This window comes from Coenobita brevimanus, chromosome 97 (genome assembly GCF_032717465.1).
Source record: "Coenobita brevimanus isolate Jiangsu-jjx chromosome 97, ASM3271746v2, whole genome shotgun sequence".
NCBI lineage: Eukaryota > Metazoa > Arthropoda > Malacostraca > Decapoda > Coenobitidae > Coenobita > Coenobita brevimanus.
The window spans coordinates 7,531,171-7,636,170 of NC_137050.1; the positions used below are offsets into that span (position 1 = coordinate 7,531,171).

At 41.0% G+C, this 105,000-nt stretch overlaps 2 protein-coding genes, 1 non-coding gene and 1 pseudogene across 3 annotated transcripts in view; all 4 read right to left on the reverse strand.

Moving 5' to 3' along the window:
- The window catches only part of LOC145413796 (uncharacterized), a 21,536-nt gene extending 21,298 nt beyond the window's left edge, over positions 1–238 (reverse strand). The window contains exon 1 of the mRNA XM_080283449.1: positions 178–238. Within this exon, the coding sequence (XP_080139575.1) occupies positions 178–238 (61 nt within the window). The remainder of the gene's footprint in view (positions 1–177) is intronic.
- Positions 239–9,869: 9,631 nt separating this feature from the next.
- Positions 9,870–9,991, reverse strand: LOC145413868 (5S ribosomal RNA; annotated as a pseudogene).
- Positions 9,992–22,912: 12,921 nt separating this feature from the next.
- On the reverse strand, positions 22,913–102,688 carry LOC145413817 (uncharacterized). Its single transcript, XM_080283479.1, has 9 exons — positions 102,615–102,688; positions 89,018–89,227; positions 83,476–83,567; positions 76,173–76,344; positions 63,764–64,015; positions 54,946–55,140; positions 44,458–47,961; positions 39,679–39,811; positions 22,913–26,077 (listed from the first exon to the last, which is right to left on the reverse strand). The coding sequence occupies exons 2-9, from the start codon at positions 89,030–89,032 to the stop codon at positions 24,846–24,848; spliced, it is 5,595 nt and encodes a 1,864-aa protein (XP_080139605.1). The 5' UTR covers positions 89,033–89,227; positions 102,615–102,688; the 3' UTR covers positions 22,913–24,845.
- LOC145413920 (5S ribosomal RNA) lies at positions 50,806–50,924 on the reverse strand. Its single transcript, XR_013899797.1, has one exon. It is a non-coding gene; the product is annotated as a 5S ribosomal RNA (ribosomal RNA).
- Positions 102,689–105,000: the final 2,312 nt, after the last annotated feature.

The window sequence follows — 105,000 nt, forward strand, 5'->3', positions numbered from 1 at the left end:
GAATGTTCTGTTCCGTGATCCGAGCTATAAACAGAGGGGTATAAATTAAACTCACAGACTGCCCAGAATTTAAATTTTTTCATTTTAGCAGAATTTTGTACAATAATCTAATGTAATAATCAATTTATATATAAACTGCAACATAACAGGTTCCCAAATGCGCATCTTGTTACTCACCTGTCAAAACTGTCTTCGTGAATATCATAATCAACAGCGGCACTGCCATTCTTCTCGCCATGGCCACCGTCAGGAATCTCGCTCCCTTGGAACTTCAAGGTACTTCAGTGTGCAGTTGCACTCAGTTACGGAATATTAGTTACGAGGTCTTGTACGCAGGAAATGCTCTTGCTGGTGATGCATCTTCACTGCTGTTTTCATCGTCACTCACTGCATCGTCGCTAGGTACCATAACGTAATGTCTTTTCATTCACATTATCGTTTCGTTAATTATCACTTATTTATCATTACTTACCTAAATTGTTTTACAGTTATCTTCTGTTTTAATTATGGGTAATCATCACAAGGCAATGATATTCACCGACCACATTGTTTATGTTTGGTGCAAATGAACTTACATAATCACAGCCTATATCAGTAGCTGAAAGCTCTATCACAATCCTTCCATTTTTTCCTGTTTGTGTCACTGAAATCAATTTAACATTTATTCTTCAGCCAGGTTCATCTGCTGGGACATTGTTGTTTCTGTGTTTGCCAGCAGCACACACATATGTGGTTCTGTTCCTTCCTGAGATGTGAAGTTATCGTAGCTTGTTTTTATGAATCCATCCTGTAGATATAAAGTGAACAAGTTAATAAATATGTACATACAGCCTAACAGTGGTCATATGAGAGCAAGGTTACATTTTACAAAAACTGAACGTCCACAAAATAGCCTGTTACTGAAGTACAGAACTAAGCCAAACAAAGCCACTATCAAGACCCATTTACTGAGAGATGTCAGTGCACAGTGCCTTCGAACGAGTGGAGGTCGTAAGCAGCGAAAGAAAGACTTGCAGGAGGGGAATCTGTTCCAGAGTTGTTCAGTTTTGTCCATGAAAGATTGAGAATACTGGTTAATTCTTACATAGTGAGTAGGATACAGAAAGGATAAGGGTGTGTCGAGTGCTGCGTGTGCACAGTAATGGGAAAGGCACACGAGCTAAGTGTTCAGAGATTTGTGTCCAATGTAGTACCGGTAGCTCCAGAAAAGGAAAGGGATTTGCGCGAGGAGAGGAATTAATGAAAGGACCCGAAACCCTTTTGACTCGACCGTGTATAGAAGAGTTGTAAGTGAAGAACCTCCAATACATTACAGCTATCCTGCAGTCAAGCCTCTCAAGAGTCCAAACTAGGTAGAGTACGGCTGAAGACAACCAATAGTCGGTCCAGCGCAGCCAACTTTTCAGAATCTGATCCCGCAAGAGAAGTAGTGTGACACTAACAATGAGCAACTAACTGGCAAGACAGATGCGATACATAATCATTCCTTAGTGGGGTATGTGATTACCTCTGCTTATTTATTTATTCATTTATTTATTTTTAAGGAAGAGATTCCCTTTGTTGAAAGAAATAATCTGAGGGAAGCCATGACAGAATACCTGAATGGTATCAACCCTGCAGACGGTTAATCAATACAGTTACCCTTCGAGGGGCAAGGGCTTCTCCCAGCTGAATAAAATAGTCTGGAGACAGAATATCGGCGTCCTGTCTGCAACGGGTTAAGGTGACCCTGAGTAACTACTGTCTTCAAAATTTATCAACTGCCACACCACCAGCGACTGTTAATTCCGATACTATGTTGAGTCTAACCAAAAGCCAATGTTTCATCAAGTGAATCAGAATGCAAAAATAATCTAGGCTCATCAAATAACAGATATATTCGGTCCAACCAAGAGCACGTCATAATACAAACCCCATTAATTTACAAAAAGATCAAAATAAGCGAGGGTAACACACTGGCCTTGTTGTGGCAGTGGCGGTATGGTATGGTAGTGGCCTAAGGTGTTGTTGTTCGTTGTGTAAAGGACAGCCACCACGGCAGACATAACACACAAACACACACACACACACACACACACACACACACACACACACACCTAACCATAACACTGACCTCTACTGGTCTCTACCCTTCCTAGTCCCTCCCCTCCAATCCTTCCCAATCGTCCCTTCCGTCACCCTTCCTTTCTCCTGTTTCCTTCCTCGCCCTTCCTCCCCCTTTGTTCATCATCCCACCCTTCTCGTTCCATTCTTCCCCCTCCCTCACTCACCCTCCCTCACTCCTAGCCTCTGAAACTCCCTCTCGTTTCCTCCCTCTTGTTCCTCACCACGATCACTCTTTCTTCTAGTGGTTCCCTAGAATATTGTCGTTCATTGCCGGAAGGACAAACAGCGCCAGCCAAAACAACACACACACACACACACACACACACACACACACACACACACACACACACACACACACACACACACACACACACACACACACACACACACACACTCACTAGCCAAAACACTGACCTCAATCGTACCGTACTGCTCTATCCTCTCCTTCCCTCCCTCCCTCACCGTTCCTCATGGTCCCTCGATCACCCAACCACCCTCCCTCACTCATCCTTCTCCCGGCACCCCTTCAGCCTCGCTCGATATGAGAAAAAACAAGAGCAAACAGCAACAGTCCATTTAATAATTTTGAGGCCTATTGTTACTGGTACATGATGGGCTGTGAGTCAGGTGCATTAAATTTTGATCCAGCCCTCACCCGTCATCCCTCCCTCACTCACATCTCACACTGCTTCACTCACTACCTCATCTTCACCCTCTCTTCTCCTTCCCTCCCTCTCATTTATTTCTGGTTTGTTCTTGCATTCATAATCCCTTCCTCTCTCTCCTTCCCTCTCCCAAACCCCCATCCCCCCGTCCTAGGATCCCGGCTCGTTAACCTGTCTGCGTCCTACAAACCTTGGCCTAGTGTCCGGCCCTCACCTCGTCTGCCCTACATCCATCCCGCCCTACCCTAGTCTGCCCTATATCCCTTTCATGGACTTTCCTGGTTTTCGCTTGCCCTACATCCATGTTCCTTTCCCCTTCCCCCTCACCCAACACTGTCTAGTCACACCCTGGCTTTCTCCCACCCACCGACACCACTGCCATTGCACTCCATAACCACCCACACTCCATCCAGTCATACTGTCGCCTTTACACCCTTAGACAAATATATAGGAAAGTGTAATGAATGTAGATGTATTTCATAAGTCGGACTATATTTGCTTCAAAAAATAGTAGTAAAATTAGCAGTAGAAGACCTTAAAGCAGGACGACTGAAATCCCTGACCATGTTTACAATTATTTAAGATTTTTAAAGTGTATGCGTTACTAACTTTTGTACGATTAGTTTAGGTCATAACTTGCTGTCGTAACTGACTGTCCGGTTTAATGGGCTTTTTAGTATATACCCTACATTTCCAAGACTTCTGACAAAACATCATCATAATCATCAACAACAACAACAGCGTCTGAGACAGTCCACTGCAGGAAGAATGTCTAATAGTAATTATTAGGCCTATTTTTCTTCAGGCAGAATCACAGAATTGCAGATACTGTATCAAGAGCCCGTAGAACTGAAAGGTTAATATTAAAATAGCAGCAACTTGTTAATAGTTTGAAATGACCACACAGAAGTTAAAAGTGGACATTAAAAATAATCCCTCACAGATTATCCCTGTATTTTATGGGATTTAAGTCGGGAAAATCAGTGAGTGCGTATCGAATAGTCAACGGCTAGGACGATAGCTTTAAATACGCTGAAAGATAGGCTAATGTACATTAACAGATGTCAGAAATTAATTAGCCTACATGTGCTGCCTGGATCACCTTAGCATATGCAGTCACCATATGAGGATGGAATAACCAAATAAACAAACAAACAAATATATGACTAAATAAATAAACAGGCCAGAATAAAAGATTGGTTCCTACTTGTGTCACGCTTAAAGGCATGCGTGGATGACGGTAAGACGAGCGGAATCAGTTAGTACTGTAGACTGACCAGCGAGAGTGCGATGGTTACATTATTCCTAGTGAGGCAGAATATATTAGCAAAATCTTATATAATTTATAGTGATTTGCACAGGGGCGAATTCTGTCAAGAGACAAGTATTTTTGTTAGTCATGTTTTACGTAGCAGTTTCCGACATGGTAAAGAAAAGAGGATACTGGTTTATTATTTAAAAAATATCAAAATGACAAACTTCTTAAAATAATTTGCTCGTTAACCTGTTAAAAATGCGATCAAAAGTTGCCGCCAACGCTGCCTGTTGTCAGATCATTTTTTTTTTTTTTCCCCGGTGTAGTACCAGTCACTGATTATCACAAATATTATGTACGTACAATAGTTTATATTAGAACAAAGAACTTTATAGACATTAGTACTGTAATACGATTTTGTTTTAATTCCGGCTGTCTCCAAACGATTATATTGAGCTTTGGAGAGATCTCAAATAGGGGATCAGTGGAGGTTGCTTCTACCCCTTTCAATCCAATACGTCTTTCCTAACCCAGAATTGTATTTAGAAAAAAAAAAAAAACTTTCTTGAACTGAAGGGCTAGATCTGGGTACCTATCAAGGAAGATATCTATACCTCGACAGTACAACACATCTACAATATCGAGGACAGTCGAGTGCAATTCCTCATTCAATGAACCGGAATATATGGTGGAACATGGCTGAATGACACCGTAGACTGCCAGTACCGTAGTAAAGTGCAATACACAACACCACAAAAGTCTAGTACCGTATATTTTTTAAATCCGGATTTCATCAGAGGAGATTATTCGACTTAGGAAGGATATCTGGTAGAAAAGAGGTTACAGGGGGATATAACCAATCTCTTTTAATCAGAAAAGACTCTTTTAGTGTGGATAAAATCGACCAGAAATGGCCCAAGCAAAAAAGGAAAAAGAAAACAAAATAGAAAAGGAAAAAAAAAAGTGCTTCTCCTGGCGGGATCAAGCCATGAGTAATAGAGATCTTCAAGGTGAATAATACCGTAAGGCGGTGGCTAGAATGAAATGATCCGTCTGTAGCCGGAGCAAAATAACTCAAAGAGCCATGGGAACCTACACATTCCTCAAAGTTTTCCCTTTCGGTGCCAGTACCTGCACTGAAGTCGTACAAGACCTGCCCAGTTGTGTGTCTCACGAAGGGCACTGTTTCAAATCTGAGCCAAGTTTGGTGTAGAATGTCGCTTTCTGTCCAAGATCACTCACCCAATAGGACCATAATATGCAATTAGATAAAGGCCAAATTGTCGTTTAGCCTCACCAGCATCCTCTTATCAACCGGAATAACCCTGTCGACAGAAGAGACAAAACAAGCACGCATTGCCACAGCGACATCCCTACAGTGGGCACCAGTGTCATAAGCCAGACCAGTGTACAGTATATGTAACTATTGCTGTTGGTCTCACTATGGCCTGGCTTTTTCACCTTAGAGGTGCACCTATCCTGACCCTTGGTTGCCCAAACACTTGTGACAACAAAGGCAGTCAATCTTCTTTCACAAGGCTTATTCCAGAGAAGGTTGAACACATGGGAGGAAGTTCTGGCTCATTTGTGCTCTGTACCACCGCAGCGTCCATTAAAAAAAAAAAAAAAAAAAAAAGTGGGACTAGAGGCTCCTCACCTACATCTGCTGGGGGTCCAGCGGGCTTTATCTTGCAACAGATGGACCACCGACTGGACTGGGACGAGAGCTCTGCATCGCCATCGCATGGGGAGGGACTTCCCAACAAAAAACTTGGATCATGGTCGTTTGAGGCCAGTCAACCCTGATCCCTCTTCCCATTTATAATTTTCGTGGTGGTACCTCGCATTAGTTCTTACGGGGACGGGGTCAAAGCCCATCTTCAACCTCCCAAGTTAGGTGAGGGCTCACCACTAGCATGTGTACTGGGGTCTGATTCCGTAGGCGATACTAGACATGGATATCCAGGTTTGGAATCAAGAGCATTCATTTTCCTATGTGGATTGCTAACCTAGGCTAACACAACCCACCTGCCCTACTATGTAAAGTTAAAGGTGGGGGCAGACGGCATAAGACATTTAGTAGCAGTGCTCATCTCTGTAACTTGGGTCTTTGAGACTGAGGCAGGTTATTCGCCCACAGGCCACTGCATCATCCAGTTGCCTCCCTAAGGTGTTACCCTAGGTACCGGTACTCATAACTATCAACCCACAAAGGATGGGTGGATACCTGTGTCGAGTGGCGCCAGCTGCCTGCACCAGGGATCGAACCCTGGCGCTGTTACGCTAGGAGCTATGTAGCTAGCAACGCTAACCACTTAGGAATGGCTCAAGAAACTCATCCACTTCTTGACATGTCTTACTTTCTGTCCAGCTGGAAGTCTAGTCACTTTGTTTTTTGTCCTGCTGAGTGTTTAGTCATTCTTCCCACTGCCCAAGACCAGTGTAGTAACAGGTTTCGTCGCCTGTGCCGGACCATGAAACAGGTAGTACTGGATTACATGGTTACCAGTAGCAGATCAGTGGTTGATCTGACCTGACAGAGAATATAAAGAAACAACATGCAAAGCAAGTATATAACTAAGGAAGACATGCTAGGGAGGGTCCGAAGCCCACGAAAGCATGTCCAGTAGTATGCAGGGTTTTTTGAGATATACAGTACATACACACACACATACATACCTACTCACAAATATATATACATAAACACACACACACACACACACACACACACACACATATATATATATATATATATATATATATATATATATATATATATATATATATATATATATATATATATATATATATATATATATATATATATATATAGAAGTGTTAGTGTTTCCTGCTAGTGCAATTTGAACTCATTCCTGGACATCACACTTATTGTTAAGAAATTAGTGAATGGAAGTTTGTAGTGCGTGACGTGTGTGTGTGTGTGTGTGTGTGTGTGTGTGTGTGTGTGTGTGTGTATTTTTCTTAAATATCTCTGTGTAAACCAGACGCTTAATCCCACAAATACTCCAGGGCAGCCATGACAAACAGGCCTTCATGTCAAGCCTATCCGTCACCACCACCACACCCTCCCTCGCACCACTTAAAGCCAACCTTCCCTTATATAATCTTCACCTTTATCCCTCCCTCCCTTCCCTTGCATACTCTTCACCTTTATCCCTCCCTCCGTCCCTCCCCTTGCATACTCCTCACCTTTATCCCTCCCTTCTCACCCTGTACTCATCCTCCCGTCGGCCTCGCTTCTAATGCACACTTGTCTACTCCTCAGCTTAATACCTACAGCTCATCTTTGCTCTCTCTCTCTCTCTCTCTCTCTCTCTCTCATTCTCACCAATCTCATCTCTAATGCTCTTTCTTAATCCTACATACTCCTGTTCTCCGATCTTCATCTCCATACTTCATTCATGGTCTTCCGCCTATCATTCTCCCATCAACCTTGCCTCTAATGCTCTTTCTTAATACTGCGCACTTCTACTATCTCATCTTCATCTCCCTATCTCATTCTTGGTCTTCCATTCATCATGCTTTCATCAACCTGGTCTCCAATGCACTCTTAATACTACTTACGCCTACTCTCTCATCTTCATTTCATATTCGGTCTTCCACTCATCATTCTTTCAGAAACCGTGCTTCTAATGCACTCCCTTAAAGCTAGACTCACCCATATACTCCTCATTTTCATCCCCCACCTCACTCTTGATCATCCATTCTTCACTCTACCATCAACATTGTTTCTAATGCACTCTCTTAAATTAAGCCATACTCCTGTACACTCTCACCTTTATATTCCCATTTCATTCTGGGTCTTCCACTCATCATTCTCCCATCAACCTCGTCCCTAATGCTCTCTCTTAAAGCTACACACACTTATGCACACCACAGCTTGATTCAACTACTTCTTGGCCTCCCCCACCTTAGCCTCCCACCAGCTTCACCCTCTCATGCACTCCCTTAAAGCTACACTCCTTTCTGTACTGTGCTTTATTTCTCCACCTCATTTGTGGTCTTCCCCCTCATTCCCCTAATCACCCTCGTTTCCCAAGCCTTCCATGCGCTGCACACGTCCAAACCACTTTAGTTCTCTCTTTTTAACCATAAGCTACCTATTAAGTTCACCCCCACTTCACTGTCCAAGTACCGTACTCAAGTCAGTCGCAAAAGTCCCAATAATCTTTCCACACACTTTAAAAAGCTACTGGTGATGCTTACGTAATTCATTTCACCTACAATACGGTCAGTCGTAGCTTGTCCTTCCAACAGTGTCCACATCACACTCTACAGAGTCAGAGTTATCACAGCTACACCTTCATGCAGGATCTCTTGATAACCATTCGCACATTCCTACTCTCGATTACCCCTCACTTTTTTTTTTTTTAACCAGCGGATTCTTCCTTCTTTATCCATCTGTGCTAATACGCTTTCAAATATTCAAACCTCCTCACACATGGCGTTGTAAAATTGCCCATTCTGACACAACACCTACCGGTGCCTCTTGTAACTCTTTGCCTTCTAGAAGTTTCCGTTTGGCAGTAGCCAGAGCAAAATCTTGAGTGTGCCCACTCCCAGGGAAAATTGCTGAATGCCATGACAGCACCCTTCCCCATACTTACGCTAGGGTACGTCACTCTTGCATAGTCCCACATTCACTTACTGTTTCAGTTATGCTACTTCATCTTCAAACAGCATGGCGACACCCTTCTTCCTCCAGTTTTAAAGTCATCCTTCCAGTATTCATTCCTTAATCTACTCACTTAATCCATCAATATGAATACTGTACAGTCAAGAATATAGTATCCCATATTAGTGCTTCTGTTTCCTCCTCAGATGAATTCTCACCAGTGTCCATCCATTAATAGCCACTACCTCTAAGGAGCCTCCTACCCACTCCATAAATTCCAATTACGTCCCACAGTGCACGTATATTCATTCTGACATCAACCTATTCCAGATCAGTAAACTCACTAACTCCACCCATAATTTTTCCCGTTTCTTTTTCCATGTTGTAAGCGATCACTACACTCATTCTTCGATATGCCTTCCTTTGCCCACATATTCTCTGCTCAGTCTCATCACATTTTCATTCTCATACAACAGGACCTTTCATCTTTGTCACACCCACGCCTTACATGCCCAACCCTGCATCCAAAGCACACGCTGTTAATGTAATTCATATTTCATGCGCTCCACCCAGTTCCCCTTGGCACGTCTTTGGTCTTTCAATTGTATGTTTGTGCTTCATTCCATCTGAGGCTTTGTTCGTCATCTTCGGCTGCCAATCCAAACCCACATTAAATGAGAAATAAAATAATCTTCACACGAAAATAACCCCCAAATCAGCCACTCAAAAGTGAGGCTGGAAAGCAGCCTGTGTGTGTGTGTGTGTGTCTGAATTTCGAATGTACTGTGGTCCAGTCCGCCTGAGTTAAATGTATCCAGCTGCCGAGCACTTGGTGCTGTATTCATATGGGCTTAGGAATCTTCCACTCTCCCTCAGCGATTTGTGTGTGTGTGTGTGTGTGTGTGTGTGTGTGTGTGTGTGATTTATACTGGTACTTAGTAAATATCGACGAACAGTTGTATATGTAATACTGGTGCATGTAACCTTTACGTGAACCGGATAAAATTTAATTCCTCGTCGACCGAAAGTCACCTCTGTTTACCTTATAATGAACAGGTACATTTAAAAAAAAAATTTCATTCATTCATCATTCATTGCCAGACGCCATGTATCCCAAACGGGGTGACCAAGGGCTTAGAGTTAATTGTTTTACAGGGAGGGGCACTAATCCTCCACCAACCCCACTTGACACGTAGGGAGAACGTTATGCCAACAGCATCTGGTGTTCCCAGGCGGTCACCCATCCAAGTACTAACCAGACCCAACGTTGCTTAACTTCGCTGATCGGACGGGAAGCGGTGTACTCAACGTGGTATCAAATCTCCGGACAAAATTGCATCAATATCATTTGCGCTGTTACCACAGACTATGGAATATTATACTGTCATTTTATGGATTTTCAGGGTACTAAAGAATACGACGAACAATAACCGCATATCCATCACGCAGTGAACCATAGCCTACACTGCAACGGTTCGCGCTTCAAAACGGCAGGTGCTGGTAGTGCCATATTTATGTGTAGGCTACACGAGGTCAGTACGGTAATCCTTTTAGAGATCTGTGCCTGTATTAATAAAAACTTCTAGAAGTACTCCTAAAATTACTACTAAAAGTGATTGTAGCTGAGAGTTGCTTTTAAAAGTTCCTCCTAGGAGGACTCGTAGTAGTAATTTCGCTCCTACCATGAAGTGTTACCAACACAAAGAATCTCTGCTTAATATATTTTAAAAATTACCATTACAAAGCCTTAGAGTATCAGTATGTAGTTTAAAACTAGCTTTTATATATAGAAATAACATCTATTTGATTATAATATTATGTTGATTCTTTACGAATGTCGATAAAATGTAAACACATCATGTGGTCAGCTGATCGTGCCTGCTACCATCGTGGCATTGTGTGTACATGGTACAGTGACTGTCAACAATGGCACAATTTCAAGATTCCACGGCTGCAGAAAAATTCAGGAGAAAGAGAAACTGGACGGAGGGAGTGTACGAGGGACCTTCACAAACCTCTTAACAATGTGTGGAGCAGTTAGAGCATAGAGTGTTTCAGTTATCACATTGCTCACTGATGGCTGCGATGGTCCAAAGTCATCACAATTACACTGCTGCTTTTTTCCAGTTGCAAGGTACCTAAATAGTATCAACACTTTCATCTCGAATGTGAGAGGATGGTTTCAGTGTGTGGGCCTTTCCAGTACATCTCTTACCAAATCAGTAATAAACAGAATGCCCTCACGATCGAAACGGTACCTTCTTACAAGTTCTTGATCATCATATTCCATGAATGCATCCTTCCCAGCTCGAAAATTTCTGCGTGGTGGATGGTGTCGGTCAGCCATGGTCTGTTGTTTTGTCTCTTGGTGTTTGAGGGACGCAGCTACCGTGATTACTGTCGCTAAAAGCCCTCCTAATTCCTTAAAAGTCCTTGTGGAGGACTTAGGAGTTGAAAGTAACTTTTAGGAGTACTTCTAGAAGTTAGGAGCCAAATTTCACTTTGAGAGGAACATTTACTTCTAGGAGATTTTAATAATACGGGCACTGGGCCTCCGAACTTGTGAAGCGAGACTGCAGCCCGGTTAATTACGTAAACTCTTGTTATATTTTGACAATTTCGAAAAAGTGTAAAGGAATTACTGAGCGCAGCTGCACCTGACCTAGAAAGGCTTGCGGGTTGGCATTATGGAGGGAAAGAGTGCGTGCTTTCTTTATTTGTTGATTAGTTGCAAAAGGTTTGAAAATTTGGGTTATATTTAAGTGGGGCCGAGTTAAAAAGGGTACTGTACTGTAACTTAAAAGTGGGACTAGATGTTGGGTTAACTGGAATGATAAACTGAACTCTGTGAAGTTTAATTCGACTTAATCACTTCGCTACGATGACACCTTTCACAATATATTCTTGCTTCCACAGGGCAGACGATATTATTCCACTTGAAAGATTTTTGGAGCCGGAAATGCTAGATACGGCCTACATTGACGCCTTCTGTACTATGGTGTTTTCCTGAGCTGAAACGTAATCTGGCAGTAGCAGAAATAAATGGGAGAAATGGAGTTCCCCCGAGCTAAGCCCTGTATTGGACTATATAGCCCCGCTAGGGTTACAGGAGCGAGCTACCACTCCCGGCACGGCAGCCCGGGCGAGGCTCGAACTCGCAATCCCCCGATTACGAGTCCGGCGCGCTACCACTGTGCTACCGCGCTCCCCAGTAGCAGAAATAACATACTAGAATGGCACACAGTAGAGCACATACCTCCGCCAACGCCCTATCTCGCAATGTTAAAGTGAAAAAAAAAAAAAAAAAAAAAAACTTGATCAGCACCTTTATCCGGATCCGCACCAAAATTTAATGGGGTGTATTCTGGGCCAAGGCCCATTCTTCTATCAAGTTTCGTGGAAATCCGTCCAGTAGTTTTTGTGTAATCTTGCTCATAAATCAACCAACCAACCAACAAAAACGGACATGGGTGAAAACATAACCTCCTTGGCAGAGGTAACAAGTGACATCCTCGGGCTGATGGGGTTGCGTATCTTGAAAGGGGCTGTAGTAGTTGATATGTAATTCCTTTGGGACTTAAAAGTTTCAGTTGATGCTGTAACTCCATAACTCGGAAGGAGAGTGAGAGCCAGGATATTCTCTTACCCCATATTAGAGACATGCATGGGGAAGGGGTGCATGTAGTGTGTGATGCATGTGAAAGTCGAAATAAGCTCCAGGTATCAAAGACTAGGTGGTACTAATTCAAAGCACAGGAACGGGGAAGAGGTAGTAGTAGTCTTGTAGCTGACGTGGTTTTAGCACTGAAGTGGCTTTGTGATGCAGTGACTTGATGATGAAGTGTCCTGGCGATGAAGTGGTTTGGTGTTAAAGTGTTTTGGTGGTGATGTGGCTTAGCAGTGAAGTGGCTTGACTGGTCAGTTGGTTGGAAATCTTAACCCCGGAACGAAGGAAGGGTCGACGTCAGTGGGAAGTCTTGAAACTAATCATGCCATGAAACCAAATGTCTAACCTGATAGAAGTACTGTAGAGGGAAAATAAAGGCCAGAAGAAAATGGAAATATCAAGAGAGGTAGGACAGAAGAGGACAGTAAGCAAAGAAAGACTGAGACAAAAAAGCCCCTTTTAGTCGTCTCTTACCACAAGCAGGGATACTGAGGAAGTATTCTTCCACCCCTCCTCCTCCCCAGGGGGAAAGTCGATGTGTTGACTGTAGCCTCATTACACTGACACAGAATGTCGTACTTTTGCAGCTTATTTGACACAGTTCAGTGGAAAAAGACATATTACGGATCTACATCCTTTACATAGCTCATCTTCTTCATGATTAGCATGACATGCTAGTGTTAATCTATTGCTATAACGTAGCATTCAAGTTGGAGAGATGACAATTTAAGGTCTACCGAAGAGCATAGTAATAATAATTGTTAGTACCGTATCCACAGAGGTACAACGATCTACTATGACGTAATAGTCTCATTATCCGTATCCTGTTACCCAATAATGTATGGGGTGGACACGATTCAGAAAGTGAACAAGGAAAACACAAAAGCAGATCCACCAAAAGCTCCCAGTGAGAAGCCTCCAGAACAAATCAGAAAAAAAAAAAAAAAAAAAAAAGCCTTCAGTGGTTCCTTCACCCTGGGGACGTATTTTTTAAAATCATATATATTGTCATTTGGAGTCAATTTTATAACTAATTTTTGAAAGATCAGGTAATAAGAGATTAATGAGGGTTATATTCAGTTTCTAGGAGCTCTAATAACCCAGATCAACGGTTATATGTAATCTCTCTAGGTCAAAGTCTCTCCGGAGATAAATGTAAATATTTATTGAGAGCAAGAGTAAAAAGAAAATTACGTCCTCGCGTAGGTGTACGAAGCATGGGGTCTAGGGGGGTATTGCCCCCCCCCCAAGGACTAGGAAACTTCTTTTTCGGAGCAAAAGCAAAATTTTCTGGGCATATCCTTTTGATGGTGTATTCGGCTTTTAAAAGGAATTGTGGTTATCGCTTTCTGAATCCTTTCATTATAAGGTAATATCTTGAGTGTATGAAGGTAAACTGATTTCTTCCTATTCGAATTGTAAAATTAATTCATTATTCCCTATCAGTTTTAATGTGAATACATATCTGATCATCAAATATTAAGAATATGAATTAATTACGCATACATTACCGTAATTTTTTTGTGTAGGTCCTCATATTTGTGTTATGCATGTTTTGTAATTATTTGGAAATCAGGACATCTTCGAACATTTTCAGGGCAAACTCCTCCGCCCCCCCCCTCCCCCTCGGTGAAATTACTTCTCTTACGTTTATGCAACATCGGACTGAAATAAATAGGACAAAGATGCACAGTAACATGATAATTTTCTTCACGCAACCAATTTGTTTATACGAGAAGAAAGAAACATGGGAATTTTCTGCCCTCTCCTTGTCTCTCCTGCAAAATCAACCAACTTAGGATTATTTATCTCTCGATACTAAGATTTGTTTAAGCAGGAAACAAAATATCAGAAGATTCAGTATTTTCTATTCCTTGAACTTCCGTCGAAAACAGATAGGCAGGGAACTGAAAGTAAGTTTGTGAATCTTGGTTACGATGAGGGGAATTGACAGTATGCTACGTTTGTGAATATACGTCCCGGCCAACAGCAGTGTAGGGGTGTGGGCGACTTCCCCGCGTTACAACAGCTGACTCGCTATCATACGCCTGTGCTGGTTCGAGGTTCACAAACTTGAGATCAATTCCTTGTCATAACTTTGGTTTGTTTTTGCATAATTGTCAAGGAGAGACGAGTGGAGTGGCTTCCCATGTCTCCTGATCTCCATGCAGAATCAGATCTTTTTAGCATCGTGACTCGTTTTGTGAATTTCATCCCAGGATCCCCGACAATCTCACTTCTTGTGCATTACTCGAGATGCTCGTTGCAGCAACCAATTCGAGAAAGAGCTAAATTGTTGCAACCTTCGGCGGTAGCTCAACATGTTAAGTGTTGTTTATGCCTTGTCACAGCATCCTTGCAAGGTGGGGTGATGTGAAGGGGAAAACCTTTTGGCGGCAGCTGGAATCTCTGCCAAGAGCTCCTACCTACCTGTTTCCTCCCTCCGCTCTTGTCACCCACTACCACCTCTTCACAAGGCACTCACGCCACCAGATCTACCCATAACACCCACTCTCCAACACTGTCCGCCGATAACAGCGATAATAATATACGTTTTGAAGGGGAAAACGTAGGAGTTGGGAGGGCGCAAGGGAGTAGCTAAGTCTGTCCTTGCACGATGGAGAGCTAGCGCAACGGCCGTAGATATTTTCGCTCACGAGAGACGGGTTGGGGGTTGTCGCGCTAAAATCTTCCTCCCTCGGCGATGCTGGAAGGGTGGGAGTGAAGGAAGGTGAGGTTCAGAGGACGAGAGAAAACAGCTGCCACCCACATCGACGTAAGTAGTATCCTGAGGTTGAAGGGAACGGGAGAGAACAGGCCCGCACGACCGTTACAACCTGCCACCTGATCAATACTGCAGCTCCCTCGTCTAGTCCTTCCCTCCCCTACCCCTTCCTCTCTCTCTCTCTCTCTCTCTCTCTCTCTCTGATATGCCGCTCATACCTTCATCCTCCTTCCCCCCAGTGCTCTCGCATATTCTTCAACGTTACACATTTTCCACATCCTTAAGATGTTTAAACACATTCATCAAACGTTTTACTTTCATACTCTTTGAACGTTCCACGTCTTGCATATCCTTCAGAAAATTTCCACATCCTTCGAATATGTTCATCAGCCTTCATATACATTCCTCATCCTTGAGATACGTTCATCATTCTCCAGATACGATCCACAGCCTTAAAATGCGCACATTCTAAGAGGCCTGCGTTTCACAATGCCCTCGAAGTACGTTCATACATCAAATACGTTCCACAGCTTTTAGACACCCCACTGCCTTTAAATACGTTTCATATCCATTCATTTTATTATATATCCTTCAAGTACTTTCCACATCCTTCTGACACACGTTCCATCATAGATCATATAACGTTATATAAGTCTATTCGTCCTGGGATGTCAGTTCTCTGCTCCTGACAGCGTGTTGTGTGGAGCTACTTTTGTCGTTTCTTTTGTGTACAATATGATAAAAAATAAAAAGTGTAATGTACAGTCAACAAAAAAATACAGTACTGTCGCCTCTCCTGCCTCTCCACGGGCTTTAAAATTAGTGTGGTGAATCAGTAGTAACCCACACTAATAACTTCCTTACACCATAGATAGCCTTAAATGTCATCTGTGTTGGGTGCTGTGGATTCATCACACTGATTTTCAAAGTCTGTGGGTAGAGAAACAGAAGGTGCAACAGTACTATTGTTGCCGACTGCATTATTATTTGACGTCTCGTTTTTATACTGGCACAGGGGTCGGGTAACGAGGGTAAATTACCCCAAATGGGGTAAATCTACCATTTCGGGGGGTAATGCGTGTGATGAGGTAATGCGTGTAGTACATTATTGTTTTTTTACATAAATGATGTAAGTTTTAGTGAACAAGAAATAAAACCATGTATCATATATTATATTTGTAATGCTAGGTGTTTGAGGGTTGGCTTCCCGTCCCTCTAACGCCTAGTGTGTAGCTGGGTTCTCTAGACTGGAGCTTAGACAAATAGGAGAGAGGCAGGACACAAAAACTCAAGGCAACAACCTTGCGCGTGTATTACTAAATTCTACAGTGGAACGGGTAGATGTCACGAATACAGATACACTGGACAATTATAATTCTTAGGCCTTGATATGGGTTATTAGTATCGCGCAGGGTACTACCCAGGTCTAGGTCGGACAAGGTGAATAGCTCTTAGGGCAGAGTTTTATATACTATTATTGCAGGAAGTCCAAGTTTTATATATTTGTGGAGTGGGTGGTACTATTTCACTGTTGGCAATTCTGACTTCAACACTGGGGTCTGTGTATGATTTTAGTATGAGGCATTATCAGATGGTTAGGCGTATTCACTGTAATAGACCCGTATTTCACTGCTTGGCCGTGTTCACGGTTTCGCTGTTACTTTTATTCACTCCACCACTTTTACATTGTCACTGGTGCTTCTCTCACTGACTTCCTTTATATGGTTAATTCACTGCTCTGCCATCACATCACTAAGTCACGGACACTGTGCTTTCATTGTCACTCCTTTCGGGTCTGAGCGTCGTGGCGGTCAGGTACAAGGGAGGCGGAGGTGACCCAGCCTCACCACTGACAGGGCTGGGTTCCGCTGGGGGCCTCTGTGTTCAGGGGCCACGGGATCACGCGTAGGGGCGTACTCTCTCGTCCGGGGCTGCGGGTGGCGAAGGGCCCCGCGCTTTCGGGACTTGGGGGGGGGGGAGTACGGCCCTCAGGTCTGGGGCCGAATAACTGCCTGAACTTCTCGCTCAGGCGCCTGACGGAGGACGAAGATCTCCGGCGTCTGGGTGTAGGGAGGTCACGCCCAGGGGTCCTGGGGGCAGTCTGGGGGTCCCGAGGGCTGCGGTCCCCGGTGTTCGGTGGCGCCGTCAGGAAGGGGCTGCGGCGCCAGCCAACATCGGGGTCCGTCAGGTGAGTCCTCTCCATATCCAGCTGCAGGGAGAAGAGGCCAGGGGAAGTCACGGGGCCTCTCCAGTACTCCACCAGGCTGGGGACTCCCTCTGAGTCGTAGGCTGGTGAACAGGAGTCAGCACCTGACGGAGGAGCGGGTACAGGCAATCTCCTGTCGTAGGACCCAGCTACTGGCCGTGGCCTTCTAGGGCGCGGCTACAGGCCAACGAGCCTTCCGAGCGGCTACTGGCCGTCTCCTGACGAAGGCGGGAGCGGTTACAGGCCGTCTCCTGATGGAGGTTTGAGTGGCTACAGGCCGTTGCAGGGGTGCTGCCTTGAGCTATAGGAGTAGCTCTACCCGGATCCTGTCGGGGGTCAGCTCGCCCGAAAAGTAGTCTCCTTTTCCTGCTATGGTGGTGGCGGGTGAGTTCCGGGTCATAGGGGTGCGCAGCCCAGGCGAACTTGTGTCTCTGTCGCTCGGGGTCGGGTCGCGCTCTATTTGGCCCTCCGTAGGCTCCTCCTGGGGGTATTGAGATGCCCTCGGTAACGATGTCCGGCATTTTAACTGTATGAACATTAGTGTGCATCAGGTGTGTCTGACTGTACCAGTGAACTCGAACTAGCGTGTGATTTAATTTCACGAATGCTGAGTCTGAGGGACGCTGTTTCCTCAGGCACCTCTTATAACTGCCACAGCACATGGTTCAGACCAAGAAGTGGTCTTGGCCATCATTGCTTTGCCCAGTCATCCCTCACGATGCCTAACATGTATCAGCTAGATGCCTCCCAGTAATGAGAATCATAAATTCCTGCAGTATGAGCCACATATTACTGTACAGACAATGTAGTTCTGTGAAACTAACCTGGAGAGGCTGCATGTACTGTATACTTAGACATTAAAGGTGAAGGGGTGTTGCATCTGAAATGGCACACTGCACCTATAGGGATGATCTTATATTCAGCTCAAACAGTTTGTCACTGGAAAGCCTCTCTTACCTTGATAATGTTGCCTATATGTAAGTCATATGCTCAAATATGCTTACCTTAGACCCTTTCAAATGTCAAAATCATATCCACGAGCCAAAGGATGGTTGTACAAGGCCTGGTAAAGCTATCCTTTCTTCTGTTTAGGTAAAAGGACCCCAGTCATTATGTAGTGATTTATTGGGGAAGAGTTGCCATACGCCCATATTTTCCTGGACAAGTCCTCCATTTTATTCCTTTTTTCACTGTCCAGGAGGAATTTCTGACTATATAACACTCCAGGATTTTACCTTTTTTACATTTCCACTGAGTCTTCCATGCAAAATAAATTCAGAAGTATATAATTTAATTACAGTAATGTATTTATTATATCTTGGGAGGAAAAGACTGACAGTCACATGTTGGTATGATTCTAAACTATTATACTTCACTGAAGGATACAGTTTTTTATCTTAGACCAGTGATCTTCCAGAGCTAACCCCATGTATCCACTGGAGTATCACCATCATCCGGCCCTCCTTTCCCACCCAAGGGCAGGAGGGTAAGGGGTAGCAACGTCCAGACAGCCCAAATTTGCCCAATCCAATGGGCCACGCTTCCATTCACTCATCATTCAAGTCCCTGGAATCCTGGCCCTATCGGATACGCCAAGAAACATTCACCACTGGAGTAAAATCTGAATAATTAAGGCAGTGATAGAGACCACAACACTTCCAGATACAGGTACTCTGTACACTATTCAATGGCTTAACACGTTAATACACTTCCAAATAAGTTCATATTTATAGGCTCAACCCCCCCACCCCCAACTCCTTCGTAAAACTTCTCTCCTGGATGTTCATTAAGGTGGCAATATACTATATTTGGTTGGCATGACCCCCCCCCCTTCCACTCCTACGTAAAGCATCCTTTTGTGTGGATGTTAAGATAAGTGGTCCCCTATTTGGATGATATGATTCTTTTAACTGCAGTCAGACGCATCTACTGAACAGACAGTGGGTGAAATGCCACCATTTATCCTTCTTTGATGTAAATACTTCATGAAAGAATTACACAATTAGTGTCTCTTGTTCTTGTTCCATTAGGTTTGTCAGCAATGTTTGAAAAATACTGGGGTTTGACCCCTCAATACCCATGGAAATCGGCTATTACAAACTAAAACTACCTCCCCAAATATGTGTTTATTATTGTTATGATGGAATAATATATTTTATATGATCATTCAGAAAGTGAATAAAAATGTAAGCTACATTAAATAGTTTTCATTTTAGTACTCACATAGGATGCAAAGCAGTTCAGCTGCAACCTGTTGACAATGTTCATCACGTTGTGAAGAAGAATCATGTTGCTAAAGTCGTCATATTGCTCAAAAATTTATGATCCTAAGCCATCCTCGCTACATTCTGTGGTGTAGTTTAATGTTATTGGTGGTGTTAACTTGACAAGCACATATATCAATATATAAATTTTGTTTGACCTTCACTACACAGTATACCTTAATGCTCCCCTAGGGGACAATTAGGTGACACATCAAGAAAATACAGTATATAATGTCAATTATACTGAAAATGCTGCACCCTGAGCCTTATAGTATGTTCTAGTGTCCACTATCCACTGATTATGCCCATAATAAGTCAGATAAAAAAATGTAAGGGGCTGTCAGTACCCAGCTGTAAAGGCTTCTTTTGCTCACTACCTCGACACTGTCAGTAATCATTACTCTCCCCCCACCCCTACAGTACAGTGATGGCTTTTGGATGATCAGAGACAAAGTAACAGATATGAAACTGATCATGATGCATGGAAATACTATCTGATGGTGTACCTGAACACTGACTCCTTTGGTTACAGAGGATAGTATGTTAAGAACATAATATCCAACATATCCAAGGATGAGAAAGAGAGAGAGAGAGAGAATAGTGGAATTAAAGAAACAAACAGCAAGAAGACTGGGGTTAGGAAGTTAATAAAAAGAAACATAAAGTAAAGGACAAAGTGTTCAAGAAATCGAGTTGAGAGGAAGGATGGGATTGAAGTATACTGAGGCTGTGATGAGGAGGTTTTGACTGAGATGGCTTGTGAATGTTGAGAGGATGGACAATGACAATTGAGCGCAGAAGGTGAGATACGTGAATGTTGGGGGTCAGGCTGCGAGAGGAAGATCAAAAAAGACTTGGGATGAGGTCATAGAGTTGTGGACATAGCATTTCCTAGTGTAATTGTAGACAAATGTGTTTTGTTTAATTTATAAAGGCTCCAACATGCTTTCCATCATCGGCCTTGGTCACCTAATGGTGGCTGTCCATGCTGTTCAATCGCTAGTAGCCTCTCTAATTAGTCCTTATCGCTGAGGTCACACTGTATGACCTCATCCCAAGTTTTTTTGGTCGGTCTTTCGCAACTCTACCCTCAAACATTCATACCTCTCACCCTTTGCATCCAGCAGTTATCTTCCACCCTCTCCACATGCGCAAACCATCTCAATCTACCTCCTCTCATCACAACACTAATATATTCAAATACCATCCTTTCCATAACTCTTCATTCTCAGTACTAATCCCCCCAGACCTGTCATTCAAGGACAACCTACACATCATCTAATAATTCTCCTCTCTGTACCATAAGCTTACGATTATCCTTCTCCTTTACTGCCCGAGCTTCACTACTGCACAGCATTACACTCCTGACAATTGCCGCATGCAAGGACCCCATAGCACACAAGGAAAGACTGCTCGATGTCAGGAGAGGCATCAACCCTCTAAAGTTCTTCCAACTACTCCTTATCCTTGCAACCAAGCTAATTCCGGCCCCTCCTCCAGCACGTATCATGTCCCCCAAATATTAAAACTCCTCCACACAGTCAAGAGACTCCAGTATGATTAATCTTTTCCCTCCTGTCTCCTTCTGTATGTTCTACTTTACACACAGCACACTCAAAATTTGCAGCTACTTCTAATACCATTACAATTACTTATGAACCCACTTATCACAAGCACTGCACAACATGGAGTTATATGCCACATCTTTGTGGCAAGTTCTGCATGGCCACATTCCAGCTAGAACAGTATCACCATTTACCTGAGATGTCATCACTTTTGTTCTGTCCATGTTTATTCTCAAACCCTTGTCTCCCATGTGAAAATTTTTAACGTGCAAAGATCTCACCCTTGATATCATCACGGGTGTAGGTGAGTTGGCATTTAAGATAGCAAAGTTATTTATGAAAGAAATATCAGTACTCTGTCATAGCAAAGCAGCAGCTATAACACTATCACAATGCACATGATATTAAGGACTTTATAACTGATGGCTAAATATGCTTGGCTGCTTACAATCTAAATATCCATCTTTCGTTGCATCATTAGAAAAATACAAGCTGGGGGCTATGCTACTCAGTCTAGACACTTAAGGCAAGTGAGCATTTGTTGGCCTGAGTGGTATTAATGTGAACAAAACACTAACCACAACTCAGATGAAAATAAGGTCACACCTGCCTGGACTGCACAAACCCTGTAGACCAGAAGGTATCTATTTGATGATATTTAATATTGTTACAGAACTGCCCATCTATCCATTCACCTATTATCCAATCCAGTAATGGCTCACTGGATCACCAGGGTCCAGGAGTATGCTACTCAGTTCAGTCATTTAAAGCAAGATCGGCCAGCTGCTCCCACATAATAAGCATTATGTAAGTAATACACCACAACTGTCCTTTGAAATTATACCCTTATGGGTCCCATTCACTCGGAGCACCTCAAAAAATGGACCACCAGGAGCCTAAAACTTGTACAAGGGTATCAGTGCTAATGTACTACATAAGTACACAGCACAAAGGCCAAAACCTGATCTCCCTGCATGCATCAGAAAACAGTCCCATAAAGGGGATAGTACCAAAGTGTGACAGGTTACTACCCAATGTGGGAGGTACAGTAGTTTCCTGGATTACATGAAATCTTTTGGCTTGTCATTCTGTGGAGAGTCACCTGAAAGTAGAAAAACACCAGGCGAGTGGATGATGGGCAACCTCACATAACAAAAACATGCAAAATTCAACAAAGGGCAATGGTCAATTTCTATATTGTGGACTACAGTAGCCTAGTCTGAGGTTCTTTTCAACCTACAGGAGGTGTTCCTCACTATAAGTCAAATATGTTAAAAATTCTCAACTTTTTCCATTCTGCTGGTACAGTACTAAGAATTGAGGGAAACTAGAACTTCAAAGATAGCAACAGAATTCTGAAACACAATTTTTCTGTAATGGTATCATCCTGTTGGACTACAGGCTGAGGCTGTCCTGCAGTCCACTGAAGCTGAGGGACATGTATAGACCCAGGCAGCATAGCTAGTATACCATTGCCACTGCATGAAGACATTTCCCTCTACCACCAATTTTTCTGTAATATACTGTACTGTGGATTTAATGGCAAGAATGACCATCAAAGAGGGCAACTTATAACAAGGATTTGCCATCTTACCATTTTTTTACCAGGCAAAAATCAAGGACAAGTGGCTTCACTTCGAGAATCACCTTGTTAGGCTATCTTGTTATGGAACTTGGCTGAACTTTTTGCCCACAGAAAACCTTCAGCTGAATCATTAACGAAATTCCTTCTGAAGTAACATGGCACTGTTTTGATGAGTTGATGGCAATGCAGAGTCTAACAGCATACACATTAGAAGGAAATCACAAGTCAGATGGCAGAAATGTTGACTATATTGATGCAAGAATTATGAAACTACAAAATCTATATACACTGTTTGCCATAATATCTTACAACAAATAATTACATATGAAACGCACATCTTATAACATTTTATAGGAGCAGAGATCTAGCGAGGCGAGTGATGTGTCTAATACCCGCCCCCAAAACACTGACAGATAGACACATCCTCACTGGTCCCCCACACTACCTAAATTTATACACCTCAGTCATAGTAACCTTCACACACGGTGCCACTAAAATATTTTCATTAGATAAAAATCCATATTAAAAACATCAAAAAATGTAAAAATAATAAAGCACATGTCCATTTGCATAAACTGTATTAGTGTGTGACTGCTGTCTTTATGTGACAATACAGTACTCCTGAAACGCTGAATATATATACATGTACAGTATATTCGTAGACTATTACAACAGGAAAGTCCAGTTCAATGTATGTGGTAACACCATCTCAGCACTGATGCATAGAAAATGGAGGAACTGTAGTGTATTGACTCCCTTCTGAACTGAAATCCTTAAAATAATGTTATTGCTTTGTTCTAAATGCAAACCATGTCACCACCAAGAAACTTGTTAGAAAAATACGGAACATACAAAATCTGGAGTTAAAAATATCACTGAGAAAAATTACAAAATTAAAGTGCACATCACTTAACTTAACAACATATGCTTACATACTGTGAGAGAACTCTTAAATGAGATTTTGCATACTGTATACAAACCAGAGTGTGAGTCAGGGACCTCACATTATACATGCTTGGAATATTTCTCACTGTGGGAGCTGCAAATACTTTTTTTGTTGGCAACTTTTCAAGTGCTTTAAAAAGGAGCAGTTATTTATATAAAAGGATTGTAGTATTTTGAAAACTTTCAGTTTCTTGCACAGTACATCAGCAGTTAGATTGGGTGACTGCAATCTAATCTGCATTTATTTATTTATTTATTTTAAATACCGAAACTCACAGCAATGGTACTGTACTGTATTACCGATAACATCTGGTTTACTAGTAAACTAATAGAAAATACTTGTTAGGGAAAGTGCACTGAAGCAATGGTAATTACAAACTCCAATACTTGAATAAATTTAGCTAAATACAGTATACTGTATTATAAGTCTGGAATAATATAATCGTACAATAGCCCCATATAACTTGCACTAAAATACTGAAAATAATGGGATATCCTTCTCTTTCCTTTGAAACATTTCCAACATATATAACAAAATATTCAACAGTCTATTTCTGTCAGATATGTCAGCATTATTGCTTTAAAATGAAGTATACCAAATTGCACAAACTAAATATTTAAAGAATTACTGTACACTGCATAATGCACATTATAATCCATTAACACAATCTTGCACCATCCTAACCCTAACTAGATGACCTAAATCCATACTGACTAGCAAATGCATTAGCTGCAGATATAATGCATCTTTAAACACCATTCAGTCTTGAGTTCTTGCAGGCACCACCAAACAACTGACGAGATTAAGCCAGCTACATCTCGTATCTTTGTTGCTTATGGCAAGTCTTCCACATTGAGAGAGTCAAGGGAAGCATAAGCATATCAATATAAACAGTGGAAGACAACTCCAACTGACTATACACAACATTATGCATACTATTCATATATTCTGGAGAATGTTCATAAATGCAGATTTTCACTTATTGTCATGGTCACAAATGCTCGGAATGTGCTCTTTAACAGTCAAATGAAATCAATAAGTTAAATATAAATAACCCAGTTAGCTACAAGAGAAAATGGAACTCAAGTATGATATTCATGCAAAGTGCAAACATAAGGCAAAAAATCTACAACAGAATAATCTGTGCTCCCTCTGAAAGAAAACCCATGAAGCACCATAACCTGGCAGTTATTAAAGTAGCTGCAATGCCAATTCAAGAGACCAGTTAGCACTCTTTGTAGAACACTTCATCTCCGCTGTCTATCGGGGAGAAGTTTTCTGCACAGGAGTCACTGAGAGATAGCCTCCCTCCACATCGCTCAGAGCCCTCACTTGACCCACTGTCACAAAGGGATTTGTTGCTGAACGACTCTAATGGATCAGCTGCTTTTCTGATTCGTGCTAATCTCGGACTCTTTATGCCACTCTTACTGGCATGTTGCTGAGGACTGTGACGGTGTGGGAGTGAGGACCGGGCACGGGGGGAAGGCTTCACAACTCTACTTGAAAAACCTTTGGGCGGTAATGTCTTTTCACACTGTGTTTTCTGTTTTGGGGAGGAATCACTATGTGTGTCTTTTGAGTGTGTGTCTTTCTGTACTTTTGGAGATTCAGCTCTTGATTTTTTGGAAGACATCAGAGATGTTTGGATACGTGGGATACGTGTGGGAGACCCTGTCTTTGTGTTACCACCTTCTGATTTCTCGTCTGAATGTTGTGTGCTACTCTGGGACTTTGGACCACCTTTACTGTCTTTTGCACAGAGCTGTGGGGAGGGTGTTCTATTAGCTGGTAAGTTCCCTTGCCTGGCACTAATCTTTGAAGTTCCAGTCATGTTTCCCTCATTTGCTTTAGCCTTTGATGGAATACAGGCCCTCTGTGTCTTTGTACTGACAGGGGAACTTGATTTGAGTTTCATTCTATTACTGCTTGGACTGGAAGCACTTCTAACTGGGCTGGTAGCAATAGTGGCAGGTTCTTTTATTCCTGAGATATGATTAATTTTGTTGAGCTGACGTATAGTATTCTTGACACTACAAATACTGCTAGTATCCACACCACCTTCTTGAATACTTTCACTCTGACCACTACATTTTAATTCACTTTTAGTTTTTGTCATAGCTTTTTCCGACTGCTTACTTTGTTGTCTATATAATTCACTTTTTTTTTTCGGGAATGCACCAGTTCCACTTGACAGATGGAAGGATGGAGTTGGTGCATGAAGCAGGTTGGAGGTGGCAGGAGTAGGTACACTAGCTGGCATGTTGAGAGTTGAACACAAGTCCTGGGAGCCGAGGTCGGACTGCGAGGTAGAGAAGTTTCCAAGGAACTCAAACTCCTGGAGTGCCTCTCTCTCCTGCTGCCCATACCTGAGGAAAAGGTCCCGCCGGCCAATGATGGTGGGACGCTGCACACTACTTCCCAGGACTATCCTCTCACCACCACTACGATGTGATGCTGTCGGGGAACACAAACTCAGTATATCTGTATCTTAGCTAAAACAAAGTACTGTACTTGTATTTTTTCTTTAACTACAGTACCATGCAAGCTACGCTGCACAAATATATCTGCACACATATCCCAAACTTGTTAATATCACAGCTGTTAAACCAATATACTGTAAGGTAATACTATGGCACATATCTTCAAAATCTGAATTAAAAAAAAAAAAAAAAATTATACTAGTTCACCTGAAATCTCATACCAATCATGCACATCATACAAAATGACAAAACACAAGACAGAAGTATACTGCATTATGATAGGACATTCTGGTTTTTTGGTACTATAAACAATAAGTTTAGTAAGCAAAACAGGTAACAGGTGGTACTGCAAGGTGCTTCTGCTTATTCAACAATAAATGTGAGTTACAGGTATCCATCCAATTCAGCTTTAATTAACTGGGTCTCTTGAAGCAAAAGCAGTACATGCAGGCAGTGATCTGTCCAAAAGAATTTAGGTTTTCAAGCCAAGTTTACATCAACACTAGAGCTGGGTAAGCTCACTAGTGTTAGTATACCAATCAGTATTAAACACAATAATTATTATATCAAATTTCAGTTTACAAATGCAACAAAAAGTAAATAATAAAAACAAAAATGTAATACAGCCTTACTGAAATTTAGAAGCTCCAGAGATCAAGATGAAACATAACACTCGACAAGATATTACACTCCAGTTACTATCCCTGTATTACTATACAGGTAAAAAAAAAATACTGGCAGTCACAAGACTTTTTTTTCCCCTGGCAACTTCTGCTTGGGTAAAAAAAAAAAAAAAAAAAAAAAAAAAAAAAAGTCTAAAATCAGGTAATTGTTCTCTTTTTCATTCCTACAAACAACACATGATTCCAGTCAACAGCTGGGTTCAGTTAACTGTTTTCTTGTCTTTTTTAAGTGGAAGATAGAGAATAAATATTTGCAGATGAATTTGTTCATACAGGGTGCGTAAGTGATGTAGTGGTATTAGAGGTAGGCTGTGAGATGATGCTGATTTAATGTGTGCGGTGTGTCGGGGACAGCATGTGGAGATTGTCTGACATGAAAGGGCTGATCTTGTTGGCAAGTCTCTCGAGTGTGTGGAATTTTGTTACCTGAGAGACATGTTATGTGCTGGAGATGTGGCTGGAGCTAGAGCTCTGTGGCTAGAGTAAGGAGTGGTTGGAAGAAGTTCTGGGAGTTGTTGCCTCTCATGACATTGTCAGGGCTCTCCCTCTGTGCTAAGGGATCACAGTATGCAGTGTGTTAGGTGTGTAATGCTGTATGGTAGTGAGACCAGTGCAGTAAAAGGGATTAATCCCCGAGCTAGACCTCATCAGATCATACAGCCCTGCTAGGGTTACAGGAGAGTGCTACCCCTCCCAGCACAGCAGCCACCAGGCGGGGTGCGAACTCGCAACCTCAAGATAACGAGCCCAACACCCTACCACCAAGCTACCGCACTCCCCGCTGCAGTAAAAGAAGAGGATATTCATAGGCTCAAACATACAGACATGACAATGATTAGGCAGACATGCAATGCATCCTTGAACATGAGGCCTTGGGGGGGGAGGGGACTAAGTTTATGATGGAAAAGTTAAGAGGAAGGATGGGACTGGACTGTATTGGTGTTTTGATGAGCAGAGATAGACTGAGATGGTTTGGGCATGTGCAGAGGATGGGGGATGACAACTGGGTGCAGAACGTGAGAAGTGTTAAAGCTGGGGGTAGGGTTGCAAGTGGCAGACTGAAAAAGACCTGGGAAGAGGTCACAGAGTGTGATCTCAGGGATACGGGACTGAATAGGGAGGCTGCCAGAGATCGAGCAGCATGGACAGCTGCCAGCAGGTGACCAAGGCCAGCGCATGCAACCATGCTGGAGCCTTTATAAACGAAACAAAACAAAATGAAATGGATTTATGTCCATAAAGGGAGATATCTATCTACCTTCCCCCACCCCTCATCCACCTTCTTATAAAAACTATAATGCTCTTTTACACAGAGGTAGGTATTGAAAAGCATATCACAACCTGACTGTAATCCTGCAGAATGTGGTGATCAAGTGCTAAGGCAGTAGAATGTTGATCAAAATGATGGAAGATTAACACCAGGCTGGGGAAGGGAACAGTTGGGGATTTTGAATTTCATTACGGCAGTGTAAAATAGTCTTCCATTATACCCATCAACATGTCACAGAAATCTGCCACTAATATCATGACACCAGTCTAGAATGAAACAGACCCAGCAAATACTGTATGTTCAATATGCACAACAGATATCAACACCTAAGCACTGATATCTGAAGATGTGTGGCACTTGACTTTTTTTTTTTTTTCCCCCTTGGAAGGAACAGTCTTGCAGGCTACCAGCCTTTGGTTCCTTCTATCTTGTACAAAAATAAATAAATAAATACCGGTATATAAATAAAATAAAAATCCAATAAAGTACTAATGGGCCTTGGACAGCCATAATAATAATAATCCATTCATCCATCCAACATCCAATCCTATGTTGTCCCCTGAGGAGCGTAGGAGACCAGGGCTGGGCCAGTTGGTCCTGACATTTAAGATGAAGGTGACCAGCCTCACTTATCCATGAGTGGCATGACGTAAGCAATAAGCCCCAACCACCCTTTGGATATAAACCTACACAGACTCAATCCGACTGGAGCGCCTTAATTACCCACTAAACCACCAGAGGCCATAATTTGGTTATATGGTTACCAACCAGTGTGGTAAATGGTTTCCTGGTGTACAGGAAATCATTTGGCTTTTCACTCTGTGTAGAGTCACCCATAGGAAGAAAGAAGAGGAAAGAATGAAGGAAAGAAAGACAGAAGAGGGAGTGTAAAGTCACCCGTAGGCAGAAAGAAGAGGAAAGAATGAAGGAAAGAAGAGGAAGGAAGGAAGGGAGGAAAGGGCAGACAACCAAAGCAGCACTACATCGAGTGAGTGCATGGTGAGCACCCCCACCTACCATCAGTATTAATAATAATAATAATAATAATAATAATCTGGTCTTTTGTTTCTCAAAAGTGCCCATTCTTCCACAAGAATTCACTAGAGCTCAACACACATATATATACATAATTTTTATAATTATAGCACCCATTCTTCCACAAGGAATTCACTAGTGCTCCACACACATATACAGTATACATAATTTTTATAATTAAATAAATTGTGAGATCTCTCATATACAATACACACTTCATCAATAAAAAAATATGAAAGTGGCAATAATTAAACCCTATAATCATCCATCATAGTACCTCTCTCCAGGTCATAGCATTTTGAAAAAAGAAAGGCTTTCAGCTGTCTCTTACAGGATTCAGCAGAAGAGAGTTGTCTCATGGGCATTGGCAATCAACTATAAAATTTAGGGATTCTATACATAAAAGAACAATAAGAGAGATGCCTAGTGATTGGTACCAGGCTCGTCAAGATGCAAGGAATCATCTTCACTACATAACATCAAACCTGGGCGTGCCGATGGGAATTTCAACAGTTCAGCAAGATACTTCAGTTAACCAAACTTAAGAACCTTGAATGTAATAAAGACACAGTATAAATTCAATTCTAGCCTTTACTGGTAACCAATACAGCTCATTTAAGAACGAGGTAGTTAAGGTTCTCGGGGGGAGATCAAAGATAAGCCTTTCTGCCCTGTTCAACACAGACTGAATGAACTCTTGTTAGTATATTACTTGGAAGACCAAACCACAGTGCATTACAATAATCAGCACAAGACAAGACCACAGTGTGGACCCATGTTAAGAGGCAATATCTATTCAGAAATGTTCTCACAGAGTACAGATTTCTGATATGAAAGTTACACCCTCTGACAACTTGATTAATATATTCTTTGTAATTTAACTCTGAATTAAAATAAACCCCCAGATTTCTAACATAACTGACTGAATGAAACTATGACACAAATGTTCAAAGCCAGAGCATTATCAGCATCGTCACCCCTTCTGTTTTCTCTAAAGATGATGATCTCAGTTTTACCATCATTCAGCTTAAGTTTCCTTCTTGCCATCCAAATCTTAATATCAGACCGAGATTCAAGTTTAGCCTTGGTATCGTTAATATCTGACATCTTGACATGTCATGAGCATCAAGTAAAGATGATAAACTATTCGTGTAGATTGTAAATAGAATTGGACCCAAAACTGATCCTCGAGGGACTCCAAACAGAAGGGGAGCACAATCAGAGGTAGCATAATCAATAACCACTCACTGAGATCTGTCGGACACATACAACTTACGGAACAAAAAAGCACTATCACGGACACCATAAAAATACAGATCATCCAACAATAGTTTATGATCTGCTGTATCAAAAACTGCAGACAGATCTAACAGAACTAAGAAAGAGGGCATTCCACTACAGGTGTTTGCCACCAAGTCACTATGAATCCTTGTTAATGCAGTTTCAGTAGAATGGTATTTTCTGTATGCTGACTGAACACCAGGAACAACTCTGTTCTTTTCTAGAAGTGGTAAGAGTTGATCAAGTATGGCCCACTCAATAATACTGGATATCAAAGACAGGTTTGAGACGGGACGATAATTTGTCATGCTCTTAACATCATGGCCGGGTTTCTTGAGTAGGGGCCTAAGCAAAGCATGTTTCTCAGACTGCACAAAATTACTTTCTAAGAAGCATCTATTTATTATGTTGCTGATAAAGTCTGCTGCATGCTCATACACATCAGGCAGTTGTGACAAGTTACACGGATCGAGTGGGCAAAATGTTTTGTTAAGTTCTCTGATGTAACATTTGACATTATTTGCATCAAGTGGATGAAATGTTGAAAGAAAATGACCCCCCGTGCACTGTGATTGGAAGTCAACTGAGTACACTTCACCAGAAGAACTATTGTCTAAATAGTTTCTTATGCGAGCATTGAGCCGGTGAAGGTTTATATCCAAGGGATGGTTGGGGCTGATTGCTCATGTAATGGCACTCAGGGATGAGTGAGGCTGGTCACTCTCATCTTAAATGTCGGTACCAACTGCCTAGCCCCGGGCTCCAATGCTCCTCATGGGGCAATGTAGGATTGGAAGATGGATGGATGGATGGATGGTTATCTTTATTGTACAAAATGAAGCAAAATGGGCATCAGATACAGAGGTTGGTTTAATAATTACATTCCTCTGACCAACCAAATTTTTCACATTTTTTTTTTTTAAATCTCCACCACATGAATCAACTTTATTTTGATAATACCTTGCCTTTTGGGGCTTTTACAGTGTGAACAACTGCTCTTCTCGCAAAAACATAATGCAAACGAGTTAATACAGTCTGTTGCAAGCGTCACACGTTCTGCATTTGTACGTTGTCTACGCAAAGAATAATGGATGGACCATACCACAGAGAATTATCACGTACAATGATTGTTTTTACTACCTCGGGATAATAATGGTCAAAAATTGACCTAAGCTCATTCTTCTATATATCAACCAAATCATAAGGGGAAAGACTGGAAGAATCAAAGTACAGTACAGTAGTTTTAATGCTGATCAATTTCAAGGCACATCAAATGGCAGTCAACGTTTCTGTAATTTCTGTACCTGATGACCTTTTTATTGGAAGGGGATTTTGGGATATTAAAATTTTAAGTGATCAGAGCATGGTCAGAGATAAAGGGGTCAACTGAGTCAATGTCTACATCAGATACGTGCCTGCAACCAACAAGGGACAAGATCAAGTCGTGGACATATCCCGAGACATAAGCTGGATCACTCACGACTGAAAAAATTATCCTGGGTGATCAACTCGAGGAATTCTGAAGAAAATTATTTTGAATGCGGACTGTCATCCCAATCACTGAAATCACCACAAACAAGAAGTCCTACAGATTTCAGAGAAACACTTTTAGAAACCACCCAAACTCCTCCATAAAACCTCGATCTATGCCCGGATGATCTGGTCGATAGACAATTGCCATTCAAATGGCATTTTGATAGAAATTTATTAATACTTCCATAAATTCAAATGAAGATGGGGTCAGGCCTGAGTCTATGAAAGAAACATTTGCAAGTGCTGCCGAGTAGATGAGTGCTACACCTCCTCCCGGATAGTCAGCAGCAGGCAGGGGAATACTTATAGAATATGTCTAAGGCAAATTTCATTCATTCATTCATTGCCAGACCCCATGTATCCCAAACGGGATGGCCAAGGGCTTAGAGTTAATTGTTTTACAGGGAGGGGCACTAATCCTCCACCAACCCCACTTGACACGTAGGGAGATATGCCTACAAATAATACAGTATTAATATGGGACTCACACAACCAGGTTTCAGTCAATCACAAAATGTCAAGCTCGTATTGATTTAGAGCTTCATTAATACAGTCTACTTTATTACAGATGGAACTAATATTTAAAAGACCCATCCTTAACTGGTTAAAAAAGGATGTAGTCAGTTTTTTGAATGGTCGAAATTGATGTTTTCAACCACTCTACTCCTATGAGAAATCATAACTGGACAGTCTCTACTAGATGCAAAACAGGCAACCGACTGTGGATTAGTATTAGTTTCTTGCTGTCTCAAGGAAGAGAAGTTCATGCATTTGGGAAACTTTCTGTTACTACAATCCTTAGATTTATGGGCCTCAACACACAAAACACTTAGGTTTATCATTTTTTCTGGAACACCTCTCAGACCTATGACCAAAACCCTGACAGCGATGACACTGTGTGATCCAGAATCTGTCAGAAGCAAGGCATCTTGTAAGATCCATTTGGATACAGTTGCCTGTTCTACAATGGAGGATCTCACCTTTTGATGATATCTTCAAGACAGCAGTTTTAGTGTCACTCCTTGTTTTTGGAAAGAGAAGGGTGAGGGTACAACCTTGATCAATGAGCATCTTAATTTACTGTTTTTATTCAGAATGTCTGGAATGATGTCAGAGTCACCCAAGGAAGAGGAAAGGCCTGCCATGGTCATTTTTGGCAGCATTTTCTTTGGCTCTGATATGCAAGAAGTGCCATCAGAACCAAAATGACCATTCAGTACCCCAGTTGCTTCACCTTTGGCCTCGACTGATGGAAACTTCATTACTAGCCCACCAGCCCTGGTCTTATGGCAGTTATCAACCAATACCAAGTCAAGTACACCTCTGATGTCTTCAGGTTCCATTTGACTCGTTGAAGCATTGGCACCGCTTTTTGGTTTTACGATCAGTACCTGTTTACTATGAATGGCTTTTTTCTGGCCATGTGCACTGATCTCAACCACGCCCCCCGCCAGATCCTTCCCTTCCCTCATGAGAGACCCCCGAACAGCATCTGCAAATGACTTGTCCTGGTCTTGGGTGACAGCCATGGGTGATGAGACCTTGGTCTCTAATGCCTCCAGTAAATAATACATCTTATGACAATATAGGTTTGTGGAGAGAGTTGTTAATCCATTCAGCGAGACATAACCCTTCTTAGCTAAATACCTGAACTGTAAACACATATAAAGGGGTTAATGAGGATCATCCAATGGAAAGAGGGAATAAGTAAATAAATGGGAGGGAGGGAGGGAGATCTCTATATAGGTGACTGAAGACAGATAAAACACTATAGCTGATAACGCATGTGAGAGCAAAAGAACACACATGAAGTCAATGTACTGTGGCAGTCATTTTGTTATGACCACCTCACATAAACTATGTACAGTATAACATTAGGTGCAAAATTATATGACATTAACTTTCACAGTAGCTATCTAATGTGGCTGTCATGGCAAACATTTTTATGAGAAAATTTTCAATTACGTATGTGTCACATTAAAATCATGTACAGTCAATTGTTCTCAGGAGAAAAGCATTCACCTACTGTGAGACCTTGCTTTACTGGACCCATTTATACTGGACTTTGGCTATAAAGGCCCCCTGACCCTACTGGAGAACTTCTGTTATATACCAAACCAAGGTCCAATATAGGAAGCACATCTGGTGACTGAATGGATGAATCTGTAAAAAAACTAAATCCAAGACCAGTATTCCCTCTTCTTTTCATTACTGTAATATCTATTGGAATGATGGCCAACCTCAGTACTATATTGCTTACTGATCTATTACATATCAATTAACACAGGCTAAAACCACACAATACTGATTTATTGACATCTTATAACTTGCCTTACACGGGATACTTACCAGACTATTTTTTATACATGGACTGGTGTAATGGGTCCCTATCAGACATGTCATATAACAAACTATTGGATATACAGTCCACCTTTTCCTCCATTGTCCATTATAACGAGGTCTCACTGTAATTCATATAACCCATCACAGATGGATATGAATGGAATAAAATACAACAATCAGCAACTCTCTACTACTTCCTGGAGTGAGAGGAAGGACACCAAAAGCTGCTGGCTCAGGTTGGATGATTCACTTCCTGCTTTTTTCTTGAGAACAATCTGTTGTAACAAAAATACAAAATAACCATTGGAATGCTCATGAATTACTGCTTCTAAGAAAGTTCCTAAATGCTGGTGGTCATGAGTAAAGTTTCAAATAACAAGACTAAAAGTATATTCTCACGTTTTTCTTTATTAACCGTGCAGAGAAGTAGTTGTCATCTCATCTTTTCAATTAAATTTTTAGTTAACACAAACATTTGGGAAGTCTGTGATGTACTTTTTGCCAATACTAACAAATTCTGCAGAGTGAAACTGGCCAAGAATTAAAATATTTACCAGGCAGTATAGATGTGTGTGAATTTCCCATCACAAAATAATTCTACCTATCTATCTATTGCCAGACGCCTCAATCCCGTAGGCCACAAACAAATCGCCTCCAAGTCGCCCTGTCCCCCGCCATTTCACTCCGCTGCTCCCAACTCACACCCCCCTCTCTCATATAATAATTATGAATGTCAAAATGAAAGAGTCCAGCATATTACATTTCAATGGGCAGATGTCACCTATATTAAAGGTGGTAATATGAAAATAATCTTAGTTTAGCAATGTTACCTCTTCAGGTAGCAACCACAGGATCAACGTTCTACTGATCCAAACACTAAAAGTTATCATTATACCTTTACTAAATTCATAATGGAAGCTACCGTAACTTAACTTCGCACAGCTCAAGTATTTTTTCTCCCTGGTAATTTTTGTAAGCAATGATCTTATCCTCACACACACACACACACACAAAAAGTACGGACCAATGATACATCAACGTAGGTAATATATGTAGCTTTCCCAATAAGAGTCCATATTACCAATTAATACTTAGTAAAAGACACTATTTACTCTATGGTTTGAACCATCAGTCAAGCTGGGCTGTATGCAAACCTTCATACAAGTAGTAGGCTGCGTGATGCAGACATACATACATATGTAACATTTCATAAAATGACTAGTGTGTTTCAAAAAATCAAACATCTTACAACTTACATCAATACTAATACATTAATTCTCACATGCAGAAAGCACCTCAACAGGTCTTTTGTCATGACAGACAAATGTTTATGCTCTGCTTCTAAAGTGATGAATATGCTTTTTACAGTGTTTAATATCCTTTCCTAAATTGCAGTTGCTATTCATATTCAGAGGGTACAAAAACACTGATATCAGTATTAACCATACATAAATGAAAAAATAAATAAATAAATAAATAAAAATTACATGCATTATAAAAGGCAGGTATATTACATTAACAGCCTTGGACACTGAGGGGAAAAAGTTAATACTGAACATTCAAACATAATACAAAACTTGATTATTGTGATGCATGCAGATGTTGAACAGAAATGACACAGTACTCCCTACCATTGTGCCTGGCCGAGCCCTGTGATGAAGCAACACACAGGAAACAATTAGTCACATGTAAACCCTACAACTCTCACTCTCTAAACAACCTGATTATTTTTTAGCATTCACCTTCATAATCATGTTAAATACTGTACACATTCACATTTCATATTGCCTGCAATATGCACACAACAAACACTACTGATTTAGTATTACAAGGAACATTTATGAATCTGATTTTAATTAAAATATATATCCTGAGTGTTCTGACACTAATATATATATATATATATATATATATATATATATATATATATATATATATATATATATATATATATATCGGACTGTACCATCCTATGCCAGAAAAGTACAGTACTGTACTGCAAAAGTACATTTTTTGCTTAGTACAATATTATAAATCAACCAAACACTTTCCCATTTTCATCAGGCATGGCAAGATCTAGGGTGGGCTCTTACTTAACCTGGGGGACATGAATCAAAGGCAAAGATCCTCCAGTTCCATTTCTTCCCTCCCATGTTGTAAGACCTATAGGGCTGCTTGTACAGATAGTATCAGTTGGTAAAGAGTCCCTGCATTTGTTTATCTTCTGAGATCACTGACTATATACAGTATAAGGGCCTTTCACCCAATGGAAGCTCTCCATGTATTGCAATCTTTTGTAATTTCTCTGCTGGAGTGGGACATCATTACACGGTAGCATCAATATAACTGGGCAGTGGAGCTGCTCAGTTAACAAATGACCTGCAAGTCCCTCCCTGTCCTCCAAAAGAAGGATGGTGGATTGTGGGAAAAGGGCATTTCAGCCTGCAGTCCAACAGGTTCGTATCCAGATGAGCCTGAGGACCACAACAACAATCCCCAAGCCAAGGTCTTCGTGCAGGATCTTATCCCATTTTTTCCCCTCTACTTTTACAAATGTGATCCTTCACAGCCAGTTATCCTCCTTCCAGGTAACAGAACTCCATGCATTCGAAGGGGCTATCTTTCCAACTGACACCTTTCACTTCATCATCCACAGCCTGGATATCATTACACATCATACCCTGAAATTTTCTCATATCCTGCAGTCTACTTCTAACATTTCACCTTCAGTGACAAAAGCTAAATAATCAATACACAACAGCTCCTGAGGTAGTCTACTTCTAAACTCTCAACAATGCTTCAAATACCAGACTGAACAGAAGTGGATTAAAACACTGAACCCCAATGCGACTGTACCTTGCGTGAATCCCAGAGGACACTGATGGCTTTATGATCTTGTGATGCTATCAGGGACATGGGTCAGCCTATTACTCTTAAATGTACTGGATTATGGTAGCCTAGCCTTTGGCAAGTACACGAGGCAGTAAGTACTACCAGCATGGCTGTTACTATCTTAACATAATGGGAATACATATATAATATTCCTTTCCTATGTACTGTACATAAATTATTCCATCTACATATATTTTCTCTGTTTAATTCTGACACAATCTTGTTTGTGCTTGTATGAGGTCTGTTCAGAAAGTATCTGACCTTAGGCTCTAAAAAAATAAATGGCTAACCTGCTGAGCTAGGAAACTAATCTCTCTCAAAGTAGGCCCCTTCTGACTTGACACACATAGCCCAGTATTCTTTCCACAGCCTGAAACATTTTTCAAAGTCAGTTTTCATCATCTCCTGCCGGTGCTTTGTTACATTCGTCATGCTTTCTTCTCTCAGATGAATGTTGCTCAAGTCATGCCAGAGTGTGCAACTCATGATCCAGACTTTCTGGAGACTGTTATCACTGGAGGTGAGACGTGAGTGTACGGGTACGACCCAGAAACCAAAGCACAGCCGTCTTAGTGGAAGTGCAGAGCACTTCGGCCAAAAAAAGCACGACAGGTCCGCAGCAAGTTGAAATGCACTTGAAAGTTGACAGTCTTTTTCGACTACCGTGGTGTTGTGCATCACGAAATCGCACCAGCAGATAAGACTGTCAACAAACATTACTACATCGACATTATTCATTGTCTTCATGACACAGTTTAGTGGAAGAGACCAAACCTTTGGAAAGCGGCAAGTTGGAAGTTGCACCATGACAACGCCCTTGCCCTTTCTTCTCAACTGATTCAGGAAATTTTGGCCAAGCACAACATCCTAAAGGTCTGGTAGGCTTCCTACTCACTAGACATAGCTCCAAGCAGCTTTTGGTTATGCCCTGTGCTCAAAACTCCGCTGAAGAGTTCTCAATTTGAGACGAGAGAAGAGACCATAATGATTGCGACAAAGCACCTGCAGGAGATATCAAAAACTTAACTTTGAAAAATGTTTCAGACAGTGGAAGGAACACTGGGCTATGTGTGCCAAGTCAGACGGGGCCTACTTTGAGGGGGATTAATGTCCTAGCTCAACAGGTTTGCTATTTTATTTCTTTAGAACCCAAGGTTGGATACTTTCTGAAAACACCTTGTATGTCTATCTATCTATCTACTGCCAGATGCCTCAATCCCATTTGGGGTGGCCACAAACAAAACGCCTCCACATCACCCTGTCCCCCGCCATTTCACTGCCCTGCTCCCAACTCACACCCCCCTCTCTCATATACCTCTCTACCCAATCCCTCCATCTCATCCTCGGCCTCCCCCTCCCTCTTCCCCCCTCTACCTCACCCACATACACTCTCTTTGTCAGTCTTTCACCCTCCATCCTCTCCACATGGCCAAACCACCTCAGTGTGTTCCTCATAATGCTTCCTATCACATCCACATCCACACCACAATGCTCCTTTATATCCTCATTCGTCAGCCTGTCTCTCCATGTGACTCCACCTTGTATGTGTTAAACTAATTCACATCATCTTGGACTGTCGTACAGGAATACTATAACGGAAGTCAGTGAGGAGCTAAAAACATTATCCTGCTATATAAGAGTTAAGGTAAGGTGAGCCTACAATCCAACAGCTTTGACCCAAGTCACCTTGCAGCCCTACAACACAATAGGGGATGACTATACTGTAGCTCAGACTTCCTTTTCCTCTTACTGATCCCATGAAAATGGTCAAAAGAGCCTTACTCTATGTAAAAATGAGGAACTGGGCTAAAACAGTAATTACAGTTATTACAGTCTATCAAATACTACACAGTAATGTACAGTATTATAATTTTACAGAAATGGAAAAATACTGCAATTATATTAAAATTAAAGGAGATTAATACCTAACCTAAAATTTTTGGTTCTAAAAATTGTGTAAATATGGTATTCAAAGTTACTGCAACAAAGTTAAAAGCTGCTGATTTTTTATGTCTGTTTAAGATTGTCCCCCTTCACAAACGAACTCAGCTTAATTATACGGACAGATACTGTACAGTATATGGACAAACAAATTGGTTCAATTTTTAAAGGTTTATTCCTGGAACAAAATTATTATAATCTCATATCTACTTTGTAATGCAATCTTTCACACAACAGTACAATAACTGGTTTGACCTTAACCCCTTTACTAAGAGGATTTCTTTGTTTACTCCATTTGTCCAAACACTAGTTCTAGTACATAAATATTATGTCAAGTGTAAACTAATGTTCATTCCTTAGTCCTCAAAAATTGGTGAAATATCCATTTTGTTACAAACATTAATAATCCAAGAACATAAAAAAATAACTACACAATGTTTTAGATGATGTACGGTATGAAGTAAAAGCTGGAAATATAGTTACTGTATATTAACTCATTTAAAGTACTGTAACGTGGTGAATCACTAAGATAACTGGCTTACTTTTCATTACCCTTACTATCACTCATAAGGTACAACAGCTTGTGAGGTAAGTTACCCTTGCGTTTGCGTCTGCTGCGATGGATGGAACGGAGGTGAGCATACTGGTGGCCTGCACCCTCATCATCCTCCGTCTCAGAGCTGCACCCTTCACTAGACTCCATCATCCCGTCTAGCAAGTTAGCCCGAGCCTGGCACAGATATAGAAAGTAATCATAGCATCTAAAAACATGTCAACATATTCATATAGGGAACAGGGAAATCCCACAACTCAGCACTCGTGTTGCTAACACCTTTACCTCTTAAACCACAAGATGGGGGGAAACTTTGCTTAGAGCCACCTATTTATTATAACAGATGTTCATTATAAGACAACAGAACACTGCTGTACAATCTAAGACACAACTATCTTCCCAAAGTTTGACGAATCTATATCGGAAAAATCAAACCATCTGAAACACACACTTTTTCATTATATATTGCCAGGTATAAATTTTTTCTATACAGAAATGGGAAGATAGTTGTTTTACAATGTACATATATCCAATATGAACATGAGAAATGAAGTTCAGGTGACAATAATCATGAAATTGCTCTTAACTTCCTCAGTTCAAAATCTCCCTCATCCATCCATCACCCAATCCTGTTACCCTGAGGAGAGTAGGAGCCCGGGGCTAGGCAAGTTGGTCCTGACATTTAAGATGATAGAGACCAGCCTCACTCATCCCTGAGTGGCATTACATGAGCAATAAACCCCAACCACCCCGTGGATATACAGTGAACTCTCACATTTGGCGAGTAATAGGTGTGAAAAAACCTCGCCAACTGGAATTTACCAAATCTGAACTGAATAACTAAAGGGAAAAAAATAAATTGGTTTTGGGAATGCATGACTGAACTTATTTCCACCTATATTATAACATTACCGGGTGTAAATCATGTGATAAACACACATAACATGATTCAATTTATTTTAGCAAAAAACAGTACAAAAAAGAAGAACTCACATAAGAAAAGAAAATAATGGGCTCGATGTACATGTAGTGTACGGTGCGTGGATGCCTTAGTTGGCGTGACTGTTTACACACAGGGCATTGAGGACTCGTCTGCACCTTTTTCGATATTGGAAAATAGATAATTGATGAAAATAAAATTTTATTACATTTCATCACAGGAGATTCGGTAGAATAATAAACTTAAATTTTAGTAATATTTTCCTTATGTATTATGGTTGTTGCTTTTAAACCATATAATATCATATTGTAAATATGCTATGTGAGGTGTTTCATACTTGGGTAATTTGTCACAAGATTTCACTTAACCCTAGCTGGGAATATGACTTAAGTCCTTTATGAAATATTCTTAAGCTCTTTTCTCAGCTAAGTGAAGACAACAAGTTAAATATTGAATTATGAAACATTCTGAGAATCATTGTTTAATACGGGCCCTGAAGCCTCACTCCCTGTAGCTTCTGTTGTCCCTTCCTCCTGTGGATCTTGATCTGAGCCAAATCCTTCAAAACTGAAGTCACCTGGAATGCTTGTATTGTCTATGTTGTCATCAACTGGGCCAGGATCACTGGAGAGGGAAGCTTCAGCTGGTGCAGTATCTTCACTCTGTTGCCGGCCCAGGTAACGAGTGATGAGCACTTGTTGTTCATTTATTTTCTTATTGCATTCCTTCAAGAAGAAAGATAATATTTCATTCATTTTCTGTACCAGCTGAACACAATCACTCACTGGCTACAACAGTCTCTATTTCTTCTTGGAGACGGGAACAGTCACTTAATATGTGAGAGTTTCGTCGTTGTCAGTTGCTTGGGAGTTTGCATGGGTTTATCTTCTTGTTCGTTGTCGAGAAGACGAGACTTGATTTCGCAATACAAACTAAATTTTGTTGAAATTAATTCTGATTAATTAAAAAAATTGTTGAAATAAATTGGCATAAAATTACAAAAGACAGTTACAGTATATTTTTATTATAAACAAGTCGTCAAATGTGAGATTTCTGTCACCAAATTAGAGTGTTGTGTACAATCCCATCCCATCGCCAAAAAAGAAGTCACCAAATAAAAACTGACCAAATGTGAGAGTTCACTGTACACCCACACAGGCTCAATCCAACTGGAGCACCTTAATACCCAGTAAACTACCAGGTGCCATAATCAGGTTGTATGGTTACCATCCAGCACAGTAAATGGCTTCCTGGTGTACAGGAAACCATTTGGCTTGTCACTCAGTGTAGAGTCACCCATAGGCAGAAGGAAGAGGAATGAATGAAAGAAAAAAAGACAGAAGAGGGAGTGTAAAGTCACCCATAGGCAGGAGGAGGAGGGAAGAATGACAGAAGAGGAAGGAAGGATGAGAAGAATGGGGCAGACACCCAAAGCAGCACTACACCAAGTGAATGGTGAGTGTCCTCACCTACCACACATAAACTGAATAAAAATTATTTGAAGTATGCAGAATACAATCTTTGCTGTTGCTCTTCTAAATCAAGAGAATACTGTCTTTAAAATTTTACAGGCTATTTGACATAAATCAACAATTAAACATGATGAATAACAATTAATGAAACAAATCACACAAAATACTTAAGGTTCTGATAAAATGGGTTTGGGAGAACTTTTAATAATATGAAAAGCTTTTGCTGATACAGGAAAAAAAAACTAAACACACCAGACATTACAGAGTTTGCACAAGTAAAAAACTATTAGGTTACAGTTATGAAAAGTTATTATTAACCAGTAAAATTCTGTTAATTTGATAACCCATTTTCTATTAATTTAATAACCATCACCAAGTAATTTCACTAAATCCCAGTATACATAGAAAGGTTAATATCCAGTGAAATAACAATGCCACTGATCTGAATTTTGAACGAATTATTGGTTATGGCACAATGACTGATGGCATAATCTGCCATTTTGGATTTTCTAAATATGCTGTTACTGTGAGCAGGGCAACAGGTAAGATGCAGTTGGGGATGGCAGCATGTGTATCAGGGTTGACTGCTGGAATGCTGAAGGCCTCCGGAGATGTGGGAGTGGAGTTGGTTACTCATTAGATAAATATGATTATATATGAGTGTGTTGTCACTGATGACTGGCTGACGAGTGTGACCGTAAATGTGTACAAAGGGAAGGGTGATGCCCTGGAAAGAGGAAATTATAGAGGCATAAAATTTTCAACTAGATAATGATGGTAATGGAGAGTTATAGAAGGTATGAGTAGTGCATGAGTGAATACTGATGACATGCAAGTTAGGTTTATGCCATGCAAAAGGACCACTCGTGTATTAATTGTTTGAAAACTTCAAGAAAAATATATGAGAAAGAAATGGGATCTGTACTTTGTTATTGTTGAGTTGGAGAAGGCCTTTGACCATGTCCCTAGGGAGGTGGCGAAGTGGGCAATGAGAAAGCGTGGGACTGAGGAGTGGCTGGTTACTGGTTAGAGTAGTTATGGCTACATATGTGGATGCTTACACCCAGGTAAGAGTGAATGTACACTGAGTGATGAATTTTCTGTGAATGGTGGTGTGCATCAGAAGACAGTCTTGAAACCTTTTCAAGTGACTTCAAAAACTGACTCCTGTGGGAGATGTATGCCGATGATTTAGTGTTGACAGCAGAGCCAGAAAGAGAGAGAGAGGAAAAACTTTGGAAGGGGTGAGATGGAATGGGGAATGAGGGCTTGAAAGTAAATGCAGATAAAAACAAAGGTGATGGTATCTAGGGTTGGTGGTAGAACTGTCAAAGAAGAGGGAGAGTAGTAATATGTGGTTTGCCACAAGGATGTGGGAAGTAATTCCATCTTATGTAGTGTTTGTAACAAGTGGGCGCATAAGAGATAAAGTCGTATTAGAGGCAGACTGCGAGAAAATGCTGATTTTATATGTGTGGTGTGTCAGGGACAGCATGTGGAGATGGTCAGGCATGAATGGATTGATCTTTCAGGTGAGTCTCTCGAATGTGTTACATGCTGGAGGTGGGGTTGGAGCTGTTCTGTGGCTTGAATGAGGTGTGGCTGGAAGAAGTTCAGGGAGCTGTTGCCTCTTCTGAAACTGAGAGGGCTCTCCCTCCATGCTAAGGGATCTTTGTATATGGCATGTGTTAGAGTGTAATGCTGTATGGTAACAAGGCCTGGATAGTAAAGGAAGAGGATATTAGTACAGTAGGCTCATATGTACAGAAATGACAATGATTAGGTGGATGTGCTGTGAATCCTTGAATGCAAGGCCTGGGGGTGCTAGGTTTATAGTGGAAGAGTTGAGAGGAAGGGTGGACTGGAAAGTATTGGTACTGCACTTGGGAGGGGTAGATTGAGATGGTTTGGACATGTGGAGAGGGTAGTGGTTTACAACTGGGTGCAGAGAGTGAGAAGTGTGAAAATTGGGGGTAGGGTTGCGACAGCCAGACCAAAAAAGACCTGGGACGAGGTCATAGTGTGTGGCCTCAGGGATAAGGGACTGAATATAGGCTCCCATAGCTTGAGCAGCAAGGAAAGCCACCATTAGGTGACCAAGGCTGATGTATGCAAGTATCTTGGAGCCTTTATAAACTAAACAAAATGAAACTGACAGCTGCATGTAGCTCTTTTCGATTACTTTTCCGTGTAACACTTGCACTTCCTTGGAGGACTAACTTCCAAACTTTTCAATGTGATTACTGGTATGTCATTTTCTATTTATTCTTACAATCATCAGATGGTTCCCTTCAGTTTATAAAGGGTTCTCATACTGAAAAGGTATCTTCTTTTATAGTTTATTACTGCTACCTCCACAGTTTTAAACAATTTTGTAACTCTCCTACATGACAAGTATGTAGCATACTTACTTGTGGATCCTGGAGGTCAACATGGGGTTGGACTCTGACCCAGCCAGTACCGAGGCCTGCTGTGTCACCCGGGCTGGTAGCATCAGTGGCAGTGGCAGGGGTGGCCACCCTGCTTGATCTCAACCGCCGCCGACGCTCCTCTTCTTCTTCTACCTGTGCCATCACCTGTAGCTGATGCAGCATCCCAGCTGGGTTTTCACTCAAGCTGGGTAACTCACAATAGTCACTCTGTGGTCTCCTTGCAGTCAACCCCAGTGTCTCCTTTATAAAACTGCGTCGTTTCCCCTCTAGACTCCCTCCCAATGGCTTACTAGAACCATTGGAACCAAGCTGCTTCAGCATCTGACTTGGGGGTTCTTGTGGAGGTTGAGGAAGGGCCCTGCTTGTTATCCGTTTAGGTACAGGAGGAGATTCATTTAAATCAACTTTATGCTCTGGCACTGGTAAAACATTACATAAAGCCATGCTACTTGATCTCCTGGGAGCTGGAGGATTGGGTATAGCTGACACAGGAGTAACATTGTTACAGGTGTGTTCAGGTACTGGAGGGGGTAGATCATATATATCTGGTAATGTACATAAAGCAGGATTCTCTAGGTCTGAATTTGTACCAGGAAATTGTGAGGTACTCCTCATGGGAACCTCAGGGACATGTGTGAGTGGAACATCCACCTCGTCAGCAGGAATAACCTGAGAAGGGGCCAAACTAGATGACCGGGAAGGCACAACGGGCAGCACATGGGACGTGGGTGGCAGGACTGGGAGGGAGGGTTGTGGTCCAACTGTTGTAGGGCTACTGGCAGGATGAAAACTGTTACAAATATCACTTTTTGCTACTTCTTGCTGAAAACTGGGCTTTGGCTTTGGAGGAACCGGAGGGCCAATTTTGATCTTAGCAGCCTCGCCAGAATTGCACGATGGCAAAGTTCTCATTGAAAAGTCATCAGCAGTATTATTAACACTGTTGGAACTTTCCCTTGGTGATCTTTTTGGAAATGTACCACGAAAGATAACAGAGGCAAGTGATCCAGAGTTCTCAAGAGCATTAGCAAGCTTTAAGACATCTGTAGTCTGTGATTCCTTTTCATCTTGTGCTTCTCTTTCTTTGCAGTACTTCTGTTGCTCTGCAATGAAGCCAAGAACAGAAGCTAAAGCTTCTTTATGTGTTCCACCTGCCTCTAAATCTTGTAATTTTTCTATAGTTAACAGGCCTTCTGATGTAGCTAAGCTCTTGGATGATGCAGCTAAACTTTTATTACTCTCAAACTTAACAAGACGGTAAAAATCTCTGGTAAAAACAGTATCAACACAGACATCATCTAGTTCCTCTTCATGCTCCCCTGTGCTAGAGGTATCTTGGCCAGTGCCTTTGCTAGCCTCTGGCCCACCAGCTTCACTGCTGCAGAATGATACCCGCTTCAGTTCTGGCAGGTTACAGATCTGTTCACAAAAGTTTTCAAAGTCAGAGCTGCACTTCGATACACCTTCAGAACAGCAAGAGAGTTGTTCACTGCTGGACCAAACAGCAGGCTGGTCAGAACAGCCTGATCGAGGTGATACAATATGATTATCTTTACAATGGTCCATTTGCCAACTCTTTGTTAGCTCTTTTTTGCTAGACCAGTTTAAATCTAAATCTGCTTTAAAATACGTAGCACCATTCCAGAGGAACTCATTGTTATCTTCCTCCAGGTCTGGAGTTGCCTCCTGGATGGATGGGAGTGAACCATGTTGGGCTCCACTAGTTGCCACACTCTCACTCCCTTCCCCCTCTCCACATACTCCACTCAAGCACTCTGATGATAGGTCCAGAGACCAATCTTCAAGTTCTGCCTGGCTATAGGTGGGTGACAAATACTTCCTCTGATTATCTTCTGAAGGCCACAAATCCTCACTACTACCTGAGGTAGTAATATCATCTTTAGCATACTTGTAATTTTTCTTTAAGCTTGCTTGTCCATTTGATCTCTTCAAACTTCTGGTATTATTTGCTTCCTCAAGTACTTCTTCAGTTGATGGAGATCTTTCATTCATGTCTTTCTCTGACACATGTCTGTCTAAACTACGCTGAGGCTTACTATTATGAGCACTCTTTTTTCCAACATATAAGTGAGAGTCAGAATAACAACGAACTGGTGGGTCTTTCTCTACATTAGCAGTTACATGGTAACTATGTCTGTATAAGCTTTCATTTTCTGGTTCTTGAATGGGTATAAAAAATACATCTGAATTATTATCTTCCTCATCATAAATGACTCTGAGACCATCACAATACTCAGTATTGGCTGTGGAAGATATTTTCCTTTCCTTCACTAAAGTTCCATCAACAGATTTACAAGAACTCTCCTGGGAACTTGTTCTGGTAACAGCCTCACCAAGTTTTTCCTCTGTTTGTTGGTAGGGAGGTGGCGTTGGTGTGGGGACAGACTGAGATGGTGGTGGGGTAGGTGTAGGAGCGGGTTCCTCTTGGACAGTAGTGACAGAGCGGACAGAGACACTATCTTTCACTTCTGCCTGCACATCACTTGACATTGTGGAATATCCCTCATCTTTGGTCCCACCTTCTGCCCCATCCTCACCCAGTACCCCCTCACCTATTGCTCGCACACCCATTTTTGAAAGGTTTTTGTTTAAGACTGCTTTGCTCTTTTCTTCACATGATAATACTGAGAGATCAATCTGCAGGTTACTTGGACTTGTTTCAGCTAAGGATTTCATCAGTCTTTCTTTTGCTTCAAGTATATTTGATATATCAGTTTTAGTTACAGCATTCACAAGTAGATTAGCATTTCTCTCATTAGCAGAAGAGTTCAAAAGTTTTTCTCCCTCCTCTGTAACTTTGATCTGTGATTCTCGAAAACCAAGGTTATCGATTTTTGCATGAAAAGTTTGGCAAGTCTTTTGATCAGGGGAATTACTGTGGCTGGTAGAAGCAGATTCCAGTGATAAAGGGGAGAACTTACTTGCAGGTGAATCACTACTCTGAGGCGGTGATACACAGGTTCTAACATCCCCAGTTCTTTCACACACTAAATCTGAATGACTGGTGATTTCATTCTCTTGTGGAAAGAGGTCTTGCTGTGGAAAGGTTGAATGTACAGGAGAACCTGAACTACTACTGCTGTTACTGGTTCTTCCTGTGATATTATCAGTGTGGTCCCAGGTGCCACTTAGTCTAGGCATTTGAGGTGGAATTTGACCGCCTGCCCCCTGTGGAGAACTGGTCAAGCTGAGCGAGGTGACGATATCATACCAGCAGGTAGTGGTGGAGGTGTTGGTGGAGGTGACAGTGGTGGTGGTGGAGTGATGATGATGTGGGGAATAACAGTCCTCCCCCAGCTGAACACTACTGGTGGTGGTGTTGAGAGAGAGGGAGGTGGGTATGCTGGTGTCAGAGGAGTGAAGGCCTTGGGAAGTGTGATGAGGGTCGCCCATGTGATTTCTGCTGCCCTCCTCCATGCGCCATGAGGCCAGCCACCTCCCAGCTGGCCAGGCTTCACCCTGCTGGAAAAAGTAAATAAATAAATAAAAATAAAGTAATCCATATCTATCCACCTATAAATGCTCTACCTGCACATTTAACTTCCAAAAAAAGACCTGGGACAAGGTCACAGAGTAAGACCTCAGAGATAAGGAACTGAAGAAGGTAGCTGCAGATGTCAAGCAGCGTGTAGAGCTTCCATTAGGTGACCAAGGTCATCACATGCAAGCATGTTAGAGCCTTTATAAACAATAAATGATACAATATCCGACCATCCATCCATCATCCAATCTTATGCTGCCCCAAGAGGAGCACAGAAGCACGGGGTTAGGCAAGTTGGTCCTCACATTTAAGATGAGAGTAAGCAGCCTCACTCATCCCTATGTGGCATTACATGAGCAACAAACCCCAACTACCATCCATCCACCCATCATCCAATCCTATGTTGCCCCACGAGAAGCATATGAGCCTGGGACTAGGCAAGTTGGTCCTGACATTTAAGATGAGAGTGACCAGGCTCACTCATTCCTGAGTGACATTACGTGAGCAATAACCCCAACCACCCCTTCGATATACACCTTCACTGGATCATTCCGATTGAAGTGCTGCAACTACCCACTACAACAAAGCAACAGATGCCATTATTTGGTTATATGGTTACCACCCAGCATAGTAAATGGTTTCCTGGTGTACAGGAAACCATTCGGCTTGTCACTCTGTGTAGAGTCACCCATGGGCTGAAAGAACAGGAAAGAATGAAGGAAAGAAAGACAAAAGAGGGAGTGTAAAGTCACCCATAGGCAGAAAGAAGAGGAGAGAATGAAGGAAAGAAAGACAGAAGAGGACGGAAGGAAGAGAGGAAAGAGCAGACACCCGAGAGCAGCACCACATTGAATGAATGGATGGTGTGCCCTCACCTATCAACAATGAACCAACGATACTAAATACAGTATATATATATATATATATATATATATATCAATCAATCAATCAATCATCCATTTCCTGTCGCACCCCACGGGATGCATAGGGCCTCAATGAACTCTCTCCACCAATATTTGTCTCTTGCCATCTCCTTCAGGTCCCACCAACACTCCTCTCCTGCTTCTTTTTTCATTGTCCTCAACCAGGTTTCCCTCGGCCTACCTCTACCTCTTCTTCCTCTAGCAGTCCACTCTGGCACATCCTGTATTAAACTACCTTCTTTTCTGTATATGTGCCCCAGCCACTTCCAGCGAGACAGTCTCACATATTCATTTAACTGGTTCCACTCTCGTAATATCCCTTACTCTTGCATTTGTAACTCTGTCTTGCCACTTTACCCCAAGAATCCTTCTCAGTATTTTATTCTCAAATCCTAATAATTTCTGATCTGTTGCAATTGTACTGTACCATGACTCATGCCCGTAAATTAAAATTGGTCTAACCATGGACTTGTAAATTTTCACTTTAGTATGTACTGAAAGCATATTATTATTCCAAACAGATTTCAATATTCCAACAGCTCGCCAAGCCTGTCTAATCCTCTCCTCAATTTCATTGTTTAATGATCCATTAGATGATACAATCGTTCCCAGATATTTAAAGTTTTCTACATTCTTCACCACATTATTCCCAATTACACAATCGATTTGGTTCTCCACATTCATATTAATAATTTCAGTCTTTCCACAATTTATTACCAATCCCACTTTTTCTCCTTCCTCCACCAGACAATCAAGCACCCTCTGCATCTCGTAAATACTTTCGCAAATCATTACAATATCATCAGCACAGTCCAAGTCCATCAGCTTCTTATTTTTTTTCCAGTTAATTCCTGCACCTGTTTTCCTTACAATCTTTTTCATAACATAATCCATAACCAAAACAAACAACAATGGAGATAACTCCTCCTTGAATCACTCCTGACCTAACTTGAAATGGATCATTCAAAGAACCACCCACCATTACCTTATATATATATCTATATATATATCCCATTGGAGCCCAGTGTCCTCAGTATTGGACAGAGGAATTTTCAAACCTCAATAAAGCAGGGAACCCCCAGGTAGGGACCTGAGTTTCACGACTGTGAGCCGATAGGCGGAGGGCGGTACACTTAGGACCCTCCTGGAACAGTGCCTCTCCCAGCAACTCTGGGATCCAATGGGTTAATGGCTGGCAAATCTATCAGTTTCTTTAACCCATTGGAGCCCAGTGTCCCCAATATTGGACAGAACTGGGAATTTACAAACCTCAATAAAGTAGGGAAACCCCGGGCAGGGACCTATGAGCTTCACGACTGTGAGCCGGTAGGTGGAGGGTGGTACGCTTAGGACCCTTCCAGAACAGCGCCTCACCCAACAACTCTGGGATCCAATGGGATATATATACATACATACATACACATATCATCTAATCCTGTGTTGGCCCATGAGGAGCGTAGCAGCCTAGGGCTAGGCCAGTCGGTCCTGACATTTAAGATGAGAGTGACCAGCCTCACTCATCCACGAGTGGCATTACGTGAACAATAAACCCCAACCACCCCTTGGATATAAACCTGCACCAGCTCAATCCGACAGGGGCATCTAAATTACCCACTAAACCACCAGGCACTATAATTTGGTTATATGGTTACCACCCAGAAAAGTAAATGGTTTCCTAGTATACAGGAAACCAATTGGCTTGTCACTCAGTGTAGAGTCACTCACAGAGTCTTTTGTGTTGTTTATTTATTCATTATACTGTTATTATTAATATTCATTCATTCATTCATTGCCAGACGCCATGTATCCCAATCGGGGTGGCCAAGGGCTTAGAGTTAATTGTTTTACAGGGAGGGGCACTAATCCTCCACCAACCCCACTTGACACGTAGGGATAACGTTATGCCAACAGCATCTGGTGTTCCCAGGCGGTCACCCATCCAAGTACTAACCAGACCCAACGTTGCTTAACTTCGCTGATCAGACGGGAAGCGGTGTACTCAACGTGGTATGGCCATTATAATAATGCTTTATTTCATGTCAGAGGAGAGATTGGCAGGAAATCGTAGGCTTTAAAGTGGTTAAAAGTTAGAAAAATGGGCCACCGAAAAACTAATTAGAATTTTTCCCATTCATTGTTCAGTTCAGCTATCACGCGCGTTTCCTGTGACCAATTAGGCGCAATAGCAGGGGGTTGAGTGTGTATATATATATATATATATATACAGTACACAAGCACACACACATATACAGTATATATATATATATATATATATTTAATTATCTATCTATCTATATATATATATTTATAATATCTATCTATCTATCTATCTATATATATATGTATAGATACAGTACTGTATATCTATTGCTAGATGCCTTTATCCCATATGGGGTGGCCATTAAAAATTGCCTCCATGTTGCCCTGTCCCCTGCCATTTCACTGCCTTCCCCCAGCTCACAACCCCTTTTCTCACATACCTTTCCACTCCATTCCTCCATCATATCTTTGGCCTCCCCCTCCATCCCCCCCCCCCACTTCACTCACATACACTCTCCTCACTAGTCTCTCGCTCTCCATCCTCTCCACATGGCCAACCCACCTCAATGTTTTGTTTCCAAATGGCCATCACGTGTCTAACAGCCCACAAGCCATGAGTAAATGTACGGTAAAAGCACCCGCAGACCTCGTGACAGAAAGGTGAAAATCCTACCTGCCCACAGCCTCGCTTCTCCTCCCCCCTCCCATCCCTCCTCCATACCCTTCTGGCTCCCCCCCCCCACTCCCTCCCCTCCTTGGCACTGATAGCACTGACTCATGAGTATACAAGTTTTTTGTGATTTATTTGAATAGCACTGGTTGTATTGAAATTCCGAAGTGACCACGAGAAGGCTCATGAAATTCTGCATCTAAACATGAGCTTAACTCTTTGAAGGTGCAGGCAAAATTTTGCACTATGATGATGGGAAGTTATGTGAAGGTAGGTTTTACTCTTGAACACTACTTATTCTCACTGCATTTCTGTACTTTACTCATCTATTTTCTGTGTTTTTATTAGCTTACCTTAACGTATAAATTCCAGCAGAGATGATGGTGTACCATTTATACCAATTTAATCAATTTCTGGTGGCATATTTGGCTGTGGAATTTTTTTGTGGTCCGCAAGCAGCTATTACTGGTGTCAGATAACTGATTTTCCACCCGCCCTGAGATCTTCTGTGGATGTTTCTAGTTTATGCATTGCTTCCTTTGTGTTTAGCATTAATATGGATAATCCCATTTGTGTTTTGATGTCTATATATGGCAGATTGACCTGAAAACAGTGCCAAAATTGGGAGGGGTACTGTTCATATAGTTGTGTATAGGTAGGGTGTTTCTTGGTTTTCCTTTTTTTTTTATTCATGGTTTTCCTGGTGTTTAACATTACTCTGGATATTCCTATGTATGTTTTGATGTCTAAATATGGCGGACTGACCTGAAAACATTGCCAAAATTAGGAAGGGTACTGTACATACGGTAGTGTATAGGTATGGTGTTCTTTGGTTTTCAGCTTTTTTTTTTTTTTTTTTTGCATGGTTTTCTTGTTTAGCATTACTTTGGATATGCCTATGTGTGTTTTGATGTCTACATATGCCTGAATGACCAGAAAACACTGCCAAAGAAAGCAGACATGCTGTACAAATAGGTTAGGTATTGGTTGGAGGTTGGGTATCTGTAGAGTCTGGGTATAGTAGGAGGAAAATTGTTCATTATCCAGACACTGCCACTACCCAGACATGCTTTTGGCTAAATAACATCAGATGAATGAGCGACTACTGCATATATATATTATATATACTCACTCCATAATCTAAGTTCAGTGTCAGATGAAACATGCTTGCCAAGCACTAAAGGGGAAAAAATGGAGAAAAATCCCATTTAAAGCTGTTCAACTTTAAAAGAGCAACAACTTGGGAAGCAATGAACATTCCTCAACTTTTATCTTAAATGTAGCTGTAGACATACACAAGCTGCTGAATATGACACCATCCTTTACAGTCTTGTACATCTTGTACAAGTTATATATACCTTGCCCCTCACTTTCACTGACAGGCCCCTTATAAGAACTTCAGACTCATTCCCTACCCATCACTTTGTCCTGAACACAGTATCTCACTCATTACGTTAATGCACAATACTGTGGAGAGGCATATGAGTGAGAGGAATGCAAACTGGAAAGACAGCACCCTGTAGAGGGAAGACAGAATGAAATGGAAATGATAAGTTTGTGGAAACTCTTCCAAAACTAAAACATATGGTAACTGACAGACAGATTGACATTGCAATTAGAATAAATCTGAAAATTACTGAACATCACTTTTGTTATAGAAAATAACTATTAATATTCTTTCTCTGCCCCTTACTTGTGCAGGTTCATCACTTATATATATGTATATATATATATATATATATATATATATATATATATATAAAAAAGGGGGGGGGGAATAGAACACACACACACACACACACACACACACACACACACACACAATCTTGGGTAAACAATGGGAGTACGGGTGCCAGAGCAGAAGGGAATAGAACATTAGTCAACCAAATTTAATGGCTGACAACTACCAAGTTAGTATACATTGCAGCCATGAGTGGTGGACTGGAAGGTAAACACTGGTCTGGTGGTTGGTGAATTACTCCACATGTTCTGTGGACGTTGCAGAATGCTGGATACTGTGTAGGTACCCCCAATCGGTTATCCATCCAATGTTGAGCTAGATAACGTGTCACTACACTAAGCTATTAGTCTCGACCCTCTATCTTAAAAACTTTCCTACAATATTACCCACGAGTAAATGATTAAAATTCAACACAAAACACAACACAGTATTGATACAGTACAGTAATATAGTACTGTACATAATATAATCACAATTACACTATACTCACCTAGCATAGGCATCGATGGAGAGTAGAGTAGTACACTAAGCAGTACTGTGCATTTAATCCCATACGGTCTGGTGGAAAATGGCGCCCAAAAAGATTACTCCCGCTTGGGGGGGCCAGAGGCTAAGTCACAGCACTAGGGGGTGGCCATTGCATAAGTAACAAATGCACAATGCACAGACACCTCCTCACTTGAGGCGTCCGCAGGAGAGACGGAGAGAGCAACAGTAGGCTTGGCATGTCCAATGAGCCGTTTCCACAACACACTGAGATTGGCTGGTGTTGTGGAGGTCTCCCACACACCGATTGGATCCCATGTCTGAGCCGAATAATACACATCACCGCCAAAAAATATAGTACCGCCAATTGCTTCCCGTTTCTGAATCGAATATTACCTAATTTCACCAGATATTGTTTTAATAAAACCGAGCAGAAAGCACCAGATATTGTGACAACGTGAGAAATCAGTTTTTTCTTGACTTGCATAATAGACAGTCTAGACACTGACTGGATAACATGTTTATTTCTTATATATAATTTCACAGACAAGCTGACAGGATTGAACATTGTGCTGGTGACAGAATGACTGAGGCAATGGCAACACAAGAGTGAAAATGAAGACTTGCCAACACACAGTAAGCCCAGTTACAGCAATCAAGAAAAACATGTTGATACCTATGGCTCTATTTACGCACTCAATGGATACAGGCTAGATAACTGCTAAAGTTTCACCCAAATGTAATTATACTGATAAACTTACAAAATCCTGCCACTGCGGAGGAGGGGGAGTGGATTCTCATCAGGAAGGGCATGAAGTACGGCACAATACATTACCAATCATTCCCACTGTAATGGCTAAGCAGTGGATCCAGTATAATTTCTAATTTTTTTATGTCCAACCTTGTCTGTTAACTTACAGGTTCACATCAACTGAACCTGCTCAAATTTCTGGCAATAATCTTCTGTATGCATTGCTATTTATGGATGACTGATGCATCCTCGGAATTTTTGAATTTTTGTGGTCAACATGAATATTAGATACACCAGTGCTGAGTCCCTGCTTTATCATTCTTTATATTATTTTACAAAAACCAATAAACATACCTGCTTATTTCTTGTGAGTGATGTTGGGAGACTGAGAAAAGGTGGGGGGTTTGGTGGGGTGGGGCAACGGTGGCGGTGGTGGCAAGGCAGAGTCTGGGGGAGCCCAGCATGACCCACTAGAGAGGAAAGTGCTGCATTCTGCCGCCTCAAGTCCTTCACCTGATGTGCCAGTTTAATGCACTGCTCTTGATGGCTCTGAAGGCAATACATCATCATCATCATCATTTCCAACCAATAACTGCAGTGAGTATAATCTGGGGGTGATGCAACAAAAACATGCAATACCTTATTATTGCCTGAAAGGTGTCAAGTCCTGATGTTATGGTACTGTAATCCAGAGGCCATGCTCAAAAACTTTATTCATACAGTTTTAAGCTGTGCTGAAGCTCATTTGTTCATTCTTTTACTGTAAGTTGCACATCTACCAAACTAGAGTTAATGATAATGTGAAAGTAATACAAAACTAGTTAATTCAGGATAATAACAGACAAAGATCCTTTATGAATAAAATGCCTGAACATCTGAATAGGTAATGTTTGTCTAGCACATTTCTTGTAACTAGGAAACCTCATGTAGTAAGATGCTATTCGTAATGGCAAAGGTATTTTTATGAATATTGGTAGGGATTATGGAAAAATATCTATCTATCTATCTATTGCCAGACACTTAAATCCAGTAAGGGGTGGCCACAAACAAATTGCCTCCATGTCGCCGTGTCCCCTGCTATTTAGTTGCCCTCCCACCAGCTCAAACCTCCCTCTCTCATATACCTCTCCACTCCATCCCTCCATCTCCTCCTCGGTTTCCCTCTCCTTCCCCCCCCTCCACCTTACTCACATACTCTCTCCTCATTTGTCTCTTGCTCTCCATCCTTTCTACGTGACCAGATCACCTTCACGTATTTCTCCTGATGTTAACATATCCACATTTCAACTAATAATAACACAATTTTAATCTTAGTGGGTAATTATGGCGCTCCAATCGGATTCAGCCGGTGAAGGTTCATATCCAAGGGTTGGTTGGAGTTGACTGCTCATGTAATGGCACTCAGGGATGAATGAGGCTGGTCACTCTCATCTTAAATGTCAGGACCAACTTGCCTAGCCCCGGGCTCCTATGCTCCTCATGGGGCAACATAGGATTGGATGATGAATGAATGAATAATCCCAACAATATCTTCCAGTGATACATTAGGACTGAACAACAATGTCTAAATTGTCCACTTCTCACTAAAAACCATGTGGTATGGCTAGGTTTATGTTCCCAAAATTAGTTTGCTCAAATGACGACATTCACTGTAAAAGAGCACAGTACTGTATAACCCAGGGTTGGTGTTTTTTTTTTTTTTTTTTTTTTTTTTAAGAACAATTAAAAATCAATTATTTTTTTATTTATTCGATTTATTTATTCTTTTTTAATCTGATGTATCTGTTTATTATATAGCTAATATTTCAAAAGCAGTATATTGAATACTGTTAACTTCATGTCCTGTCTATCAACTGATGGTTCTGGCTGAAAGCCACTGCCCAGAATCCAGATACATACCTGTTCAAGTCCTGTCTGTACACTACTGGTTTAGGCTGAGTTGCCACTGGTAATCAAGGCAGCATAATCCAAAGCTGATTATATTACCACACAGAAAAATCTTAAGCTGATATTATTATGAAAGTGACCAAGCATAGCCTACCTAGTCTTATGGCTTTGGTTTTTGAAATATAGACTGCAAAGTCAGGACAAACTCCTGAGAAACTGGTATTCTAAGGCAGAGCTGTCATTTATTATATATAAACACACTCACACTTTATATTCCTAGTACTTTATTACACTTATTTATATATACAATATTTATCTATAAGTTTCTTTCAGTACTAGTAGTTTATTTTCACCCCAGGCATTCACTTTCTCATTCTGTAAACTAGCATAGAGAGCGAAGCTGTCACTTTCACTTTTATTACTCCCAGTATTTATACATGCTAGAGCAAAACTTTCATTACTCCTAGTATTTATACTCATATTCTTATATTACTACTTATTTACACTGGGCAAATATGAATTGGAGCAGATGGGGGATGTGGAAGGTGTGTGCAGGATATTTACAGACGAAATATGTGCAGCACGTGATGTGGTGTGTGGGAGGAAGAGAAGAAGGAGGGGGATGCAAGGAACAGTGTGGTGGACTGAAGAGGTGAGACAGGATGTGGCACAAAAGAAGAAAGCATACAATGAATGGATGAGAAATAGGGGCGTGGAAGAAGTTGAGAGGCGGAAGAGAGAGTTATATGTAGAAAGAAAGAGAGAGGTGAAAAGATTAGTAAGAGAGAGTAAGAAGAGAGTGGATCACGAATTTGGAAGGAATTTGAGTGTAAGTGGAGGGACTGTAAGAAATTGTTCTGGAAAGAGGTGAAGAGAGTAAGACAGGGTGGAAGTGAGGTTAGTAGGGGAGTGAAAGATAAAAATGGTAGATTACTAGTGGAGAAGGGAGAAAAAGTGAGCAGATGGAGAGAACACTTTAAGGAATTGTTGAACATACAGGATGGAAGTAATGAGAGTATAAGTGGCTGGGGAATGGCTGGGAGAAAGAGAGAGGTGAGAAGACAGGAAGAAATCAGTAGGACAGAAGTTGTGGAAGCAATGAAGAAAGTTAAATTGGGGAAATCCCCAGGAATTGATGGAGTGTGTGGTGAAATAATGAAGCACAGGGGAGATAGTAGTAGAATGGATGTGGAAGATGTGCAGATTGGCCTGGGAGGAAGGTAGAGTCCCGGAGGATTGGAAGTCAAGTATAATTATTCCCTTGTACAAAGGAAAAGGGGAAAAAGAAGTGTGTGGTAATCATAGGGGCTTTTGTCTTCTTAGTATAATAGGAAAAGTGTATGGTAGGATACTTATTGACAGAGTTAGAGAAAGAACAGAGGAATTAGTTGGAGAAGAACAGGGAGGCTTTAGGAAGTGAAGAGGTTGTGTAGATCAGATATTCATTCTTAGATCTTTAGTGGAAAAGTTTCTAGAGAAGGGAAAGAAGTTGTATGCGGCTTTCATGGATTTGGAGAAAGCATATGACAGGGTGGATAGACAAGGATTGTGGAAAGTATTAAGAATATATGGAGTAGATGGGAAGCTGTTGAATGCTGTGAAGAGTATGTATGATGGTGCTAAGGCTGCAGTGCATGTGGATGGTGAACTAAGTGAATTTTTCTCTTTGAAGGTTGGGTTGAAACAGGGATGTGTCATGTCTCCATGGTTGTTCAATCTGTACATGGATGGGGTAATAAGAGGTACAAGGTAGGGTAGTGGATGTTGGAGTGGCCCTGGTGAGAGAGGATAGTGTTTGGAAACTCCCTGTACTGTTGTTTGCAGATGATACTGTGTCGTTGAGTGAAGACGAAGGGGAGCTGCAAGGCTTGGTGGATGAGGTTGGAAGAGTGTGTAAGAAACGGAATCTAAAGGTGAATGTAGGGAAGAGTAAAGTGATGGTTTTTGAGAGAGGTGAAGTCAGTGAACGTACAGCGAGGTTGGATGGTGAGGAATTGGAAAATGTGAGTACGTTTAAGTACTTGGGTAGTGTGATGAGTAAGGATGGAGGTTTGGAGGGTGAAGTGCTAAAAAGGGTACAGCAGGGAAGAAAGGTTGCTGGTTCTTTGAAAGCAGTGATAAGAAACAGGGAAGTGAGCATGGAAGTGAAAAAGTTACTACATGACAGTATTGTGATACCAACTCTAACGTATGGAAGTGAAGCTTGGACGTTGTTGAAATGAGTTATTTAAGAGAAGCCTGTGGAGTCACATGGAGAGAGAGGCTGACGAATGAGGATATAAAGGAGTGTTGTGGTGTGGATGTGATAGGTGGCGTTATGAGGAACACACTGAGGTGGTTTGGCCATGTGGAGAGGATGGAGGGTGAGAGACTGACGAAGAGAGTGTATGTGAGTGAGGTGGAGGGGGGAAGAGGGAGGGGGAGGCCGAGGATGAGATGGAGGGATGGGGTGGAGAGGTATATGAGAAAGGGGGGTGTGAGTTGGGAGCAGGGCAGTGAAATGGCGGGGGACAGGGCAACGTGGAGGCGATTTGTTTGTGGCCACCCCAAATGGGATTGAGGCATCTGGCAATAGATAGATAGATAGATAGATAGACATTTCTATTTTATTTACACTATGTTATGCACTGTCACTTGCTGTAACTTATAAAACTATTTTCCACTGTTCAGTTATATTTACATTCATTGCTTTCACTTGCTGTTTACATATTATTTACACGTTTACATTTCCACTTACACTGTTTTAGAGTCACCAGAAAGATCGTAGTCACTGTCCATCATGATCATTGATAAATTAGCCAGTTCACATTCCACAGCAGAGTCACTTAGCCCTTTACCCCATCCCACACGAGGTTTAGCAGGGGTAGAGGTCACAGGGCCCGTTGCATGGGGCTAAAAAGCGCGGAATTGGACAGTCGCGAATCCGACGTGGTTTCACCTTGAAAGATGACAGTAAACTGAATGCTATGGCCTAGTGGCTGTGAAGGGTTGACAATGACAGCGTGGTGACAGCTGCTAATTTATACGCTATGAAATGATTGGCAGGAAATCTAGACAATACATAATAGATTAGGTAGTTCCAAGTGAATGTAAATATCACTTAGGCTTCTCCCTTCCTTTCTTAAAAATATTTTTATTATGAGAACAGGTCATACAGCATATTTCAAGGGGAAATAAGCAGGGAAAATTAGCGAACGAGTGCACATGAGGTGTTGTCAGGTGATAATCAGCCCATTCCAGATGTATGGCAGTATCAATTACCTTTTCTCTTTCTTTTATATATTATTTTGTATATGAATAGGGCATAGGGCACATTTCAATGGATAAAATGAGTGGAAAAATCCATCCAGGATTTGTGTAGCGCAGCGCACCTTGTCAGGCAGGAGGAGAGGGTAATGGAGGGGAGGTAAGGAGGGGAGTCAAGGACAGAAGAAAAATGGCTAAATTGTTAACAGTGGATGGGAGTACAGAAGACATTAGCAGAACTGAGTATAGCTGGACACTGGTAGTACTGACAGATGATACAAGCCACCACTTGAAAGCCCGGGCGAATTCAAAATAACACAGAATCACAAAAGTGACGCCCCGTAGTATGATCCCTTGCTCCCGTGCGTCACGAAAGTGATGCCCCACAGTTAGGGGGTTAAAGACGAGAAGAGACGTGAAAAGATTTTGAAGAGAAAGTAAGACAAGAGTGGATGAGAAGTTCAGAAGGAATGTGAGTGTAAAGTGGAGGGAATATAAAATATGTTCTGGAAGGAGGTTAAGAGAGTAATACAGGATGATAGATGAGGTAGCAGGGAAGTGAAAGATAAAAATGGCAGATTGCTGGTGGAGAAGGGAGAAAAAGTGAGCAGATGGAGGGAATGCTTTATGGAATTGTTAAAGACTGGGAATGAAAGTAATGCAAGTACAAGTGTCTGGGGAATGACTGGGAAAAAGAGGGAGATGAGAAGAAAGGAAAAGATCAGTATGATGGAAGTTGTGGAGCAATGAAGAAAGTCAAAATGGGGAAAGCCTCAGGAAATGATGGAGTGTGGGGTGAAATGCTGAAGGACAGGGAAGAGATTGGAGAAGAATGGATATGGAAGATGTGCAGATTGGCCTGGAAGGAAGGTAGAGTCCCAGAGGATTGGAATCAGGTATAACTATTACCTTGTACAATGGAAAAGGGGAAACAGAAATGTGTGGTAATCATATGGGCATCTGTTTTCTTACTGTAACAGGAAGAGTGTATGACATGATACTACTGACAGAGTTAGGGAAATAACAGAGGAATTAGCTGGAGAATAACAGGGAGGCTTCAGGAAGGGAAGACGTTGTGTTGTACAGATATTCAACCTACGGTGTTAAGTGAAAAAGTTTCTAGGGATGGAGAAGAAGATGTATGCTGCCTTCAAGGATTTGCAGAAGGCACATGACAATGAGAGGACAAAACATGTGGAAAATATTAAAAATATATGGAGTAAATGTGAAGCTGTTGAATGCCGTGAAGGGTATATGAGGTCTGTTCAGAAAGTGTCGGACCTTAGGCCCTAAAAAAATAAATAGATAACCTCTTGAACTACAACACTAATCTTCATAGCAGGCCCCTTCTGAATTAACACATGTAGTCCAGCATTCCTTCCACTGCCTGAAATATATTTCAAAGTCATTTCCAGTATCTCCTGCATGTGCTTGATCGCATTTGTCATGATCTCTTCTCGTCTCAAATCGGGAACCCTTCAGTGGAGTTCTAAGCTTGGGAAATATTCAGATGTCACACACAGCCATGTCTGGTGTGCTGGGAGCCTGCCGAACCTGCGGGACGTTGTGCTTGGCCAAAAATTCCTGAATCAGTTGAAAAGATGGGCAGAGGCATTGTCATTATGCAGCTTCCAACTTGCTCCTTTCCAAAGGCCTGGTCTCTCCCGCCAAACTGCGTCACAAAGACAACAGATAACGTCAAGGCAGTAATGTCTGCTGACAGTCTGACCTTCTGGTGTGTATTCGTGATGCACAATACCACAGTAGTTGAAAAAAACTGTCAACATGCAAGTGCATTTCGCCTTGCTGTGGACCTGTCGTGCTTTTTTGGCTGAGGCAACCCTTCATGCTTCCACTGGGAACTCTGTGTTTTGGTTTCTGGGTCATACCCGTACACCCAAGTTTCATCTCCAGTGATAACAGTCTTCAGAAAGTCTGAACTGCAATCTGCACACTCCAACATGTCTTGAGCAACGTTCATCGAGAGAAGAGAGCACGATGAATGCAACAGAGCACCTACAGGGCTGCGTGTGTCAACCAACTTTGAAAAATGTTTCTGGCTGCAGAAGCAACACCGGGCTAAGTGTGTCAAGTCAGAAGGGGCCTGTTTTGAGGGGGAATTACTGTCCTAGCTCAAAAGGTTAGCAATTTATTTTTTTAAGAGCCTAAGGTTGAATACTTTCTTAACAGATCTTGTACATGTCGGTGCTAGGGTTGCATTGGATGGTGAACCGAGTGAATTTTTCTATATGAATGCTGGACTGAAACAGGGTTGTCATGTCTCCATGGCTGTTCAGTTTGTATATGGATGGAGTTCCAAAAGAGATACAAGGTAGGGTAGGGGATATTGGAGTGGCCCTAATGTGAGAGGGCAGCATTTGGAAACTTCCATTCTGTTGTTTTCAAGTGATACTGTATTGTTAGGTGAGGACGAAAGGGAACTGCAAGGCTTGGTGAATGAGTCTGGGAAAGTATGCAAGAAACAGAATCCAAAGGTGAATGATGGGAGGAGTAAAGTTGTCATCTTTGAGAGAAATGTAGTCACTTAATGCATAGTGAGGCTGGATAATGAGGAAATGGAAAATGTGAGTGCATTTAAGTACTTGGGTAGTGTTATGTGTCAGGATGAAGCACTTGAAAGGGTACATAAGGGAAGACAGGTTGTTGGATCACTGAAAGTAGTAATATGAAAAGAAGTGAGCAGGGAAGTAAAAAAAAAAGACTCACTGCAAGACAGTATTGTGATCCCCACTTTAACATATGAAAGCAAAGTTTGGACACTGTTAATGGGAAACAAGAGTCATAGCAGTGGAAATAAGTTATCTGAGGGGAGCATGTGGGGTTAAATGGAGAGACAGACTGACAAATAAGGAAGTGAAGGAGAATTGTGGTATGGATGTGGGAGAAATATATTCAGGTGAGTTAGCTATGTGAAGATGGAGAGTGAGAGATTAACCAAGTGTATATGAATGAGGTGGAAGGGAGGGGGGGAGGGAGATCAAGGATGAGATGGAGGGATGGAATAGCGTGTCATATGAGATGGGGGGGGGGTGTAAGTTAGAGGGAAAGGTGGCAAAATGGAAGGGAACAGGGTAACATGGGAGCGATTTGTTTGTGGCCACCCCTTACAGGATTATGGTATCTGGCTATTGACAGAGAGAGAGAGAGAGAGAGAGACAGACAGACAGACAGACAGATGGAGAGATAAGTTCCATGGTCTTGGCCCCCACTTTCCTATCCCCAATGAACCCACATCAATTTTGGTAAACAATAAACTGAAATCGAATGGGTTTTCTCTGGACGTAACCCCATCGCATACCGGGACGCAATTGTAATACAAATTATGGTATCATATTTTTGCCACTTCAAGGCATGGCTAAGCTGGAAACTGGGTATTGATGGCCAAAAAAGGGTGTGATAAGAACTGGAAAACCTGTATAACTATAACCAAAATACCTTGCCATGTACAGTATAGCAGAAATACTACTTCCCTGATGGCTCCAACACACTTCTTAGCTTCTCCTACCTTCACACTGAAAGAAACCAAAATAATAAAGGTCTTTCACTAATATTTTGGATCTTTACCCACTTTCCATGCCAGTTTGTATACCTGGTTCATCATTTCATCTTCTCCCAATTTTTCCAGCTGACTAACCATATTAACTTCACTTAAACCTACTCTGTTTACTAATTCCTGAATTACAAACTAATCTCTACCTTTTCCATTTCCCAACCACCCATGTATGAAGCTATTTATTCTATCTCTATCAATCACTCCTGTACATAGGTGAGCTGGAAAAGTAAAAAAAAATTATAATATAAATGCCTATATATATGAAGTGTGTTAATACTTCAAAAATGATTAACAAAATTACCAAAATAAGTAAAAACAACTACAATGACAATAATCACAAAATAATCAAGGAAGATCAGAAGTAATCTAACAGGACATTACAGTACATCATAACTGATATTAGTGATGGAAAAGAAAGAAACTACAGAAAGAAAAAATGGTTTTGATAAAAGCAGTATTCCTAACCTTTTGTGAAAGGAGAGCCTGGACCACTTGTGTAGCTACACGATCCAGACACACCTCGTATTGCCGTTGCTGCACCCGGGCCTCCTCCTGCAGTTTTTTGTTGGCCTGCTCTAGCGTGCGGCACCGCTCAACCAGCACCTGCACCACACAACCATTACTATCCCCGACACCACCACCATCACCACAAAGTTCGCTCCACGCATCCGATAAAACTTCACCACCATTACTCTGCTCGTTTTTCTCTTCTGCTACCTGTGGCAGGGGCATGGCACTAGGTTAGTACTGTACCGGTATGTCTAGTATGTACGGGAATGCACTGCTGCTTACAACAAGGCCTTGCCTCTCATGTGTTTTACCTGTGCCTGGAATATCAGAATATAATAAACGAGGGAGAAAGCAAAATTTGTAAAAATGTAAATAATGATGAATAAAATTATAATGAATCAAAATATATTTGGACTAAAACTTTAAAATGAAATATTTAAAGTCAGGGCCTCATCAGTCTTGTCAGGTATTAACACCTGTATTTACAAATGATGTGGAAGTTAACTTTAATATTAATAACCAATGACATTCTGAACAAAAAAGGTGGATGAAGTTTTGCCATAAATGCATTTTAAACAGAATTAAGCAACTAAAGATGCTGAGGTGTGATGTCACTCCTGCCCTACCTTGTAATATAACTGTACTGTCACTTACTGTACTATATTAAGGGGCCATGAATGAAAAATCTGAAGGATGACAGGCTAGAGAGAATTATGAGAGGTAAATGTAAAAGATAGGAAAGACGCAGAAAGTTAAGAGTTCATTGCTGTGCATGATGAAGTACATAGTCAGGGGGAACAGAACGGAACTAAAGGAATAGCATGATGGAATAAAGAAATTACAAAAACAGTACATACAATGACAAATATATAAGGAATAATTCAGCATAACAAGGAAATATAGTACTTCACAGAATCTTAGAATGGGGAAATGCATATGGCCAAAAATGAAAGGATAAATGCAGTGAGGAATAACAAAACTTGGGAAAGTGAGGAATTATAAATGTGTTAAGCATTGTATAGAAATGGATGCTGAAGAATAATGAAAAAGAAGTGACATCACTTGACTACCCAACCATGGTGGGCTGGAAAAAAAAGAAAATCATATGTAACTTTATGTTTATCAGGTGGATTATAAAATGAAAACACGCTCAGAGTGGATTTTATGTCTTATCTATGCCATGCTGCTCTGACTTTAATAAATTAAGCTCACCCTTTCATGTGTGTACTGTCACTCTGAACTTAATAATCATGAAAGGAACAAGTTGAAGTAATTTCTGCTATACTCTACAATAAACTAATTTAAATTTTCAAACCATTCATCTAATAGATTTTCCGATACTGTACCTCGTCAAAAGGAGGTAGTCCCCACAGGTGATATCATACAACCTCCTTTGCTTGACAGTCTTCTTAACACTTTCCCAGGAAACTGATGACATGAAGATTTTTCTGCTATTAAGGCACAGGTTGGGGTAGATGCCATGAGGCAATTAGCTATGGTGCTCATCTCCATAACTTAGCTTTTTGAGTCTGTGGTGGTTTATTCACCCAATGTTCTGGAATACAATGCTACTATACCACCCAAGTTACCAGTTAATACCGCTAGGTGTTATGTATCATGTGGCTCCAGCTGCCTGCACCAGGATCTGAACCCTGGCACTAACGGACTGGCACAACAGACCCTCGTTTTACGATTATCCGCCACGCAAAGAATCACACGATGACTCAAAAGTTAGGGCCTGTTTTTGATACACAACAGCATTTTTGCTTAGACGACCATTATGGTCTGTACAAACCCTCACTGGTCGAAGTACAATGTAACAATTGCTGTTTTCACTTTAATGATCGCCAATATGCAAAGTTACCGAAATTTGCTTGTTCCGAGATGGCCTTTGAATTCAGTCACTATCAGGTGAGTTAGCATCAGTAATTGAACAGTGGTGTGGTGTTCGAGTTCATGCAGCAAGTGAAGTGCAGCGAAGTGAAATACCTACCAGCTGAGGTGTTGGAAACTAATTTTCATACTTATTTTTGGTGATAAAAAAAAAAAAAAAAAAAAAAAAAAAAAGTGAACTTTCATGAAGTAAAATAACAACCAGCTAGGATGAGTTGGAAAATCATTTTTAGACTGTCGGGTGAGTCAGAGTGACCATAGGTAAAAAATGTATTCTCACTGACCCATGTTACAACTGACTCAATATAGAGTAAATCATTATGTGATGGATTATATTTTCACAAGCATCCTCATATAAAACAAGGACATCCTGAAGTTTCACAGTCAGCAATAACTACTGTTAGGAAATTATACTCAGTAGAGGGAAACCTATGGCCCACAAAGGAATAATGTTCACTTCATTATTCCTACCCAACTCTTCTCACTCACACGAAGTGTAGAAATACTAAGAATTGCTCTTTACTCTAACTAGGGATAAAAATCAGAGTACAGAGAAAGTCTCAGATTAAACCTCATTCATCTCCAGTGTCACATAAGTTACCTGGCTACCTGTGTAACATATGCTGGTTGATGAGATTACCACATTCCTCTTCTGATCATCTCTTACAGTACACAGGGACTGCTACAGTTATTAGTTCTAATCAAGAGTTCAAAAGTAAACCTGTGTCAAAGTAAGGTCATACCACAGAATTTGCGACATTACAAAAGCTGATGATGACAGTACAAATTACACAGATGAATCTACAGTACAATATCTACACACATGAAAGGGTTGTTAAATGCATGTCATAATATCAAGTGTACCTTCTAATTCAGAAACTTTCTGCAAGTAATGCAGAACATCGGCAAACCGAACCAAAATACATTTACCAACTGTGTATCCACAAGGATATGATTGATTAAATTTTGAAATTCATGCACTTTCATCTTATTCCTTACCTTTCTCTGTATGCCATAATTTGCTCCCCACTTTCACACAGGGAAGGAGGAGAATTGTTAAAACTCTCAATTTCCATTATGAAGCAAATTAATCATGACACAAAACATTACTGCCTTATCTAATCATAACTGTTGAAGTATATCCTGAAATTTATTTATTTATTTTTTTAACAAATAGTACATATTACGAATTACTCAATTAGAAATGCATCAAGTTTCTGAGTAAAGCACCTTGTTAAAGTATTAGGTGAAGATGAAAAGTTAAATCAAGATATGATATACAGGGATATACTTTACTAAATCACAACAAAGGACAAGACATTTACTGAGCAATATAAATCAAACTCTGCTAACTTACTCTAGCACAAGCATTTAGCTCTGAACACAGTACAGCACAAATAATTATAATAAAAAACTATGTCACCTCTGGCTAAAATTGGCAATGACCTTAGAATATTGAAATTAAGAAAAAATACTGAGTATAACAATTAAGAAAAAATACAGAAAAAAAAAAAAAAAAAGATAAAACAGACATTGTTCCACATATTTAGCCATATCTTCTGTGATCTACTCTGCTACAAACTACACAAAACTTCTACCATGTACACTGTAATCTAGAACACCAAAATGTGCACCTTCACACTCAATTAACATCAATAAAATCTTAAAATTGACCTACCATAGATCTCTTCTTACCATGAAAGAAAAATATGTTTGTCAAATACAGATGTATCAGCAATGCCACACATTAATTAGGGCCTAAAATCTTTTGAACAATTTAACCCCTTCATGCACTGTACGTCTCCTGTGTTGCAAATCATTCTCACTAAGTCCCTCAAACTGAAGAGGGAGCAAGATTATTCTTAGCACTATTTTTTCCACCACGAATGTGCACCTTATTTTTCTTTTTAATTTTCTATGTAACTGCATTAATGCTCCATTTTAAAAAATGCATAAAAATTTTTAGTGTTAATAGTTAAAAAACTTCCAGAGCTGAGAGTGTATGTAGTATTTGCTATATACTGTATCTCTCTGGAACTCGCTTCCCCAGAGTTGTTTCCCTTCAAACTTCAACCTACAACAATTCAAGTCCAAATATTACAGACATTTTATGAATGGAGGACACCAGTAACATGGTGTACTGATTATTTTTTCTACTCATTTGTTTGTCCTTCCTCTGTTCAGTAAAAAAAAAAAAAAAAAAAAAAAAAAAAAAATGAGCTTTCCAATGGTACAATGAGATTAAAACTACTACCAATAATTTCCCTGTTAAATTATATATATATATATATATATATATATATATATATATATATATATATATATATGCATGTATGTTTTATATAGGTGGAGAAATGTAGTTAAGGGCACAGTGATGTTTTTCAGGACATGATGAAAAGAAGGAGAATATCACCCTCATATGTAAAATTTCAAGCGAAGAATTGGCTAAACATTATTTCTGATATACTTTCCACAGTTGAAACAACTTGAAAAATATTAATCCTTCTGGCCCATGGATTTCTATTACGGTCTGTCTACTACCTGAAAATTTTATTCAGCTTATAAGATGTCCCTTACAATGAAAAGCTCATGAAGGATACAACAAACCCTGGAAGTATGAAAAACCTCTCCAAATTTCAGTAAAACCATCTGTTCATAGGAAGAATAAAATATAGAATACATCCTAGTGCTGAAGTTAAGGTAAATATCTACATTTTCCAAAACCATGCAAACATTAGTGAAATAGCACAACCATCCCTTCTCTGTCACTGAACTACTACTGTATATTAGTTTCCCTCAGATGTGTAACCTCAAGACATAACAATAAAGGGCAGGACAATACATGGATGGAATGTAATGTGCATTAAAAGAAGACTGGCACTTGAAAGAGTAAGTGTAGAGTTTGAAAAGTATTAGTCATTTTCTTTTAACTGCTCGAAAAAAGAAAAATCACACTAAAAATAAGTGTATCCCAGTAGGCTGAAGTTACCTGCCGCAACAAATTAACATGAAGAGGTTCCTGATACATGAAAGACAAATGGGAATAAGTAAGGATATCTAGGAGGCTTCTAAAATAAAAATAAATCTGAGGAAGAAGGTTGGACTTGGATACAGCTAAGGAGATAATCAGTGTGCCTTACTCAGTATCAACAGTTCACTGTTGCCACACTAGGTCTCCCCCACACTGATGCTTGGCAATGGTACAAAGAACAAAGATTTCCACAGTGATTTTACATGCTATCAACTATTCCTTCTACACTTAGAAGGTTGGACTTGGATACAGCTAAGGAGATAATCAGTGTGCCTTACTCAGTATCAACAGTTCACTGTTGCCACACTAGGTTTCCCCCACACTGATGCTTGGCAATGGTACAAAGAACAAAGATTTCCACAGTGATTTTACATGCTATCAACTATTCCTTCTACACTTTGAAACTAGACCACTTTAACCTTAAATCCGTAGATGAATTATACTGGTATTATACTGTGTATCTGTCACACACACACACACACACACACACACACACACACACACACACACACACACACACACACACAGTATAGGAGACACTTCAAATTTGAGGCTTCACCAAACCCTGTTTCAGAGGTCTGCCACCAGGTGGTCTAGCGTTGCCCAGCCTCGATTAAATATTTTGGGAGGGTTTTAAAGACCTGTGAAATTGTACCTAATACTAAGTTTATAATAATACTGCTATTTATAGGAATATTTTTTCCTATTCAATCAAGCGCATATATATGTACCTGTAAGGAAAGAATAACCAGGCTTTCAGAGAATCTTAGCTTGGGGACTAAAATGGTGTGCTGTCTGTTTACATATATATGTATAAATCGTGTGCAGTTAGCAAAAGGAGATTACCTTCAGGACTTCTGATGTGTGTGTTTTAGCATGCTTTAAAGAAGTAAGCAGTTCCACTGAAAATAATCTACTGAACGATTGCTTAGTTGGTGAATCAGCCACATTAATCCAAACACACGGCAGTGCGATACGACAGTATAACCATAACAGAGTACGAGGAGTTGAAGTGTAAACTTACCAAACTGTGCAGTGGAGCCAGGGAAACATTTAAAAGAATTATTTGTGTTAGACTTTGGTTACCAAGATGACCAATATGTCCAACAGATCCTTACTGTTAGGAAAAGTCATACGTCAGACAGGGCAGCATATCGAAAGGTGCTGCTAAATATGCAGCTAAATATCTATTTTCTTTTGTGGATACTAATGAATGACAAATATTTTAATCACTGTTATCTTGCTTTATGGATGGTTCTAGTAAAATTGCCTTGGTTTTGTCTCTATGTTATGCTTACAGAGACGAGTAAACTGATGAAAGCTGAGTTTACAAAATGACGCTTATAATACATTATATATAATCAAAGGGCTCCCACATTGTAAATTCTTTGTAGCATATCCTGCCATCTGGGTAATTTGAGGAGTAAAATATGGTTTGAGGTGTTTTACTTCGTGTAAAAATTAAAAAGAAATTATGCACTGGCTACTTTTTCAATGCCTACCTCGCATCAGAGCTGGGCGACGGAAGCAAACCTAGTGGCAGATTTTTTAAACAGGATCTGGTGAAGTTTCTACTTGTAGAGGTTAAATATACCCTTCTTCCCTTCATTAGAAGATGAGTCCCATAAGCTGAATAAAACTGTCTGAAAGTTGCAAGAATAAACCAATCAAATGCATCAGAATATTGCTGGGGTTAATAGGTACTTTCTAACACAGATCAAGATCACTGAAACTTCACCACTAGATGATTTTATTGCTGTATCTAGACAGAAATACTGAAAAAAACAAATATAATTACAACTCTGCTACGAGTTTCCCTGGAGAAAAAAAAAAAAAAAAAACTTTGTCTAGCCAATGCCTTCTGGATCCCCAGGTGGAATTATCAATGCCAGGAAGCACTCAGGGAGTTCATAACTCTACCACTGTCAACATTTATGATTTACTGCTGTGGTTCCTCTTTCCTACCAGAGGAATACCTTTATGATCCCAGTCAATTAATTCTACAGTCTTGGTCTGCCCAATTATAAAATCTGTGAGTACAAACCCCTGTCTGTTCCAGTAAAATTTATTATTTATTCCCGCATCTGGATCTGGATCCATCTCAAAATCTAATCAATTCTTCCTTGTCCCACTGCTCACCTATCCACCATATTACAATGAAATCTGATAAAAACTTTTTGAGATACTGTACCTTGAACACAAACAGCTAGAAACAGGTGAATACATAACCTCCATCCAACTTTGTTGGTAAAAAAAAAAAAAAAAAAAAAAAAAAAAAAAAAAAAAAAGGTTTTAACATCTTGATTTAATATCCAATAAAGAAATTATCTACTTATGATCATTATGATCTATGATATATCACAATGGGGTCCAGTCTGTCAGCATAAAATCACCAGCTGTCACTTCCTCGAGAAAGTGACCCTAGCAACCTTTATAGTCTGTAAACTTTTGAAAAGATCATAATGTCTACATGGAAAAAGTATTAGAAAAGTATTGCTGAAACCTTGTGTTCTTTGTACACTTTCAAGTGCCAAAGTAAGAATCACATGGCTGCACAGCACTGAACGTGATGCCCTTAGATCGGACTATATGAGCTCTCAGCTCCCTTCCGGGAAGGAAAAAGCTGACGATCACGACCATCAAGTGATCCTGACCGACACGGTGAATTACACACACACACACATACGGTTAATGGTTAGATACTGAAACTGATTAATACATGGAAACTGTATTACTTTCAACCAAGGTTACAGGGTTAAGTTAGGGAAACTGAAATGAGATGTTCTGTTGCATTACAGTATAGTAAAACTTGCTACCTTATGGAATATATTGAAAGCTAAGCTAAAACATTAGACAACAAAGAGACAAACCCAGTAAAGATGTTACCATACTTAATGTTACAGCTAAGAACAAATACCACCAATAGAAGTACAGTACCATTTGGTAAATTTTGCCACTGACATTTTTCCATGGCAATGGATACACTTAATGATTTTATTCTGACTACCACCAAAAGTTTCAACAGAAGAAAACCTCTAGCAAGTCAAGGTTTCAGAAGTCTATACTATCAATATATGCATGCCTATGAACTTTTCCTCTTCATCCTTAAGGCTCCTTATCAATGAAAGAGTTGTCCTGGGTAATAGTAGTACAATCATTTATGCAGCTCAAATATAATAAGCTAAGGTAATTCTTTTGAAACTACAGTAGAAACTCTTTGGTTCAGACCCCTTTAGTCTGGATTTTGGTTAATTTGGACAGACTTTTAAAAATATGAATTCCAAAAATATGTCTAAAATAATTCTAAAACCATTTTCTCTTGTGGGGCGGAAAGCGACTGTCATTTGTTTGGTCTCAGATCATGCTAGGTCACAAAGAGGGCCCGTCTGTTTAAACTTACACGAGCATTTGTACCATCAACTAGTTCACCTTTATTTTTTTTTCCTGTACAGTATTTCAAGAGTCAGTGCTCCTTCCCATGGCTCTTAATGCAAATGGAGCCTCTGGAAAGCCTAAAGGTGTCCAGAGGAAGCATGTAACATTACGTAATGCTGATAGTGATAAATTGAAGCTGGTGTTTCTGCAGGAAAACTCGCAGTAAAAGTGTGGTATCGACAATCAAAGTGTATCAAGCATCAAGAAAAACAAAAGGAATATTAGGCAGCTTGCTTTAAAGTGTGGCATTACAGTGAATGTGGTGAAAGTAAAAGAAAAACTCTAAAGCTGCCATCGGACATGACTCAAACTAGATTATTTATAAATGGTACGTACAGCAGTGATCGTGCGCAGTGCTTTGTGTTATTTCATAAATTGTGGAGGGGTTAGTAAACTCTCAGCAGACTTTCCCTATCCAGTGCAAGGCATGAGTGCTCAATCACTACACAGTCCACTACTAATCACCTTTTGCCACCACAGCAGTTTTGTTTGTAATTTCGTGCCAAAAAATTTTGGTGCTGATGATTACTGTACTTGATAAATTTTGGTTTAAACAGATTCTAGCACATTCTGATGGACAAACAGTAATTCTTGGTACAAAAGAAAAAAAAAAGTAAATTACGAAAATGTCTGTGAACGCTGTTGGGTGAGGCACTTACTTGGTTCCCACAGCAACCCTCCACACCTGCCACACGATGACGGTGTGGCAGTACACCACAGTAAACTGGCTATTATCATGCTTAAGCTTTTCATTCTGTTATTAAACACTAAGATGTCTGCTATACATGAGAGCTTAACAGTACTTTGCGAAGACTACATTGTAAAATAACTCTGATCGAGTGTTACGTTCAGATTTTAAAATGAGTACAAAGATAATTTATAAATTGTGGAAGTCTATGAGTCTGTCTGTCTGGTGTGAGGAAGCTGCGTGGGGAAGGTCTTTTCACCAAATGCCGCTGTCCTAACCTAACAGTTTAACTGAACCTAACCTAACTTAACTGTACCTAATAATTTAACCAAACCTAACCTAACCTAACCTCCAGTTGAGACATTGGAAACGAAATCCAGAGTACATTTCTTCCATCATGCCGTAAGCAAACAATAGTTGTTATGCCTTAAGGAACATGATGATAATAATGAAGAAAATTTCATCAGGAAAAGGTCACTTACCACCCTGAAAATAGGAAAATAAAGAATGCAAACTGGAGGAGATCGGCATTCGGTGGTTCTGGATGAAAAGACTTACCAGTTGCGTGAGTGACTGGTTCATCCACACAACCACTTGACGACAGGCATATAAACACATGATGGTTGTAGCAGATGCCATCACAAGACTTTTTAATAATTCTTTACATTACCCCATGTAAGCAAAGATGGGCCTGAAAATAGTGCAATGGATAATGATGTTTAGGCCATTTTCAAATCCTACATGGGCTTTATTCCTTTACTGACCATAATTTACACTATAGATCCCTGTCTTGCCCTTACCTCTACATAACAATGCTACAAACTTCGTTCAGTTATTTTCATGCACACACACACACACACACATACACTCGACCCTCGATTTGCCGGACTCAAAGGGGAGTAGACCAGTCAGGGAATAGCAAAAGTCCGGCCCCACATACCATTCCCTGGACTATTACCATACTTTGTCCGAATTCTCAAATATTGTCCGGCAATTATTCCGATAATCTAGAGCATTCTGGAATGTAGGCTACCTATCCCAACATAACTAACATACACGGTACATAAAATAATAACACTGACGCAATAACAATAATAATAACTGACACAATAGCTGTATTTTGCTAGCTACAACCCTGAGAATGATTGTTTAAACAGTTGTTGAAGAGAATGTAGAGAGTATGATAGAAGATCAGAATGCTGAGGAAAAAGAGGAAAACGAGCAAGGAATGGAGCACCACAAAGTCAGCCAACCACTAATCAACTGACAGAGATACAAACAAGCAAGCTTGGACCAAATCGGCAATTTTAATTGGAAAATAGTTTAATCTTTATCATCATATAGGTTTGCACACCTAATTATTTGAAATTCAGTCAAAAATTTGTGCTTAATTATTAATAGAAACTGAGGATTCAGAGAGAAAATTTCTTAAAGTTAGCATAAGTGTTTTGCCTCAAGCCTAACAACTCACCCTGATGGACGTTTGTTTTGGATAAATATCAATTTACAATGCAGATACATTTTTTTGGTACTCAGAATAAATATTTATGCAAAATACAAGTCTGTCAAGGTGTGCTGACGCTCTGAAGGGGAAATATCTGCTAACATTGGCCAACCACTCATCAGCTGACCAAGATACAAAACACCCACAATCTGAAGGGGAAATATCTGCTAACGTTCATGCATTTTAGCTCTGAAACCTAATTTTTAAATTAAGTTATATTAAGTAAAATTAGTGCCCCTCCCCATAAAACAAATAACTCAAAGTCAAATGGCCACCCCTTACGGGATTGTGGCGTCTGGCAATAGATAGATAGATAGATATTAAGTAAAATTTTTAAAGTGATTTCAGATAATTACGTATGTATGAGCCACTGTGGCGAAAAAAATTAAAATATTTACCAGTGAAAAGTGCCGATTCGGTATTTAGCCACACCGAGTAGGGTGAGCTAAGTGAGTAGGAATGGATCCCATTGACTTCGTCCGTAAGAAAATATTCCTTTTAACTACCTATAAATTTTATCGTGTTCAAGCATCCCTTAAACTTTACTATGTTATGCAATAAACTATTTATAGTGGCATTTGAGAAATGTAAGAGACAAATGGGATACTGCCACGAGTTAGGAGCTGATGGCGTGAAGCAGGTTGGTGGCCAAGATGCGTTTCATGAACGAAAATAATTTCTTGTGTGAGTTACAACTGGCCTTTATTGAGTCAAAACCTTGCTAAAATTATACTGTGTTGTGCAGCAGACTGCTTATACTTTTATATGAGAGAATAATGGTTGGACTTTTGTTGAGAATCCTGGACTTGTACAGGCATTTGTCTGGCAATTGATAATATTGTCTGGCCTCAGCCCGTGTCCGGGAAATCCGAAATCCGGGAAATAGGGGTCCGCCAAATCGAGGGTCGAGTGTACTCGTATATGTGAAATCAATGAACAAATACTGTATGTAAAAAATATTTTTTGCATGGGCTGGAGATCCCCCTGACAGCTCGGACAATCGGCTGATCCGGACAACCCTTCCCCCCATACAGTCCGGACTAAAGACATTCTACTGTAATTTCAATAGTGCAATTTTCACTGTCTTCACAGAGATCTTTCCTCACTGACCGAAAGACAGACAAACATAAACTACAACAACATTTCTTTCACTGAGTATGACAAAAACACTGCAGTTCTTATTAATTTGGCAAGTTGGAACTGTGAGCACAATGGTATTACCACACAGCAAAGGTCTGCCTGTAGGATCCCAAGCCACAAACGTAACTTCTCAACTTGTGAAGGTAAGGTCTTAGGATGAGATCAGCTCTTTCATAGGTAAAAATCATAAAACATTAACATAAGTTCAAGATAACAAAAAATGAACATAGAAACTATGACTGTTTGCAAGTACATTACTATATTTTACATCACTCAAGTACATCACAGCACTTGCTACGAAGGCCCACACCTTACATATTGTTATCAGTCATTATTAAGGACCTGCTTTCCTTCAGCACGGTAAACACAAGTACTAATATTCTATTTCAATTAAAGTATATGAATACTGATGCAGAAAAAACCTGAAAACATTCAACTTATCCTAATTAAACCAACAACTGAAAACTTTAATCAAAAGCAGTGACCAGAATAAAACATAAAGTGACATCCTCTTTAATAATGGGTTGATTTCAACACTCTGACAAGGTATGTCCCAAGAAGTTTAGATGAAAAAGACTAGTACTGTACAACTGTAATAAATCACATTAACAGCCCAGAGATACAAAGACTGGTGGTCACAAGTAAATGGTGGTATGGTGTATGGTGTACTGACCTTAGGTGGATTTGAGGGTGCAGCAAGGGTGGTAGTGTCAAGAGCTGCAAGAGTGGCTTGATACTGCTGCAACTTGCTGATGTACGCTCTTTCCACCGCCTCCTTCTCTGCCCGCTGCTGTTCCTCTACTGCCCGCCTCTCAGCCACCAGCACACGCACCTGTTCCTCCAGCCTGTTGTGGTACAGTACCACATAACAGAAATCTAGTAATGGACTATTTAATACCTGTCATACAATTAACCCTCTCCGGCACAGTCACGCAAATTTTGTTCCATGTGGTTTGGTATGAAGGAGCACAGTCACACGAATCGCGTTCCAAAGCACAAAAAAAATTGCCAAAAATTAAGTTTCTGCCCCCCCCCCCCTTTTTTTGTGTGTGTGTGACCGACTCTGGGCATAGGCTTCACAGCCTGCTTTCAAGGCCAAGTAGTCCTCCTACGTACCGTACACCTCTACATGTCACCATTTCGGCACTAACACCCACCGTCCATACGGAATACATGCTAGGGCTGTCTCATACAGGACTGGTGTATTGGTATTAGCGGAGGTATTTTTACGACATGTCAGCGGGTCTTCTGGTAGATCAGTAAAGTCTGATATTCATGAAATTCAAATCCTTAAACTGTTCCCTGCTCCAGCAGGATTTGAACCCGGGTCCATTAGGACTGCAGGCCGCGTTCTAGTGGGCGCGTGTCTGTCCCAAAGTAAGGCACTGGCAACACTGTGATTGCTCTGATGAGACAATGCATAGCAGAAAAACCTCAGTCTCTCACGACTAGCTGGGCTGGAGGGTTGTGGAGCTGTCAGTCATCCCTTTAAACCCACCATTTTCCCCCCTCCCACCCGAGGCAGAAACCATTTTTGAAATATCGTGATTGTACAGTGTTTTTTACTATAATGTGAAGCGACTGTGTCTATGGAACATAGATATATTGTTTGTAAAGCATCAAGGCCTGTTATCAGCCGTTAGGCCTTCAGGCAGGAGTCTCGTTTGTTATAACAGGGTTTCCACTCTCCTTCACCCTGCCCATAAATGAAGAGTATTTTACTGTTTTTATAGTGAAGCCAATACTTATATTTGTGAAATATATAGTGCCTGGATTGGTGAAATAACTGACCTACCATAGCAGGCATTATGTACGCCACAGAGATATGCAACAGTTGCTAAGGAAACAAGCTATCACGTACACCATAGAGTTGGAAAGGGAATAATAGAGGAGGTTGAGATGGAATCATGTGATAGTGTTTTATACTGCTTATGGTTAATGTGAAACATACGTATAAAGTAGTGCTGCGAGTGTTCACCGAGAAATATTGCGCGCATTGACTGACTTAGCTCAAAACTAGCGCAAGTATCAGAGACAACAAATACGCCACACAGTCATTGACTTCAGTGAAAAGGTATTGTACCAATCTCAGACTGTGCTACATTGCGTATGGTTTAGTGTGAAACATACGTATAAAATAGTGTAGCGAGTGTTCACTGAGAAATATTGCATGCGCTGAGTGACTTAACGAAAACATAGCGCAAGTATCAGAGAAAAGAAATAAGCCATAGCCACATATATATACGTATGTCATGCAGTGAATGTTCACGGAGAGATCTATTGTGTGCATCATCGCATGTGTCTTAGGGAAACATATAGCATGGAGAGAAGAAAATACGCCACAGCCACAGACACACACACACACGCACACACACTCACCCACCCACCCACCCACACACAAACACACTCACACACTATATAACTCCTCATCTTCCAGCAATCCTTCACACTCCTGCCAGCATCTCAACACCTCTGGAGGAAGTGAGTTATCCGTATTTTGCTGATTTGCATATTGATCTATTTCTATGGTTCTAAATTTTTTACACAAATAAGTATTGTTTTTTACTTACACACATATGAGATGGAAGAAAGTTCAGCTTCAGTATCAGTACCTAGCAAAAAGAATAGTGGTCATGTCGAGTTTCTGAAAGCACTATCAAAAACTTTATGATATTTTACGTGTATACTTTGACTAAAAAAAGAAAATAATAAAACCTAACGAGCGAAAATATGTAGGTGTGGGTGAGGCAGAGAAAGAATGTTTTTATCTTGCCTGCAAGCGAGGAGGAGTATTCTACGTTTGTCCTCCAATTACTCCAAAACTATTGTACCTATCGATTTCCCACAAGAACCATGATAAAGATCAGTGAATTCTATGTATGTTCAGGACATAACAATATAATATCTCTGATGAAATGGAACGAATATAACGATTATTGTGTGCGCATCAGGAAAGTGACGCACGGTCGTGAGTACCCAGTCGTTTTTGGTGATTTACTCGAAATCTATGAGGCGTATCAAAACCAGCGGGTGCTCATAAGAAAGCTCATGAAATTCTGCATAATATTATGCAATAAAAACATAAGGTGTGCAAGAAAAGTTCTTAAAAGCTCCTTGAATTTTTTCAAAAATGGCTTTCAGTTTTTGGCTATTTTCTTGAAAACTACAAATCGTATCACAACCAGATTTTCTCATTAGAAAGCTGATGAAATTCCTGTATGACGGAAAGCATTCGAATGGTGATGTTGGGAAGTGAAATTGATGTAGCGAAATGTTTATTCATGGCCGCCTAATGTTTTATTCGTGTTTTCCTGTTTTTTTGTGGTGCTCATCAGCCAGAACAAATATCGACGCATAAGATGAGATAGACTTCATTGCAGTATATTGATGTTTGGGTGGCGAAAATAAGGCGGAGAATACGTGTTATTTGCCGTGCACGGGCAGCCAGGCTGGGCGGCCAGGCAGATAAAATCGTGCACCATAAAACTTACCAAAACTTATCATACGAGAGAGGGTTAATTATGGTTATCAAGGTTCAACATTTGCATTACCTGAAATAGATCATAATCCAATCACAATTCCAACATCCATATTAGGTAATATGGCTCTTTAATCCCTTCACTACAAGGTCTCCTCTAAGCTAAATGAAATCACCTAGTGGTAGCTAAAAGATGTCATGATAAAGGATGAGTTGAAACAATAACAAAAATTTAAAGACATCTTTGTACTCAAGGATTTAACCACACTGATGACACATACCAAAGGGAAAAAAAAAATACCACCTCCTTTTCTGCCTGTGCTGTAGGAAGTACCGTATGATATATGGCAGTTTGTAACACAAGTCCTCTGCAGTGGGGTCATCACTTAAATATGAAAATACACATAAAAGAAGGATTCTAGTCACCACTCACTCTCTTCAGTCATCTTTTGCATTACAAACACAGTATTTTGATAGAATTCTTTCTTTTATACCCCAATAAAGTCTCAAGGTTTACCTTACATATACCTATCCCTCATATATATATATATATATCATCATTATTCTAACCCCATTTCTCACATTCGTATGAGGTAGAGAGATCTAGAATAAGACACTGAGATCTCTTTTAGGGACATGATTCAAGATTATTCAAGAATTCTGATGTACCCCCACGAGCACTTCCACCTATTACAGCCAATGTTGTCAATCCATTGTTTTCTATGTAAGTGCAAACCACACACTGGTCAACTCTCTTTTCAAGCCACAATGGTGGCTACGGATGTCTAGGATGGGGTAAGGTTGGGGGAATGACGTTAGAGAGTTTAAGGAGAGGTACATAAAACAGATGGCTAGGAGAAAAGATAGATCGGGCTACACATTATATTAAATACATCTATTATTACAATGATCTATTAATCATCCATCCATCCATCATCCAATCCTACATTGCCCCAAGAGGAGCGTAGGAGCCCGGGGCTAGGCAGTTGGTCTCGACATTTAAGATGAATGAGATAAACACAGTTACACTACTGAGTTGTTCAATTTAAGAGAATTTGTTTTATCATTTTTGAGGAACTGGTTAAAACAACACAATAAAAACTCTGCTTACACACACACACACACACACACACACACACACACACACACACACACACACACACACACACATACTGAGACGACAGCATACACAGCAGATGTCGGCTACGCCATCTCCTTGAGCTTCCTGATTAACTACTGTAGTGTGAGAATTAAGCACTGCCCTGTATTGTGAGTTTAATATGGTTGAGTAGTCTGGCCCTTATAAGCTGAGCCAAAGAAATAACCACATGTATTCAAATTAAGAAGATGAAAAGACATCAAGGACACAATAAGGAGCCCAGGAGAAGTAAACAAACCAGAAAAAAAAAAAAAAAAAAAAAAAAAAAAAAAAATTGTATAAACATAATCTGATGATCTAGAAGGATCTGAAGGCTTTTATGGAAAAAAGAACATTGATTATGTATTTATGATGCTATTCATGAAAATTGCATTACTGGATAGTCAGCTGAAAGAAGTTAGGGCTGAGAGAAAAACAAAATGTGAAAGGTGATACCAGTCTGAGGATGGAACTAATAGGAAAAAACAAATGCAAATGAAGAAAGAAAACCTGAAGAGAGAAAGTGATAAGCTGATGAAAATGAGGGATGGTAAGCAAAACACAAAGCTTGTACTATTGTGGCTGCAGCAATAGAAGAAACACAAGCTTGAGTGGAGGGGTGAAATGAGGAGAAAGAAATAGTAATCCTCAGACATATTATAGGAGGGTAGAAGCAGGAAAAAAGAGAATAGTGCTGAAATGAGTAACAGTGGACTAAAAGATGAAGTAATTAAGATTGTAAATAAGAAAAAAAAGTGGTGTGAGACACAGGGGAAAGAAGTAGATGTCTGATCATATTTTGTGACTGTGAGAAAGAAACAAAATAAAACAGATTCAGATGAAAAGAAGATGGAAAGTAGACAAGTGTTGAGTGGCATTAATAATTAGGGCAAAGATGGGAACAAGAGACTGAGTAAGTGAGAGGGTGAGGCCAGTACAAGAAGGGGGAGACCAGACCACTAAGAGTGTAACTGAAAAGGGAATGTGCTGCCATGGAAAATTTCTGATGTTTCATGGAGAATCAATATTACACAAGAGGGCCAGAAATCAGGTTTACAAGGCAAAGCCCAAGTCACAGATTTTTTTTTTTTTTTAAATGTAAGGAAGAGAGAACCAAAGGCCAAGAGCTTGTATACTATTCCTTCCAAGGAAAAAGCAAAAACAAGACAATAGAGGGCCAAATTCAAGAACCAATAATTTCCAGATGCCTGGACACAGTGTCTGAAAGACTGGAGATCATATGAAATTGGAAATACAGACACAGGGAGACAGATCCAGAGCTTACCTGTTGCATAAATGAAGGACTGAGAGTGACGGTTAACTCTTGCATTAGAGAGCTGGACAGACAAGGGATGAGAGTTTGTTGTCAGATGGGTGCTACACACCTGTTGTAGAGGTGGAGGGATGCAAGCAGACAGTTCAGTGCAGCAGTGACCATTAAAGTAACGACAGAAAAGAGAGAAAGATGCAATAGTGCAGTGAAGAGACAGAGGTTGAAGGGAGCGAGTAAGAGAATGAGAGTTAATGAGATGAAAAGCCTTTGACTCCACCTTGTTGAGAAGAGCTGTATGTGGGGATCCTCCCCACACATAAGAGTTGTAATCTACACAGGGGTGAATAAAACCCACGATAAAGTCAACAACTGTGCAGGAGTAAAGAAGGTACACAGTCAGCTTAGTACACCTAATCTCTTGGAAGCAGATTTTACAAGAGATGTAATATGATATTTCCAAGATAAATCCCGAGAAAGTGAAATTCCAAGTATTTTTAAGGACGATGCAGGATTGAGCTGGATATTATTAAACATTAGTGGGTAATCTTGTGGAAGATTTTGTCGAGTGGATAGGTGAAAGAACTGAGTCTCTAAAGCATTAAAAACATCCATCCATCATCTAATCCTACGTTGCCCCATGAGGAGCGTAGAAGCCCGGGGCTAGGAAAGTTGGTCCTGGCATTTAAGATGAGAGTGACCAGCCTCACTCATCCCTGAGTGGGATTACATGAGCAATAAACCCCAACCACCTCTTGGATATAAACCTTCACAGGCATTAAAAACAACATTACTTTTACCCCAGTCAAAGATATGAGACAAGTCAGACATTAGGTGTGCCACTGCCTCAACCCCAGTTTGTTGAAGTAACTGATGAGATAGGCGTTGCGGGAACCGAATGGAAAGGTGAAGGTTGGAATCATCAGTGTATGAGTGGATAGGGTACAGCTTAGTAGGTCACTGATGAATAAAAAGAAGAGAGTTGGTGATAGGACAGAGCCCTGAGGAACACCACTGTTGATAGATCTATAGAATGACCAGAAAGGAAGCTACAGATGAAGGCACAGACAGAAGGTCAGAAACTGCAAGAGGGCAGTTTGGAAAGGCAGGTGAGAAGATCGCCAGTGGATCATCCCTGACGGAACCTATACTGATGATAAGAAAGAAGAATGTGATAGGAAAGATGCTTTAAAATTTTTCTGTTAAGAACAAACCCAAAAACTTTTGAGACACGGGAAGTTAAAGCAACTGGGCAATAGTTAGAGGGTTAGGAATGGTCACCCTTCTTTGGAACAGGCTGAATGACAGCAAACTTCCAGCAAGCAGGAAATGTACATGTTGACAGGCAAAGGCAAAAGAATTTACTTAGGCAGGGTGTGAGCACAGAAGCACAGTTCTTGTGGACAACTGAAGGGACCCCATCAGGCCCATATGCCTTGTTAGTATTGAGGCCAGTGATGGCAGAAAATACATCAGTTGAAGAAATTTTAATATCAGCCATGAGAAAGTCAGAGGGGAGGAAGTGATGGAGGAAGAGCATCAGAATCATCTAAGATGGAATTGGAGGAGAAAGTCTGAGTGAAGAGCTGAATAACCTGCTGGAATAACACAGTGGGAGTTTTTTACATTTGAGCCAATTAACCATTAACAACACTGGGTGGTAACCATATCACCAACCCACACGTGTTCCCTACGTGTCAGCAAGTGGGCTGGCAGAGGCTTAGTGCCCCTCTCCATAAAACTACTAACTCAAACACAAACAGCCACTCCTTATGGGATTATGGCATCTGGCTAGAGATAAACAGGATTGTTTTCTAAAAGACAATAGTGTTTGTGTCTAAAACCTGTAGACTGAAAATTCTAATTAATATTACCATGAAAACAGAATCAGATACCAGCACCATAACAACAACCAACAAATTCCATCAATCCCACCACTCAATCCTTCACTGCTGCAGGAGCACTAAGACCTGGGTCTAAACCCATATTAACTGTAGGGGTAAATGAGTCACTATAAAATATTCTTCAAATATTCTTTAGTGATTATATATAAAAAAAACTGAGGTGTGGAAACAACATCACGGACTCACACAGAAAACTCTCGTTGTAGATTTGCAAGTCGTGCTTTAACCTCCTCATTCTCTTTCCGCAGCTCCTCCACCTGTTGTCCCTCTTTTGCTTGCTGAAAGATAAAAACAGCAGTGGTAAACAGCCAATTCCAACTATTTCTCATGAGTTAACAGCCAATTCCAACTATTTCTCATGAGTTAAAGAAAACAATTCAGTTTGTCATTCAATGCAGATATATATATATATATATATATATATATATATATATATATATATGGTACTGAGCTGAAGTTGGGTGCCCCAATCTATCTCACTACTAAGTAATACAAATAAAGAAAAGATGAGTAAGAGCAGGAATTCAGTGAAGATCAATGATATGGGTATTCCCATTATACCATTATATATATATATATATATATATATATATATATATATATTGTATATATATATATATATATTCCTTCTTCTGTTTTTCTTTCCTTCATTCTTTCCACTACCTTCTCCCTGTGGGTGACTCTACAATGAGTGACAAGCCAATGGTTTCCTGTACACCAGGAAACCATTTACTATGCTAGGTGGTAACCATATAACCAAATTTTGGTGCCTGGTGGTTTAGTGGGAAATTACGGAGCTCCAATCGGATTGAGCTAGTGAAGGTTTATATCCAAGGGGTGGTTGGGGTTTATTGCTCACGTAATTCCTCTTAGGGATGAGTGAGGCTGGTCACTCTCAACTTAAATGTCAGGACCAACTTGCCTAGCCCCAGGCTCCTACACTCCTCATGGGGCAATGTAGGACTGGATGATGAATGAATGAATGAAATATATACATATATATACAGTAAGTCCTTGATAAACAAAAACCCAACGTACGAATTTTCGATGTTACGAAAGCGACGAATATAGGACAAATTCCACAATACGAAAATATCTGTCTCAATTATACGAAAAGAAATAAGAAAAATTCAAAATGGGCGCTCGCTCGCGACAAGGAAACGAACTAATCCCTCTCTGGTAAACAGTTTTTCGCACGCTTCCCAGTTGAGTCCACGGTTTCGGGACAATTCATCGCCAGGTCGATGCCCCGTCACTTGTTTACATATCAGTTTATTCAGCACGTATATTAGTTTTCGATTTATATGAGTTATAATGGTGATGGTGGTCTATTCTTTTCATAATAAATGTAAAATATGGCATCAAATAGTTGGTATTAACGGGAAAAAATATAAATATATTGAAACGTGAATCAGGTGACGTATGATGTTTCACTCGTTTAACATAAAGGCTACATATGAGACACTGGCATTTATAAAAATGTCTGAAAATAATCTTCATATTACATCTACATTCTCAGCTAATCAATCAATCTCAACTGACTGCATCCAAAAATTACAATAAAAAATACTGAAGACAGCTATGGGAGACGCCAGATTATGATTCAAAGTTGTCTACAGCAAGGCAGAAGCAAGTTAACTATTGACTACAAATGCAAATTATAAATAATATGCAAAGCTTATGCTGCTGAATGAACATAGACATAGTTATTATAGTATTAATCAATTATTTTAATTAGTACACCGCTTCCCATCCGATCAGCGAAGTTAAGCAACGTTGGGTCTGGTTAGTACTTGGATGGGTGACTGCCTGGGAACACCAGTTGCTGTTGGCATCCCTACGTGTCAAGTGGGGTTCGTGGAGGATTAGTGTCCCTCCCTGTAAAACAATTAACTCTAAGCCATTGGACACCCCGTCTGGGATACATGGCGTCTGGCAATGAATGATGATGAATGTTTATAGAATGGCGGGGAATCGTCTTGGGTGCGAACTGTCCTGACAGGGAATCGTCCATGTTTTGCTCGAGAATTGACTTCACGGCGAATTGTCCCAGAACCGAGTCCACGTCCCTCCTTGCAGCTTTGCTGTATATGAGGATATTTTCGCAGCTCTACACCTTTTTGTACTGTTTAGACAAGCCTCCCAAGTGCCTTGCATCATCTCCAGCCTCAGGGAAGCCCGCTGCAAAAGAAGCAGCAGCACCATACTCTAACTCTGGAGAGGAAATTGGAAATTATAAGACGCCACGAGGAGGGGCAGGGAGTCTCGAAGATTTGGCGTACTTTAGGCCTTGCAGCTTCCACCATTGGGACTGTGACCAAGAAAAATGAGATGCACAAGCAAATGGCCACCTCATTCTCTACATCTACAGGTATTACTTCAATATAGGAGGGGTAAAGTTTAGGTGGGGGGTCCGAGGGGGTCCTGGGACGCATCCCCCCATTTCTATGTATATTTCAATGGGGAAAATCGTTCCGATATATGAAATTCTGGATTACGAAAGTTTTTTTTTGGTCCCTATCCCTTTCGTATATTGAAGACTCACTGTGTATATACAGTATATATATATATCTGAAATAATTTTCAACACCAAGAATACCATAACAAAAAAAAAAAAAAAAAAAAAAACTACCAATACACCACTGTACGTACAGTACCCCTCCTAATTTTGTCACTGTTTTCAGGGCAATCTGCCAAATTTAAACATCAAAACACACATAGGAATATCCAAAGTAATGCTAGACACCAAGAAAACCATTAAAAAAAAAGAAAACTACTGTAAAAAAACACCCAACTAATGTATGTGCGATACCCCACCTAATTCTGGCAGTTTTCCGGTCATTCTGCCATACTGAGACATCAAAACATGCATATGATTATCCATACTAATGCAAAACACCAAGAAAACCATGAAAAAAATAAAATAAATAAATAAAAAAACACCTGACCCATACACTACTGTATGTACAGTACCCCTCCTAATTTTGGCACTGTTTTCCAGTCTGCCATACTGAGACATCAAAACACATATAGGATTATCCATATTATAAAAAAAAAAAAAAAAAAAAAAAAAAAAACTGAAGATGGTTTGAAAATTAGTTATCTGTGACGTTCTCCCATAGCTAAAAAAAAATTACACAGCCAAATATGCCACCAGAAACTGGTTATATTAGTATAAATGGTATACCGTACCATCATCTCTGCTGGTGTTTCTACTATAAGCTAATAAAAACACACAGAACAGATAAGTAAAAGTACAGAAATGCAGTTCAGCAGCAAAACTTACCTTCAAACAACTTGCCACCATCCTGGTGCAAAATTTTGCCGCACCTTCCGAAAGTTAAATATATGTCTCGATGCAGAATTTCATGAGCTTTCTCGCTGTCATTTCAGAATTTCAATACGACCAATAGTACAATAAAGTCGTCTAAGGCCCAGATAATTGGCTCTGGACCAAGCCCGCGCTATAGAAAACCGTGCTGTACAAATAACTAAACCTATGAGAAAAATGGAATTTGGTTCTGGATGTTCGCCCAAAGTCCCCCTTGCCACCCCACTTTTCCCCACTTTACACACGGACACAATCAAGCAATCAGTCAATGCAAGTATTACACGCAACAATAGCCACAAAAAATGGGAGGGTGATCAGCCTTGTGTCTACCTGGGCAATACCACGCACTGCAGATCGAGCGCAAAGAAGCTCGGCCAAGTAGACACATCAGCTGACCGACCAAAACATTAAAGATGGCAGAGGCTGCCTGGTCAAGCACTGATTGAAGAAGTTTATTTGATAAAGTTTACATGCTCAAGTGTCAATAAAACTCACATTTAAAACATTAACAATCATTCTCATACACGTGATGATGATGAAGGGAGGCATTATACTTCGTCTTAGCTCAGAGATAAGTGCTTCATCATTAACCTGTTCATTGCGGTTTTATGAACAAACTTATATACTAGTCACAATACCCAAAGAATCCTTTAATGTTTCATTACTTAACACAATGAATTTGGCGAAGATTAACCTCCTCATAAGAGAGCAAAAAGTCCACAGTTGGTGCACTTGTAGTATGAAGCTGAAGTGGTCGCCATCTTCTTTGTTTACAAACAGAGGAGTGCGCCGCCAGGGGAATTTGCCTGTGCATTTCAAATCTTGCTGCGCCCGTACCATAGGTAGTTTAAGAACTTTGTGTGTGTGTGTGGGGGGGGGGGAGGTCTAGCACCTTGTCGTCACAGAAAACTGTGCCACAGAAGTCTGCGCCATAGGCGTCTTGACTGTAGTTGAATAAATTGCAAAAAACTTTGAAAACTCAGGAGTTGGTGTTATCATCACGGAGGAGGGTAGGGACTGAGCGAGAGAGGGGCGAGCCGGGAGGGTATGGAGGAGAGACGGGAGGGGGGAGAGAAGCGAGGCTGTGGGCAGGATTCTCCCCCTTCTGTCAACAGGTGGACAGGCACTTTTACCGTACATTTACTCATGGCTTACTGTCTGTTAGACATTGAGTTGCTACGTGGAAACACAACTCACGGTGACCGGGGGACTTTCAATGCTCAGTAGAGAGGCAGACGGCTGCTGTCGCTGAACATGTACTTGTGGCTTGTGGTCTGTGTTCGATGGTGGTGACAGCTGGGAAAGACTTAGCCCGGTGGCCATGCAATACTGGACATTTGGTGGGGATGCATATGGACGTTTTGACACAGGTTGTGGGTTACCTTCGTATTACTCAAGTGCTGGAGGTTCACTGGGAGTGATCGGACAAGCGCGCAGCTTTGACCATTCGGTACAGGGACAGATGGATGTTTTAGCTCTGGTTGTGGGTTATGGACTACTTCCCGCTCACAGCTCGAGCCCAGCAGGTATGATACCGAATGATGGAACACGTTGGCTGGCTGGCTGAAGTTCTCAGGGACTTTTATGTCTGGATAACAGCAAGTAAATTCGTATAATGGTTTAATAGAGCCAAGGTCCAGCATCCGGATAATGAACACGTCTGGATACTAAGCGTCCGGATACATGAGAGGCTACTGAGTGTGAAGAATAAATGCTAGCTTTACGAATCTGGTAATGAAAAGTTTGCTCTCTCTGATTATATATATACTAGCAGGGGTACCTGGCATTGCCAGGACAAGAAAGCGAACACTCTACTCCTATTTGTTCTAGTTCAATCTTTCTTTCCACTACAAAAACACCATGTACCTCTTATGCTTCTGAAGAGTGATTATAAGAGGTCCAGGAACTTTCTATCTCAGCTTTTGCAGACTAACCCACAGTATTTGTCAGCACTTGTTTACTATTACCGATGACCTCAAATGACCTCCAACCAGAGACCTCAAATGACCTCGGAGGCCAACCTCACACAACCTATTCCAAACTGGAGGTTGTGTGAGTCTCCATGCAAAAAACTGGGCTGCAGGGGTACCTGGCATTGCCCAGGCAAAAAAAAAAAAAAAAAAAAAAAGGCGAACTCTCTACCAGTCACTTCACATGACCCAGATCTGAATTTTGACACTCCTAAAACCATCCTTGGGTCACCCTACTCAGAATATATATGGGTCTGGGGGTCTCTGGCCCTTGATTTGGGTGTGATTGAAGGACAAACAAACAATGCGGCACTTTTATATATCTCTCTCTACACACACAGACACAGACACAGACAGACAGACAGACAGACAGACACACACACACACACACACACACACATGAACACTACTGTAATATTGAATCCACCTGTCCAAGATCCATGGTGTTCCCTCTGTTGTTGTTAATGATGTTATTATTGCAGTTGTAGTTGTTACTGGGGTTGTGTTTGGTGGGAGCATGAGAGCCGTCCTGCCGCCGCCGCTGCTGCTGCCGGGGTCTGGCGTAGGAACCCCGGCTCTCGGTGCTCCCCCTAGTCTCCCCCTCTTTGGCTGTACTGTCAACTGCTACGGCATAAATCTATAAAGAAAGCAAGTGGTAGTAAGTTACATTATGAAAGAACATGTCATGGTAACAAGAATATCTCTCAATCCTACACAACACAAGTTGAAATGTGGGACTGATTTTTATAAAGTTTGCTATTATGCTATAAAGTAAAACTTCCTATACTGTACTAACTGGGAGAACATCCAGTCTGATAAAAGCACAAATCTGGTACATGGAAACTGTCACTGTATCAAGGTCTTTCCAGATATGCTGAACTACAATAATGTATTGTACAATATGATCATGTGTGTCCAAGACGTGACACTGTAAATACAGTATACCAGTAGTGCATTTTTGGACACAAGAATCTAGCAATGGGAAATGTGTACTGATATGTAAACTATCGAAGCTTAAAATGTAATAAAAATAAAACAAATACACATATGATTACTTTGGACCACATTTACTCATCAGCCTGACAAAAAAGTCTGATAAGCTTCAAGCTTATGATAAAACCAAAGTCTGATATACAGTACCAGGTAGCTTAGTTTTACTGTAAATATTCCTGTGCTACATTTACGGTAAAAGTCCTCCAATCTGACCACCAATAATCCAAACATCCCAATACAGTAATTCCTGTACTTTCCGGATGCCCGCTTTCCAGACATCCCCACTTACCGGACGTTGTGGGCCTGGACCATCGGAACCAAAAAATGGCCAAAAAAAGAAAAAAAATCCCCCCAAAATCCGGATTTTTTCTCACCCGTAATTTGAAATTGTCGTGCGGCGCCAAACAGCTGCTTACACCACAGCCCCTTTACCCCTTCCTTCCTCCCCCCTCCCCCCTTCCCTGTCAGGGTTGCCATTTGTTATTTTTCATTACCAAATGTGGGCCAATTTGGTAATGAAAAATTCGTTTGGTAATGAATCAGAATAATGCATTACCAAATGAATTTTTCACATGTATGAGGATACACAGGATGGAGATGGTGGATTGTTTCCTCTCTCTGATTAATCTGCTACCCTACATAATGTGAAAATAATCAACATGCTGTTAATTATAAGGAGAGTGATTACATGTATTTCCACTTGTATATATAATTAGCGAAGAATAAATGCTAGCTTTACGAATTTGGTAATGAAAAGTTAAATTTGGTAATGAAAGTTGAGGAGATTGGTAATGTGGCCGTTGCGATCTGGCAACTCTGTTTCTCCGACATAAACAGTTACTCCCTAACTTCGATTGTGAATAGATGCTTATCCCACTGGAAGCCACACGTGCTCGTTTTTTGTGAATAAACAGTGAATATATTGCAATACCTCACCTCTAGACCACATGGGAATTTACAGTGTTGTGCAGTGTTAAGAAATTTGAACTTAGAGTACAAAGGATCAACTGTGGAGTGCAAATTGGCAGTTTAAACTGGCGGTTAGAACTGCAGTGGTGCAGTTAAGAACAATGTGCAGTGTTAAACAATTATAACTCACAGCACAAAGAATTAAGTGTAGCACAACACTGAATTACTGTGCTTCAAGAGCATTTTCACCACTGTCAAAACCTTAGAAAGGCAGCCACAAACGTGATGTAAGTACCCTGGCTGAGGTACAGTCACTTCTAATTCGTTCCTTTTCATTTATTTCATGCTTTATGTCCATTATTGGTGTGAATAGGGTCTTAAATAGGTGCTATGCATGTCCGGTAGGGAGTTATTTAGGTGGCTTTCAAAGTTAGGCTGGGTTAGGGTCCATAAGTACCAGTCCAGGAGGCTGGTGCCCACTATCTGGACGTGCTTTTGGCTCTATTACGTCGGATAGTGGAGGGATTACTTCCGAATTTTTCAACGAAAGTTTTTGAAGTTTTCTAGGCATATTTCTAATTTTTCTGGGCTTTATCTAAAAATTTTTCTGGCTTGGACTTGTTCTTGGACTTGGATTTACCTGCCTGCAACTATTCAGCTACACTTCTATGCATTTCCGGTGAGTAAAACAAAAACCCTATCATTTTTATTGTTAACTTAATGATCATGTACATATTTCTAATGTTTTCAAAGGTCCCTCCCAATAGTAATAAAAACAAAAAACAAAAAAAACAATACAGGTACTGTAGTCCAAAAGACCCTTGATCCCCTGCCATTTGGATTACAGGACTTTTTCTACAGTATATTTCACTACTGTATAAAGTGCTGGTGGTACATGGTGGCAACCATCATCCACTCACTTGATGCAGCGTTGCCGCCAGTACTTCTTCCTTCAATTTGATCATTCTTTTCCTGCACCTGCCCTCCTTCCTTCCTATTTCTCCCATCGTTCTGGTCACTTTTTATAACTCTTCTTTCCACTTCAAGTGACTCAACACTGAGTAACATGCTCAAAGGCTTTTCTGTAACTCAGAGAACCATTTACGACACTGAGTGGTAACCATATAATCAAATAATGGGGTGATGCCACTGTTAGCTAGGTGGAGAGATGCAAATGCAGTGTCCATCCAGGAACCAAACCTCCACTTTTTTCTCCCTGCCTCCCTGCAAGTGAGGTGCTGTCTACCAAATACTGTATTGATTCATAGGACAGCAACACAGGGGCAGTTGCTTGCCTGCAGTTGATGGGTCTGCTCAGCCAGATAGACTTAGCATTACTCAACAACAGCTATATACTAGTAATTTAAAATCCATCCTAGTTTTCATGTGAACAGCTGCACTGAGGAAAAATTTGCTTAGAGTTGATACTTTATGTACCATAATATATAGTACAGTAATATATAGTACAGTACAGTACTGTACTGTACTTATATATGACTACTCTGGACCACATTTACTTATCAGCCTCCCCAAAAAGAGTGATAAGTTTCAAGCTTCTGATACAAGCATAGTCCGATAAACAGTATCTTAGTTCTACTGTAAAATATTCCTGTACCACACGTACAGAAGTCCTCCAATCTGACCACCAATAATTGAAATACAGTTTCCCAGTACTCCGAATTTTTCAAGGAAAAAGTTTTCAAAATTTTCTAGGCTCTTTTTTAATTTTTCTGGGCTTTATCTATGGACTTCTCTGGCTTGGCCTTGCTCTTGGACTTGGATGTACCTGCCTACAACTATTCAGCTACACTTCTATGCATTTCCGGTAAAACAATAACCTGTATCATTTTAAATGAAGTGTTTATTTAATGATCACATACATACTGTCTTTCTAATGTTTTCAAAGGTCCCTCACAATAGTCCACAAGACTAGGATTGTGGAAAGTATTAAAAATACTGTATATGGAGTAAATGGGAAGTTGTTGAATGCCACAAACAGTATATATGAGGGTGCTAAGGCTGCAGTGCATGTGGACAGTGAACTATGTGAATTTTTTCTATTTGAAGGTTGGATTGAAACAGGGATGTGTCATGTCTCCATGGCTGTCCAATCTGAATATGGATGGGGTTATAAAAGAGACAGAAGGAAGGGCAGTGGATGTTGGAGTGGCCCTAATGAGAGAGGGCACTGTGTGGAAACTCCCTGTACTGTTGTTTGCAGATGATACTGTGTTGTTAAGTGAAGACAAAAGGGGAGCTGCAAGGCTCGGTGAATGAGTTTGGGAGAGTGTGTAATAAACAGAATCTAAATGTGAATGTAGGGAAGGGTAAAGTTATGGTCTTCGAGAGAAACGAAGTCACTGAATGTTGAGTGAGGCTGGATGATGAGGAAATTGAAAATGTGAGTGCGTTTATGTACTTGGGTAGTGTGATCAGTAAGGATGGAAGTTTAGAGGGTGAAGTGCTTGAAAGGGTACAACAAGGAAGACTGGTGGCTGGTTCCTTGAAGGCAGTGATAAGAAACTGGAAAGTGAGCATGGAAGTGAAAAAGTTACTGCATGACAGTATTGTGATACCAACTCTAACGTATGGAAGTGAAGTTTGGACTTTGTTGGAGGGACAGAAGTCAAGAGTGAGGGCAGTGGAAATGAGTCATTTAAGAGGAGCATGTGGAGTCACATGGAGAGACAGACTGACAAATGAGAAAGTGAAAAAGCATTGTGGTGTAGATGTGATAGAGAGCATTTGGAGAAACACATTGAGGTGGTTTGGCCATGTGGAGAAGATGGAGAGCGAGAGACTGACAAGGAGAGTGTATGTGAATGAGGTGGAGGGGGGGAGAAGGAAGGGGAGGCCAAGGATGAGATGGAGGGATGGAGTGGAGAGGTACTGGTATATGAAAGAGGGGTGTGTGAGCTGGGAGCAGGGCTGTGAAATGGCAAGGGACAGGGCAATATGGAGGCGATTTGATTGTGGCCACCCCTTAAGGGATTAAGGCGTCTGGCAATAGATAGATAGATTTACAAGATGTAACATTAAATACAGTACAGTTTAAAGTAGTGTACAAAATTATGGTATGAAACTACAGCATATCATACAGTGTGGATGGGCATGCATGTACAGTACTGTACCGGTACTTGAAACTCAGAGGCAGCCAGTGTGCTCAATAGGTATTGTTACCATATACCAGAACTGTGTGTGTGTGTGTGTGTGTGTGTGTGTGTGTGTGTGTGATATAAAATACATACCATACTATACATAATACACACACTGAGTCAAATACATTATTACTATTACCAGCATCTGTCTTACTGTACATCACAGTGAGATTTTACACTAAAGAAGAAATTACCTTTTGTATTTTTTTTTTTTTTTTTTGTGACAATGAATAAGGGAAGAAAAAACAAAGGAAAAAAAAAAAGTCCATGTGCCTAAAGGCATCCTTTATTCATAAAATATCTATAACAACTGGATTGGAGAAAAAAATAACTAGATCTGATGTGAGAGGTGTAAGGCTGAGAGGGAGACCACGAATAGGATGGATGGACAGTGTGAAGAAAGCGCTGGATGCGAGAGGGATGTCTGTTGAGCAAGGAAGAGTGGCTGTGCGTGACAGAAATAAATGAAGAGAAACTGTGAATGAATAAATGATGACACAGCCCTGAGGGGATATTCTCTCGCATTTGGTCTGATCAGCTAGTCAGGTCAGGTGCGGGTAAGGGGATGGGTCTATTATGATGTGGCAGGGGTAAACCAGCTCCGCTGTCGGGCCCTGCTGCAGATGTCACTGATTGCACTGAGCAGGGGACCCTTGATCGGTGTGGTGCGGTGAGGATCTGTCCCTTCTCCCCTTTGGGGCTAAGATGCGAATGAATGTGTTTGAATAGATGAGTAAATGGGGAGTGTGTTGTCCTGTCTCGGCTACCTCCCTTTCCGTGGGGGAAGCAGCCTAGGTACATAGATAGATAGATAGATAGATAGGATTTAAATAAAAGTGGATTATTATTATTAATTTTTTTTATGTGCTTGACTCTGGGCATAGGCTTCACAGCCTGGTCCCAAGGCCCAGTAGTCCTCCTACATATCATACACCTCTACATGTCACCACTTCAGTGCTAACACCCACCATCCATACTGAATACATGCTAGGGCTGTCTCATAAAGGACTGGAGTATTGGTATTAGCGGGGGTATTTTTACAACATGTCGGCGGGCCTACTGGTAGATCAGTAAAGTCTATATGTTATGAAATTCAAATCCTTAAACTGTTCCCTGCCCCAGCGGGGATTTGAACCTGGGTCCAGTAGGACCGCAGGCCACCTCTCTACCTACTACCAGGAATGAATTCCAGAGAGCAGTAGTTCTGGGGATAAATGAATTTTGATAAGCAGAGGTTCTGCATTGCAGGGGAGAGAGTGTGAGTTCATGGGCGCTCCCAGCTACTCAAGTATTTCGGGAGAAAATGTGAAGGGGAGGCACAATTAAAGCAAGTTTGTCAGAGCACTTACGGTAAAAATATAGGTAAATAATGCTAAACAAGCAACATCCCTATGTACCAATAATGGAGGAAGGTCCTGTGTATTGGCAGGGCAGGATTATTAATCTAATGGCTTTATTTTGAATTTTGTTCAACTGCCTCAGTGCAACCGCTTCACATCCACTCCACAGTGGCGAACAGTATTCGATCTGAGAAAGAAATTCAGATGACTAATGTATTAGTGCCGGTTTAATATCACCAGTGAATACCTGTGCATTTACCTACTCAACTACTTAATACTCATGTGACATAAGCACAGCCTACAATGCAAAACTTGCTAATCAAGAAAACTAAACTCCATACAGCACTGTTGGGAATGTTGTCAATGAGCTACAGATTACTGTAATATCTTGGATTATTCCTCATTATTATCACACTTTGGGAGACTAACCTAGGTATCGTAGATGCTAACAAAGATATCATCCTAGGTACAAACAAATGTCAGCACCACAAAGTGGTCATGAGTTGAGAAAGCCATGTTCAGCTATTAAAAAAAAGAAAGAATTATGACTTTACAACTGGGTTATAATGTTATGAGGCAGTGCTGGGTTGTCAAATGACTCACAAAACTGTCTGTGCTTGTAAGATGCTTTAGAATAACTCATCCTGCATGTTGTATTAAAGAGAGACTTCTAATGTTACAGAGTTCTTTTTATGAGAATACCAGCACGGTTATTAAGAACAGGTTATTAAGAACAATCTCCCTGAAATCAATGCAGTTTCTAAATACAAATGATTTCTGGAACAATTGCAGCATAAAATTACATACACAATTCACTTCAATCATCCCATCCTGTACTAATTTGGATCAACAATGGCTGACCAATAACACCAACAATAGTAACTCACACAAGAAAACATCCCACAAAGCTAACAAGCTCCAAGTACTCGTACCACTGCCAATATGATAATAGTGCAGATTTACAGAGGACGGTGCTGAGTGAGACTCAAAATCCTCCATCCAATTAAAAAAGTACTGTACAGTACTTCAGTTCCACCTACTAATGCCAGTTGTTGGTGCACTGTGATATACAAAACAGTACAATGAAGTGCCTGATCTGGTCATGAACACTGAGGTACGAGACCAGTACTGTACTGAAATATACTGTATACAGTAATCCCTCTAATATCCGAACGCCCAATATCCGAACATCCCCACTAACCGGACATAATCGTCCTGGGATCCAACATTCCCAAAATGGTCCGAAAACCGCCAAAAAAAAAAAAAAAAAAAAAATCCCACCTGTAATTTGAACTTGCCGCATGCGGCGCGGGAGAGCATTGTTGTGGCGCGTCATTCCTCTGACGTCCGATAGAGCGCCGCTGCATCCTCCCCACTTTCTGCCTGTCTCTCGCCGCGAGTGCACGCTTGTCGTTATGGCTGCCCACGTACTCTCTTTTGTGGTGGTGCCTTACCTGCTACAGGCACTCCTGCTGCTCTCGGGCCTCCTCTTAGTGTGTGTGATGATGGCCTCGCCACCTGAGAAAAGGAAGAGAATGGTGTTGACTCTGGAGAAGAAACGGGAGATATTGGTAAAAGTAGATGCGGGGTGGTCTTCTTCCCGCATCCTCCGCGAGTTCAACCTGGCCCGATCTACTTTGTTCGATATTAAGAGATCCCGAGACAAACTCATGCAGTGCATGGCTGACTTCTCGTCGAGAAGCAAACGCAACGTGGAGAGGAAGGTGATGTTTACTCCCAAGTTTGCTGAAATCGACCGCTCCACGTTGATTTGGTATCGACAGCAACGTGCTGCTGGTGTGTTGGTACGTGGAACGGAGCTGAAGGCTGCTGCTGAGAAGTTCGCCAGGCTTCACGACACCCTAGGCTTCAAGGCATCCGAGGGTTGGCTCTTTGCGTTCAAGTTACGGCATGGCCTTACCAACCGTAAAGCTCATGGCGAAGCTTTGGACCCTAACGAGGATGGAGTTGACGAGTTTCGGCACAAGGTGAAGGGCTTGATCGTCAGGAAGGGCCTCACTCTCGGTCAAGTCTACAACGCTGACGAAACTGGTCTATTCTATCGCTCTTTGCCAACAAACACTCTATAGTAGCCGCAGCGAGAAATGAACGCCGTGGTGGGGCAGGCGGGATGACCTGGGATTCCCCCACTGTTGCCATATCCACATGTCACCGACCATAGAGGTAGGATGTCACCGACCATCGGCCACCGCTGCAGCCCCGCTCCATGATCCTTACCCTGTGTCTCTGGCTTTCTCTTTCTCTCTCGGTTTCTATATAAACTGGTGTATTTCCGAAACTAATTATGAAATTATTATGACTTTTGTTCCACACCACCACTGAGGTAAAAATCAAGGAAAGTTTTCTGTATAAAGGTTTCCCCCCCCTTGTCTGAGGGCAGGTCAGTTCTGGCGAGTGTATAATTATAGGTCAGGCGGAGGTATCGGCAAGGCCGCACTCCCCCGCTCATATGCCACATTTAGGAGGGGGGGGAAACCTTTATACAGAAAACTCTCCTTGATTTTTACCTCAGTGGTGGTGTGGAACAAAAGTCATAATAATTTCATAATTAGTTTCGGAAATACACCAGTTTATATAGAAACCGAGAGAGAAAGAGAAAGCCAGAGACACAGGGTAAGGATCATGGAGCGGGACTGCAGCGGTGGCCGATGGTCGGTGACATCCTACCTCTATGGTCGGTGACATGTGGATATGGCAACAGTGGGGGAATCCCAGGTCATCCCGCCTGCCCCACCACAGCGTTCATTTCTCGCTGCGGCTACTATAGCCGAGGAGACAGAGAAGTGTGTACCTGGCCGCAGGCTCTCCAAGGAACGGATATCTGCTTTGTGTTGTGCCAATGCTAACGGCATGCACCAGCTTAAGCCCGCTGTTGTTGGCTGTGCAAAGCAGCCTCGGTGTCTACGTGGGATGATGGATGTTCTTCCTGTCGTCTGGTACCATTCTTTGAAGGCATGGTTTATAGCCGTGATCTTCAAAGACTGGTTCCACCGCCACTTCGTCAAGGAGGTCATCAATTACCAAACGGAGACACTGGGAATCCCACGCGACCAGGTAAAGGCCCTCCTTCTCCTTGACAGTGCACCTGCCCACATGCGACAAGGACTTGGTGGCTGAGAATGGCCGGATTAGGTGCATGTTTCTGCCACCTAATACGACTGCTCTCATCCAACCAATGGACCAAGGAGTGATCGTGGCAACAAAGCGCCTATACTGACGGAAGTTCCTGGACAAGGTGATGGTTGTTCTCAAGGACGAGGACGAGTGCAGGGAGGGACGGGACACACGAGGCCAGCCGACTTTGGAAAACCTTCACCGCTACAACACCAAGTCTGCACTGTAGAATTGGGCTAGTGCATGGAAGGAAGTCTCTGTGAAGACTCTGGAAAATGGTTGGTCTCGTCTGCTTCTCGGAACGGATGTGGAGTACGATTTTCTAGGGTTTGACGTGGATGACTTCCATGCACGGCTACGTATGCACAGCGACGATGTTGGTGCGGACAATGTTCGTGAGTGGTTGGATGATGACGAGGGCAATCCTGGGTATCAGACATTGTCTGATATCGAGATCGCGTCTTCAGTTGCAGGTGTCAGTACCGAGCTTGAAGATTCCGACGAGGAAGGCGACGATGATGCGGACTCCTCTCAGCAGGACACTACTCCAGCCATCCCCAAGCTGAGCTCACTCCGGGAACACCTAGAGTTCGTCCTTGACTACCTGGAACACCCGTACTGCGACAGGGAGATGGGGCCCTTGGGACTTGGGGAGGAAGTGCGTGCTTTCAGGCAGAGCATCATCAATCGTCAGAATTGTCAGTTATTGCGCCAATCAACCATTGACAGTTTTTTCAGGCCCGTGACCCCCGCTGTGCCCAGCCCTGGCTCCACTCCATTGCCTTCCCAAGACAGGCCCTCATGCTCCGAGCCACAGCCCAGCACATCAGCCACGGTGGAGTCACCGCTCGACGTGAGTTTGCGTCTGTCTTCACAGTCGTCTGCAGTGGGTACACCATCACCACAACCCAGCGACGCACCCCTAGGTCACCTGCCAGTGTTACTCTCGGACTCTGACAGTGAATAAACAGCAAGAACTTCTCCACTAGACCACACAGGAATTTACACTGTTGTGCAGTGAAAAGAAACAGTGTGTTGTGTTAAGGATTTACAGTTGTGAGTGAAAAGACTAATTTGGAACAAAATCTAACGTAAATAGACTTGTTTGTTTTTGCTTTAGAAAATTATTAGAAGAATGGGAAAAGTTAAAGTGCAGAGTGCAACACTTAGTAAGTTACAATGGAGCATTAGTTAGACAAGAGTGCGCACTGTGAAGAGAACGACTTCTGAGTGCGATTGACTAGGTTCAGTGCAAGACTTCATGAACAGTGTTCTGGAAGTGCTCCAGGAAATCCTTCTTACTGTCAGAGTCCGAGAGGAGGCGGTTATTCATCGAGGTGGACATGGACTTGCTGTAAGTAGGCAAAATGTTTCATACTGTACTTTTTCCATACTATACTTACCTCAAACACCTCATTTCACTCTTTAATGTCCTTTATTGGTGTGAATAGGGTGTTAGGAGCTATGCATGTGCAGTAGGAAGGTGTTTTGCTGAGTTAGGCTAGGTTAGGGTCCATAAGTACCAGTCCAGGAGCCAGTAACCAGAATGTTTAATATTGTATGAACCTACTTCTAAACACTCATTTTATGCTTCTTTTGCATTTATTTCAGTCATTTATGTGCTTTATTGGTGTGATTTGGGTCTTAAATAGGTGCTATGCATGTCCAGAGGGAGTTGTATAGGTGTTTCTCTGAGTTAGGGTCCATAAGTACAAGTCCATAAGCTGGGGCCCAATATCCGGACAGGACCAGTATCCGGACCTGCCTATGGCTCTATTACGTCAGATATTGGAGGGATTACTGTATATATCCTGTTTATTGCAGAGCTACCATAAGCAAACATAAGAATTGTACCATGTGCTATACAGTATTTCTAATAATTTCACTTTAAGCTTAGAATGTGAGAAAAAATTGAAAAGTGCAAAACCAATGTATAGAACAGAGCAGTCTATAGACTCATCATGGCCATCCCCTGTGGGAATGTCCCCATGATGGGATGGGACAGCACAGAGATGGATAGAGGAGAATGGGACTAAGTAAAGTTCCCACAGTATCAGTATCCTATATTCCCTTCCAAAATTAATAGCATTCTGGAAAATAGTTAACTGGCTTGGAAATGACAAGGGCAGTGAGGAATATTATCATATGACTCTTCTGTCAACCACTGCTACTGGCATATGGTATAATAATGAGAAACATGTACACTGACTAAAGGAGAAGCATCAGCATTTCAAGCAGTTGAAGACTCTCCTATGAGCAGGAAGACAATAGGATATATGAAAGCTTTATTAAGGAAGAAAGAGAAGAGGGTTCACAGAATATGAACAAAATATACTAAATTTTAGGACAGGCAAGATCAGAGATGGTGAATGCAGACAAAAATAACGCGATGACTGTGGTGAAAGTCAACTAGGCCCTAACAGGAATTCCAAGTGCATGTGACAGGAAAAGAACTTGAACTAGAAAAGATTTTCATGTAATCTTGTGCAATACTGTATAAAGCATGAGTGCCTTTTGTTTCATGAAAATGGGAATACTGCATCATGGAAGAACACTGGCTTGTGCTATAAAAGTCAGGGGAAAAGTCTGAATAACAACGGAAGATGCAAAACAGTGAATGTGTAGCGATGCTCAGGGATTGTAACCTTTTGGAAGGAATCCTGGGCATTGATGTGGTGTATTAGGTTAGAGTGTTGCCCTGGAAAGGTGAAGAGTTGTCAGTGGTGGCCTAAGAGTTAGAGATAGGGCATCCTGATAGCAAAGGAGGGTGAAATGGAGGCAGTTTGTTTTGTGGCCCCCCTCCAAGGATAAAGGAATTTGGCTGAAGGCAGATAGACAGCCACTGATCCCCATTTAGCTACATATGAAAGACCGATATGACACAAATATATAAAAAGTGTGTGTGCCGCAGAAATAGACATAATAACAGATCTATTCAGAACTGAGAAGACTAGATGCTGATATGAAAGGTGTGAAGAGCCATCCCATCAACGGACTGAAATGTATGGTCAAATGGCACAGTCACCAGGATTATGTTGCTTCAATTAATACATTATATCAATATATATATATATATATATATATATATATATATATATATATACTGTATATATATATATATATATATATATATACATATATATATATATATATATATATATATACATATATATATATATATATATATATATATATATATATATATATATATATGTTCACTCATCTTAAATGTCAGGACCAACTGCCTAGCCCCGGGCTCCTATGCTCCTCATGTGGCAATGTAGGATTGGAGGTAAATTTTTACAAGTGGACAATACACCTCCCAGGTAGTGCAATATATTTTTCTGGCAGTTTTTGATGCGATACGAATGTTTCTGACCTTCATTTTTGTCAGAATTGCCCCTCACCAAACACAATAAAACTAACCAAACCAAACTCAACATACCTAACCTATCTTAGGGGAGTAATAATCAATTTCCGAATGCGGTAATGGGGGTTATTTGTGATCCTTAGGGACTATACTATACGATAATGGTGCTAAAATTCCAAAACTGCATACTGTCCACTTGTAAAATAATACTGGATTGGATGATGGATGGAAGGATGGATGGATGGATGAATGTATACTGTACAGTATATGGGTATGGAATACCGGTATATGAAAATATGCCTGGGTATAACAAACATTACAGCATAAAAAAAAAAAAAGTGAATGACAAGCTTGCCAGGAACTGCAGAGAACAAATGCTAAACTGGAAGTCAAAAGCACAGCTCTAGCCCAGGTTGTGTGTTTCATGAAGCAACTTGTAGATGGCTTGGCTTTTGGGATGGGGAAGAAAATAGCAAACATCTCCCATATGTTACTTGTCCATTGTACTTAAATGGTTTGCAACTTTCCTTGTGTAACAACCTGTGATGAATCTACAAAACAGTAGCCTAGGCTACACTACAACAATACTACCAAAAGTTACTCAATCTCAAATAAGGAATTTTAACTACAGGTAGCTGAAACTCCCTGTCACACTAATCATCAGGCAATTTAATTAGGTGTCACATTCTCGAATCCCCAACAGCTGACTACCAATGCAAAATAGCAACACAGAAATTAAACTTTTTTACACCTGGCCATCTTCACCACGATCAAAGTAAAATAATCAACACCCTCTGACATCAACCTATGATTTATATCATCACAATGTGTCTGCCTGATTTTGGGGTTAATTAATCATCAAACGATAAATACACTACAACGTATTTGAGCTTGCCATCAAGTGATTCCAGCTGATCTGAGAGAGCACATGCGTGTTATTTTATTATTCATCCCATGCAGCACCATGCGCTAGTGTTATTTGCCATCAAGACATGTTAGATTTTTCTTGAAGATCCAGGCTGAAGTAAGATTTAAAAAAAAAAAAATGTCATCCAACCTTGTGCCTAGCGTAACACACTCCACGACCTCCATCTCTTCCCTCCCTGAAAGACGCGTTACCTCGTCGTCTCTCCCTTACTCCTGCTCTCTCCATCATAGCTGGAGGGCGGGGGTTCGGTCACCACCACACCAAGCAGATAGGACATGAGGGAAGGCGTGTAGGAGCGTGAGGACATCCACGACTCCAACATCTATCACAACACTGACAACAACAAAGCACCCACCCCAGTGCCTGATGCCAAAGGTCGCTAACTTTATTTCCTTTAAGCACCATATTAAAAAAAAAAAAAAAGTTTGACAACTTGAAACACGATTTATAAACTACTGTATGTTTTCACTTGTTGCAAAGCTGTAAATCTCCCTTTATCAGTATCACGGCATGAGCCTTTGAACACGACAAGGAAGTACACACAACACGTCACGCCATCTGTTGGGCCGCCATCCAAACTACTTCTGTAAACAACATTCTATTTACAACTTTCATGTAACTTCAAAATACAAACATACTGATGGCGGAAATAGACAGGAACCTTAGTTTTCTGGGCGAGTGAGTTTAGACTCAGTGACTGACTCATACTGGACATTTGAAGTGAGTGAAGGATAAGAGTGAGGATGGTGGCAACAGGAGGTGTGTGCCGGGGGGCTGGATGAGTCATGCACGAGGAGCAGAGAGTGAGCCACATTTGCCACATTTTTAGCGAAGCACAGAGAGGTCCCTGAGCACATAAAGGATCACTCGAGCCTCATGAGTCAAACCTCTTCACTATCACTTTACTCCGTACAAGGATGGTACTAACGCATACAACAAGGCGTACTGGGAGGGCAGAATCGATTTTATGGGTGCTCCAAAATATCCCTGGGGCAAATTATGGTAGCTCTTTGAATATGACAGGAAACTACAGTATGGTGGAGTAACTTGCATATGCACCATGCTTGAACAACAAAGGATTAGTTAAGGTTTTATATACTAACATTAACTTATGGCAGTTGTAGATTTCGGTGTGTGTGTGTGTGTGTAATTCGCCGGGTCGGTCAGGATCACTTAATGGTCGTGATCGTCAGCTTTTACCCTCCCGGAAGGGAGCTGAGAGCTCATATAGTCCGATCTAAGGGCAAGGCTGTGACCTTCACACACGCACACCCCCGTCCCCTTGCTCAAGGGGGACAGTAACCACCCACTTCGTCAGTGAAACTTTTCGCAACCTGAGCGAGGCGCAAACTCCCGTCTACCAGATGGCAAGCTACCACTGCACCAGCGAGCAGTCCTGTTCCGCGTTATGTACAGGTATAGTACGAAGGTCAATAATAAGCAGGAACAGCTGTGCCCATGAAGTAAACCTAGTAAAAATGGCTAACCATCATTTTTTCTTTTACACGAGTAACTGAGCCATTGTGAAGGGTAATATTTGGTTTGGACAGCCAGAGATTTTATAATACGCACGACGGAATCTAAATTATAATAGAACTGAAGGTGCAATATTCAATTACTGGAAATCAAGCAATGATAAGTCATGCGTCCCTCCAGTTGAAACGCCAAGTGGTGACTGATGGGATGCCTAAAGTGGAAGTGACAAGGATAAAGGGAGGGGGGGTGCATTAATATTACCTGTAACACAAGTTGAAACAAGAAGGCTCATAAAACTCTCAGGCCATACCCATTGGTTTCAGACTACAATATTTCGCTCGCCGCCTATTCACTACCTGAAACGAAACTCAATCTCTGTACACGAGGCGAAGGACGCTTTAAAACTAGCACTTATGAAAAAAAAAAAAACCACTCAGGATTTATTCGGAATTTCGGCACATGTAGCTGGGTATGACAAGGAAAACGAACAGATTAAAGAGTGTAAGTTACAAGACTGCAGTGGGGTTGTGGATGGAAGTACCAGCTCATGCAATCAAGGTGCTTATATGGAATGGCCCCTCATCTTTTTTATTCAGTTAAAAAAAAGTCGGGTAAACTCATAACACTTGAATTTGTGTTTGCTTACCATTAGTGAAGACGTCCTGTTCCGCGTTATGTACAGGTATAGTACGAAACAGGTATAGTACGAAATTTCACGTATGCGCCATAATGCCATGAATCTACTTTTGCGCGGGATTAAAATTTCGCTTCCATACAATTTGTGTGTGTGTGTGTGTGTGTGTGTGTGTGTGTGTGTGTGAGAGAGAGAGAGAGAGAAATATCTACATCGCAGTTCCCGTTGAGTCATTTAAAAAGTGTTCTATTCCAACTAATGTCTTATTATTTGATAGGCCGAGGGGAGTGGGTAGCACTGTCACCTCTTTGACTGTTCCCATTAACCTCTCAAGATCGAAACAACTCTAGTTTCATCTGAGTCATAGGTGCCAGAGGGATAAATCATGTAACAGAAAACATTGTGCTATTTAATTTAAAAAAAAAAAAGTGCTATTACAAAATCAAAAGCAAAGGGGATGTAAAAGT

Bases quoted from the DNA above. Each gene is read 5' to 3' on its own strand.
- LOC145413817 (XM_080283479.1), bottom strand. The intron at 55,141-63,763 runs GTTAGGAATACT...TATTGCCTTCAG, and splicing joins AGGCTCTCCTTTCACAAAAG to AGCCATCAAGAGCAGTGCAT. The intron at 26,078-39,678 runs GTAACTTACCTC...GTTCCCCGACAG, and splicing joins CAGCAGACGCAAACGCAAGG to CATCACATCGTAGTGGTGGT.